Raw genomic sequence first — 144,179 nt, 5'->3', positions numbered from 1 at the left:
TTGAACCTTTGTCAAACTCCGCACGGCACGCTCTACCAACCACCTTGGTTTCCTCAGGAATGCCTTTCGCCTCTCCCAGTATTTCAGAATAACGATAATGGAGAAAAAATGACCATCAACGACAATGAAAATTTTTTCTGGAATAGATGATAAGGAGTGCACTTCCAACAAAACTCTAGCAACATCAAACTTAACTCGATTTACAGTATCATCTTCTATCTTAAGTGTTGGTTTTTGGCAAATATCCCACATTGGTTTTGTATAAGGAGGAGGGGAAATTCTTTTGTTAGAAATAGAGCCCTCCTCCTCCTTAGTTTAGCATCCCTCAAATATAAGTCTTCTTCTATATTAAAGGCTATTTGTATTCTTTCTTTCTCTTTGTAATATTTCCTCTATTAGTGAAATATTATTTTACTAGTGTTCGAGGAGGTAGGCATAATTTTGGCCTAACCTCGTTAAATTTTGGTGTTCTCTTTATGTCTATTTAATAGCTATTGTCTGGTATAATTGTTGTTAATTATTGTCCTATGAAAATTACTTGTCTTGGTAGTTCTGTCTAAGGAAAGTGGGTTTTAAGAGGGACCATTGTGACCCCTCCTCTTTCCTGGGAATCTACCTTGGGGTGATTTTTAGTACAATCGTTTTCACACTAGTCACCTAGATAATAGTTTAAAGGTGAATCTGTTATTGGTGGAAATTAACCCAAATTCCACAACAATTGGTATCAGCGCTCTTGGTTTATTTTAGTATGCTCTGTGGTTGCGGCTTAGGCTGATCTTTCACATCAGAAAAAATTTCCTTGGGATAATTGGCATTCCGCATTGACAGCTATTAAATAGAATTTGTAGCAGAAATGACAGACACAACAAAAACATCCACAACGTCGTCAACAGATGTGACAAATGTTAGATTTGCAGTGGAGATTTTTTATGGCACCAGTCATTTTGGCATGTGGCAAAGTGAGGTTCTAGATGACCTATTTCAGCAGGGTCTAGACATTTCTATTGAAGGAGAGAAACCAGATGATGTTAAGGAGAAAGAATGGAAGATGATCAATAGATTGACATGTGGTACTATTCAATTGTGTCTTTCTAGAGAGCAGAAGTATGCATTTTCTAAGGAAACTTCTGCAAGTAAATTGTGGAAGGCATTGGAGGAGAAATTTTTAAAGAAAAGCGGTCAGAACAAGCTCTACATGAAAAAGAGATTGTTCCGCTTCAACTATATACCAGGTACCACTATGAATGATCACATTACTAGCTTTAATCAGCTGGTGAATGATCTGATGAATATGGACGTGACTTTTGAAGATGAAGATCTGGCTCTGATGTTGATGGGATCACTTCCTGATGAGTTTGAGTATCTTGAAACTACTCTACTTCATGGAAAGTTGATGTGTCTCTCAGTGAAGTAACTACTGCCTTGTATAGTTATAAATTGAGAAAGAAAGACAAACAAGAAAACACAAGTGTCGAAGCAGAAGCTCTTGTTGTCAGAGGCCGTTTGAAGAGTCAGGATAAAGGAAGGAGAGGGAGATCGAAGTCAAAGTCCAGATTGAGCAAAGATGGATGTGCCTTTTGTCGAGAAAAAGGGCATTGGAAGAAGGAATGTCCCAGGCTAAAGAACAAAGGCAAACATGAAAGGGGAAAGACTGTCTTAGAATAAAATGTGGTTGAGTATGATGATGCAGATTCAGATTCCGCATTCGCTGCTACGCCATCAACCAGTTGTTCTAGTTCATGGCTGCTAGATTCAGCTTGTAGCCACCATATGACCCCCAATAGAGAATGGTTCTTTGATTTTAAAGAACTAAAAGGTGGAATTGTCTACACAGTAAATAATTCCCCTCTTGACACACTTGGGATTGGTTCAATTCGCTTGAGGAATCAGGATGGATCAATCAGAACCTTAACAAGTGTCCATTATGTACCAGATTTAATGAGAAATCTCATCTCTGTGGGAACCTTAGAGTCAAAAGGTTTAGAAGTGAGGGTAAAAGATGGGATTATGAGGATTATCTCTGGTGCACTGGTGATAATGAAGGGAATCCGAAAAAGAAACAATGTGTATTACTTTCTGGTAGTACAATTGTAGGGACAGCAGCAGTGGCAGCTTCTACTGATGAACAAGAGTCAGAAGCAACCAGGTTATGGCATATGCGCTTGGGCCATGCTGGTGAAAAATCTTTGAAATTACTGATAGATCAAGGATTATTGAAGGGTGCTCAGGCTTGCAAATTAGCTTTTTGTGAGCATTGCATCAAAGGGAAGAAAACGAGGGTGAAATTTGGAACAACAATCCATGATACTAAAGGTATTTTGGATTATGTTCATTAAGATGTATTGGGGACTTCCAAGACAACTTCATTGGGAGGAACACACTATTATGTCACCTTTGTTGATGATTTTTCCCGGAGATTTGGGTGTATACATTGAAGACAAAGGATGAGGTGCTAGGATTTTTCCTTAAATGGAAAAAGATGGTGGAGACTCAAACAGGTAGAAAAATCAAACGTCTCCGTACAGACAATGGTGGAGAGTACAAAAATGATCCATTTCTGAAAGTCTGTGAAGAAGAAGATATTGTCAGGTGCTTCACTGTCAGAAGTACACCACAACAGAATGGGGTGGCAGAGCGTATGACCCGAACATTAGTGGAGAAGGTTCGGTGTATGACCCAAGAATTTTGGGCTGAGGCTTTGGTCTATGCTTGTCACCTTGTCAACCGCTTACCATCGACTGCTATTGGTGGTAAAACACCATTAGAGAAATGGTTTGGAGTACCTGCTACAAATTATGATTCCTTACATGTGTTTGGTTCCACTGCATACTATCATGTTAAAGAGTCAAAGTTGAATCCAAGAGCAAAGAAGGCGATCTTTATGGGGACCTCTGGTGTGAAAGGCTATTGTCTTTAGTGTCCAGAAACAAAGAAAATAATCTTCAGCAGGGATGTTACCTTTGATGAATCTACCATGTTGAGAAAGGTGACTTCAGAAAAATTGGAGCAGACAAATGGAACTCCCAAACAGGTGGAGTTTGAAAGAAGCAGAATTGACCCAGCCAGTAAAGAAACTGGTATTAACTCTCCTATGGTAGAAGAAGAATCAGATGAAGAAGAGGTTCAGACCCAAGAACCTCCACAGCAACATGAATCAATTGCACTCAGAAATGGAAAGAGGACTATTAGACAACCTGCTCGTTATGTTGATATGGTCTCTTTTGCATCACCAATTGCAATCGATGACATTCCTGCCACTTTTAATGAAGCAGTCCAAAGTTCAAAACATAAAAAGTGGAGGATCGCCATGAATGAAGAAATGCAATCCCTTCAAAAGAATTAGACGTGGAAACTAGCTAGTCTTCCGAAGGGAAAGAAAGCAATTGGGTGCAAGTGGGTATATGCAAAGAAAGATATATTTCCTGACAAGAATAACATCCACTACAAAGCAAGATTAGTGGCTAAAGGCTACGCTCAAATGGAGGGAGTTGATTATAATGAAGTATTTTCTCCAGTTGTAAAACATTCCTCTATCAGAATTTTGTTGGTTTTGGTAGCACAGTTGGATTTGGAACTAGTTCAGATGGATGTAAAAATTGCATTTTTATATGGAGACTTGGATGAGGAAATCTACATGACTCAGCCAGATGGATTCAAAGTTGCTGAAAAAGAAGAGATGGTGTGCAAATTAGAAAAATCGATGTACGGATTGAAGCAATCTCTAAGGTAGTGATTCAAGCGATTTGACAAGTTTATGATAGGGCAGAAGTACACAAGAAACAAATATGATCATTGTGTGTATTTACGCAAGCTACAAGACGGATCCTATATATATCTTATTCTTTATGTTGATGATATGCTGATAGCTTCCAGGAGTCAGACAGAAATTGCGAAACTAAAGACTCAATTGAACAGGGAGTTTGAGATGAAGGATCTTGGTGAAGCAAAAAAGATTCTCGGCATGGAGATATCAAGGGATAAGAAATCGGGGAGGTTTTGTTTGTCTCAGAAAGAATATATGAGGAAGGTACTAAAACGTTTTGGCATGAATGAGAAGTCAAAACCCGTTAGTACACCTTTGCTCCTCATTTCAAGCTTGGTGCATCTATGTCACCTAAGGATGATGCAGAATGGGAATACATGTCAAAGGTTCCATATGCAAGTGTTGTTGGTAGCTTGATTTATGCAATGGTGTGTACGAGACCCGATATTTCACAGGCAGTTGGGGTTGTGAGCAGGTATATGCATGATCCTGGAAAGGAGCATTGACAAGCTGTGAAATGGATTCTGCGGTATATTCTGAACACCGTAGATGTTGGTTTGGTCTTTCATCAAGACAAACAAGATGGTCAGTGTGTAGTTGAGTATTGTGATTCAGACTATGCAGGTGATTTGGACAATCGTCGATCAACTAATGGTTATGTGTTTACTTTTACAAAGGCACCAGTCAGTTGGAAGTCCACCTTACAGTCAACAGTGGCTTTGTTTACTACAGAGGCAGAGTATAAGGCAGTTACAAAGGCTGTGAAGGAGGCAATTTGGCTTCAAGGGTTGCTTGGTGAATTGAGAATTGAACAGAAGCACATCAAAGTGCATTGTGACAGTCAGAGTGCTATTCATTTAGCAAAGAACCATGTTTACCATGCAAGGACGAAGCACATCGATGTTCGATATCACTTTGTACGAGAGATTCTAGAAGAAGGTGGAGTCATAATCCAGAAGATTCGGACCACTGAGAATCCTACTGATATGTTGACAAAAGTGGTAACTGCGGTCAAGTTTAAACATTGTTTAGACTTGGTCAATATTGGTACATATTGAAAGATGAATTTGCAGACACTACTGAAGATTGGATTTTTTAGAGACGTGTGTGGAATTTGCCAAGGTGGAGATTTGTTGGTTTTTGGCAAATATCTCACATTGGTTTTGTATAAGGAGGAGGAGAAATTCTTTTGTTATAAATAGAGCCCTCCTCCTCCTTAGTTTAGCATCCCTCAAATATAAGCCTTCTTTTATATTAAAGGCTATTTGTATTCTTTCTTTCTCTTTGTAATATTTCCTCTATTTGTGAAATATTATTTTAGTAGTGTTCGAGGAGGTAGGCATAATTTTGGCCTAACCTCGTTAAATTTCGGTGTTCTCTTTATGTCTATTTAATAGCTATTGTCGGGTATAGTTGTTGTTAATTATTGTCCTATTAAAATTACTTGTCTTGATAGTTCTGTCTAAGGAAAGTGGGTTTTAAGAGGGACCATTGTGACCCCTCCTCTTTCATGGAAATCTACCTTGGGGTGATTTTTAGTACAATCGTTTTCATACTAGTCACCTAGATAATAGTTTAAATGTGAATCTGTTATTAATGGAAATTAACCCGAATTCCACAACATTAAGCACTCGACCCCACAAGCTTCCAATAGCGTTGAACAGCTGAACACTCCAAATCGAAGAAGGAACATCTAATAGTGAGACCCACACTTTATATTTGAGCCTATTAACATAACCCTCCAACATATCCAACTCCTCAAACCAAGAACGAATCCAATCGTCTCTTTTAACCCAACAAGCCTAACAATCAGTAGTATTCTTGTAGACACCCATTTTTGTCAGACCCGGTTACAACACCACAACCGAGCTGCCCACATGAAATCTACAACAAATCCACCAAAGTCAAAGAATCATTTATCCACCGAAAGTTTAAGCAATTTTCCAAGTTAAAAGCAAAATACCTAATCCATTACCTACCCTCACTATTCCTACCTAATGATGCAACAAATGAATAAAGAAGGGAAAAAGATAAAATGACATTCAATGATAAAATGAAGATGCAATTATGATGGAGAGAGGGGGGTTCTCGGCCAGCAAAAACAAACCAGAAATTAAAAAAATGCTCATCAACACGTGGAGAAAAACGATGTAAAGAGGAGGGTTCTGCTCCCAATAGTCGAATTAAGCAGTGTAAACCAAGGGTATTCCTCCCTTCTTTTCATCAATAAAAAACAGTAGCAATTTCTTTAGGTATTGAGTTTCATTTTTAATCCCCGGTGTGTGGTTTGTGTGTGTGGATGTTTTCGAAATATACAAGAGGGATTTAGAGTCGATTTACCTGGGGTATTTTGGTAGTCACCGGAGTCAAGAAAATTTGGGATAGTGGGGGTTGAACGTTGGAAAAGGAAACTGAAGAGTCTAAGGACTTAAAGGTTCAAATCCAGGCTTGCAAGTAGATTATAAGTTAGTTTTTTAGATCTGTTTTTTTATTAAAAAAAATAAAGAGTAAGAGTAATAGGGGGTCTCGATCTAACTTACCTTGCTATGTGAGTGTCCATCATCGGAATCGATGGTCCTAGGTCGCCGAAAATGGGAAAGTCAGGGCCTTTGGTCGTGTTAGGGGCTGTTTGGAGGAGGTCTCTTTTCCCTTTTATTTTGCGAGAGTCGGCCGAGTGTAGAGCTTGAGAGGAGTGACTATTAGGTTTAGTTTAATATTAGGTTTAGTTTAATATATATATTGGTAATTTTAGGGTAAATTAATGTTAAGTCACCGTGACCTTAAGGGTAAATTAGGTTTAAATCTTCCTAGGTTTAGCGCTTATTTATAATTTAGTCACTTGTAGGGCTTGATTTTGAATTTATTTTTTTTATTTGTCTCGATTTAGTTATTTTTCAGTTTTAGTTTTTAGATGTAATTTAGTTGGGTTATTTAGGTGTAGATCCCTTATTTTTATGCATTTTTTATTTAAGTATGCTTTAATTTTTTTATTTATATGTTTAATCTTAGGTACATTTAAATTTAGTATTATTTTAATGTGTATATGTGTATTTCTTTGTTTTGATTTTAGTTTGACATGTTAAGTTTTCGTTCTTGTGTTTAAGTCTCATTTGTACATTACATATTAATGTATATAGTTTATAATTTTAAATTTTAAAAGTATGCATTTTTTTTATTAGAATGTAGCATAAAATGATATTTTTATATATTATTTAATAGTTATATAATTATAGTATTTTGTTTAATTAATTATTTGCACGCAAGCCTATATGTATTTATATTAATTAAATGTTAATTATTAACTTTTGGACTTTTGTTACATTATTGATTGTTTATGAAATTGGCATTAATAACCCACGTTGTGAATTCATGTTTTATGATATTATTTATATAATAATGCAAAACCTACCTCTTTTGGAGCTTTTTCATATCTGCCTTGAAAAAGCTAGACCATTGCCTTAAGATTGATGTTCCTTAAGATTGATATATGTGATTAGCATGTATATATTATATCCTTAAATGTTATTTTCAACTTTAGGTAAATAATATTAGTATTATTTGTAGTTATTAATTGATTTATCATAAAAAAATATTGATTACATGTTAGTATAATTTTAATAAGTTTTTTAGGGTATAGTTATATGTATATTTTAGACTAAAATATTTTTTTTCAAATGTTTGACATTATTTAATTAGTTTTCTCATGTTATCCTCATATGCATAACTCGGCCTAATCACATAATAAATTAGGGTAATACTCTTTTAATTTAAAACTATCGGAGTGACTTTTCTTAACTTACTGGAAAGTTATTTTTGATGATTTTAAATTACAAGTGTATCTCATTAGTGATATCTATGAAATTGATTGATCATTTTAAAATTTGGGAATGGAATAAAAATAAATGTTCGACTATTTAAAATTATCGAGAAAAGGTTGTTATAACTATTTAAGATCTGGTCTTGATATTTTTAAATAATCGAATATTCTTTATCTTTTTAATGGTTGGGTAATTTTAATTTAATTTATTTGGGTGCTTTTGAATATTATAAAATTCATATGTTGTTTTGTTGGGGATCAAAAATTAAATTAAAGTTGAACTTGTGAAATTCGTTGCAAAGACATTAATTAATCGACTAGGTACCAATTTAGGGTGTTGTGGGGTTGTTAATCCTTCCCCACACGTAATCAATTCCCGAACTCGGATTTTGATAACACATAGATCAATTTGTTATTTTAATTAAAATTAATTTTTATTTAAAATGACAACGTTTTTTGGTGCCCAATCACACCCTAATCAAAGATTGGTGGCGACTCCTCGAACCATACATTTTATTTTAAAAAGAAATCCCAAAATTTTCGAAACGAGAGGTTTTCTAAAATCACATTGTTTTTAAATAAATTCAATCAAAAGAAATAAATTAAAAATTGGTGTGGTTTTCAAAATCACGCCCCACATTTAAAAATCGTTTCGACAGCTTGGCGACTCCATTGGGGACTTTTTTTAGAGAGTCACGCCGATAGTTGATTAATTAATTGTCTTTGCAAACGAAAAGTTATAAGTTCTTTCTAATTTGGTTTTTTATCCCTGGTTTGTTTTAAATTGTTTGTATTTTAATTTACGATTTGAGTAACAAATAAATAGTTGTATTAACGTGTGATTTACATGTTTCAGTTTTCTGACCTTCATTTTAGTTTGTTGATTTTCTTTGATCGAGGCAAAGGATTATGGGTTTCCCCTTATTGTCGCTATAACCTTTCGATATTTAGAGCCTTCTAACTGTGCTCTGTCCCGTTAAGTAGGGGTGAACGCTATGCTTACGTGAGAAAATTTACTTTTCTCCGCATGGGCTTTAGCAAGTAACCTCTGGGGTACACGCCTTATGTTTACGAGTGAAACATTGAGTTTCCTCGCATGGACATAGGGAAATGTATCCTCTCGAATTGAACTTGACTCGTTTAAGCCTATAATGGGTGAGGGTCGAGGGTCTGGCAAGCCCAAGGGGGCACCAACAAAGGACAATTCGAGGACCCTTTTAGTGATACCAAAACTCTGCCCATCTTATGTTGAATCTCTGTCCGTAGACATAAAGGGGAAACTCATTCTAACCTTTTCTTCGAATTTATTTTTGCAATAAGTATGAGAACTAGAAAAATATGTGGTTAGGCTTTATATTTTTGTACAAAGCATGTGAATTAGATACCATGCGGTTAGGATTTTTTGTGAACAACAAAGCATAAGGGTAGATATCATGTTGGGTAGGATCTATTAAAGCATGATTGAGTAGCTAGCATGTAAAGGTAGGTTTTATTTGATGTTTTTATTACTTATTTATCTTGTTGTTTATCTTATGTGTACTAAACCATTTGTATGATGTGTCTATTTTATTATGATTTTATTGCATTTGCATATTCATGTCATCAAGGGGTGTTAATTCGCAAGTGATTGACTAATAAGAAGGCATATTGAAGCAAGAAATTCTCATCCATGTAGTCAAAATTGGGAGATCAGAAGATGTTCAGGCGATCCATGAAGAAGGACATCCGATGAATAAAGAAACCTGAAGCTGATTAGAGAATTCCTTTAAAAGCGCAAAGGCCAAGATGCTGACTCAAAAGATAGATATAGCCATACCAAGGACGAGAAGACCCTTCACAAAGGCATGAAGACCACTTCGCATTGGAGGTAAGAATGAAAATTTCAAGATTCAATTTAAAGACATCCGACGTCATCAAAGGCGATGAAATACACCGAAAATTTTAGAGGTACAATACCAGATCCCATGAAGAGTACGACTCAAGGAAATGAAGAGATGAAGAATCGCGATTGTATTTTGACTACATGGTGTACTTACTGAATTCTTGTTGTCTAAGTGAACAATTGTTTTATAGGTGGTCACTTTTGGGATTAACACCTCGTGCATTTGTATCTGCATTTGCATTCTTATTTTTGCATTACCTTATTAATTTATTTATTTTGATATTGTTACTATTTTTCATTTTGTTATCTTATTTGTACTAACTTGTTTTTAGGTGGTTTTTCTTTTTGTCTGCATTGCATGATCATGACATAATTAAAAGGTGTTGATTTGTGAGTGGTCATCAGAGTAGAAGGTTTTCATGATGGACAAGGGGTTTCATGATCAAGCAGGCTATAATACAACTAAGAAATGGCATCAAAAGAAGGCTTCGAGGATAATCGAAAGGTCTGCACCTGAAGATCACATGGCAGACGAGGAGAAAAAGGAGATAAGAGAATTGAAAGAGTAGATATCGAAGATGATTGATAGAATAGATGCTTTGGCCAGAGGAAGAGAGACCTCTACAAAAGAAAAGAGAGAGCTCAATAAAAACGATCTTGAGGTGTCAAATATGCAAGAGACTACCTTAGAGCCTACTGATTCTAGCCAGTATGGGAAGCCACGCACAATCATTGTTCGTATCAACAAGCTGTTTGGAAATGACAGGGAAATAATGACAACTCTAGAAGTTCAGAATGATGAAAAGAAATCGTGCAATCAGAAATCATTGGTGTGTGATAGTCTACTCCCAACATCAGAGGAAGTAAAGCTTGAAGCTCCAGTTCAATCCAAGTTGAGAGGTGGCTCTCATTTTGATTTTATCCCAATATCATATAAGGAGTTGTATGATGAACTGTTAGAAGCCCAAGAAGTAGCCCCACATTATGTGAAACCTTTGCAGCCTCCATATCCACGTTGGTATGACATCAACGTTCGTTGTGATTATTATGCTATAGTTCAAGGACATTCTATCGAGAATTGCTCTACCTTCAAGCGTCGAGTTCAACATCTTCTAGATCATGGAGTATTGGAGTTCAAATTAAAAGATCAACCTAGTTTGGTAACGGATTATCATGTTAAGTTTGAACCAAAAGAGACCAAAGGTAAGGGTATCAGTGAGGATGTCTAGGAGGAAAATTGTTTACCAAAGTACGAAGCTCAGATTCGTCATCTAGGAAGTGAAAATGATAAATTGAGTAGAGAGATGGAAACCATGCAGGATGTTTTCCAAAGGATCGGTCAAGCTTTTAAATTTGCTAGTATAGGAAATGTCCTAGAGGAGTAGATAGCAGCGGTCGTTAAACTGAAGAATAACGCTGAACAGTGGAAAAAGAATTGCAAGATGCACGAAGGTCAAGCCGAGAAGTTTTATCATGATCTACAGATTGCAAAGAAAATGCACGATACAACTATCAATGATTTGGGTAGATATCAAGTTGAAAATCAGACGTTGAACAGGTCCATTTCTAATATGGAAATTTCATATCAACGCCACAAGCGGGAGAATGAAGTCGAGCTAGAAGCCACTAGAGCCAAAAACAGGAAGTTGATGAAGATGGTAGATGATTGTAGTGATCTTATGCAAGAGTTTCATAACCATAATGACTTTCTTATAAGGAAAAATAAAAAACAGTGTCTGTAGCTCCGAGAATTAGCGCTTAAGATAGAGAAAAGGGACAAAGTCATGAAAAAAGCTATGACCCAAGCAAGCGATGTGGCTCACAAATGGGTTGATTTAGCTGGCTTTGCAAGAGAATTGAAGCAGATTGACAACTCAACCCCTAAGCATGAGTGGAAGTTACATTGGCTTTTAAAGGAGATTGAAAAACTACGAGTGAAAGTTGTCTATTATCTGTAAAAGTTTGCTTGATGTACCGAAACCTTTGTGTTTAATGAAAGTTGTTTTAAGATGGTCACTCTGGAATGACACCTTTTGTATTTGCATTTAGCGTTTGCATTGCATGTATTTATTTAAGCATTTTATTTGCATTAATTACGAAAACATGGAAATAACTTATGGAAGATTATGTGACAGTAATAACAAGATCATTCATTTATACTACTTCCTCATCATCATGGACAAACAAATGGAAGCAATGGAGTAATCTAATCAGGAATCGCAAGATAAGTTGCAAGAGCAGTCGGTCGAGTTACAACTTGGTAGAAGGAGTCAAACATCGGGTTCTCTGCAAGGCGCATCAAATAAAATGATCCAGGTGTTGGCACCATGAGCCTTTGGTAAAGAAAAAATGGATGATAAAGGAAGTCAATGTCATCATACTAATGTATCAAGAGTTATAATTTACCCTGGAGCATCTAACTCAAATCAAGGGAAGAGCCTCGTCAATTATGAGCAATTTGAAAACGAATTCAAGTGGTTGAATGAAGCCGTTAAAAATATGAAGGTTGTTAATGTCTCTCACAAGGAGTTAGTGTAACACCCCAAAATACGGGTTAGTGACTAAATTGTAAAACTTTAGAATTTGGTGATTAAAGTAGAATAATTAGATAATTCAATGATTTATCTGGAAGGATTGTTAGTAATTATTAAAAGAATTAAAGGGCAAAATGGTCATTTAACCATTAAATGATTAAATTGTGTTATGTTGAGGATATATACGGGGGAAAGGGATAAGAAGAATATCTCTTCTTCTCCTCTTTGTTCTTCCATACGAGAGAAAGCCACAGCAAAGGTGAGTTTTCTATTTTCTTGGTTATTTATTGTTTTAAAAGTTGGGTTATGATCACTAGATGATAATTAAGCTTAAGGAAAGCTTAATTTGTTCTAAAACAAAAAGATGAAGAAGTTATAAGAGATTTAAGAAAACGAGTTTTTATATGAAATCATGGAAAATAGTTGATAAGTTGAATTTGATGTTAAATTTGACTTGTCATCATGTTAATTAAGGAATATGAAGTATTAGAATTGTATTTAGAACATATTGAAATTTGAGTATGATTCTTGAATTACATATGAATGATAGGATTTGAAGTTATAGATGATTTTCATGGATATAAGTTGGTTTAAGTAATGGTAGTTGAGTTTAATGACATGATAGGGGTTTAAAATAGAAAATTAAGTGAAGAATTGATGATTTTTGGGGTTAAAATATAATTTCTGGGTAGAGGGAACCGATACCCTATGAATGGGAATCGATTCCCCCTCTTGGACGAAAATTTCCAGAATGTCCAGGAGGTATCGATTTCCCTCTAAAGGAAAAATGAAATTGGGTTCAATAATCTGGCTTAAGTTGTTAACATCAAGTTTAAGGTTTAGGATTCTTCTGATAGTTGTTTTGAAATGTTATATTTATGTAGATATTGAGCCTAAACAAGTTCTGGAATAATCAAAGGATTAGAATTGATTCAAATCAAACAAGGCTAAGGTGAATGCAATTTTAATTGTACTTATATTATTGAACGAACATTGGCTTGCGATGAGCCAATGATGGAGTTACTATGGTAAGAAGTGACTCTTAAAATGTTATTTGATATGTGATTCTTATATGTACATGAACACATGATATGCATAAACATAAGAGCATGAAACATAAGATATATGATATGATATACATGATTATATGCATATGTGATATATGCTATGAGATATGACCAATGTGAAATGAAATAAGCTATGTGAATATATGAAATGACATATGAATATGCAATATGTGATATGATATGAAATATATGGTTACACATACATGTGGTATGTGACAGAAGACAAAGAACAAGTGATGAGAAATATATTCATAATAAATTCCCATAGTATATGATACGAGAGCTATAGGTATAGTTAGCATGCCAAGAGTCGAGGGTATTGTAGTCCTTCGGGACGTAGTGGTCCTACGGGACATATATAGCAGTCTTTCGGGATGAATACTGAACAAATGTTCGGTGCCCCATGAGGGAATTTATACGAGCTGTGGTGACAACATTAGTGCACAACCTCAATGTACTCACATACCTCTATTCTTAATAATATACATGGGCAACAACAACAGCAGTTCAAATATAAATTAAAGTGAAAGTGATGCAAAAATGTAAGTTTCATGTGTGCATGACTTGATTATATATGTCATAGGAAATATATCCATGCATATTGAAATATCATGATCAAATGGTAAGAATGCATCTTCAGGAATATATTGTTACATGTTTATTTATTGCCTCACTAAGTCTATGACTTAGCGTGTAAGTGATTTACACGTAGGTACCAAGAAACATGAAGAGCAAGAATAGAAGTGTCAAGGACACAATATTATTACTAGAAGATCAGATCAGAAGTAATCGACAAAGTATGTATTTTGTTGTGTATAGAGTGTTGGCATGTAATAAGTCGTTAATTATGAGCATTCTGATCGAGTTTGTATTTTGTGGACTCTTTTATGTAAATTAAAGTATTTTGTTTTAAACCAAGTTTTAAATTCCCCGAGGTTTTTCTTTAAGCGTCAAGGTTTGAAAAGTCAATGTGACACCTCAGACTCGTATTCGGGTCGGGTACGGGTTGGGGTGTTACAGTTAATGGCATCAGAGCTAAGGTTTAGTCGATTCTCGGCATAAACCGGAGTCTTGAGTGTTTTATAAGGTATACATGCCAACAAAATAGTGAAAACTTCTGATATGATGGAATAGTAAGTATATTGTTGTGCTAATAGAACTATATGATTGTATTTTTATAGATGTTCGGACAAGGTAGTTTTAGAAATGAAGTGAGAGATGATATACCCACTGAAAGCAGTAATTCACCTGCCCTGGCCAGGCAGAGTGAAGAACAGACACCCTCTGGAGTGCATTCAAGATGTATTTTTTAGAACATTAGACGCGGTATTGATGCGTTTTCAACCTCCTGTTACTTCAATTCCAAAAATGATTGTTACGAAAGAGTTGAAGGGATTAGGAGCTCCAGAGTTTAGAGGGGAAGTCGATGAAGGTCCTGTTACTGCGGACCTTTGGCTTAATGACGTGAAGGTCATGCTTACGGGACTTCATTGTTCAGGGTACTGAGAAGCTAGATGAAGTAATTTCCTTGTTGAGATGACAAGCAAGGATCTGGTGGACCAATGTTACATTGAGGATGACTAACGCCCAAGTAACTTGGTCATTGCTTTTAGAAGAATTCAAACATAAGTACATCGGAGACCAATTTGTTCGTCAAATGAAGCAAGAGTTCATAAATCTGAAGCAATGGAATCACACTGTATATGAGTACGAGTGTGAATTCAATAAGTTGAGTCGCTTTGCTGCCGAGCTTGTTCCTACTGAGAAGGATGCTTGTGAGTGGTTCGTAGAGGGGTTACATCCTCGGTTGAAGGAGATGTTGATTGTATTGAATCTATCCTCGTTTCAAGAGGTAGTCAATCGTGCCAAAGCTTTGGAAAGAGCTCAGAATGAGAGATTTAAAAATTCAAGGACTCAAACAGTCAAGAGAATGGGTGCTTCTTCGAGTTCCGCACCGTCAAAAAGAGGCAGAGATGCTGGTTCTCGACCTCAAGCTAGATCAGATTCAGTGGTATCCTCAGCTAGAGGATCAAATCCGATGAGAGGCAGACAAACTCAATCAGCAGGATCTGGAGCTGGGAGATTTAACCAGAGTCAACACAGACAATGCCAACATTGTGGAAAGAATCATTTTGGGATATGTAGAAGGATTTCTGGAGCTTGCTTTAGATGTGGGGAGACCGGACATTTTGTTCGGGATTGTCCTAGAGTAGTCGATGAATCTGCACAGCCAGAGAGGTCTATTTCTACAGGCCAAAGGGAAATAGGTAGAGGCAGAGGAAGAAATCAGTCAGAGTCCTCTGCTCAACAAGAGATATGTTCCACTGCTCGAGTGTATAATCTCAGGACCAATGAGGATCGGGATGACTCGGAGATTATAATAGGTACCTTTCTGTTGTTTGATAAACTGATTATGGTATTGATTGATACGGGTTCTACATATTCATACATTACTAGTAAGTTAGTGAGAGAATTGAACATTCAATTAGAAGCTACTAACAATGAGGTGACAGTGACGAATCCGTTAGGACACAGTGCTCGGTAAATAAGGTGAGTCGAGGGTGTGCTCGGGTAAATAAGGTGAGTCGAGGGTGTCCCATACGAATTCAGGGAATTGAATTCTCTGCTAATTTGATGGAATTACCTTTTGAAGAATTTGAAGTGATACTGGGAATGGATTGGTTATATCGTTATTATGCTAATGTCGACTGTAGACTGAAAAGAGTAACGTTGAGAAGTCCAGAAAGGTAGAAATCGTGGTGTTTAGTGAAAGGTGGATTCCATTGGCAAATGTGATCTCAGTGACAACGACAAAGAAGTTACTGTTACAAGGATGTCAAGGGTTCATTGCTAGTGTGTTGGATGGAAGAGCCAAAGACAAAGAGATTGAAGAAATTCCTATCGTTAGAGAGTTCTCTGATGTATTTCCTGCAGAATTGCCAGGTTTACCTCAGGACAGAGAGATAGAATTTTAGATTGAGATAATGCCAAGAACAACGCCCATTGCAATGTCACCATACATGATCGCTCCAAAAGAGTTGCAAGAATTAAATATTCAATTACAAGAATTGCTGGACAAAGGTTTTATTATACCAAGTGTATCACCTTGGGGAGCTCCAGTTTTATTTGTTAAGAAGAAGGACGGTTCAATGTGTCTCTGCATTGACTACAAATAACTCAATAAAGTGACCATCAAGAACAAGTATCCACTTCCCCGAATTGACGATTTATTTGACCAATTAAAGGGAGCTTCAGTGTTCTCAAAAATTGATTTACGTTCGGGTTATCATCAATTAAAGATTCAAGAGAAAGATATTCCAAAGACGGCGTTTAGAACAAGATATGGTCACTATGAGTTTATCGTAATGCCGTTTGGAGTTACGAATGCACTACCCGAATTGACGATTTATTTGACCAATTAAAGGGAGCTTCAGTGTTCTCAAAATTGATTTATTCGGGTTATCATCAATTAAAGATTCAAGAGAAAGATTCCAAAGACGGCGTTTAGAACAAGATATGGTCCTATGAGTTATCGTAATGCCGTTTGGAGTTACGAATGCACTAGCTGCTTTCATGGATCTAATGAACAGAATTTTTCAACCCTATTTGGATCCGTTCGTGGTGGTTTTCATTGATGACATTTTAATATATTCAAAGTCAGAGGAAGAGCATAGTTCTCATTTGAGGATTATCTTGCAGAATTTATGAAACAATAAGCTTTATGCTAAATTCTCTAAATGTGAATTCTGGTTAAATGAAGTGACATTTCTTGGACATGTAATTTCTGTAGAAGGAGTTCGAGTGGATCCTCAAAAGATTAAAGCTATTCTGGAGTGGGAAGTTCCAAAGAATGTGACAGAAGTTTGAAGTTTTCTGGGGTTAGCTGGTTATTATCGAAGGTTCGTTAAAAAATTTTCGATCATAGCATTACCCCTAACTAAACTGTTAAAAAAGGAAGTAAAATTTGTTTGGACACAAGAATGTCAAGAGAGTTTTGAAAAGTTAAAGAAGATTTTGACAAAAGCTCCAGTGTTAGTCTAACCTGAGTCTGGCAAGGACTTTGTAGTGTATAGTGATGCGTCTCATAATGGCTTGGGATGTGTATTAATGCAAGAAAGCAAGGTGGTGGCCTATGCTTTGAGACAATTAAAACCGCATGAGAAAAGTTATCTGACACACGATCTGGAGATGGTTGCAGTAGTGTTCGCTTTAAAGATCTGGCATCATTACTTGTATGGTGAAAAATGCTACTTGTATACGGATCACAAAAGTTTAAAGTACTTGATGACTCAGAAAGAGTTAACTTTAAGACAGAGAAAATGGGTGGAATTTCTCAAGGATTATGATGTTGTGATTGATTTCCATCCCGGAAAGGCAAATGTGGTAGCGGATGCCTTAAGTCGAAAGACGTTTGCAGTCTTACGAGCTATGGATGCTAAACTATCATTAGACGGAGATTGTACAATTTGTGCGAAATTGACTATCAAACCATCATGGTTAGATCGAATTAAAGAATTATAAGCTAAAGATGAAAAGTGGTCAAAGAAGTTACAGCAAATAAAGAATGGAGAATGTACAGATTATGAGATGAAAACTAATGGGAACCTATATTATCAAGGGAGGCTAGTGATTCCAGATGATAATGAATTAAAGAATGAATTATTAACGGAAGCTCACTATAGTCCATTGACGATGCACCCAGGAGGAAACAAAATGTATATGGATCTCAAGAGTCGATACTGGTGGCCTGGAATGAAAAGAGGTATTACGAAATTTGTATCTAAGTGTTTGACTTGTCAACAAGTCAAAGCTGAGCATTAGGTTCCATCGGGACTGTTACAACCAATTTCAATTCCTCAATGGAAATGAGAGAATGTAATAATAGATTTTGTGACGGGATTGCCTTTAACTCCGAACAAAAGAGATTCAATATGGGTGATTGTAGACAGGTTAACTAAGTCAGCCCATTTTATTCCGGTACTAACTGATTTCTCTATGGATAAATATGCTGAGTTGTATATCAGAGAGATTATACGGTTACATGGTGTACATGTTTCCATAGTTTCTGATCGGGATCCTAGATTCACGTCACGATTTTGGAAGTCTTTACATGGATCATTGGGCATAATACTGAATTTTAGCACAGTGTTTTATCCTCAGACAGATGGTCAGTCTGAACGAACTATCCAAATTTTGGAGGATATGTTAAGAGCTTGTGTTATCGAATTTAAAGGATCGTGGGAAAAATATTTGCCACTTGCTGAATTTGCGTATAACAATAGTTATCAGTCAAGCATCAAAATGGCTCCATATGAAGCTTTATATGGAAGAAGATGTCGTACACCCTTGAATTGGTATGAACTTAAGAATCGAGAAGTTATTGGTCTTGAGTTGATTCAGGAAATGTAAGAGAAAGTCCAAGTCATTCAGAATAATCTGAAAGCTGCAGCTGATAGACATAAATCATATGCTGATTTAAAAAGGAAAGAAATTGAGTTTCAAATCGGAGATAAAGTGCTCTTGAAAGTGTCTCCGTGGAAGAAAGCATTGAGATTTGGACGTAAAAGAAAATTGAATCCTCGGTTTATTGGACCATATGAAATTGTTAAGAGAGTAGGACAAGTGGCATATCAATTGGCTTTGCCACCTGAAATGGAGAAAATCCACAACGTCTTTCATGTCTCCATGCTTAGGAAATATCGATCCGATCCATCTCATAATGTGACTAACGAAGAGATCGAAGTTCAATCAGATTTGACTTATGAGGAAGAACCTGTTCAAATATTGGCTCACGAAGTCAAGCAATTAAGAAACAAAACTATTCCATTAGTCAAAGTGTTGTGGAAAAATCACAAGGTGAAAGAAGCGACATGGGAACGAAAAGAGGACATGAAGATTCAATATCCCCATCTCTTTGTACAATGAAAATTCAAGGATGAATTTTCTTAAGGGGGAGAGATTTGTAACACCCCAACATACGGGTTAGTGACTAAATTATAAAAATTCAGAATTTGGTGATTAAAGTAGAATAATTGGATAATTCAATGATTTATCTGGAAGGATTGTTAGTAATTATTAAAAGAATTAAGGGGAAAATGGTCATTTAACCATTAAATGATTAAATTGTGTTATGTTGAGGATATATACGGGGGAAAGGGATAAGAAGAATATCTCTTCTTCTCCTCTTTGTTCTTCCATACGAGAGAAAGCCACAGCAAATGTGAGTTTTCTATTTTCTTGGTTATTTGTTGTTTTAAAAGTTGGGTTATGATCACTAGATGATAATTAAGCTTAAGGAAAGCTTAATTTGTTCCAAAACAAAAAGATGAAGAAGTTATAAGAGATTTAAGAAAACGAGTTTTTATATGAAATCATGGAAAATAGTTGATAAGTTGAATTTGAAGTTAAATTTGACTTGTCATCATGTTAATTAAGGAATATGAAGTGTTAGAATTGTATTTAGAACATATTGAAATTTGAGTATGATTCTTGAATTACATATGAAGGATAGGATTTTGAAGTTATAGATGATTTTCATGGATATAAGTTGGTTTAAGTAATGGTAGTTGAGTTTAATGACATGATAGGGGTTTAAAATAGAAGAATTAAGTGAAGAATTGATGATTTTCGGGGTTAAAATACAATTTCTGGGTAGAGGGAAACGATACCCTATGAATGGGAATCGATTCCCCCTCTTGGACGATAATTTCCAGAATATCCAGGGGGTCGATTCCCCTGGAGGGGAATCGATTCCCCCTAAAGGAAAAATGAAATTGGGTTCAATAATCTGGCTTAAGTTGTTAACATCAAGTTTAAGGTTTAGGCTTCTGATAGTTGTTTTGAAATGTTATATTTATGTAGATATTGAGCCTAAACAAGTTCTGGAATAATCAAAGGATTAGAATTGATTCAAACCAAACAAGGCTAAGGTGAGTGCAATTTTAATTGTACTTATATTATTGAACGAACATTGGCTTGTGATGAGCCAATGGTGGAGTTACTATGGTAAGAAGTGACTCCTAAAATGTTATTTGATATGTGATTCTTATATATACATGATATGCATAAACATAAGAGCATGAAACATAAGATATATGATATGATATACATGATTATATGCATATGTGATATATGCTATGAGATATGACCAATGTGAAATGAAATAAGCTATGTGAATATATGAAATGACATATGAATATGCAATATGTGATATGATATGAAATATATGGTTACACATACATGTGGTATGTGACAGAAGAGAAAGAACAAGTGATGAGAAATATATTCATAATAAATGCCCATAGTATATGATACGAGAGCTATAGGTATAGTTGGCATGCCAAGAGTCGAGGGTATTGTAGTCTTTTGGGACGTAGTCCTTCGGGATGTAGTGGTCCTACGGGACATATATAGCAATCATTCGGGACGAATACTGAACAAATGTTCGGTGCCCCATGAGGGAATTTATACGAGCTGTGGTGACAGCATTAGTGCACAACCTCAATGTACTCACATACCTCTATTCTCAATAATATACATGGGCAACAACAGCAATTGAAATATAAATTAAAGTGAAAGTGATGCAAAAAGGTAAGTTTCATGTGTGCATGACTTGATTATATATGTCATAGGAAATATATCCATGCATATTGAAATATCATGATCAAATGGTAAGAATGTATCTTCAATAATCTACTGTTACATGTTTATTTATTGCCTCACTAAGTCTATGACTTAGTGTGTAAGTGATTTACACGTAGGTACCAAGAAACGTGAAGAGCAAGAATAGAAGTGGCAAGGACAGTATTATTACTAGAAGATCAGATCAGAAGTAATCGACAAAGTATGTATTTTGTTGTGTATAAAGTGTTGGCATGTAATAAGTTGTTAATTATGAGCACTCTGATCGAGTTTGTATTTTGTGGACTATTTTATGTAAATTAAAGTATTTTGTTTTAAACCTAGTTTTAAATTCCCCGGGGTTTTTCTTTAAGTGTCAAGGTTTGAAAAGTCAATGTGACACCTCAGAATCGTATTCGGGTCGGGTACGGGTTGAGGTGTTACAGTTAAAAGCCAGAGAAATCAGTTTGGTCCCTGATTTGGTCATCTCACATGAATTTAGGGTGCCTAATTTTGAGAAATATGATGGCACTAGTTGCCCCCTAAATCATCTGAAAATGTTTTGCAGAAAGATGGAAGAGTACTTAGATGATGATAATTTGTTGATTCATTACTTCCATGATAGTCTTGCTAGGCCAGCTGTGGTATGGTACAATTGTTTGAACAAAGATCAGATCAAGACATGGATTAACCTGACTGATGCTTTTCTGGGGCAATATCAATATGTTAAAGGCTTAGCCCCAAAACGTCACCAACTTCAAAAGATGAGGATGAAAGCTACCGAGAGCTTCAAAGAATATGCCCTAAGATGGAGATGAGTGGCAACACAAGTTCAACCTCCTTTAGTGTAAGAGGAAATCTCATATATGATTCACGATTATGTCCCAACTTCTTTCTTTGAGTTAATGCTGGGAAAATCGACGAATGGCATTAAGGATCTTATGCTGGCTAAAGAATCCATTGAAGATGCAATCAGCAAGGGAAACTTGAAAGCCACTTCCAAACGTCCAACTGATCAAAAGGCGAAAGTTGATGTTGTAACTAAATGTCAGGATCAAAGCTCCTACAACCGTAAAAGAGAAGAGGCAATAGGTTACTCGAGTCATCCAAAGAAAGTCCCGAGATCGAAAAATACTTTGAAAGTGTTCCAAACTGCTATCTCAGATTTATATCCCCATTTGGTTAAAGGTCAATACCTTACACCATGGCCAGTGAAAGTACAACCAGACCCTTCTGCTCACAGCTATGATCAAGTTAGTGTTTGTGATTTTCACTTTGGGGGCATTGGGGCATTCTACGGGAAATTGTAGGCCGCTCTTAAAGAAAATAGAGATGCTTGTGGAAAAGGGGACATTGACTAAGGAATTGGTGAAACAATGGATGACGAGCTCGAGTGGGGCACCAGAGCCCAATGTATAACACCTGATCGAGTTAAACGTCGCTTCATCAGAAGAATAATAGGACATCCTAATTATGCAAAAATCATTTTGTTCATCAAGAAAGTTTTTGTCATTTGCAACATCTTGTTTGAACATGTTTTGTCGTTTTTCTCAACTTTTTGAAAGGATTTTTAAAATGAACTTATGTCATTTTCCAAAGGTCATGAGCAATGAATCAAGTTTTAATCTTGCAATTCGTTGAATATCAAATAAATTAAAGGTTGTTTTGCTACTTCATTAATTATATGCTTTTAACAAGAGGCAAGATTAGACCTTTCATATCTCATCTAAAGCCGAAAGAATCGTTGTTGGGTTCCTTACCCAAAATAACACTGAGACTAAACATTGACATTACTTCCCCAGCCTCAATAAATCCTGGGGGCATGACAAGGACCTTTCCTGCAAGAAAGACAAGATGGAGTATAACAGATCAAGGGCATGCTAGGACCACAAAAGAGAAGAAGAAATAAAGAAAATCATTGACATAATTCTATCATGCATTAATTATATTGTTTTCACGTAAATAAGGTTAATCCTGAATATACGTCCCTCTGGGGATACCTCTTCTACGAAGACTTCCATGTATGAGATGATGAACAACTTTGTTTCATTTATCCCTTCAAATATATGTATATATACCCCTTGTTGTCCCCTTTTGAGTTTATATTATTTTTCTTTAGATTTAACCCTAAATCAAGGATCATCCTCCACACTGGGGGGCAAAGGTGAATAACATCTGCTCGCACGAGTGAAAATTATCAGTCCGGATTTTGCTACAGAAGCAAGTCATGACACCATGAGGTAGACCAAATACAAAGCGCTCTAAGATCAAATTGAGTTGACATCATGAAGAGAAAGAAAAGAAATGTAGAAAGAGAAAAAGAAAAGAAAAGATGAAAAAAAAATTAAATGAAAAATGAAAATAAAAAAAAGAAAGAAAACTCACCTAAAACTTCAAAACGAGCGGTTCAAACATCTCAAGTCTATCGTGAAACATTGAAGTAAAAAAGAAGAATAGAAGATGCACGAGCAGATTCAAATTAGGCAGAGCAAGGTTGAAGACAGCAAAACGAATTGATCCTTGGTTCGATCACCCTTAAACACTTGTTTGAGCCTATTTATCCATTTCTTTCATAACCATGAGCCATGGCCTACATTACGTGCCTGAAAAGTCCCTTCTAATCATACATGGATTTCTAAGTAGAGAGATTATCTTCAGATTTCATTTCGCCCCTCAGGTTTAATTGTATTTGTAAATAGTTTTTTAAAATAAAATCTTTAATGTGTGATAGGAAAAAATATAAAATAAGGGTTCAAGACGTAAAATTTTAGATGATGTCTTGAAACCAAAGGAGAATTCGAGTTGAAAACCTGAAAAGGCAGCTCGAACACAAAGATTGTCAACTACTGTACAGAAGGTTGATCTAATACATCTCCGGATAAAGCATCACATAGTCCAAAGGCGCTCAAGAAGGCTGAGAACCAGTGAATATTTCCAGAAGAGAAGCAAAATGGTTGCCTCATCAGATCAATAAAAACCCACAATCAAGGATACAAGAAGCTAACCTGAAACAAATTTCCTTCCCAAGTTAGCCCAAACCTTTTGTCAGCATTAATCTTTACTCTTTTCAAATGTATATAATTTTTGAAGGATTAAAAGAGAATTTGACTTATTTGATATTCATTGAACTCTTGTTTTACAAGTTGTTTTGATTGTGAGTCTGAAGAAAATGACAACATTTTTTAAATTTATTCATAAATTTTTCACATTCCCTAAAAATAAGAGAAGGGATAAAAATATTTTCAAACATGACAAGTTTCAAACGTGAAAAGTCCTTGCAGCTGGTGAGGCTCATTATGCCTCTATTGGAAGAAAGAGAATAAGTGATGCCAGAACATGAAGCATTCTGTGATCGTAAAGCAGATGGTCTAAGAAATCAAAATAGATGAAGAATACTTTCTTAGGCTGTCATCGGTAACCCATCAAGAAATAGATTATCACCATATTTGAAAGGGGCACATATCTCAGCCCAAATGAAAATGCAAGACATTGTGTTAGAAGGGTTGATCACTTCTTAAGTAGCATGAAGAAAAGCCCTCAAACTATTTGACAACACTACTGTGTAGTGATACCAGAATGAGAACATTCAAGTTATGATATGTTGGGGCACGACTGAACCCACATCAGGTTGAGATGACAAGATTCAGACCGATGAGGCATGAAGAATGAGCCTTACAATTTGAGATGATGGGGCATTTTAAAGGCCCGTACCAGTATAAGACAATGTTGGGGCACGACTGAACCCACATCGTGTTGAGATGACAAGATTCAGACTAAGAAGGCATTGAGAATGAGCCTTACAATCTAAGTTGTTGGGGCACTAGTGAAGTCATGTTTCAGCTAGATGTATTAATGTGGAAATATCATTGAATTGAACAAGTAGTTCCAATGGGATACAAATATATGAGAGGTGAAAATGGTGAAATAGCGATGGTTGGGTTTACTGTATATGATCATTTTGATCATCATCAGTTGCATTACTCTTGTGATTTCCACAAAGTTTTGGTATCCTTATAATACCATACAAAAACTTTAAAGGCTATGCAAAGAGCTTCTCTGGTTAAAAGATATGAGCAGAAGTCACATGAAGAGATGAATGCATTGTCAAATGTTTTATGAACCAATGAATATGGTGATGAATCAGTGTTGCTATTATGGATTGTTTCCATTACCTAAGACGAAGATGGCCTTCTAGAATCCCAAGGTTGAAAATGAGAAATGATAAAGATTACTTTCAACGGAAGTGGCGATAGAATTTTAACAGCAAGGAACTAGTGGAACCAATTAAAGTTGAATGATGGGATGTTGTTAAACCTCTCGACATGATATGGTATAATTGAGCCTTGTTTAATATCTGATTAGATGTGGTCCTCCTTGTGATATGTTGTAAGAGCCAAATCAGAATAGATGTTGTTATCCCATTGATCTTTGTGGATTTTGGCGCAGTCATATACATAGTCTCCAAAAATTAGGCAACACAGTCATGCTTCTGACCATAGCAAGAAGTTGAGAGAGAAATTACTTTCTCCGAAATGAAGGCAGAAAACAAAGACGACAAGAAGATAGAAGAAGATCAGAGGGCTCGTTAAAAATGCAAGTTGGAAACTATGAGTTGCTACACAGGTATATGAAGCAGACCTTGGAAAGAATGATCAAGTAGAAGAAGACTGAGTTCACCACTATGAAGGCAAATGAAGATTAAATCGACATTTACGCATTCATGAGAACATCATTTGCATAAAAGAAAATGCATTACACTGATACATTTAATTGCATTCGTGTTTCATGCATAAACACATAGTTTTGACAGATCTTCCAATGAAAAAAGAAGATGCAGGATGTCAAAAGCCCAACAAGTTGAAAGGAATATTTCAAACCTCAAACGCAAGGAGTCACGTTTAAAGAGGCATACCCTGAAGAATTAAGAGGTCTAATCCACAGAAGAAACATTACTCTGAAGTGATGACCATCAGATGTAGAAGAAAAACAAAGATTTTTGTATATGAAGAAGTGAATTTATCGATTAGAAGGACTTGCACACTGGAGATTGGGGCAAAGTCAATCTTAAGCCTTCACCGAAGAATAGTGAAGCAAATCCATCTTAAGCCTTCACCGAAGAGTAGTGAAACAAATCCATCTTAAGCCTTCACTGAAGAGTAGTGAAGCAAATCCATTTTAAGCCTTCTCGAAAGAGTGTTGGAGCAAACCATCAGATCATCAGAAATCGAAAAAGTTCTCAAGTACAAGGAAGATGATCAATTGATTTAAAGTAAATGTGCACAAGGAGTCATCAACCGATTCAAGGTCCCAAAAAGGGAGAGGTTCAAATGATAACCAAATAAAGGAAGACTCTCGCATTTAGTTACGGCGAGACAAGCTCTCACAAGAGAAATAGATTTGAAAAGATTCTCTTAAATTCTAAAATTTTGAGTATAATGATTTCAAATTTTCAAGCATACATTAATGAGTGATAACATTTGATTTTCAGGTTTAACCTTAAAAGCAAATCAAACTTAAGGAAATAGTGAAGCAAATGAAGATTGTTCGAGTCTTATACTCTCTAATGAATAGGGAGTAGACACGATTGTTGAAGATTGTTCGAGTCTTATACTCTCTGAAGGAATAGGGAGCAGACAAGATTGTTGAGGGTTGTTCAAGTCTTATACTCTCTGAAGGAATAGGGAGCAGACACGATTGTTGAAGATTGTTCGAGTCTTATACTCTCTGAAGGAATATAGAGCGGACACAATTGTTGAAGATTGTTCGAGTCTTATACTCTCTGAAGAAATAGGGAGCAGGCACAATTGTTGATTGTTCGAGTCATATACTCTCTGAAGAAATAGGGAACAGACACGATTGTTGAAGATTATTCGAGTCTCATACTCTCTGAAAAAATAGGGAGCAGACACGAATGTTGAAGATTGTTCGAGTCTCATACTCTCTGAAGAAATAGGGAGCAGACACGAATGTTGAAAATTGTTCGATTCTAATACTCTCTGAAGAAATAGGGAGCAGACAAGATTGTTGAAGATTGTTGAAGATTGCTAGAGTCTTATACTCTCTAAAGGAATAGAGAACAGACACGTTTGTTGAAGATTGTTCAAGTCTTATACTCTCTGAAGGAATAGGGAGCAGACACGATTATTGAAGATTGCTCGAGTCTTATACTCTCTAAAGGAATAGAGAGCAGATACGTTTGTTGAAGATGTTCGAGTCTTATACTCTCTGAAGGAATAGAGAGCAGACACAATTGTTGAAGATTGTTCGAGTCTTATACTCTCTGAAGGAATAGAGAACAGACACGATTGTTGAAGATTGTTCGAGTCCTATACTCTCTGAAGGAATAAGGAGCAGACACGATTGTTGAAGATTGTTCGAGTCTTATACTCTCCGAAGAAATATAGAGCAGACACGATTGTTGAAGATTGTTCGAGTCTTATACTCTCTGGAGGAATATGGAGCAGACACAATTGTTGAAGATTGTTTGAGTCTTATACTCTCTGAAGGAATAGAGAGCAGACATGTTTACAGAAGATTGTTAAAGTCTTATACTCTTTGAAGCGATAGGGAGCAGACACGATTGATGAAGATGTTTGAGTTTATACTCCCTAAAGAAAGAGGGAGCGAACCTATTTTCAGAAGATTTTTGAGTTCTATACTCCCTAAAGAAAGAGGGAGTGAACCGGTTTGAAGAAGATTGTTCGAGTTCTATACTCCCTAGAGGAAGAGGGAGCAAACCCGTAAAAAGAATGTGTTCGAGTTCTATACTCCCTAGAGAAAGAGGGAGGGAACCCATTTGAAGAAGATGTTCGAGTTCCATACTACCTAGAGAAAGAGGGAGCGAACCCGTAAGAAGAATGTGTTCGAGTTCTATACTCCCTAGAGAAAGAGGGAGCGAACCCGTAAGACTAATGTGTTCGAGTTCTATACTCCCTAGAGAATAAGGGAGCAAACCCGTAAGACTAATGTGTTCGACTTCTATACTCCCTAGAGAAATAGGGAGCGAACCCGTAAGAAGAAGATGTTCGAGTTCTATACTCCCTGAAAGAAAGAGGGAGCGAACCCGTAGGCAGAAGATTGTTCGAATTCCTACTCCATAAAGAAAGAAGCAGCGAACCGAAGACAAAAGATTGTTCGAGTTCCTACTCCCTAAAGAAAGAGGGAGAGAACCCATTGGCAGAAGATTGTTCAAGTTCCATACTCTATGAAGCAAGAGGGAGCGAACCCGTAGGTAAAAGATTTGTTCAAAGAAGAGCGAACATATCACTCATCAAGTTTCAAAGCACGAAGGCGGAACTGGACAAAAAAGCAATGTCTTTTTTATCTTTGCCCTATTCTTGTTAACACAAGAATGGCAAAGAGAGGCAGCTGTAGACACCCGTTTTTGTCTGGGTTATAAATATTATATTAAAATTATATTATTATTATTATTATATTATTATTATTATTATTAGTATTATTAATGTTACATATTATATTTTATAGGATCCAGACCCGGTTACAATACCACAACCGAGCTGCCCACGTAAAATTTGCAACAAATCCACCAAAGTCAAAAAATCATTCATCCACCGAAAGTTTAAGCAACTTTCCAAGTCAAAAGCAAAATACCTAATCCATTACCTACCCTCACTATTCCTACTAAATGATGCAACAAATTAAGAAAGAAGGGAAAAGGACAAAATGGCATTCAATGATAAAATGAAGATGCAATTATGATAGAGAGAGGGGGTTCTCGGCCAGCAAAAACAAACCAAAAATTAAAAAAAGGCTCATCAACACGTGGAGAAAAATGATGTAAAGAGGAGGGTTCTGCTCCCAATAGTCGAATTAAGCAGTGTAAACCAAGGGTATTCCTCCCTTTTTTTTCATCAATAAAAAACAGTAGCAATTTCTTTAGGTATTGAGTTTCATTTTTAATTTCCAGTGTGTGGTTTGTGTGTGTGGATGTTTTCGAAATAAACAAGAGGGATTTAGGGTTGATTTACCTGGGGTCTTTTGGTAGTCACCAGAGTCAAGAAAATTTGGGATAGTGGGGGTTGAACGTCGGAAAAGGAAACTGAAGAGTCTAAGGACTTAAAGGTTCAAATCTAGGCTTGCAAGTTGATTATAAGTTAGTTTTTTAGATCTGTTTTTTTATAAAAAAAATAAAGAGTAAGAGTAATAGGGGGTCTCGATCTAACTTACCTTGCTATGTGAGTGTCCATCATCGGAATCGATGGTCCCAGGTCGCCGAAAGTGGGAAAGTCAAGGCCTTTGGTCATGTTAGGGGCTGTTTAGAGGAGGTCTCTTTTCCCTTTTGTTTTGTGAGAGTCGGTCGAGTGTAGAGTTTGAGAGGAGTGACTATTAGGTTTAGTTTAATATATATATTGGTAATTTTAGGGTAAATTAATGTTAAGTCATCGTGACCTTAAGGGTAAATTAGGTTTAAATCTTCCTAGGTTTAGCGCTTATTTATAATTTAGTCACATGTAGGGATTGATTTTGAATTTATTTTTTTTATTTGTCTCGATTTAGTTATTTTTCAGTTTTAGTTTTTAGATGTAATTTAGTTGGGTTATTTAGGTGTAGATCCCTTATTTTTATGCATTTTTTATTTAAGTATGCTTTAATTTTTTATTTATATGTTTAATCTTAGGTATATTTAAATTTAGTCATTATTTTAATGTGTATATGTGTATTTCTTTGTTTGGTTTTTAGTTTGGCATGTTAAGTTTTTGTTCTTGTGTTTAAGTCTCATTTGTACATTACATATTAATGTATATAGTTTATAATTTTAAATTTTAAAAGTATATATTTTTTATTAGAATGTAGCATTACATGATATTTTTATATATTATTTAATAGTTATATAATTATAGTATTTTGTTTAATTAATTATTTGCACGCAAGCCTATATGTATTTATATTAATTAAATGTTAATTATTAAGTTTTGACTTTTTGTTACATTATTGATTGTTTATGAAATTGGCATTAATAACCCACGTTGTGAATTCATGTTTTATGATATTATTTATATAATAATGCAAAACCTACCTCTTTTGGAGCTTTCCCATTTCTGCCTTGAAAAAGCTAGACCATTGCCTTAAGATTGATGTTCCTTAAGATTGATGTATGTGATTAGCATGTATATATTATATCCTTAAATGTTATTTTCAAAAAATATTGATTACATGTTAGTATAATTTTAATAAGTTTTTTTAGGGTATAGTTATATGTATATTTTAGACTAAAATATTTTTTTCGAATGTTTGACATTATTTAATTAGTTTTCGCATGTTATCCTCATATGCATAACTCGACCTAATCACATAATCGAATTAAGGGTAATATTCTTTTAATTTAAAACTGTCAGAGTGACTTTTCTTAATTTACTGGAAAGTTGTTTTTGACGATTTTAAATTACAAGTGTATCCCAACTGTGACACCTATGAAATTGATTGATCATTTTAAAATTTGGGAATAGAAGAAAAATAAATGTTCGACTATTTAAATTTATCGAGAAAAGGTTGTTATAACTATTTAAGATCTGATCTTAATATTTTTAAATAATCGAATATTCTTTATCTTTCTAAAGGTTGGGTAATTTTAATTTAATCTATTTTGGTGCTTTTGAATATTATAAAATTCATATGTTGTTTTTTTGGGATCAAAAATTAAATTAAAGTTGAACTTGTAAAATTCGTTGCAAAGACATTAATTAATCGACTAGGTACCAATTTAGGGCGCTGTGGGGTTGTTAATCCTTCCCCACACGTAACCGACTCCCGAACTCGGATTTTGATAACGCATACCTCAATTTGTTGTTTTAATTAAAATTAATTTTTATTTAAAATGACAACATTTTTGGGCGACTCCTCGAACCATACATTTTATTTTAAAAAGGAATCCCAAATTTTTCGAAACGAGAGGTTTTCTAAAATCACATTATTTTTAAATAAATTCAATCAAAAGAAATAAATTAAAATTTGGTGTGGTTTTCAAAATCACACCCTACATTTAAAAATCGTTTCGACAATTCTTGAATTGGATAGTTAGCAAACGGTCTTTCCAGTAACTAACCTTAACATCTAAACCTTCAGCTTTGAAAGCTGGTTTAATAACATTCTCGTCAACCCTGTTCTTAACTATACCAACCAAGCTACTTTCCTTCCAAGAAAGCTCACACTTAGAGATGATAACACTCCTACAATCCACAGAAGGAAAAGCAGAAGAACTAGCTTCACACTCATCAGCTACCCTAACATTAACAACTGCATCAGAACCGCTATGAATCTCAACCTTCTTACCAACACAATTCAGAACCGACAACCCACCTTCTGGCATCGCACATCCCTCAACCTCTTTAGACGACCTATCGACCCTAAAAGCTGGCTTCCAAACCTTGTGATGACTGCAAACCTCCTCTACCTTCTTACTACGACTATCCGACAAATATTCATGAAAAACTCTGATTTTGAAGCCATCCAACGTCATTCCATCAGCTCTCTTTACCGCCAAGATTGCTTCAAGTCTAGTACTGAACCTAACAAAAGCAAAAGTAGAGCCCAAGGATTTTCTTTTCAAACTCTTGTTTTTTTTATAATATTTTTACATTTAATTCTACGAAGAAAGGTTTTTGTAAAGATAAGATCATTGTCATGTTTACTTGATAAATTAAGCTTTCAATATTTTATAATATTTCGACATTTAATTATATAAAGAAAGATTAAAAAGAAAGAAAAAAACATTTCAAAGGATGAATTGTAATATTTGAAGTCAAAGGATGACACTAATATTTGAAGTCCAAATCATATATGATTAATTTAGGATTCAAAGGTACATCATATGGAACTCTGACATGATATAAAACTTGATCACTAAAAATATATCGTATCATATTATCAAGAACAAAAGATTAAATATGAAAGAGTGTTTGAGTTCATCCATAAACTGATCATCAAATTTACATCATATGTATTTTAAGGACCGCGACAAATACACGCTTTGATGTTCATCTTGAAATTTAAATTTTCTTCGACTAATTATCTATTATATCAATCAATTCCATCTTGAAATTTCATTTGTGTCCATCATGCACAAATATTTTACGATGTTAATATATATGTTCTCATCTTTAAAATTATTTTTGGATCTGATGTTACTATAGATGACAACCTTAATAAATAAAAATTCACATAAGTCTTAATTTCTAATTAGTCTATTATCAATTTGATAGTGATAACTTCCGCATTACTGGCATCAGAAGCAATTAAATTCTTAAGGACCCTAATCAGAATCACAAAGTAAGAGTAGTTTTCAATTTGGAAATTTACCAATGCATTTGGAAGTCAATATTGTGAAGTTGCATCTGCATACACAAACAAAGATTAAAAGAAGTGAACAGTCCCTCCATCCCCTTGTTCACCACCAACATAGCAAAATCTTCTTTTTTATATCACAACTCATCACATCACTAATGCTCTAACTCTCTGCATCCACATAAAATACATGAACACCCCATTTCATCCTTTCATATTGTCTACCAAGTTGATCATTGTTGTAGATCTCAAATGATGCCTCCTCATAATCATTGTCTCTTATAATCATATCCTTATTAAACACAATGCACACATGATGACTGTATATGTCGCCCCAGTCCCATCTCCAAGAAACGCGACTCTCTGTCATGAACTTTTCACCACTGGCAGCTGTCAGTTGGTATTTACATATAAATCCAACATCTACATCTCCGTCTGCAAACCAGAGATTAGCCAAAAAGCATAAAGCAAATGCCAAGAATCTGCTCCCACTACACCCATTTGGAGCTATCTTTAAATTTAACCAAGGATTCACGCTTCGATGCTCAAACTCATTTGCTGGAACTTCATATCCTGGGAAACAACAAAAAAATTGATTTCCTAAAGAACCCCTCCCTTGCCTCCTTGCCCATCTCTGAGCTAGGGATTGAATTTGAAGCACCGCGTTTCTCTCAATGTTTTTAATTGAATCTTGATTCAGGCTTAAGCAATTAAGGAATGACATGGACACCTTTTCATCACGAGGAGTGTCATCACCATCATGTAAAGAAAAGAATGAACTGGAATTATGATCGGTGAAGGATACTTTCTCCAATGAGTAGCAACGATTTGCATTCAAGCACAGCAGATATGGTGGAAGCTCTGAGAGTGTTATAAACCTTTCGCACTCCTCAAGTTCCAAAACGTTAAGGGATTCCAACTTTGAAATATTGCTCGATAAATTTTCCACCCTCCAGTGACTTAAACTCAACTTTCTAAATCCGACAAGATGCTGAATCGAATCCGACACTTGTTCTATTCCAGTGTATCTTAAATCTAAGTCAGACAAATTATTTGGGAGCTCTTTGAGAGATGCCAAATGGTTGAAGAAAGGTAGTTCAACCAAACTTGTACAGTATTTGCACTTAAGTGATTTAAGGTTGATGGCTCCAAATGGATTAGGAATCTTCCTTAAATTCTTGCAACCAGAAAGGTCAAGGCTTTCAAGAGATACCAACTGGTTGAGGGAAGGTAGTTCAACCAAACTTGTACAGTATTTGCACTTAAGTGATTTAAGGTTGATGGCTCCAAATGGATTAGGAATCTTCCTTAAATTCTTGCAATAAGAAAGGTCAAGGCTTTCAAGAGATACCAACTGGTTGAGGGAAGGTAGTTCAACCAAACTTGTACAGTAACTGCACTTAAGTGATTTAAGGTTGATGGCTCTTGATAGATTAGGGATCTCCACTAGACTCTTGCAATAAGAAAAGTCAAGGCTTTCAAGAGATACCAACTGGTTGAGGGAAGGTAGTTCAACCAAACTTTCACACCCACTGCAGCAAAGGCTTTGAAGGTTGATGGCTCCTGATAGATTAGGGATCTTCCCCAGACTCTCGCAACCAGAAAGGTCAATTGACCTTAAGTTAACAAGATCCTGTACATTGAAAATATAAAATAATTGCATTATCCACTTATTTTGGATGTATCGAAAATAAAAACAAAAACATGAAATACCTGATTATCTTCCTTCCAAAGTTGTTCTATGATGCTCTGTCTTAGTTTCAACACAACAAGATTCTTTGGATTAAAATTTGATGATAAGCATTTCAAGGGACAAAGGACCCAACGAAGATACCTTAGCTCATCAGAAAAAGATACGCTATCAACTCTGTCTACGGGAAGTTGTTGAAACAATAACGAAGGACGTGTAGAAAGGATGATATATCTAAGATTATGCATCTTCTCAAAACCAGAATATAGTAACGGCTGGTCTTCACGTCGACTCACGAAAAGCTTTATTCCTTCAATTGATTTATTCACCTAATAACAAGAAGCAATATAACGAGTTTCGTTACAGACAAAATTATGAACGTTTCATTAAAATTACTCACTATAAAATATAATTATACCAAGAAACGCTTAGACTAATCAGACATATCTTTTTATTACTGAAATTTTTAGACAATACAAATACGTTCTCTTTTTTATAAGCAACGAATTAGGTATTTCACTAACACAGTAAATAAATATTGTACTTTTTGAAATGATAGTTAAAATATTTGAAACAATTTGACAGATAACAACATATAACTAAATTAGTTTATATATTGACATTATATCAAATATAAATTTCAATTAAAATCACACAAATATGGAAGGAAAAAAAAAGGAATATAGATACAACTAATGCTTACTTTATTATATTTGAGCACTTGGATCATGTCTTTAAGACTCCATAACCTACTGCGCTCTCCAGGATCTCTAGATTCTCGGCGAACAATGTCTTTTCCCATCCCTTCAAGCATATCATGCATACAAATCACCCCTTTGGAATCCACTTCAATTAGACACTTATCAAGCAAATCGCTTATTCCACACATTGCACCCTCATACAAGCAACTTAGAATTTCTTCTACTTCTTTCTTGGTTTCTCCTTTCAAGAGGCATGCAATGTCAAGAAATATATTCTTCTCTTGTTCATCCAACTCGTCAAAACTAATCATCAAAATCTGTGAAATCTTTGGTTTTGCATATTCCTTGAGCTTGTCGACCTCACTTTCCCACTCTTTTCTAGACTTTGTATATAGTTTAGAACCCAAAACTTTAAGAGCAAGTGGACTGCCTTGGGCGTACTCCACAAACATGTTCGATAGATATCGAAAATCTGGAGCAGGATTCAACGACTTAAATGCAAATGTAGAAAAGAGTTGAAGAGAGTCATCCTCGTTTAACTTATTCACCTTATGTATTTTGTCAGCTCCTCCATTCGTAAGTACTTGCCTATCTCTGGATGTTATGATAATTTTACTTCCACCACCAAAATGTTTTACACCCATAAGATCTATCTGCTCCGAGTCACTAACATCATCAAGGACGACGATTACTTTTATATTATTGAGCCTCTGTTGGGTTAAGACGGATCCTATGGAGGGGGTGTCTACACAAGTTTTCGAGTTCAATAGTTTGGAAAGAAGTTCATTTCGTAAAGATTCCTTCCCCTGTTTTTCTATTTTCTCTCTAACATCTTGAAGGAAGCAACGACATTGAAACGTTGGAGAGATTTCATTATAGACAGCTTCAGCAAGGGTAGTCTTGCCAATACCACCCATTCCCCAAAGTCCTATTATTCGACTATCTTCTTCCTCAATTAGCTGCAATATCTTTTTTCTCTGATCATCTATTCCAACTAATTCTTTAGAAACAATTTTAGACTTGCTATTCAATTCTTTTATGACATACTCAACGACGTTTTCGATGTATTCAGCCTCAGATCTGAGAAATCATTTTCACAAAGTAATAGTCAAAAGACATGTCGAATATAAGAAGATAAAATATGTATAGTGTCTATGGTTACCTATCGAGTTTGCCGCCTTGTATATGCCACCCTTTTAATTTGCCGATTTCAACAAAGGCATCTCTCCATCGATTCACTTCATCAAGTGGCCTATTCGATTCATGCTCTTCAAAGGATGCCTTAAAACTTCCAACAATGTTTCGGACATGAGAAGGATCAACATGGTAAAAGATGGGAAGAACAGTATGTTGTTGAGTTCCCTTGCGACCCATGATGTCACAGAGTTCGGCTAAGCATGATTTGGAAGAAGCATAGTCGACAGACAAGACGACTATTGAGAGATTTGAGGCTGCTATTGCTTGGGAAAGTGCCTGTGAAAGCTGCTCCCCTTTCTCAAGTTTATCTTCATCGAAGAAGACGTTCATGCCGGTGTCTTTCAGAGCTTTGAGGAGATGGCTGGTGAAGTTAAGGCGCGTGTCTTCACCTCTGAAGCTCAAGAAAACTTGATACTTCAATTGACTAGAAGAAGAAGAAGAAGAAGCCATGAAGACATAAGAGAATGATACTGTGATTGATAGACAGAGACAGGAGATAGCAAGAGAGCTTTGGTTTGAGCTGTTTTGAGAAATTGGACCAATAAATCAAGCACTTTCCTTGAAGTTTAATGAATGAATTGTGTGGTTGAGGCAAAAAGATCAAAATTGGCATATAAATCATCCATCATGCATGTGGGTGTGGAGCCATGAAATTAATCCATTTGAAAAGTCTTCAACCTGCTTTCCACTCTTTTGCATGGACCAATAAAATATGCGTGTGGACCATTGAAACCCCACCACAGTCGTTTTCTTCATTTCAAAAATCTTTATGCTGTATTCCCTCCAATTATTCGAACAAGCACTCAAATCTGAAGCTTTTGATTGGACCTATAAATCAAGCTTTTTCCTTGAAGTTTGATGGAATGAATCGGAGGATTCAAGGTAAAGAACCAATTTTGTGAATATTTAGAGATTTTAAGAATTGAAACGATCAACAAATTTGAAATCATTTTTAATTTTTTTAAGTAATCATTTTAAAGTTAGTTGTACATATTAAATCCATTTTGAATCTTTTAAAATAAATTAAAATTTTAACATTTGAATTTAAATAATTATACAAAATTGCACGAACCAAATGACCTCAGTGATTGATGGATGTTGTTATCTTAGAGATTTAGGGTTCAAACACCAACAATTGCATAATATCTAAGTATTCATTGTCAAATAATTGAAAGCAAACTCTATCACTTGTAATCACTCCATATTAATAAAAAATAATTTATAAAAAAAATAGAGCCTAAAAATAAATGAAAGTATAAACCAAAACAAAAAGAGTTTACAAATACTCTATGTGCGTGCTTAGCAAATGATCGCTTTAAGTTGATAGTCTCCAATGCAAAACGCATACAACAGATATATGTAATGGAGTGTCGATAAACTCCACCTCATCCAAGCGCCTGAACATATTCAGGCCCGTCCTTGAGCATGGCCAAATGGGGCACTCGCCCAGGCCCCTACTTGCTAGGGACTAAAACTACAAATTTATCTATAATTAAAAAAATAAATTATTTATTTAGTTACTCATTTATTATTTTATTTATGTTTTGGCCATTCAATTATTATTTTTCTTCAAAATCATAGTTACTGTTATATTTTGTTTCTTTTTTATTACTCATCATTAAAAAATTACCAGGAAATTAAAGTGACATTTTTAAATTATTTTTTCACTGTCACATCCCGAATCCTGAGTTAAATTAGAAAGTTTTTAAATTTTCTGTGCTTAATCAGGAATTATTAAAAGTTTAGGCCCCAAGGGTATAATTTACCCAATTTTCTTTTGGGTAGTTTGAAAACTCCCACTTTTTCTTTATCTTCTTTCTTTCTTTATTTCTTTCCTACTGTACGTGCTCTCTCTTCCACCAAACAGCTTCTCCATGATTTCATATTTCTTTTTAGATTTCTTCGATTCGTTGTTAATCGTGAGGAGGTCTGCGACACCTCTGGTACCCCATTGTTCGTCGTGTCATTTCCGTTCGTCCAGTGGTCTCCATTTTTTGTTTGGCACTGACGTTAGCTTTATCGGAGAAGAGGAAGTTTCGGGTATTTTTGTTGCACAAATCACCTTCGGACAGTGTCTCACGCACCCCATGCACCGTCGTGCGCGTGTGGGGAAAATTTTGGTTGTTCAAACCGACCAAAACGGTTAATTGTTAGATCGAACCGGTTGGACCGATTAACCAACCCGACTCGTTGACCGTTGATTTTGATCGTTGACAGTTGATTTTGACCGCCGACTATGATCCGTTGACTTTTTTCAAAGACCCTATTGTAACATCTCAAAATCAGGGTTAGTGATCAAAATGGAAGTTTTGAAACTTTGAGATATGATTTTAAAAGATTAAAAAGTTTAGGGACTTAATTAAAATAATTTGTGGAGGATTGTTAGTAAATATTAAATAAAGTAAAGGGTAAATTGGTCTTTTCATAAGAAAGATTTTTATCTTTCTTTTATGGGTGATATAACACGTGGAATGGGTAGGAAGATGGGAGATTTTCTCCAGAAAATTCTTCTTCTTTTTCTCCAGCCATGAGTAACCATAGCTAAGGTAAGTTGGTCTCAAGTTAGTTAATTCTTTCGTTTTAAAGTTGGTTTTTATTCTTGGAGTGATAGAAAAGCTTAAGGAAAGCTTAAGATTACTTAAAACTCAAAGAGGATTAAGTTATGTAAGATTGAAGGTAAAGAGTTTTTAAGGGAATTATTGAGATAAAGTTAGTAAATAAGTTTTGAAGTGAAATTTGACTTGTCAATGATCTAACTAAGAAATTCAGAGTGTTATAAATGAATTTAGAATATGTTGATTTATTAGCTTGATTATTGAACTCAAGTATAATAGTTACATATGGGATGTTATGATGAGTTGAAGTGAAATAAGTTAAATTGTGTATGTGTGGTTAAGTTTAAAGACATGAAAGAAGAGTAAAATAAGGAATTTAGCTGGGTAATGGATAATTTTTGGGTTTAAGGAGTGGATTTTGGGTTGGTAGTATTGGTACTAGTTGAATGAGTACTGATACTACAAGGCAAATTATGAGGAAATTACGCATGGAGTATCGGTACCTGTATGAACAGTATCGATACCAGTATGGAGGGTATCGATACCAGGAAACATCGAAGCTAATTTTGGTATCGATACTGGGGTAGGGTATCGGTACCCTAGCACTGAAGTATATATACTGTAATGGTAGTACCGATACTACTTAAGCTAAGAAGTAGAAATTAGTGCTTTATTTAGTTTCTTCGGTAAGAATCTTTTCAAGTAATTCAAATTACGATATTTATTGCATTGTGTATTCATGTAGATATCGATCGAGAGCATAGTTTGAACAAGTTGATAAGTAATAGTCATCGAGGAAAAGATAAAATATCGGTATTGACTAGTGAGGCCAGGTGAGTGCATCTTATTTTGAATATAGGATTATATGGAAATTGGACTTGCGATAAGTCTATTTCCTCTAAGTCTAGTGCATGAAGTCATGAAAATAAGTATGTGAATGATATGATTTATAGGTATGCATGAATATATGTATTGATATGTTGTGTATGTGCTACATAATTTATGTAAAATGAGTTGTGTGAACATGTCTGGTATATATATATGTATGTGAATATAAGAGAATAAAACATAAACTATATGAAAAGATATGATCCATATGATGTGGCATATGTGAACATATGAGAGAGTATATAAGTTATATGTACTACATGATATGAGTGATTTTACAAGAAATGATATGAGCTATGTGATACAAAGTTATGTGATTACATGATCATAAGAGATAAGACATGTGATAAGAGATATGTGAAATGAATGTGTGAATATGAGATAACATGAATGATAATGCCCATGTTATGTGTCATGAGAGCTAGAGGTATAGCTAGCATGCCAAGAGTCGAGGGTTCTACGTGGTCCTTCGGGACATATATGTAATCCTTTGGAACATATATGTGGTACTTCGGTACACTTATTTGGTCCATTGGAATATGTATATGATTCTTAAGGAGTGGTCCTTCGGGACATATGTGATATGTGGTCCTTCGGGACATAGTGGTCCTTCAGGACAAATTCTACTCCCCTAGTGGGGATTATACGAGTTGTGGTGACAGCATATGTGCACAACCTCTATGTACTGACATATCTTTGGTTCTCACATGTGTACATGGGCTAATAAAGAGATAACAATAAATACAATATATGTGATTTATATGCATTGTGATATGAAATGTGTTACAAGAATTATATGATGTTATATGTGTTATATAATGTGTATCAGTGATAAATACAATATCATATGATAAAAGAATTAACGATAATAATATGAATAAGGGTAAAAATATTAATGATGATATATGGGTGTGTATAAATTTGTTTATAAATAATATTATATGATATTATCTGATATTGTGTTTACTTTCTGGTTAAGAAGGTTACGTATAAGAGATATAAGTGATAACATGATAATGGAATATAAGTTAGGAGATATTGACATAAATGAGTACACAAATATGTTTAAATGAAATTAAGATCTAAACCTTATTATATTTCTATGTGGTATAAGGTATAGTACAAAGATTCAAGAAATTATATGATAAAGTTATAGGTATATAAGAAATATACTATAACGATTATGTGAAACTAGGATATAACCTATATGACATTGATATATGGAATATATGAAAATAAGTACATGATTGTGTAGATACATGAACATGTGATATAACTATGGGATAAAGAGGTATATATATTATATGATTTATATGAAGAGATAAGAACAATATATCAGTTATGTGAATATATATATATATAAGAGTATGATATAAGTTATATAATTGGTATAAATGTTAAGTACATGATTAAATGATAAGAGGGATTAATGAGAATAATATTGATAATTATAATAAAATTAATAATGATGATGAAAATGATGTATTTAGGATAATGATGATATGTGTGCATGTTTATAGTTGCTTATATTAATTGTTTTATGATGTGGGTGTATTGTATGAAATATGAAATATTATGCATTGTTAAGTATCTAGAGTTTCTAGTATATGTGTTTTATGTCTCACTAAGTCATCGACTTAGCGTGTGAGTGTTTCACACGTAGGTTTTAAGGAGATAGAGGAGCAAAGAAGAGCAAGACAGGTCAGTCTCTCCATCCCAAAGATCAGATCAGAAAAACATTTTGAATTATATGTATTTTGTTTTATTGAAAGTAGTTGGCATGTAATTTAAAATTTGGATCAAATAGGCTCTGATAAGTTTTGTAAAATCATATGTTTTATATAATAGAAATTATTATGTTTATAATGAATATCAAATGAAATTTTAGTCACTTTGTAAAAGTAAATACTTTGAAAAGTCAATGTGACACCTCGGACTCGGATCCGGGTCGAATCCGGGTTGGGGTGTTACATCTATCTTTATATTTTTTGACATCCTGAGTCCGTTTAGCCAAATTCTGACCCAAAAGTCCTATTTTACATCATTTTTCGTTTTAAGTCATAATTATGTTAAGTAAATTATGAGTTTGAACTTACTTTTGGGTCTAATTTTCTGAAGGTACCCTCGTGTCACCAAATCGCTCACCAGTAGACCCTGATCACTATCATTCTATTCAGTCGAGTCTACTCACTCATCCCGAAATACGTATAAGTATTAGATTAATGATTTTATAGTATATTTCTGTTTAGATTATTGGCATCCACATTTATGGAAGAGTATTGTTTTAGATTCCCGATCTGCAAGATCTAGTACTATTGATTATGGGAAACGTAAGGTTTAGCCGATATTGATTATCTCTTATAGGTTTGTCCCCTGACATGTTCAATATATTTAACATGTTTTTATATGTTGTTATCTATAAACATATTCGTGAACTGATTATATGTATATATTTATATTTGCATGACATATCTGACTTCTGAATATTGTGGCATCACCATTAATTTGCATGTTGATGCATTTCTGATATCTGCATGGGATTTATTCCCCGTCCTAATTCTGCATGAGATTTATTCCTCGTCCTGATTCTTCATGGGACCTCATTCCCCGTTCTGCGTTTGTTGGGATCCTTTACGTAGGGCTAAATCTTCATTCTAAGTTTTTTTGGTATTCAATTTTGGATGTCTCCTTGTAAGTAATATTCATATTTTGTTGATTCGAAATGAAAGGTAAAATTGTGAATTTCTGTTGGGACATTTTGCTGGTAAAATATCTAAATTTTAATATTATTTGATTACTATTTTATGTTTGAATGTTTTGCAGCTTGATATTACTTGATGAAATTTAGAGGACACACTGAGCTTTGTAGCTCACTCTATTTCTGTTTTTCTTTTTCAGATTAACCAATTATAGGATTGGTTTGGCTATCGGATGTATGGCCTCGATTATATATTGTATAGGGTTTAATATTTATTTCTTAACCTTCTTAAGATGTGACATGAGTTTATTTCTGATTTTGTATTCGGTAAATGTTTTCAAAATGACTTATTATTAATTTTTGTTCATGGGTCCTTTATGCGATCAATGTGGTCACCCTAATTTAGTTGTAACTCCTAGGCTAGGTCTAGAGGGTTACATTTAGTGATATCAGATCACATATTTCAATTATCAGATTGTGCAGCCTACTATAATTCTAAAAATTTGTTTAAAGTAAATTTGTAAAAAGATTTTTAGAAAAGTATGAAAAATGATTTTTGAAAAACCATGCCACAAGATTTTCAAGTATTTTATGAAATTATCAAGACTCCGATGCCATTTTAGAAAGTTACTACCTTTTTGTAATGATAGTTTAATATTTAATATATAACTGTGAGCCTGATTTGGATGCTTGTTGTCGTTTAGACACCTTAATTTGCTATTTTGGGTATAAGGTTTGAACTCTTGCAATTAATTCAAATAGCAATCACCATTCACTGTTAGGGGGAGTTAACATATGTTTGAACTGAAACGGTTGAGCTAACTCCTAAAGTAGAAAAGGTAGAGATATATGTTCTTGATTTTCTTTTAACATTCTTCAGTCCTCCTCGGCTAAACTGCATTAGTAATTCTAAATTTATTCTCGATTTTCTCCTGAAATTAAGATGTGCTAATATCTAGTTTTCAACAGTATGTTCAGTTTTAAATGGGAAAGTTTGACCGAAATCTCTGGACTCGTTATAAAATCTCTCTTAAAAAGTAACTCATGCGAATTTTATATTTCTTATAACTAAATGTTCTTCCAAGTTCATCTCGATTGTGGGGTTTGATAAAATTCTAGTTTTATGTGATAATATAAGAATATAAATGGATTCTTGTAATAACGCTAACCTATTTGAGTTCTTATTATGTCACATCATGGTTTTCTATAAAAAAAATATGATTTTTGACCAATATTATATCAGAAATGCATAGGATGCCAATGATTTGTGTAAAGTTTTACATTTTATAATGGAATATTATTTTGGTATGAATTATTTTGAATTCCTTCAAATCCTCTGTAGATTAACTTCGATATCTACTAATAGCTTATTTCTTCGATTAATAAATATGATAAGTGTATCATTCTAATTCAATTTAACTAGGGTAAAGTGTTTCAACACTATCATTCATGTTCACTGGGAATCATTAACTCTGCATTTGATATTCATTATTCTAAAACATGAGTATAAGTTTTAAAGTAATCTAAATGGGATCTTGATAGCACATTTCTTTGTATTGTTTATATTATGAAAACCGAAAGGATATAACATCTATATTACTTTGATTCAAACTATCTTAATGGAAGAGAGTCAATTTTGGGTATTACTCTGAAAGTATGAAAACTATAATTTAATTTTTGCCTAGTTTATTTCAACCCACACATACTTCAAAATGGATTTGTGAACGAGTAACTATAACTTCTTTAGTAGATTTTCTTTGACGTTATCAAAGTAAGATTCAGTCTATGCTTTATCGATCATCTCGACTAGTCCGTTTACTTTATTCTGGTTCGAACTAGTTACATTCCCGATAATTGATTGGGTTGCTTACTTTTGAGATTATTCACTTTGGTGAGTTTCCCTTATCTATAATGACTGATTGAGATCTAGGATTTGTGTCACAATTTAAAAAAAAACTCTTTTTGAGGCTCTGTTACATGATTAAAACTTTGGTACAACCTATTATTCGTAGTATGATGGTCTATTTGGGCAATTATTCAAATTTTGAAAGACAAGTTGAAATGTCATATTATAGGGTTCCGAGATGATCGGAGGGATCTTTTACTGTTGACTGAGGTTTACTCCTTATCGAGTTCTATGATGAGTAGGACTAATTGCATAATATTGTGAGTTACTGCTAGAGCTTGATTGTGTTTTTGGTTAATGGTTACCAGTCTGACCCGTCCCATGTTATTTCTGTTGAAAATGTTGAGCTGAGATCTTATCTGAGTTATTCCATGTTATTTCTGTTGAAAATGTTGAGCTGGGATCTTATCTGAGTTACGAGAATGAGCCTATTTATATTGTTTCCTATGAGGATCGACTTCTAAGAAACTGACAAATACCCATGATTAAGGTACTTTGGAGTAACCGTAGTCTTTTAGAGGCCATCAAAAAGGCTCAAAAATCTATAAGGGAGTAGTTTCCTCATTTTTTTTCTGTCAAGTAAAATTTTGAGGTCGAAATTTTCTTAAGGGGGTTGTCATATCCCGAGTCCTGGGTTAAATTAGAAAGTTTTAAAAAAATTTGTACTTAATCGGGAATTATTAAAAGTTCAGGCCGTAAGGGTATAATTTACCCAACTTTCTTTTAGGTAGTTTGAAAACTCCCACTTTTTCTTTCTCTATTTTCTTTTTTTCCTCATGTATGTGCTCTCTCTCTCCCCCAAACAGTTTCTCCATGGTTTCATATTTCTTTTTAGTTTTTCTATGAATTAATGAGTACAAAACACTAACATTTCCCATACGAGCAGCACTTCTCAAACTTTCATCTATGTGGGGAGGTGGGATCAATTCACAATCGGAAGAGAGAACTTAAGGTCAATAAAAAACTGTTTCTATTCTACCTTTACACAGTTTTTAATTATTAGAGAAAATAAATATCTCATCAAATGTTTGAATCTAACTGACACGATGGTGTTGATTTCTGTGCCAAAGCTTTGAAATTAAGGAGACAAAGACACCATGAAGGAGTATAAATTGTGTGGTTGAGGCAAAAAGATCATAATTCTGATATGAAACATCCATCATGCATGTGAGAATGGAGCCATGAAATTAATCCATATGCTTGTGGACCTTAGAAACCCCCACCACAATCATTTTCTTCATTTCAAAAATCCTTTTTACGTAGAAGTTGCTTCGTTAACAATAATATACAAAGTCAATGGCAGACAATTTCTTCATTTCAACAGGGGAATGAAGATGAGACGCAACCATCACAAACTGTGACAACTAGAAAATATAAGGAATATATTCAATTCAGAGTTTAGGAAGTACTTCTGTACAGCTTCGATGTATGTATTCATAGATTCTCTCAAGTAGTTCCATGTGACCGATCGCTTACCACCTTGGAACTTGTCTTTGTATTGCATCGATTGATCCGCAGCTAAATATATATATCCCAGTAAAAAGCCGTATGAAGTTTGAATCAATAAGGAAGTTCGAGGTTGAATGAAGGAGAACTGGGGGTAAAAAAACCATTGCAAGTTTTCAAGCAAGGTTTGTTATTAAGGGGATTTGTCCGAAACCTGTTGCAGAAGTACTGGGTTGTTTCCTTCAGACGTCTGGTAAATGTTGTGATCATTCCTAGAGCTGCCAAACCGGTTGAGAGCGGCATATGCGTGGCCTCTTCAGGGTTCCCTTCAGGTACTCAGTGACTTTACTGTATATGATGTTACATAGGACTTCAGGCCTGCAGAAAGTGCATGGACATCGACAACAAATTGTTCATCTCTGTATATTTCTCCTCCAAATTGAATCTTGATTCAGGTTTAAGCAATTAAGGACATGGACACCTTTTCATCACGAAGAGTATCATCACCATCATGTAAAGAAAAGAATGAATTGGAATTATGATCGGTGAATGATACTTTCTCCAATGATGAGCAATAATTTGCATTCAAGCACCACAGATATCGTGGAAGCTCTGAGAGTGTTTTAAGCCTTTTGCAACCCCCAAGATCGAAAACGCCAAGGGATTCCAACTTTGAAATATTGCTCGATACATTTTCCACCCTCGAGTGACTCAAACTCAACTTTCTAAGTCTGACAAGATGCTGAATTGATTCCGACACTTGTTCTATTCCAGTGTATCTTAAATCTAAGTCGGACAAATTATTTGGGATCTCATGAAGAAACTTTTAAAATTATGACATCCCTTCAATTGAAGCTCTTTGAGAGATGCCAATTGATTGAGGCTAGGTAGTTCAACCAAACTTGTACAGTAATTGCACTTCAGTGATTTAAGGTTGATGGCTACAAATGGATTAGGAATCTTACTTAAATTCCTGCAACAATAAAGGTCAAGGATTTCAGGAGATACCAATTGGTTGAGGGAAGGTATTTCAACCAAATTTTCACACCCATTGCAGCAAAGGTTGATCTTCCTTCCAAAGTTGTTCTATGCAGCTACCAGTTAGTTTCAACACAACAAGATTCTTTGGATTAAAATTCGATGATAAGGATTTCAAGGGACAAAAGTCCCAACGAAGATACCTTAGCTCATCAGAAAAAGATACGCTATCAACTCTGTCTACGGGAAGTTGTTGAAACAAGAACGAAGGACATGTATAAAGGATGATATATCCAAGATTATGCATCTTCTCAAAACCTGAACATAATTATACTAAAAAGCTTTATTCCTTCAACTGAGTTATTCACCTGATAATAAGAAACAATTCATCAAGTTTCGTTCCAAAAAAATATTGTGAACTTTAAATATAATTATACTAAGAAAAGCATAGATTAATCAGACGTATGTTTTTAATGCTGAAATTTTTAGACAATAAAAATTGTTTTATATGTATAGTAAGTAAATAAATATTAAGAGGTCTCGAGTTCGAACTCTTATGGATGCAACAAACTTTCTTGGGAGAGGTCCCCACAATTGTGCCCGACAGTACCTCGGGGGATTAGTCTCTGACGAAAAGCCGGGGATACTTTTGAGATACCAAAAAAAAAAATACATTGACAATATATCAAATATAGATTTCAATTAAAATACACAAAAATGTAAAAAAAAAAAGGAATATAGATCCAATTAATGCTTACTTTCTTATATTTGAGCACTCGGTTCATGTCTTCGAGACTCAATAACCTATGGCGCTTTATAGGATTCTTAGGTTCTCGGTGAACAATGCCCTTCCCAGTGCTTAATTTAATTAATATTTTATTTTTAAATTATTCTTTAATCATTGATTTTTATGGTTTATTTGTTCATTTTAATTTATTTTCTGTACAGGACGTAAGATTATGGAGATTGCACAAAAAAGACACAATTCTGTAGATTTTTTATTTTCGAAATCAAAGCTGACTGGAATTCGGATTTGGATTAAACTTAAATTTAGGATAATATTTTAAACATTATATTTTATCTTTGTATTTTAGTTTAAATAGGTTTTTAGTATTTTAATTAAGTTTTAGGATATTATTTTTATATTTTATCTTTATCTTTGTATTTTAGTTTAAATAGGTTTTAGTATTTTAATTAGGATTTAGAATATTATATTATTTTTTAGGTATTTTAGTTTAAATAGATTTAAGTGTTTTAATTAGGATTTAAGATGTTTTAGCTTGTTTTTAGGATTTTGAAGGCTATAAATATCCTCTAAGGGTGAGCCTAGAAATACATCTCTCATTTGAGAATAAAATCTTCTCTTTCTCTCTAGCTTTCTCTCTATTTTTCGCATATTTTTCTATTATGCTAAGTATGACTTTGGTTATGCTTAGCCAATTTTCTTTAAAGTCGAAGACTAAAGCGAAGGCTCAATTCCAAACGTGAGAATTGTAAGGTACTTAAATCACTTCGGATTTTTTCTCTGTTTTCTGAAGCTTACTTTTCAAATCAAAACTATTTCGACATTGGTCCGGATATTGTTATGGTTAATGTTTGCTAAGAGAAAACTGAGATCGGAATCAGTTGTTGTTGAAACGACACAATCCGAGTTGGCAGCGAAGAATTGTTCTTGTAAGCTTACGTGAATCTTGAAGTAAAAATTTGTTTCGATGATCCGAAGAATTTGAGGCGAAGCTGAAGTCTGAGGTTGCTTTCACAATAAGTTTCTCTTTATCTTAATCTTTTTAATTTGTTTATTTAATTATTTTTTTCTTTTATTTAATTCTTATTTTTTATTTTAACCATAACTTTTAAAAAAAATCCCCCTTTTATATTTATTACTTTTAATATTTATTATTATATTATTTTTCTTTTTTTATTTATTTTATTTTAATATATCTTTTCAACTTCATCTGAAATTTCTATCTTTTTCTAAAATCAAGAAAGAGTTTTATTAAATCAGAAACACCACAGCCCCTGTAGATCGACCCTGCTTCTCTATACTACATTTTCATTTTCATTTAGTTGTCAATTCTTCCTTTTGTATAGGATTTTGGTCAACTACATTACAATGTCAACTGGAAATAAGCTAACTTGTTGGCATACTGATAGTGGGTTGATCAGATCAAGTTTTCTAGACGTGTATATGATTCTTCCCGTATTACGTCAATGCTCTATACATAAAGAAAACAACTCCCGACTTAAAAGTTGTTATTCTAGTGTGTGGGATAAACAAAACCCCATCAAATAGAAAGAAATTCAATCCGTAACTCTTACACTTCTTCCTTTTGGCGAACAAGATCCTTGCCCATCTCTTCGTACATATCATGCATAGAAATCTTCCTATTAGAATCCATATGAAGTAGAGTCTTGTCGATCGAGTTGCTTATTCCACTCACTACACCCTTATAAAAGCAACTTAGAATTTCTTCTACATCTTCCCTGAGTTCCCCTTTAAAGAAGAATGCTATGTCAAGAAATATTTTCTTATTTCTCTGAATTGGCACAAATGTTGTACGTTTGTACAAACAACTGTGGTACAAACAACAGCGACAAATGGAACGACATGATAGTCGACGACGAGCTCCTTTGTCATGGAGTCAAATTTGAAATCGGATACATGCAGTAATTTTGGATCAACGACAAATCATATGCAGTGGCAGTAGAGGAAGCAATCGACAAATCACATGCAGCGGCAGCGACAGAAAAAGAAGACGAAGTGAACTGGCAAAGGAGACGTCGACATCGTATGAAAAGAGGAAAAACAACCTAGATGAGATTCATGTCACAGACAACAATGTCGGGATTGTTGGTGAATGATACCATGTGATAAATGCCACATAACAGGTTAAACACAAGCTCACCAATCTAATATGACAATGTAATCCGTCAAATGATGCCCTCCAAAATAGCCTCCACCTACAAAAGAATGAGAAAACATAATAAGCAATTGAATTGAAAGAAATTCAACCCTTAACTCTTTTAATAGATCTCCCTTTTAAATGTACAACTATCATAAGCAATTAAATACAAATGAAAACAGCTTACCTACGCATTTGGAATGAGAAGTTGCATACCCAAAGATTAAAAGAAGTGAAACTATTTCAATGTTTTAGGCCCTCCATCACCTTCTTCACCACCATTGCCAAATCTTCTTTCATCCCCAGGTCTTATTTCAGTAGCAGAACCGTCATGAGCCACCTCAGTGTTAGCAACTTCTTGAGAATCAGAATTCTGGTTGGATTTGTCCCATCTCATCACATCACTAATGGTATACCCCTCTGCATCCATGTAAAATATGTTAACACCACATTTCTCCACTTTAAATTCATCTCCGGCAAGATTTCCGATGTACAATTCAAATGATGCCTCCTCATAATCATTGTCTATTATAATCATATCTTGATTGAGCAGAATGAACACATGATCACCCTTGCAATTGCAGATCTTGGCCTGTGTCACAGAAACACAGCACTCACTTGCGAACTTTTCACCACTGGTGGTGGTCACTTGGTATTTACAGATAAATTCAAGATTTCGTTTTGCGAGTGTGAGATCAGCCACAAGGCAGATAGAAAAAGCCAAGAATCTCCTCCCACTAAACCCATTTGGGGTTATCTTCAAATCGAACGAATAATCCATGCTTCTGTAATAAAACACAATTTCTGGAACTTCATTTCCTGGGAAACAGCAAAACAAAAAATCCCATCTATAATCCCCTAGGGCTATCCCTTTCCTCCTTACCCATCTCTGTGCCAGGGAATGAATTTGAAGCATGGTGTTTGCCACAATGTTTTTTATTGAATCTTGATTCAAGCTTCTACAGTTCGAGAAAAGCATGTAAATGATTTCTCTATGACGAGCACCATCACCGTCATGTAAAGAATGGAATGGATTGAAACCAACATCGGTGAAGGACACTTTTTCTAATGATGTGCAGTTCCTTGCATCCAAGAGCCACAAATATCGTGGAAGCTCCGGGAGTGTCTTAAGGCTTTCGCAATGATCAAGAACTAACATCGTAATGTTATTTGGGAGCTCAAGAGGTACAACCAGCCCTACACAGAAGGTTAAGTTAAGGCTTTTTAAGTTGATGAGTTCTAATAAATTTGGGATCTTTCTTAAATTCTTGCACATAGAAAGGTCAAGGATTTCGAGAGATGGCAAATGACTGAGGCAAGGTAGTTCAACCAAACTTTCACACATACGGCAGCAAAGGCTCTTAAGGTTGATGGCTCCTGATAGATTAGGGATCTTCCTTAGTTTCAAACAATAGAAAAGGTCAATTATCCTTAAATTAACAAGATCCTGTACAATGAAAATATAAAATAACTATATTACCTCATAGCATTATCTATTTATTTTGAACAAAATAATACGAAAAAATACCTGATGATCTTCACTCCAAAGTTGTTCCATGCATCCAAAATGTAATTTCAATACGACAAGATTCTTTGGATTAGAATTTGGTGACAAGGATTTGAAGGGGTAACCGCTCCAATAAAGATACCTTAGCTCATCAGGAAAAGATACACTATCAACTTTGTGTTTAAGTACCTTATCATTCTGGAACACCAAACACATAGTATACAAGTTGATGTATCTAAGATTAAGAATGTTCACAAAACCGTGACGACATGATAACTGTGGGTCAAACTGAGTCATCTGAAACTTTATTCCTTCAATTGATTTATTTTCCTAATAATAACAAACAATTTGTCAGGGATCAATATATAGAAATTTATGGACGTTCCATGAAATTACTCATTAAACAAATTCATTTATATTAGGAAAGGCTTATATTAATTGAGCATACCATTATATTATTGGAATATTTAAACAAAATAAATGCATGCTTTGTTCTTTTAAGCAATGCATTAGATATTTGTCAAGCATATACATATATATATATATATATGATAAAAGAGAATATAAATATAATTAGCACTTACTTTTTTATATCTGAGCACTTGATTCACGTCTTTGAGACTCCATAGCCTACTTGCTTTTCCGGGTGTTTAGATCTTTGGAGAATAATATCCTTTCCCATCTCTTCAAGCATGTCATGCATAGAAATCCGCCTATAAGAATCAATATGAACTAGGCACTTATCCAGCAAGTTGCTTATTCCACATGCTGCACCCTTATACAAGCAACTTAGAAATTCTTCTACATCTTCCTTGTGATCTCGTTTAAAGAAGCATGCTATATCAAGAAATATATTCTTCTCTAGTTCATCCAACTCATCAAAGCTACTCTTCAAAATCTGTGAAATTTTTTGTTGGGGATATTGCTTGAGCTTATCCACCTCACCTTCCCACTCTTTTTTGGACTTTGTATATAGTTTAGAACCCAAAACTTTCAGAGCAAGTGGATTGCCTTGGGCGTACTCCAAAAACTTGTTTGATAGGTCTTGAAAATCAAGAGCATGATTCAAAAGCTTAAATGCAAATGTAGAAAAGAGTTGCAGAGAGTCGTTCTCATTTAATCTATTTACCTTGTGTATTTTGTCAGCTCCTCCATTCTTAAGAACTTGTCTATCTCTAGATGTTACAATGATTTTACTTCCCTTGCCAAAATATTTTACACCCATAAGATCCATTAGATCCGAGTCATTAACATCGTCAAGGACGACAAATACTCGTTTATTTTTTAGCCTCTTTTGGGTTAAAGGGGATCCTATGGAAGGGGTGTCTATATCAATTTTGTCATCTAATAGTTTGGAAAGAAGTTCATTTCTTACATATTTCATCCCTTTTTTTTTTCTATTTCCTCTCTAACATTTTGAAGAAAGCAACGACTTTGAAACTCATAGGAGATTTCATTATATACAACATCAGCAAGAGTAGTTTTGCCTATACCACCCATTCCCCAAAATCCTAATACACGACTGTCTTTTTGCTCAATCAGACTTAAAATCATTTCTTTCTGATCATCTAATCCAACCAGATCATCAGAAATACTTCTAGATTTGCGATCCAACATTTTTAAGATATATTGAACAACATCTTTAATGTACTCAGTATCAGGCCTGAAAAATATTTGTTGAAATGATTGTCAAAAGAAAAACGAGTCAAGTATAAGAAGATGAAATGTAAGGTTACCTATCGAATTTGCCTACCTCTATATGACACCCTTTTAATTTACCAACTTCAACAAAGTCTTTCTTCCATTTTTGCACTTGACATAGCCCAATTGATTCATGATCATCAAAGGATGCTTTGAAACTCCCACCGAGATTCCTCACATCAGAAGGATCAACATGGTAAAAGATGGGAATAATTATATGTTTTTGAGTGCGCTTACGCCCTATGATGTCAGAGAGTTGAACCAAGCATGATTCCGAAGAAGCATAGTCTTTAGATAAAACAATTATCGATAGATTTGAGGCTGCAATTGCTTGAGAGAATTGAATCTCTGCTTTATTGGAGAAGACATTTATTCCCGTGCATTCCAAAGCTTTGAGAAGATGACTGCTGAAGTTGAGGCGCGTGTCCTCACCTAAGCTCAAGAAAACTTGATGCTTCATCAACTTTTGCATAGCATATTCAGCAATATGCTTGATGTGATCAGTTTCAGGTCTAGCAAACAATCAAAACAAAAATATATCATTATCAAATCTAAAATAAACTTAAGTCAAACACACGAAGATGAGAAAAATATAGTTACTTGTCATCGTCCTCTATGTGAATTCCGGTTAATGATCCGACTTGGGCGAAGTCCTTTTTCCACTGTTTCACTTGACGCAGCCCATTTGATTCATGGTCATCGAAGGATGTTTTGAAACTTCCACTTAGATTTTGCACATCGGAGGGATCAACATGGTAAAAGATGGGGAGAACAATATGTTGTCGAGTACGCCTGCGATGCATGATGTCAGAGAGTTCGGCTAAGCATGATTTGGAAGAAGCATAGTCGGCGGACAAAATGATTATCGAGAGATCTGAGGCTGAAATTGCTTGGGAAAGTGCTAGTGAAAGTTGTTCCCCTCTTTCGAGTTTTTATTCATCGAAGAAGACATTCATCCCGGTGGCTTTCAAAGCTTGGAGTAGTTGGGGGGTGAAGTTAAGGCGCGTGTCTTCACCCCTGAAGCTCAAGAAAACTTGATACTCTAATTGACAAGAGGAGGAAAAATCCTCCAATCGACAAGAAGGGGGCGAAAAATACTTCAATTCACGAAGAGGGGAGAAAGAATACTTCAATTGAAGAGAAGACGACGAAGAATAACTCAATCGGCGAGAAAAGGATGGAGAATAATTCAGTCGACGAGAAGGGCATAGAAAACACTTCAATTGATGAGAAGGGAAGGAGGAATACTTCAATTTGAAAAAAGGGGTGTTAAAAGAATAAGCCATGAGGAAGATGGCAGCTGAAACTCGAGGAGGGATGGCAGCGATGCCGATTATAGAGATTATGAAAGAGAGTGAATGGATTAGGTCATTTTATCTCTTTATAAACACAGGTTTTATATATTGGGTCTTGGCCCATGTTGAATGTTGGGTCTTTCTATTGACGTTCTTCTTGCAATTGATTTAGTTACAGTACAATCGAGAACATCCGAAATCCGGATACAACCAACAAGTAAAACTTATCTGAAAACGTTCTTCTTTGGAATGAACTTCCATTACTATACATATATGTAATGCTGAAATTATGACAAGGAAGGAACACACTTGTTGCTCACTGCAGTAGTGGCAATGGATGTTGATATATGTCCTGTGTATTTGGTTATTTCTATCATCACTCATCTTGTAGAATTGATGTGTAGTTTTTTCTCTCTCCAGAATTTCGGGATTTTGATAAGAACGGATGCATGATTTTATGTTAAGAGCATGAACTCATAACATTTCAAGGACGAAAACATATTTTTAATAAAAAAAATATTTAAATTATATGAGAATATACCGTGATTTTGGTTATTATAGTTAAACAAGTCTCTTTTTCAATATATCGTCTTCAGTCTTCACTAATTCTATGATTGGATGGAACAAAAAGTTCAGAAAAATCGTTTTACTCTGATTTACTATCATGCAAAGATCCCCCTGCTTGCTACATCAATGGATGAGCACAACCAGGGCACTGGGCAGGTTTTTTCACCTCTCATTGACTTTTTTAGAAGGTTGATACTGTTATTTTGGTGTACTAGATGATAGATGGAGATGTGCCTTCATCTTATTGTTCTATCCTTGTCTGTGGTAAATGAACTTGATAATTTGATTCCTATCTTATTTTTGTCATTTTTCCAATTTATACCGAGTAATAGTGAGTGACTTCTTAAGCCTTTTGCAAGCAGGTTATGGTTGGTTCTGGACATTTACATACCTTCTGGCTTTTATGGTTTCTTCGCAACCGAAGCTCTGTAGATGGTCATGCTAACTATGGTATCCAGATGGTGGTAATGTTTCTACGTATTCCATAGTGATGGATCCAATTGAACTATATCAAGTGCTTAATATGTACTTTCCCCCAGCCGCTTTAGGATATAATTCATTATATGCCAATTTTATGATCTCGTGCTTGTTGGGAAATAAACCGAGTACAAGTAATTTCCCTATAACCAGATTAGTGAGAATGCAAAATAAAAGCGGAAAAATAATACCCGAAATTGATAATGGGAGTTCAGCCAATTGTGCTTACATCTCCGGACTGCTGCAGATCTTTTACTAAGAGAGAAAATCTACAGGTGTTTACAAAACACTCACTACTCACAAGAAAGCTCTTTAGTATTGGGAGAAAGAAATGATTTTTGGGATGGTTTTGAAGCTAAATGAGCTAGGGTATTTATAGTTGAAACTTAAGGACTTAATCTTGTAAATACCCTAAAACCTAGGGATTAATTGTGATTATCCCATTATCATTTTTCAACAAACATCTACCAAACTTTGAAAAACTATTTTTCAAAGAAACATTTACCAAACTTTGAAAACCATTTTCAAATAAACATTTACCAAACTTTGAAAACCATTATTTTCAAAGTTGATTACCAAACTTGAAAACCATTTTAATACTTTCAACAATCTCCCACTTGAATACTGATTTTAATCGTCTTCACACCTCGATCAATGCAACAGCTTTTCTAGTCTTGTTACTCTAGCATGCCAACTGAAGTTGAACACAACTTCAGTTTGTCTGTAGTCACCGTCTTTGTCAACATGTCTGCCGGATTTTGAGCTCCACTGATCTTTTCAAGTTTCAAAATCTCATCTTCTAGAAGAGACCGGATATAATGATATCGCAATTGTATGTGCTTTGTCCTGGAATAAAAAGACGGATTCTTTGCTAGATGTATAGCACTTTGACTGTCGCAATACAAGACATTGTTTTCTTGTTTCTTGTCTAACTCTTCCAAGAAACTTTGGAGCCAAACCATCTCCTTGTTAGCTTACGTAACAGCGACATATTCTGCTTCAGTTGTGGAGAGAGCAACTATCTTCTGTAGTTGAGAAACCCAACTCACTGCGGTTCCTCCTAGAGTATAGACATACCCTGTAGTGCTCCTTCTGATGTCAACATTTCCGGCTAAGTCAGCATCTACATAGCCTGTCAGTATCGTATCTCCACCTTTGAAACAAAGTGCTTTGTTTGTGGTACCCCGCAGATATCTGAGGATCCATTTGACTGCTTCCCAGTACCTTGCCCGGATTATTCATGTACCTGCTAACAGCTCCCACTGCTTGAGCAATATCTGGTCTGGTACAAATCATGGCATACATCAGACTTCTAATTGCTGAGGCATACGACACCTTCACCATGTGTGAACGTTCTTCCTCCGTCTTTAGTGGCTGTTCTTTGGAGAGTTTGAAATGAACACCTAAAGGTGTACTTACTGGTTTAGCATCTTTCATGTTGAACCTGGAGAGTACTTTGTTGATGTACTCAGCCTGTGATAATATCAAAGTCCCCGAATTTGTGTCTCTCTTGATCCTCATCCCAAGAATCTGCTTTGCAGCGCCCAGATCCTTCATAGCAAACTGCTTCGACAATTTTTGCTTCAAGTTTATAATCTCTTGCATGTCTGAGCCTGCAACGAGCATGTCATCAACGTACAACAATAAAATAATGAAGCTATTGTCGAACCTCTCGATGTAGCAATAATGATCTGCTTGGCATCTGGTAAAACCATTGCTACCCATGAAACTATCGAACTTCTTGTACCACTGTCTAGGAGCTTGTTTTAAATCATACAAGCTCTTCTTCAACCTGCATACTAGGTTTTTCTTGGCTGCCTCTATGAAGCCTTCTGGCTGCCTCATATAGATTTCTTCCTCCAAATCACCATGAAGGAAAGTTGTCTTTACATCTAACTGCTCAAGATGTAAATTCCCTGCAGCTACAATTTTCAACACCAGTCTGATTGTAGACAGTTTCACGACTGGAGAGAAAATTTCATTGTAGTCAATACATTCTTTTTGCTGAAAACCTTTGACAACCAATCTCACTTTGTAGCGTTTGCTCCCATCGTGCTCTTTTTTGATCCTGTAAATCCACTTGTTGTGAAGCGCTTTCTTGCCTGGTGGTAATTCAGCTAATTCCCACGTCTGATTTGACATAAGCGAGTCCATCTCATCTTTCATGGAAGACTCCCACTTGACTGAATCCTCCACTTGCATTGCTTCATCATAGCACTCTGTTTCACCATTGTCAGTCAGTAACAAGTAGTGCAAAGAAGGAGAATATCGTTGGGTTGGTTTAGGAATTCTGGAGGAGCGTCTTAGTTCCGGTGTGCCTGGTTCTTCTTGAACTGCTTCAGGACTGATCTGAACATCATTTCCAGAAATCACCTCAAACTCAGCAAATTCCTTGGTTTCAGCTTTGGTATTGGAGCTGCTTGATTCTACAGTTGACCTGTCTTTGTACATCACATTCTCATTGAAAATGACATCTCTGCTTCTGATGATCTTCCGATTTTCATAGTTCCAAAACCGGTAACCGAACTCATCACCGTCGTAACCAACAAAGGCACATTTGTTGGACTTAGCATCAAGTTTACTTCTTTCAGCAGAGTCTATGTGTACATAAGAAATACAACCAAACACTCTTAAGTGTGAAAGGTTTATTTCTTTCTTGCTCCAAATTTCTTCTGGTATTCTGCCATCCAAAGGAACTGAGGGTCCATGGTTGATCATGTAAGCTGCAGTGTTGATAGCTTCAGCCCATAGAAATTTGGGCAATCCAGCATGTATCCTCATGCTTCTGGCACGTTCATTCAGAGTTATGTTCATGCGCTCTACTACGCCATTCTGTTGCGGTGTCATGGGAACTGTTGTCTCTATCTTGATCCCATTGTTTGCTCAGAAATCTCTGAATCTCCTATTTCTGTACTCTCCTCCATTGTCAGACCTCAACCGCTTGACTTTATACCAGTCTCATTTTCCACCATGGCCTTCCATTTTCTGAAGGTATCAAAGACTTCTGATTTCTTCTTCAGAAAATAAACCCACACCTTCCTTGTAGAATCATCGATGAAAGTGACATAATATAATGAGCCTGCAAGAGATGGAACTGGAGATGGTCCCCATACATCAGTTTGAACTAACTCTAACTTTTCAGCCTTGGGTGTCTTACCAATCTTTGCAAAGCTGACTTTCTTTTGTTTGCCAAAGATGCAATCCTCGCATAGTCCGACATCTACATTCTTAAGATCCGACAGCTTCCCCTTTGACAAAAGTGTCTTCATCCTTTTCTCGCTCATATGGCCAAGCCTTTCGTGCCATAGGTTTGATTTTCCATTAGCATCTCCTACTGCAATGATATTCTCTAAATTTGATGTTATATAGAGAGTATCAGTTTTCTTACCACGAGCAATGACGAGTGCTCCTTTGGTAATCTTCCATTCACAGCCTGAAAAGGTTGTGCTAAATCCTTCACCATCAAGTTATCCTACAGAAATCAAATTTCTTTTGAGGCCAGGAATATGTCTCACTCCTTTTAGCGTTCAGGTGGTCTGGTTTGGCAACTTTAGTCGGATGTCTCCTTTTCCGACGATCTTCAAGGTTTCATCATCAGCTAGATGAACCTTCCCAAAATCACCACTGACATAATTTTCCATGATTTCTCGGCATGGGGTGGAGTGGAAAGATGCCCCTAAATCCAAGATCCATGATTTAATCAGACTGTTGACGCTTAGAATCATGGCATCACCTGTCTCCTCTGTCACGTTGGCAGATTCCTGTGCGCTGGTATTTTTCTTCAGTGCTCGGTAATCTATTTTAAAGTGACCCTTCTTGCCACAATTATAACAGGTAAAATCTTTCTTTCCCGTTGTGGATTTTCCCCGTCTGGATTTCTATCTGCCATGATTTGAATTTCTTTCTGAAGTTCTCCTTCTGGACTCCGAGTGCAAGGCTAAGGAGGTTGATGCTTTACCCGATTCTCTCCGTCGAATTTCTTCGCTCAGTACCAGATCCCGAACATCGTCGAATTTCAATTTACTATTTCCCAACGATCTGCTAGCTGCTGTAACAGTACCATTCCAACTGTCTGGTAGAGATGATAAGAGAATTAAAGCTCGAACTTCATCATCAAATTCAATTTCCACTGAACTCAATTGAGTTGTGATTGTGTTGAGTTCATTTAGGTGTTGTGCCATCGATGCCCCTTCCTTCATCCGCAAATTGAATAATCGCCTCATCAAGTGCACTTTGTTTGAGGCTGATGGCTTCTCATACATACTGGAGAGAGACGCCATAAGACCCACTGTGGTCTTTTCCTTTGCTATGTTGAAAGTAACATTGCGGGATAACGTCAGTCGGATAACTCCGAGGGCTTGTCTGTTGAGAAGAGCCCAGTCTTCATTCTTCATGCCCTCTGGTTGCTTTCCTGAGAGAGGTTGATATAGATTTTTCTGGAATAAAAAATCTTCAATCTGCATCTTCCTAAAGCCAAAGTCCGCACCATCGAACTTTTCAATTTTCATCTTCCCTTCGTCTGCAGCTATCGCTCCCACTCGAATCTGGTTTCGTTTGGATCGTTTCTGACAATTCTTGCGAACCACCGTGTATTAGAACACCTCCGTCGACAAATTCGTTTCGCCGACAAAATTTTACTATTCACGAAATTCACTATTCACGTGAATAGTAACCTCGCAAAAAATTGACAAAATTCACAGCCAAAAGCTCTGATTACCAGTTGTTGGGAAATAAACCGAGTACAAGTAATTTCCCTATAACCAGATTAGTGAGAATGCAAAATAAAAGCGGAAAAATAATACCCAAAATTGATAACGGAGTTTAGCCAATTGTGCTTACGTCTCCGGACTGCTGCAGATCTTTTACTAAGAGAGAAAATCTACAGGTGTTTATAAAACACTCACTACTCACAAGAAAGCTCTCTAGTATTGGGAGAAAGAAATGATTTTTGGGATGGTTTTGAACCTAAATGAGCTAGGGTATTTATAGTTGAAACTTAAGGACTTAATCTTGTAAATACCCTAAAACCTAGGGATTAATTGTGATTATCTCATTATCATTTTTCAACAAACATCTACCAAACTTTGAAAAACTATTTTTCAAAGAAACATTTACCAAACTTTGAAAACCATTTTCAAAGAAACATTTACCAAACTTTGAAAACCATTTTTTTCAAAGTTGGTTATCAAATTTGAAAACCATTTTAATACTTTCAACAGTGCTTTTCATGAACTCTCAAGTTATTTGGAAATTGCAATTTTTATTCTGAGAATCTATAAGATAAAGATAATATGTTGGTTTATGACCACTGTTTATGACCACGGATTCTATAATTGACCTGCTGTGAAAGAAAATCATATTCTGTTTATCATCCTATATATCATGCCGTGAATATCGCCTGCATTGCCTTGCCAAATGTCCGCTTATCTGTTCGGAGGTCTTATAAACCCTTTGAGCATTAAGGGTTCAATGATTCTTCATCCAGTTCTTCATGGAACATTAAGAACATCTCTATGGCCAAGCTTTCATCAGAAAACAATGCTAAAGACGTAAGAATGTATGGCTTCTTGGTCACAAGTCAGTGTAGCTTTAAATGAGCTTCTTCCCAGAGACGACTTATATCATGATTTTTTTTGCATTAATTTAAATGGACAGTCTAGCTATAACATGCATTCAAACAGCTTGCTTATTTCTAGGGCATCTTAATTTATTTGCATTCTCCGGGTTTTAGGTGAGCTTAGCAATTGGTTTCTTGTTTCTTGGTGGAGGCACGAGGACATCTTCTACCTGCAACTGTTCCATTGCAGCATTGCTTATCACTCTCTATCCACAGTAGCCCACAGGACCCAATGACAACCGTTGCCACCTTCAGGTATGTTAAGATTTTAGTATTAAGGTGTTTTTTGGGTAGCTTAAAATTGATCGGGTGGAAATAGTACATGGTTCAGCACAAGCAATATGAACATTATTTTACTATTGATTTTAGATGGTAATGTCCGGTGGGCTATATTTTCTTGAAGAGACTTAGAATTCTTTTTCACTTTTCCAAATTGGCACATATGCTCTACTTTTACCACTTCTCTATAAGATACTGCATTTTCCAGGCATTCAGACATTTGTATGTCCTTGCAACGGACGCTCGCTGGCTTCAAACTATTGGTGTCGACACTGACCTCCCTGTTTATGCTCCTCTTGAAGTCACAATCAGGGAAACGGAGCATTATTCTGAAACGAGTTTTTGTGAGATTACTCCTTGCATTCCGCCTGAGCGTTCTACTGTAAGTTCAAGATCTGTTAACAGACTTCCAAGGATTTTCATTATTTTCAGACCTTAATTTTCATGGAATAGATTTGGAAGCTGATTAGCATTAAAAAGCTTTCTCTTTATCCAATGGCATTTGTTACTCAGATTCAAATAAAAGTATCTTATATGAATACATGAACGCTTCTTTTTATATAAAGATTAAGTGCTTTATGCTCATGTTGGAGTATAAATGTTTTAATGAAAATGAAGAATCATACTACCATAAGTCATTGCTAATGTTTAGCAACCATAAATGGTTGAAGATGAAAAACCATAATTTGACTAGAATAAGTACTTCAAGGATGCTAATATGAAATACAAATAGAGAGATATGGGGTATCAATCCTCGTACCCACAGATGGAACGAGGGATCGTTTTCTGCAAATTTCAAATTCTCATATGTTTTAAATTATTTTTTTTTTATTAATAATATGTTTTTACCTCTTAAAATTTAATAAATTTGTCCTATGACATAAATCCATGTTTTTTGTTTCTGCTTAAACCTCTCACATGCAAAGCAAGCACTCAACCATTTGAACTATATGTCCATTAATAATTAAACACAGGCAAAAAGACATAAGATATATTTGTACTTTTGAAAAAACCCAATGTGGTTCTCGTATTATTTTTCTCTCAATGTAGCTTTTTAAGTAAAAAAAAAAACCAACGTAATATTTTGACCAATGTTTTTCGTCGTTGACTGTTATGGTGCTGATGTGGCAGTTCACGATGCTGACATGGTGGTCCATGGTGCTGATGTGGCAATCCATCTGCCATGTTTGAGTTACCAATTTAGCACATATGACATGTCATCCGCTATGTTATCAACTATCGTAAACTGTCATGTCAACACCGTGGACCACCATGCTAGCACCGTGAACTATCACGTTAGTATCGTAATGGTCAACGAAGAAAAACACTGGTCAAAACGCCACATCGCGTTATTGTTTAAGTTGAGGGACCTCTGATGCCTTTTCCCTAAATTATATAAACTAATGTAAAAATTAAACATGGTAAAGGGACTAAAATCATAATTTGATCGGAACACTTGAGGGATGCTAGAATGAAATACAAATAGAGATAGTAAGTGGAAAGGAAATTGTGCTTAGTTTCCATATGAAAATTCCCGACATATGCAATCTACAAATTTGTGCATTGGCTGAAGCCATATTTTGCTTCAGCCGAGTGTTTGAAATCTCACATTAAACCAACCCAAAAAAAACGATGATCCATTCCCATACAAAGTTACATTTTATCAAATTTTAGAGAGAAACTTATAAGAAAAAAATATTAAAAAGGTAAATTGATAACACGAATTACGTGTCACGATCGAGAAATAATACGTGTATAGAGGAATTCATTCCACGTATCGGGTAGCCCGGGGAGGCACCAATGGATACAATCGGCATACTTGGCCGGGTCGGCTTTTTGTTCCGGGGTTAGGATTTTACCTTGTCGGATGGTGTGCGTTGCTGTATGTGCGTCTTTTCTATATTCCGAAAGGGTTGTAATGTCGATGAAATGGACCTGAACTTTCATGTTTCGGGAAATGTTGGCAGCTATGACATAGAGCCGACGGTCCGTGCCCACGTTTAGGTACATTGACTGGTTGAGAATTGGGGTCGTCTCTAGGGCACATTTGATCCCATCTGGGTTGTTCCAATCCAAGCTCCTGCACACATTGATGGGTTCAAAATTTTATTGACTCATTTCCATCCACTAAGATGTAATCTGTTTCGATTCGATTTTTTAAATTTTATAAATCATTTATGAATAATTTAATTTGATTCGATTCATTTTTTGTATTAATTTTAGATTTTAAGTTAATAATTTGATCTAATTTCCACCGGTTGAAAGGTCATAGACCCACGTATCAACCACTGAGGTTGACCTAAATTTGGATGCTTTATTCTAACTACTATGGCCATTGACAGCTAATCACAATCAAAAGAGTATATATATATATTGTAAACCTAAAACTAATTAAATTAAAAATGTTATGCACTTAAATATTAAATAATAATAGGATAAAATATATTAGATATCGAACTTTAAGCGTTATATCGTTTGTACCACTGAACTTTCAATTTTTCCAATTATAACACTAAGCTTTGATTTTTGTTTCAATTATACCACTGAACTGTTAAATCATTAATGAAACGATGACGTTGTTGACAGCTATTGACGTGGCTAACGACTGTCGACGTAGACATCTCACCAAAATGACGTTGTTTTGATCTGATTGTTAACAATTTAACGCCCAAGTGGTATAATTGAAACAAAAATCAAAGTTTAGTGCTATAATTGAAAAAATTGAAAGTTCAGTGTTATAAATGATGCAACGCCTAAAGTTCAGTGATATATAGTGTAGTTTTAAAAATTATCAATTAAGACCTAATCGATATAATTAATCACCTAATTTTCATCTGATATAAGGTTTAATCACGATTAGCAAGTGGTGTTCTCTCCTTGTTTTTCTATTGACATAAAAGATTAGGTTTTGTTTTTGGTGAAGTTAGTTATAGCTACTCTTTATTTATACAATATTTTTTTGCACATATTTAATGACTCGTTATGAATTAGAGGATTTATCTTAGAAATTCAAATGATTTTAAACTTGAAATAACTTGAACATTTTAAGAAATCGAATTGAACCGACTTGAGTTGACTTGATTCAAAACTAAATTGACTTATTCGATTAATAGATCTAGATTTACCTGATATGAAGGGGAGACATGCTGCTGAAGAAGACGGTGGTTCGATTTGGATTCACATTTTTATTAACCCACTTAGACCATGTGCTCAACACCCTCTTGTACGCTATCGGCCGGTCGATCTCGTCGTACTCGGTGTCTCCTTTATCGAACGATCCTCGTCTGTTATACGAAATCGACAAAAAAAACATTACATTGAATCAAAACATTTGATGAAACAACAATGTTTTTGTTTTGTTTTGGGGGATTACTTACAAGACTTTCATGGTGGCAGTGTTCATCCACCAAATGTAAGTGTTGAAAACCAAATAGTCAACTTTTTTCCAGTTCTTGCCATGGGTTTTGATGGATCCAGGCATAATTATGCGGTTCAAGACGCTGTGCATGTCTGGGTTGTCTGAATTTGATTGCACCAGAAATGGTGCCCAATAAAACTCTACCGTCGCATTGTAATCCTGCAATCACAAAATATATATATTCATTAATCTTTGCATAGATCTGCTCTACTTCAAGTTTGAATCATTTAAGGTTTAAATTTCTTTCGGATTCAAATCATTCAAGTTTGAGGTTTGATTTTTTCGAGTTTGATCATTACGAGTTAAGATCATTTTTAATTCTAGTTACTTCGAGTTGTAGGATTGTAGAATACTAGACGAAAACGACATTTTCCCATGGAATATTTGTTTGGCAGCTGAGAAAATTAATTGTACCTCGATTCTAAATATAGAGAGAGAACCTATCTTCTTCAAGCTCTTTCTTCCAGGAGGAACAGCAGATTGAACCAGACAAACCATGGATTCCCATTGGTTTCTGTTCAATGAATCTCCAACAAACATTAGCCTCTTGTTCCTCAGTTTCTCGAGCAGTAATCTTGGTTTGTACCTTAAAACAACAGGAACTAAACATGTCAGAAACATGGTGTAATTTCGATTTTAATCCCTCAACTTTATAATATTTGAGACATTAGTCCCTATATTTTGATACTTACTTGGGTAAGTTACAATCTCTAGGCTGCCATCTCCAGTTCTGATACCTAGAATCTTTTCTCCCATTCCTCACGCATGTTACTTGCGCCGAAAGGAACTCACACTCATCTTCTTTGTACAAAGGATGTGTTTCATTATCAAACACCCATTGTCCGGTGAAGAGATCACATTCTTCTGTAGGCAATTCGATGTCTTCGTCTTCTTCTTCGACAACCGGTAGAATCTCAATCTTTTGTTGTTGTTCATCATCTTCTTTATTCTCTACAATCTTTATCGGTTCATCGTCTTTCACCGTCTTCGTTGATTTCAACTCGTCGATGACGGTACCGGCTCCCTTCACCTTTTCCTCGGTTTTAATAGATTCTCGAAGCATTACCGGGTTGTTATTACCCTGAATTCCGGTAGCTTTAGGCCTCGACGAGAACGCAAAGTCAGCTATGGACTTGACGTCCTCGTTGTACATGAAAAGCCCGAACAAGAAGACGGAGAAGACGAGGGCGAATATGGAGAGACTGTTGTTTCTCCGGTGTTTCATGGCTCCGGTTTCGGTGAAAGTCTTACTACGACGAAATGGATGCATGAGTGAATTGAAAGAGTGTTGATTAGAGCCGGTGGAAACGAAGGGAAATGGAAGGAAATATAGGGAGGGAAGATGCAAATGAAAATAATTACGTAAGATATTGTTTTAGTTTATTATTTTATGTTTTGTTTAATTAGGGTTAGGTAAGAAGGGTTTTTCTTCAAGAAAATGGCCATGGTTGTAGAATGATAGTTGTCTTTCTCTTTTATATATATATATATATATATATATATGGGTTAGGATCTACTTACACAATATAAAAACTCTTTAGTTTTACACAAATGTATGACAGTTAGATGATCGAAAATAAATTGTTGAGATTGACTACTTATTTTTTTCCACTGAATATCTTCTCATTTTCTATTGTGTAATAGGATTCTATCCCTATATATATCTGAGAACGAGACAATAATCTTTATGGTAGGTGGTATGGGTTCGAGTCTAATTTATATTGATTTAAGTCCAATCATATATGAATCTCATTTGAATTTATACTGATCATTAGTTTTATCTAAAAAAATTATTATCAATTCGATTATATGTTGTATTTATCATTTGATTATAGTTAGAGATGACAACTGATCGGGTTGATCAATTTATTTATTAACTCAACCCAAACCAAGAAGCATACACCCTCCATCCTACCCAACCCAACCCTGAAGAGTGTATTTTCTCTACAAGAATCTGACCCAATATGAATTTTGGAGTAAAACATGCATCCGAACCGACTCCACATAATATAAACATATAAAAAAATATTTTTATTCAAAAATAGGGATCTAATTAAAAAATATAAAAAGTCGAGGTATTATAGTAATCATCCTTAAATTTTCAGGAAAAAAAACTAAACTAATACCTCGATTCGGGTCAAAGATTGTTCACCTTAAAATTAAAATTGACTCGACCCGGTCTCACTCTCTATAAAATCGACCTGAATCCAATAAAAACACTAAATTACCATCTCTAATTGTAGTTTTTGTTTGTTATATTTATTTATTGATTTTGTTTATAAACATCTGCATCTTTAACTACTTTGTTTGATGGAAACAATCTGAGGTAGAAAAGAAAGCAAAGTGAAGTGAAGAGTGAAATCCAAGGTTTGCCAAGTTGGTCCTTATCTACCTAAGATTAGGACACGAAATTGGAACATGAAAGGTGTAGTGTTTTCTATAAATCAGATGTTTGATTTGGAAGCTTCATCGAGACATGAAAATATATTGTCTATCATATACATATATCCCCATGGAAAGTTAAAAAGTTGTTTCTTATTTGTGAAGTCAAATACTGAATTTGTGGATTCTAACCCCGAACTCGAAAAACTTGACTCAATTAGTTTGATCGATTCGTATACGATATCGATGTATAATTAGATTTTCGGGCAGAGATTTTTCTTAAGAGAACAATAGTGTTAGTCTGAAATAAACAAATCAAAATTGCCAGCATGATTTTGCAAGAACGGGCCAAACAAAAATAATAATTTTGGATAGCATAAGCATGCATTATTTGTTAACTAATTATAACCCTTTTATTTAAAAATAAAGATTCAGATAACGTTGGTACATAAATTAATGTTGAAAATACCACGAATAATGAACTTACGTGCCTCACATATTCTCTAACCTAATATTATATTGTGATTCCATTGACTAAATCAAAATTACAAATTTTCAAAGTAATGAACATACTATATTTTGAGAAGATCAATGAAGAGTTCGGTTGATTTTTGAGTTGGGTTAATTTATGTCGGATCTTTTAAATTGTAATTTTTTTCAGTTATTCTAGGAGGGATTGTTTTTGGGTTAGATTTAGTTTGGGTTCGAGTTTGTTATTTTAGATTTGATTTTGTAATTGACTCCTTTTTCGAACTAAATGAAAATTGAAAACCATGTGATATCATCGGTGATAGTTTATCTAGAGCATCTAAGATCGAACATCGTCCAAAAGCCTTAGCGAAGCCCATGATCCAATGTCCATTGGAGTCTCGCAGATCATCCCCACAAAAAGTCACACATGTATTCGACTTTCGAACCTTATCTATTTGTAGACATCATATTTCGTCCTAATTATGTACACATTTTCTTTTTTTGCAGGCCCAACAGTAGCCTGAAATACGAGCCCAATGCAGCAGCCCAAGTTACACACCCAAGACCCGCTGGAGCTGCGACCCGGGTCCAGCAGTGGACCCGTAAACCATATTTCCCCTTCAGCAAAGACTCCCCACGATGCACGAACCCAAACAGCCGAAGCTCTCGGTCAACTACCCAGTTCTTAAGGCATCGTACACGCATGAAATAGGAACGAACCCAAATATCAGTATTTCACTCGGATTTAAACTCTTAAAAGTAGGATTCACATAACCTTATAAATACCCATGTAAATCAACACCATTACACACACAAGATCATACGATTACGAGAAGAAAAATCCTACGACCAAAGAGATCGAAGCTTTTGTACCAATCTTGAAGCTATATAAAAAAGGTATAATTTTTACCTTTATTTCGGCTGGGTTTTTGTTGCTTGCCTATTCTATTTCACTTTGTTTGAACTCTGAGAAGACGAAAAGGGTTCGACCGAGCAATATACAGAGGCTTTAAAGGCGAAAGAAGCTCAGAAGCAGACCGCACAAGCTGATAAGGAAGCTGGGAGGTTGTTGGAAAGGAGATGAAAATACTGCAAATGAAATAAAAAAGGGGGCTGGATTTTTTGTGTTCACACGTTACAGGAATATAAGGGGGGAGTGTTTCATTTCACTTATTTTGGGTAAATCACATGTCAGGTCCCTAGAGTCTGGAAACTTCATGCTTTATTCATTTATCTTAGGGGTTAATCCCCTTTCAGGTCCCACATTTTTTTATAGTATTCGTTTCGCCCCTAGATCGAATTTACATGCCAATTTTCCTTTTAAATTCATCCCCTAATTTTGTCTCCCTTTTAATTTAATCCTTTTATCTTTATTATTATTATTATTATTATTATTATTATTATTTTATTTCTTATTTTATTTATTTATACGATATTACATATATATATTATATTTTATTTTTTAATCATTTTATTATTTTTATTTCTTTATTTTTATTATTTTATTTCTTTTATTTCTATTACTTTGTTTATATATATATATATATATATATATATATATATATATATATATATATATATATATATATACTCTCTTTTATTTATTTAATTTATTTAATTTTTTATCTTTATTGTATTTATTTTTTTATTTCTAGTTTCTAGTTTTTATTTTTAATTTTTTTATTATATATTTTATTTTTTCCTTTGTCTTTTTCTTTATATTTTTATTATTTTTTTCCTTTATTATATTTATCCTATTTAACTTCATTTTATTTTATTTTATTTTATTTTATTTATCTTATCTTATTTATTTCATTTGTTTTTTAATTGTTTTTTTTTATTTTATTTACTTTCATTACTTTTTTCCTTCTAACAAGTGTCTTGACTTTTTAAGGGTACGCTTTCAAATCATCCGAGGTAAGTAATTCAAATCGAATATTTCAAATTTTAATTTAAATTTCTATTTTCGCAATTAAGAGAACCAAAAATTAATTGGTACCGAAAGGGCGGTTCAAGGGTGCTAATCCTTCCTTGACTGTAACCGACTCCCGAACCCGACACATTCCTGGTAAAACGCAGATCAAGTAAGATGTTGTCCGATCTACCTAAATATCGTTTTAAAATGATCGGTGGCGACTCCAATTCATATTTTTCAAGTCGAAGCCCAATTCTGGGGCCCAACCGAAAGACGGTCACGACAGCTTGGCGACTCTGCTGGGGACCGGTAAGTGAGTCAAGCCGAAATTAATTTTCGGTTGTTTTTTTATGCGAAAATGGTAAATTTAAATTTAAATTTATTTATTCGATTCCAGTTATTTACCTTTGATTATTTTTCAAATAAATAGTTTTACTAACATTTTTTAATGATTTCAGATTTTTCAAAGTTTTCATCTCAGGCTCTATACCCGAGCTCCAAACCCTATTTAAGTGGGGGTGAAAGCGACGCCTTCGTGTGAATTTATTCACCGTGCGAGCCTAACAAGTAGCCTTCGGGATTCATATACCTTATGTCTTCGTGTGGATTTATTCACCGTGCGGGCATAAGGGAATGTGTCCTCTCGAGTTTAACTTAGTTCACACAAGCCTATGATGGGCTTAGGACTAAGGATCTGGCAAGCCCAAGGGGGCACCGGCAAGGAGAACTCGAGTACCTTTTTAGAACCTAAACCGGGAGAGTGCAGGGAATTAGAGCCCACCCCAAGACCTCATTCCAAACCCTAGGATGCTTTGTTTCCTGCTTTATTTTCTGTTCAAAGCATGCGAACTAGACAAATATGCGGTTAGGATTTGTTTGAAATTAGCATGCGGGATAGAGATCATGTCCGGGTAGGAATTAAAGCATGCGGGGTAGATATCATGTGGGGTAGGATTTTTCATTTCTTTGTTTTGATTTACCTCACTAACCCTTTTATTTTTTGTTCTTTTTTATTTTGTGTTCATCGTTTGCATCATTTAAAATGATGTGTTGATCCACCAAAAATGTGTTTGTTAAACATGAATAATTTGTATTAATGGACAAAGGGGTTACAATACAAAGAGATAAAAAGCTCAGAAGTCCAGACGTGGTCAAAGAATACTCAGAGGCAAAGGTTGCAGGGGCAAGACGAGGAAAATGTTGCTGACCCAGACGCTCCTTTTGAAAACTACGATAAGAAGTGGCAAAACCCCATCTAAGCTGCAGACCATTATTGACGAATTCTAGAAACAAGTCGATAAACTTCGGATAGAGGGCTCCAATGGCACTTTTGTTTGGATCAAGCTCGACATAGAGTGAAAGCCGGAGATGCAGTCCTTCGAGACCCCTTTTGGGGCAAGCAGCCCATCACCTGCACAAGTTTAGCCAAAGGAGCCGGAATGGTTCGACAAGATATTCAACCAGTGAAAAAGACGAATCAACTTTTCAGAAGTTGTGCAGGATTTGTACCATCAAAAAAGTTTTTGTCTCTTCAGACGTAACACTTTTGTCACCAATAAGGGTTATTTAGAATAACAGTCACATTTTTTGGATCAATGCCTCGGACATTTCATGCATCATATATTTAGACATTTTGCATTTTTTATTTTCTTTGCATTTTGTTATTTTCTTTGCATTCACATTAACTAACATAAACATGTCTCATCAAAGGGAGCAAATACTGGATACACCGCCTCAAGCATTGGACACACCCCATCCGCATAACACTCGTTTGAAGAAGAAGATGATGGAAGCCAGAATTACACAAATCGAGGAGAATATGTTGAAACTACATAAAGAGCTAGAAGATAAGATAAACCAAAATAGTCGAAATACTCTAGAAACAATCACAAGGAACCAAGAGTCCTTGGTTGATCAGATTGTTGCCAAGTTAGTTGGCTTACAACAGACCAGTGCGCCTGGGGCAGGTTCATCGGAAGGGGTAACTATACAACCTACCCCGCAAGTGGTTATCTCACCTGAAATCTTACCAGAACTTCGAGGGGACTCATCTGCTGCAAAAGCAAAGCCCTCGTCCTCTGTATTTAACCCTAAGAACAATCTGGGTTATTACCATGTACCGAATTTGGACGAAGAGGACAAAGCGAGGAAGATGGAGGAAAAAATCAAACAATTGGAGGACCAAATGAATATAGTCAAAGGAGACCATGACTACCATGAAATCGATGTCGCGGAACTCAGTCTAGTCCCAGACTTGGTTCTTCCTCCGAAATTTAAGTCCCCGGAATTCGAGAAGTTTGATGGGAACAGTTGTCCATCCGCTCACATCACCATGTTCTGCAGAAAGATGACAGGATATGGAGGAAACGACCAGCTCCTGATTCACTGCTTCCAGGAGAGTCTGTCGGGCTCAGCCATTCGGTGGTACAACCAGCTAAGCTGATCAAATATCAAGACCTTGAATGACCTGGCTAAGTCATTTCTAGAACAATACAAGCATGTCAATGACATAAGCCAGATCGAGTTACGCTACAAAGCATGGAAAAAAAAGCATAACGAGAGTTTCAGACAATACGCACAAAAGTGGAGGGACTTGGCTGTGCGAGTTCATCCACCGTTGGATGAAATGGAAACCCGAAAACTTTTCGTACAGACCCTAAAGACCCCATACTTTAGACACCTGGTTGCGATCACGTCAGGGAGCTTTTCAGACTTGGTTATGGCTGGAGAAATGGTCGAGTCGGCCATAAAGCAAGGCAAAATTAAGGATAGGGAGGCCAGTAGGAAACCTCCTATGCGAGAGCGGGATGGAGAGATTAACAACATCAACCATGCCAGTAAAGGTGTTACGATCTCCAAACCGAAATCAACTGCAGCTGTACCGTCAGGTACTTCTAAACAAGATTCAAGAGAACCAAGGAGGGAAAAGGAACATTTCGACCCTATTCTCATGACCTACAAAAAGCTTTACCATCAACTTCTTGACACCCATGTAGTGTCACCATACCCGGTTGAACCCTTGAAACCCCCATACCCCAAGTGGTATGATGAGAATACGCATTGTGAATATCACGGCGGAGTCCCAGGGCACACAATTGAGAACTGTTAGCATTCAAAAGGGTCATACAAAAGATGCGTAACCAGAACTGGATCGACTTCAACAACTTGGGGGCATCCAAGTGAGGGAGATCATTTCATCATTTGAGGCATTCTGTTTGAACTTGTTTTTTTTTTACTTTTTTAGGTTTTTGTAAGAATATTTGAATAAATTTATGTTACTTTAATGATGACGAGCAATGAATCACATTTGTAAACTTGCAATTCTTTGAATATCATTTGAATTAAGAAACTCTGTGAATGGTTCAAAGTTTCGGATCTTTGACAAAGTAACATGTTTTAAAACAAGGACCTTGACCTTACCCAAAATATACCCTCAAACACCGTACCCTGCTCTTACAATTAACCAATACAACCTTTTCTTTTCATAAGGTGCGGACAACACGGGGCATCATTTGCATATGACAATTACTATGTTTTTTATTTAAGACGTTCAATGACGATGATGATCCTTACAAATGGAATAGTCGAGTAAGTGAATCTAGTTTAGGTCAGTTGCTGGAAAATTGAACTCTAAAGATGAAATTTTTGAATTTCAAGAACACCTAGACTATAACAGATTCTTCTGGACAATCTTAAGAAATTAAATCCGTAAAGTTGAGTTATTCCGCTAAGGCAATTGGTTATAGAGGAAACTTGAAAGCTCTGGCCTTATGAATAGATTACGTTCAAACCATGGCATTGCTCGAACACTTGACGATTCGGTGTTTGGTCCACTGCTATTGTCCGACCGAAGACTCTGCGATGAGATGAACCCTTCAGTTAACTTGATAAAAATGATTATAATGTTAAGTTGTCCCTCTAAAGCAATTGGTTAAACGCCCCGGCTTTATGGATTCAGCTAGCCAGATAACGGCAAATTAAATCAAATTTATCTAGGCAAGAAATTTTTGGTAATGATGGACTAAGGGAGTTAAGGAACACCTGTTATAGTCAACTACACACAAGCACTCAAGAATTTCATTTTTAGACCGATATTTTTGCACTGCCTTTGTTAGAGGAGCCTACAAAGCTTGAACAAATGGAAGATTTCAGAGGATCGAAATAAAAGGTCTAGTAATTTATCATGCTAGTTGCAACATTTTGTCCGCACCCAATTAAAATGCCAAGGCATATTGCGATATTTAAAAAAATGTCATTGTGGGTTACCGAAACCTTATAAAGGAGGCCAACCTAAAGCCAGCATCCATTTGAACATTTGTCAAAGAGTTGTAACTCTGAAAGCATTAAAGGAGCTTTTGATTCCTTTGATATTCTTTGAACTCACGTTTACAATTTGATTCAATTGCGAATAATATTTTTCAGTATTTTTATCATTTTCTCTCCTAAGACAAGAAAAAGGAAAAACGTTTTCAAATAGAACAGTCTCAGATATGAAAGGTCTATAAAGCCAAAGCTCGAGAAGTAAATGGGGCACAATTAATTCCAATGACCAGACTGGCAGACAAAGCACGAGACTCCATCCAAGAGATAACACATAATTCATTCATGTTGCATGCATCTTAAACATACTTAAGTGCATCACATTCATCATTTTGGCATACATGATTTTTTGCAGCTTTTAGAATCAAGTTTCAACTTCAGGATGAAGGATACTCTATTCACAAGCGCCTTTGAAGAAAGATGGTGGTTGCTTAACTCAACAGTGAGAAGCTACACCTCAACCGACTTGACATATCTACAGATCTCAGAACCAATTTCAGATAGGTTCGAGAACCAATTCGGATCAAATCCAGTTCAACTCAATTCAACAAAGAGTAGTAGCATGTTTCCAGTTAACACTTTCAAGCCAGATTTCAATTCCGTGACGGAAGATATCCAGCGGACAAAATTTATCAGTGGACATTCCCGTGAAGATGAGTCATCCAAAAAAATCATATTACTTGGTTCAGACCTGCTCAGAGGAACCACCTGAAGAACTACGACCAGCTTAGACCTGTGAAGGGAGCCATTTTTTTAAGACAACATTTGCGGCATAACTTAAGTCGAGAAGGGTTATCCGCCAACCAAAGACCTTTGAGTTCGATTACGCTCAGCTCCAAGGCACATCGTTTGCAGCATAGCTTAAGTCGAGAAGGGTTATCTGCCAACCAAAGACCCCCGAGTTCGATTACACTCAGCTTCGAGGGCATATCATTTACAGCATAACTCAAGGCTATAAGGGTTATCTGTCACCAAAGACCTTCGAGTTCGACTACACTCAGCTCCAAGGCACATCATTTGCAGTACAACTTAAGTCTAGAAGGGTTGTCTGCCAACAAAAGACCTTTGAGTTCGATTACGCTCAGCTCCAAGGCATATCATTTGAAGCATAGCTTAAGTCGAGAAGGGCTATCTGCCAAAAGACCCCCGAGTTCGATTACACTCAGTTTCAAGGGCACAACATTTACGGCATAACTTAAGTCGAGAAGGGTTATCCGCCAACCAAAGACCTTTGAATTCGATTACGCTCAGCTCCAAGGCACATCGTTTGCAGCATAGCTTAAGTCGAGAAGGGCTATCTGCTAACCAAAGACCCCCGAGTTCGATTACACTCATCTTCGAGGGCATATCATTTACAGCATAACTCAAGGCTAGAAGGGTTATCTGTCACCAAAGACCTTCGAGTTCGACTACGCTCAGCTCCAAGGCACATCATTTGCAGTATAGCTTAAGTCGAGAAGGGCTATCTGCCAAAAGACCCCCGAGTTCGATTACACTCAGCTTCGAGGGCATATCATTTACAGCATAACTCAAGGCTATAAGGGTTATCTGTCACCAAAGACCTTCGAGTTCAACTACACTCAGCTCCAAGGCACATCATTTGCAGCACAACTTAAGTCTAGAAGGGTTGTCTGCCAACAAAAGACCTTTGAGTTCGATTATGCTCAGCTCCAAGGCATATCATTTGTAGCATAGCTTAAGTCGAGAAGGGCTATCTGCCAAAGACCCTTAAGTTCGATTACACTCAGCTTCAAGGGCATATCATTTACAGCATAACTCAAGGCTAGAAGGGTTATCTGTCAACAAAGACCTTTGAGTTCGATTACACTCAGCTCCAAGGCACATCATTTGCAGCATAGCTTAAGTCGAGAAGGGCTATCTGCCAAAGACCCCCGAGTTCGATTACACTCAACTTCGAGGTCATATCATTTACAACATAGCTCAAGGCAAGAAGGGCTATTTGTCAATAAAATTGTCGAGCTCGACTCTATTCAGCTCGACGATACCTCAATCACACTACTGTCCGGCTGCAATCAAGGTTTTCAAAGTCAAGAAGAACACCTGGGTTAACTGTGCCTCAGTAACAAGAAAAACGTTTCTCGACAGCATAACTTAAGTCGATAAAAACTATCTATCAACGAAGACCCTTTGAGTTCGATTACATTCAACTTGAGGGCTTATCAACCACAGCGTGGAGTCAAAGAATTACTTTCCAGTCAGATTTTTAACTAAGGTCTTTAAACTGAGAAGAAGACCCAAGTTGACTAAAATTTGACGACGAGAAGTCACGTTCCAATTCAAATTCTGGACTATGGCTTCAATTTCATATCATTTCAAGATGGACCCAACTTCACGACGAATGAGTCATCTGTAGTACAACAACACCAAAGTCTTCAGCCTCGTAACGAAGGATATCTTGCTCAGAAATTTTGAGTTCAACTCAAACTCACGTCAATGGAGTCATTTCGTGATGGATTATGACAAATCAATCATGTCATCGGATTTCAACTCTACAACAAGGGATATTCGATGTGGACGAAATTTGTGTCTTGTAATCTTTGCTCTATTTTCGTTACACGATAATGAGCAAAGAGGGGCAGTTGTAGACATCATATTTCGTCCTAATTATGTACACATTTTCTTTTTTTGCAGGCCCAACAGTAGCCTGAAATACGAGCCCAATGCAGCAGCCCAAGTTACACACCCAAGACCCGCTAGAGCTGCGACCCGGGTCCAGCAGTGGACCCATAAACCATATTTCCCCTTCAGCAAAGACTCCCCACGATGCACGAACCCAAACAGCCGAAGCTCTCGGTCAACTACCCGGTTCTTAAGGCATCGTACACGCATGAAATAGGAACGAACCCAAATATCAGTATTTCACTAGGATTTAAACTCTTAAAAGTAGGATTCACAGAACCTTATAAATACCCATGTAAATCAACACCATTACACACACAAGATCATACGATTACGAGAAGAAAAATCCTACGACCAAAGAGATCGAAGCTTTTGTACCAATCTTGAAGCTATATAAAAAAGGTATAATTTTTACCTTTATTTCGGCTGGGTTTTTGTTGCTTGCATATTCTATTTCACTTTGTTTGAACTCTAAGAAGACGAAAAGGGTTCGACCGAGCAATATACAGAGGCTTTAAAGGCGAAAGAAGCTCAGAAGCAGACTGCACAAGCTGATGAGGAAGCTGGGAGGTTGTTGGAAAGGAGATGAAAATACTGCAAATGAAATAAAAAAGGGGGCTGGATTTTTTGTGTTCACACGTTACAGGAATATAAGGGGGGAGTGTTTCATTTCACTTATTTCAGGTCCCACATTTTTTTATAGTATTCGTTTCGCCCCTAGATCGAATTTACATGCCAATTTTCCTTTTAAATTCATCCCCTAATTTTGTCTCCCTTTTAATTTAATCCTTTTATCTTTATTATTATTATTATTATTATTATTATTATTATTATTATTATTATTATTTTATTTTATTTCTTATTTTTTTTATTTATACGATATTACATATATATATTATATTTTATATTTTAATCATTTTATTATTTTTATTTCTTTATTTTTATTATTTTATTTCTTTTATTTCTATTACTTTGTTTATACGTGTATATATATATATATTATTTTTTCCTTTATTATTATTATCATTATATATACTCTCTTTTATTTATTTAATTTATTTAATTTTTTATCTTTATTGTATTTATTTTTTTATTTCTAGTTTCTAGTTTTTATTTTTTATTTTTTTATTATATATTTTATTTTTTCCTTTGTCTTTTTCTTTATATTTTTATTATTTTTTCCTTTATTATATTTATCCTATTTAACTTCATTTTATTTTATTTTATTTTATTTTATTTATCTTATCTTATTTATTTCATTTGTTTTTTAATTGTTTTTTTATTTTATTTACTTTCATTACTTTTTTCCTTCTAACAAGTGTCTTGACTTTTTAAGGGTACGCTTTCAAATCATCCGAGGTAAGTAATTCAAATCGAATATTTCAAATTTTAATTTAAATTTCTAATTTTCGCAATTAAGAGAACCAAAAATTAATTGGTACCGAAAGGGCGGTTCAAGGGTGCTAATCATTCCTTGACTGTAACCGACTCTCGAACCCGACACATTCCTGGTAAAATGCAGATCAAGTAAGATGGTGTCCGATCTACCTAAATATCGTTTTAAAATGATCGGTGGCGACTCCAATTCATATTTTTCAAGTCGAAGCTCAATTCTAAGGCCCAACCGAAAGACGGTCACGACACTATTTAATACAATGACATCTAAAGAAGACAATACCTTATGTTACATAACGATTCTCTAATATTGTCTAAATTTATATTATCCGAGTTAAGAAAATAAATATTTATGAATATAATAATCCATGGTTTCTATTTACATCCTTTCAAAAGCCCAAAGTTTTGTTGACGGCAAATAGGCCCAATTACTAAATGTAAAAGTACGAGAAGCCCCATCTTGTAATTAATAGGGTTGATTTTGGCCCTTGTAAAGCCTAGTTTTGAGCCCCTTCGTCTTCCCATATAAATTAATATTTTTTCTTTTAAAAATCCATTTAATCAATATTTATATGAATGAAAAAATTAGTTGATAAAAATGTACTCAAAGTAAATATCGTGTTTCTATAATCTAGATATAGTGAACCGCGCGGCCTTCATCATTTTTTACCCTTTTTTGCCCAATAGGGCAACCCAAAAAAAAAATTGGGCAAAATATGACATAGATTACTGTAACAAATATCGTAGATCTTAAAATAAACTTTCACATGTTTTATTAGACTATTTTTTTTTAGTTTTGGCGTATTGGGTAAAAAAAACTTTTTTGACTACTTTGGACGCCTAAGTAAGCCTTAGAATATTAGACACGTGGATAAACCGAGGGAGACAGTTGAGAGCAGTCATCTTTCCAAAAATTTAAAATTATATTACATTTTAGATTTTAAAAATTCACTCCTCTAGAATTTTAAAAATTCAAGTTAGCTGCCAATATAAAATCTTAGTTCGTTCCTGATTAGACATGGATGCTTAGATAGATGTGGAAGCAAAATGAATAAATGAAGAGAAATATACAGAAAACAAGAGTGAAATTTAAGTGAATACTCCGAGTTGTTGTCACAAGTTTGACAAATCAAATGAGATGGAGAAGACTTATATTTAGGGTCTATTTGTTTCTCTGTAATTGGTTTTTTGAAAAATATTTTCCTCTTTTTTCAGTACTTAGTTGACGTAAAACAGCTAGTCAATGTAATTCATTTTTGTTGTTAACTGAATTTCCTTTGCATTTTCTAGAAAATGACTTATCATCTGATTTTCAGTAATTTATTTTACGAACTCTTCACTTCAAAACATAAACACTCAAAACATTATTATTTGAATATATTTAATATTAATATATTATTTTAGTATCATTTTAATAAAAATATTAATTATTAAATTATATTTGTTGATAATTTTAAGAATATAATATTATATTTTATTATTACAATTATGTTATTATAATATATAATATTATACTTTTATTTTGATAATATATAACAAATTGTTAATAAAATCAATATTATTTATTAATTTCATAAAAATAATATTATTGAATTCTTGAACATGTAATATATACTCCTTAAAATATAATATAATATTCTTATTTTAATATTATAATTTCAATATTTTAACAATAATAAATAATAAATATAATAAATAATATATTATTCTTATTTTAATAATTATTTAATATAATTTATAATAATTTTATTTTAATAAAATATATTAATCCTAATATTTTTATTTATAAAATTATAGATATAATATTTTAATAATAATATTGACATTCTGTCCTAACTAACACGGGCATCACTGGCAACCTTAACATACCCTTTCCAAAAGAACCTTGAGCAAATTTGAGTCAATCTCTAAACAATCGCTTTAGGTAGCACAAAGTGTTTGCCCCAAAAAGCTTGAATACTATAAAGGGCACTCTAAATAAGTTGGAGAAGACCAACATACGAGATAAGCTTGGACGCACAACTCTTTACTCGGTCCTCCACCCTTCCCAAGAGAGAAACACAATCCTTCACCGTATGTCTCTTGTAAATAAGAGGAACCCCAAATAGCAAACAGGTAGCTGACAAACTTAAAACCCATGATTTCGTGCACTTCAAACATCTCACCCTCACTAACTACTAAGCAGAAGACAACAGTCTTCATGGGATTCAAGCAAAGCCTAGAGACCTTACGAAATTCTTCCAAAACACATTTACCCCTACAATGGAGTCCACACTACCCTTCGCAAAAATCAGCAAATTATCAGCGAACCTGAGGTGCGTAAGACCAATCTTTTTACACTTAGGGTGATACTTAAAGCCACACCCGCAGCAGCAACATCCAACATCAGTGAGAGCACACTTATTGCTAAGATAAAGAGGCAAAGAGATAAAGGGTCTTCTTGTCTCACCCCTCTCTCGCCTTCAAAATAACCTTTCAAACCCTCTTTAACTAAGATTGAGAACCTCAGATAAGCAATACAACCCCTGATCCATTCAACAAACACCATAAGAAAATTATAAGCTTTCAAGACGCACAACACAAACTCTCAATAAAGAGAGTCGAATGCCTTCTGAAGGTCAACCTTTATAGCACAACGCGATGACAGGGCATTCCTACCATAGCCCCTAAGAATTTTCTGTCCTAGGAGAATATTATCAAATATACTCCTCCCTTGTACAAAATTTGATTGATTACCTGAGATGATAACAGGTATCCACCTAACCATACGGTTCACCAATACCTTTGTGATGAACTTATAAACTACCTAACAGCAGAAAATGGGCCTGAAATCCTTCACCTTACTAGGATTTTGCACTCTAGGTACAAGAGTGATTGAAGTAGCATTGAACTCCTTCAAAGGAACAAAGAAGCTTAAATAAAAGAGGACCACCTCCATAATCTCATCACCCACCACATCCCAAGCTCTTTGAAAGAAACTAGATGCATATCCATTAGGCCCAGCGGTCTTCTCCCCATTCATCAAGAACATCGCATTCTTTAACTTTCTCTCTAGAGACAGGCCTGCTCAAATCTGCTTTGGCTGCATCGTCAAGACCAACCCCAACCAGCTCACTAAGGAAATCAACCGAAGGGACAACCACCGAGCCATCAACTGTCCCAACTGCCTCTTATATTTTTTTAATTTTTCTACTATATGAAAAAGTAATTTTCTCATTAATTATAAAGAAAATGAATTTTCATTGTCGAGGAGAAAATAATTCTCAGGAGAATATCATGCTCTAAATAAATATGTGTAAACTACAGAAATGGTCAATTCGATTGAGTTTTATAAATTTTTCCTCATTAAATTCAAAAAAAACATAAGATTTAGTCACCTTCGTTTCGTTTTAATAAGATATGATCACTGAAAGTTAATGACCGTTAAACCTTTAACGGTTTTCTATTGTGGTAAAGTAAATATAAAAAATCAAAATTACATCATTTCCACGTAATTAAAACGTATATTAAGTTTGGGTCATTTTCCTTTCATATTTGTACACTTTTTGTCAGTTACGTTATCATTTTATTAAGTTCTGGTCACTTACGTTATTGATTTATTAAATTTTCGTCACTTGGAAATGAGGTACTCAAAGGTTGGCGCGGTGGCGCGACAGATCGCACAACCCTCAGGGGTTAATGTGATCCATAGGGATCTAGAATCGAAAAATTGCTTGTTCTTGAGCAAAAACAAATATTTGATGTTGAAGATAATGGATTTGGATTGAGTTCAGTGGATGAATTCACGGATCCTATTATCGGGTTGTTTGGATTCATTGATTATGTTTCACAGGAGACATTTTCTGGGAAATCATCATGAAGAGTGATATCTGGTTATCAGTTTATTTGGATCCATTAATTTTTCTTCTTGGTCCTTGTTGGATTTGGCATTTTGTAATCTCAATCTTTGAAAATTGAATTTTAGTTCGTATAACTGAGATTACCCAACTTTATTTTATATCTAGATTTCTACCCTCATTTTTCTCTGAACTTGTAGTGTTATTATGTGTTATTGGAAGTTGGAAATCTTTCATTATTCTTGAAATGTAGCATGAGTCCTTGAAAGAAGGAAAATGGAGCAATGGAGTAGAGTTGTGTGAAGAAAACCATGGAGAAGATGAATAATAATGGGATTGGATTAAAATAGATAAACTGAAATGTTGTCCCTAAGCTAATTTGAATATTCAAAAAGACCTATAATTAATATTTTATCTAAAGTGTTGGGGTTAAAATAAAAATTAAACTATTTTATTATTGGGTCTTGTCATCAAACCAAAGGCATTTAACGTCCAAATGACCAAAACTCAAGTAAATTACTAAAACTAATAAAATGATAACGTAAGTGACCAAAAGTGTACAAATATGAAAGGAAAGTGATCAAAACTTAATCCACATATTATCTACATAAAAATAATGTAGTTTTAATTTTATATATTTATCATGCCACGTTAACAAACCGTTAAAGGTTTAACGGCAATTAACCTTCAGTTACCGTATCTTAATTAAAACGAAACGAAAGTGAATAAATTTTACGTCTTTTAAATTTAGTGAGAAAAAATTTATAAAATTCAAACGAAACGGATCATTATTGATGTAGTTTACTCTATATATATATATATGTGTGTGTGTTAAATGTTGGAATTGTATCCCAATCAATTAAATTCTTTACAAGGAAAACTTTTCGTCTTATCAAATTTGATTTTTATGTCAATTAAATTAAAACTTAATAGAAATATTGATTTTTTACCTTTTTATTATATTTCAATCTGAGGATTTCAACTTTGCTTTTTTTTTATTATATTTCAACAAAAATATCTATCCGTTTTACCTTTTATCGATAAGGATATGATAACGAATAAAATATATAATAATATAATAAGATAATTAATAATAAACAGTATAAAAGAAGGTGAAATGACCACGTCGACTGTTCTTAAAATCCACAAACTTTTAACTGTGTTTTCATTTGTGGGTCAAATTCTCCCACCGAACAGTCCAAAACTATCCAACCAGACACAGCTCAACCGTTTTTGCCACTCCCATAATTACATGGATTAAAGGTCTACAAAGGGTTATATTTCTAAAAGAGAAAATTAAATTTTTATATTTTAAATTTTTTTAATATAATTTCATAAAATAATTCTTAATATAAAATTTTATACTCACTCCTATATGTAATGTTACGTTATGATTAAAAAATATAAAAAAAACTATCAAAATGATATTTTTGTTTATTTTTAAACAACAAACAATAAAACTTATCAGAATTACTTGTTCGTAGATAATAATATATTTTATCATTGCCGCAATGCTTCCCAACGCCATTATCAAGTTCCAATGTGCCGTTTCTTTGAAAGATTTGAAGAATATCTTCCGTTATTCAAATTAGACATTAGCAAGATTTGACTTGTTCCGAAAAATCGATTTTTTAAATGGATTTGATTTGAAAGTGTTTGATTCAAACTAATTTTGAATTATAAAATATGATCCGTCAACTCGAATAATTTTAAATTTTTTGACTCCACTCGAATAATCGCTCACCCCTGATTCAACCAAATTAAAAGCCTATTAATTTAAACCAGATTTCATCTGAACAAAAAATATTTTTTTGAAAAAAAAATATGATGAAGAAATTACTACCAAGTGACAAGCAACAAGCAAAACAAATTACTACCACATTATAGCTCCCATACGTTTATCTGCTTTATTTCTTTCCATGTATATCTCTCTGGTCTTATCTAATGCCTTTTTTAAAGGCTGAAACTTTGTGGCAGTAACCCTCACAATCTTTGGGGACTCCCAGCAATGGCCTGTTGGGTTTTATCAAAATGTGGCTTAAGTCCCCTCCCCATAATCAGATTCTATTCAAAACCCAGACCTTTAATTCCTTCAAACGCCAACAACAATGGCCTAAAGGTCAGGACTTTACCTGGTTCTTCTCCATTCAAGGTCTCCACTTGGTGTAGAAGAAGAAGCTTTGTGGGTTCTTTGAATGTGAGTGCTCCTTTGGAGGTTGTTGAGACCATTAATGGGGTTGGAGAAGAAGATGAAGGGAGATTTGATCCCGCTGCGCCGCCTCCTTTCAACCTGGCCGACGTCAGGGCTGCTATACCGAAGCATTGTTGGGTTAAGGATCCATGGAGATCCATGAGTTATGTTTTGAGAGATGTTGTTGTTGTTGCTGGTTTGGCTGCTGTTGCTGCTTATTTCAACAACTGGCTTGTTTGGCCTCTTTATTGGGTTGCTCAGGGAACCATGTTCTGGGCTCTTTTTGTTCTTGGTCATGACTGGTAAAAACCACTTGTTTGTCCCACCATGGGTATTGTCCCTGTTTTTGATGTTTTTTTCTTCAATTTGGACATTGATATACGTGTTTGGTTTTCTGTTTTTTTCTTTTCAGTGGACATGGTAGTTTCTCCAACAACACGGCATTGAACAGTGTTGCTGGTCATCTTCTTCATTCTTCCATCCTTGTCCCATACCATGGATGGTTAGTCATTACTCATTAGTGCCTTGAATATTCTTAATCTGGTCCATATGAATAAATCTGATAACAATTTCAATCATATATCATTCTGCAGGAGAATTAGCCATAGAACACATCATCAGAATCACGGACATGCCGAAAACGACGAATCGTGGCATCCGGTAACGTCTTAGATCTTCTTCGAGGGAGTTGTTTGTGATTTTCATTTCAAGTGATTGTGATTTACTCTCCTTTTTGCAGTTGTCTGAGAAAATTTACAAGAGCTTAGATAATGCAACTAGATTACTGAGGTTCACCTTGCCTTTCCCCATGCTTGCTTATCCAATCTACCTGGTAGGCCGTCGATGATCTCGCCTGTTGAATTCTCGTTTAAGAGCCTATGATTTGCGTTACATCGATTTGCTTTGTCGACTGACACAGTGGGGTAGAAGTCCCGGGAAAAGTGGTTCACATTTCGATCCGGGGAGCGATTTGTTCGGTCCGAACGAAAGAACAGATATAATCACCTCCACTGCTTGTTGGGCAGCAATGGTTGGTTTGCTTGTGTATTTATCTTTTGCAATGGGACCAATTCAGTTGCTTAAGCTCTACGGAATTCCTTACTGGGTATGTTTCAGTCCCTTCAAACACATATTTCTTCAAAGTCTTTGTTTTCCTGTATTATATCTCTCGAATTCGGTATAAAATGCAGATATTCGTCATGTGGCTGGACTTGGTAACTTACCTACACCACCATGGCCACGACGAGAAGCTTCCGTGGTACCGAGGAAAGGTTCGGAAACTGTTTCAGCTACACCATGAAGCATCATGTAATTGAAATTCTACTCTGCAATTGACATGCTCTATGTTTATTAACCAGGAATGGAGTTATTTGAGAGGAGGGCTTACGACTCTCGATCGGGACTACGGATGGCTCAACAACATCCATCACGATATTGGAACTCATGTTATACATCATCTCTTCCCCCAAATCCCACACTATCACTTAACTGAAGCCGTGAGTATATCACCATCTCCTTTTCCTACCTCAATCATGTTTGCCCATACTGAAAAAAAAATGTTACATGAACTTGAATTGCAGACCGAAGCAGCAAAGCCGGTGCTTGGGAAATACTACCGGGAGCCGCAGAAGTCCGGGCCTTTCCCATTATATTTACTCGGGGTCCTCGTACGAAGCTTGAAAAAGGATCATTATGTGAGTGACACTGGTGATGTTGTGGTCTATCAAACAGACCCTCAACTATATGGAGCTAACAAATCAGATTGAAAGCCCTACATATTTCTTCCCGTTAGACCGCAATTACGGATATGTAATACGGCATGTCGACCGTCATTTTTTCTCACCCGGATTGAGAATTAGCCTGTGTATGATGTTGGCAATACCAAAACCTGCAATTTTCAGTTGGGAATCTCTCTTACTGGTGCCTATCAGCATATTATAGATTCTGTGGCTGAAATATATAACTATAGCCACATACAGTGGTCCTGCAAGGCAAGAGTGCAAAAATATATGGTGTCAATAAAATGTTGTTCTAATGGTTTCCAACCACGTAATGACCATGTGCAATGTCTGAAGGTGGTGTGTTACATAATGTCTGAACATTTTTACAATCTTACTGGCGAACACATTTAAGACTAGTTTTTCGGGTACTTAAAGTTCGAGGTACATCAATTACACAGTTAATCAATATGGTGCACAACGGACTTCATTCATGAAAGAAAAGATGAGTATGTGTTCATCGGAAATTCGGTTTTGGAGGTCACCCTCTTTATTTGAATGAAGAACTTGTACAACTCTTAGTTCTTGCACCAACTTTGGAAAGGCTTCTTGAGAAAGATCTCCATGAAGCTATGTAAGATCGAAACAATAGCATTAACAGATATATTACTTTACAAGGTAATCGGACCGAACAAGTATATGCACCTGCACAAATTCAATGTCTGGTGCATCAGAAGCTCTTAAAACTGTGTCTAGATCGTCATCCACGAAGACTCCAACAGGCTCAGGGCCGTATTCCCTTGCAACTTTTGATAATTCGCCGGCTTCTGCTTCGATAGCAGCATCTCTAGCTAGTGTAGTACCGAACACATTTTGACCGAAGGATGATTCTTTTCACTCCCCTCAGTTGAAGAAAAACCTCGGTTCGATTGTGCAACATCTATCAGTATTCTTTGGATACGACCATTTCTTAAGGCCAGCAAGTTCCCCACATTTCAACTGCTAAAACAAACACTTGTGACAAAAGATGACACTAAACATTCAAAGAATCACCCGAAATCGGAGAACTCGGAAGTTACCGGCAATTTGCCTCGAATGCAAGTCGAAAACTTTAGGCTGGAGTTTACTTCCTGCATCTAAACCAGTGTCAACAATGAACAAAAATGCAAAATGAAAGGGACAAAAGTATCACAACTAAAGTTGGTTTCATACTGATACCGAAAAGACTGAAAATTCATTCATTGGGAAGTAAAGTTTGATTTTAGCATTGATATTTGGACCCAGATACATCACAATGCACATTAATCATTTAGACAGAAAGGGTCAAGCAAATTCCCCTAAAGTCCATAGCAAAACATGAAAATGAAGAACTTTACATCAAAATATTACTGCAAATTCATCAAACCCAGAAATGATAAGACATTTGTATATGTCCTACAAACATCAAAATGCAGATGAGTCATTTAGATAGAGAGGGTCAGATAAATTCCCCTTGACTCTATAGTACACAACAAACCATTAAAAATGTAGGAATTTACATCAAAGTAATACTAAAATTTCATCAAACCCAGAAATACACTAATCTTACAATTACAAAGGAGAAAACAGAGTATAGGGGTAAAGGTCAAACCCTGATACACTATCGCTTTCCTTCTGTTTCTGGGAAATTGAAATAAACAAACGAAAATCGAAAAGACAAGTTGAACAGCAGGAATTCAGATGTCGATTTTTTGTTTGTAGAAATGCCAAGGTGAAATGTTAAATAAATTTTAATTATGGAGCAACTTAAATTTAAATTATTTAATTTTATCAATCAGATTATTTAATTATTGTCATTTGCACTATCTTTAATATATGATGAAAGAGTTAATATAAAAATTAGTAAAAATAATGTAACACCTTAGACGGCCTAAAATGTCACATTATTCTGTCAAGATAACCCTTATTTTAAAAATTGATCATTTTCTTTTCAAATCTGCTGAGTAGTATCATAATTAAAAATATAAATGAATGTTATAAAACATTTTACAAACCAAGAGCTCCGTAACATATAATTTAAAAGCCAAATAAAACTCTGAATTTAATAAACTGAATATATAAGTAATATTTTTTTAATATATATGCCCATTAAGTTATGGTACAATACTCTAAAGGAATGTTAGAAGTTCTACCGCGATAGTGCTTCACGAACTGCTCAAGCTACTAATCGCCAACGGAAAACATCCGAAGGCTGAGATTACAAAGTCTAGCAGTATAATCGTTAATTTAGAGCAACATAAGAATTCATAACCCAAGCATGCTGAAGACCTGGTACTAAGCAATAGGTAGATGCATGATCTATATCAAGTGTTACCTACTTAAGGCTTAGATGTTCTATCTCTGAGGTAGGGTATCTAACCCTAATGACTGAATCTGCTATGCATTATCTGAAAGCTAAACTAACTCTGTTGTGCATTATCAAAATGTTATACTGAATCAATTGTTCATTGTCTGAGTGCAGGACTAATTCTGTTAAGCATTATCTGAATGCAATATTGGTTCTACTATGCATTATCTAAATGCAGATACTGACTCTGTTGTGACTATACACTAGCTGAGGTAGGCATCATGATGCGACTGAGGAATTATGTCATCTTGAAGCTCACACCCCTATAGACTACCACTAATGCTAATACATGATACACAAAGACAAACAAGAATTTGTGGCTGACATCATGGTGTGGTCGAGGAATTCTATCATCTCGAAGCTCACACCCCTATAACACTGTCGATTTACCATCGGGTACACCTGGGTGAGATCCGAAATTTTGTCATCGGAAACGTACACCCATTGACTTACTCTGACGAGTCTTGGGGCATCTGGCGCCCAATCGGTAAAGAAGTGTCGTAGCACTGACTTTGATCCATTGACTGACAAATAAGACAATCGCTCTACTGCTAAAGTAACTCGGTGTCCTGACTGTTTCCCGAGTGTCACAAAAAAACTAGTTGTATGCCATCTTAAGTGTTATTTTTACTTTTTTATTGTTACTGTTATCATTCTGAATGTTATTATTAATGTTTCTAGTTGTTTTGAGTTATTACATAAAATATATATTAATCTGGTTATACACTAGTCAAGGACATTTTAGTCATACTCTGACTCTGGGGAAGTCTCTACGCGATTCGAGACTTTACGACGATTACTGAGTTTACAACTTATTGGCTAGGGTTCTGATTGGACTAGTATCTGACTCGGATTTGTTTCTGGGTAGCAATGCTCTATCTGTTAATCCTATGTTTTCCCTCAATTCGTCCTCGAATTAAAAAAATAACTATACATCCAACACTCTCAATCATTCTTATAGTTTACGACACTACTGTCTCATAGTCTGGTTACTTGGCCGTACCTCTCGTCGATACACCCTGTGCACTGATCCTCCATCTATAATTATTTATTATATGCTTATTGAAGATACTTGGATGTATTGCACCTGCTATGGTTACACTGGTTGTAACCTACTTTTATGAGTGTTTCTGGGCCCCTTTGGCTATTTACGTCCCTTATGGACTAAGTTTTATCCTTACGGACCATCCCAAGCTCTTATGGACCTTAATCGAGTCCAATTTTATCATCTAAGGTGGGTAGTATTGATACTCTAGCTGTAGTATTGATACCCTATGAGTATCAATACCAAAAAATGCATTTTGATTCAAATTTGGGGCCTCAGTATCGATACTACTACCCTGAGTATCGATAATGTAGGGATAATATCGATATTCACCTGGCAATATCAATACTCCCTTACTGAAATCCATAATTTTAACCCCAATTTAACCAGTATCGATATTGTTCATTCTAGTATCTATACTTGAACCCTAAAATTGACATTTTAGACTCAAAAAAACACCCAAATCATCCTAAATGACTTGGGTTTGATCCTAAATTGATTATGAAGTTCTAGTAAGTTATTTAGGGTCCTTAGGTGTCATAAAAACACTTCCTTAACACCTAATACGTGATTTATTATTGAAATCAAGTTTAAACTCTAATATGCTTAACTACTCAAATCTTAGCAAAAACTTGTAACTTATGGAATCTAAATACTCCAAAGGATTAGAAACATACTACCAACTTATTGAATCCCAAAATTGAGCTCTTTTAGATAGAAATCATCCCCCACCACGACTTGGATGACAAAACCCTCTTTTTCTTGTAAGAATGAAACTCAATCTTAAATCCTTGAAACCATGTTGTTGGGGGTTTGATTTGGACAAAAAAAGCATTAAAAAGGCTAAAAAATTCTTACATTTGCTATGGCTTGGAGAGGAAGAATGTGAAAGAGTGAAAGTGAAGAAAATGAAGAGAATAAGGAGAATAAGAGATTATAAAATCTTTAACTTTTAAAAATGGGTTAATTACGTTGTTGGTCCCTCTTCAACTTTCTATTATATAAAAATCCCCTCTTTTTGTTTAACTAGACCCAAGACCGGCCCAATTATACCCGACGGCTTGAATTATGAATTTTGTGGGGGTCCACTTACCTCTCAGGCAGACCCGAAACTATTAGCCTAAAATTTAAGGCATTACAAATAATATAATTATATTTTAATTGTAGTTATTTATAGATTTTATCAATTTAATTTTAATTTTAATTTAATTTAATAAATTTAATCTTAAAGTGTAAGTTTCGAGATCTATAAATCCATATTCAAATTATAAGAACTTTAAATATTCAATCTTGTTATACCTTCCTCGGAGGTAACGCCCTCGTTATTATTCCTTCGTCTATGGCGTTGAGATCTTCTGAGTTCCTCTAAACTTTAAGAATTCTACGTCCTTCAGACAATTAAATGACCCTTAACATGGTCTCTGACATATTCACGTAATCTATCAAAACTAAAATTTTTATTAAATTATTATATTTATATTTCCTATTAATCTAGGGATAGTCATCATAACTTTAAGCGGACATAAAGACCGATGAAAAGAGACTTTTATCTCTCTGAAGAGCTCTCCATGTACATTTATTTTTGAACGATTGTTCACGGTTGTATTCAATATATCTACCCTCCCGCATCTCGAGACAAAATTATTAGTCATTTTTTGCTCTAATAAAAAAGAATGAACTATCAAAAGGTGCTACCACATAATGTTATCGAGTTCGAGTTTTTGTGTATACTGATAATCCTCGTTGGAAAACTCATTCATCAAAACTAGACGTACAATCCGAATCAGTACAAATTAATTAATACAAAACTTGAAAAACCAAGAGTACAACAACAAAAAATTCTTAAACCAGTAAAATCTACTAAGCATTTGATCTTAAAAATTATTCACCACTAGATAATATTTTACATAAAGAAAAGAAAAGAAAGAAAGAAATATATACTACTAATAATTAGTCAGTGGGGTGGAGAATTAGAACCACACTTTTGATGAAAAGGAATCACAAATTTGAAAGCATCACGCCTGTCTTTTGCATTGTAAAACATGAAAGTGGGAATCTTACACCCCAAACCGACCACCATCACTTTTTTTTTTTAAGTAAATTATGTATTTAATACTTAAATAATCGATTTTAGTTCGTTTTAATATATGAAACTTTTAATTTTTAAAAAAATATGTTAAATGTTTAGTTTTTATTTCATTTTAATATCAACTGTTAAAAACTTAATGCGTTTAGTATATATATTATCAGTTTTGGTCCGTTTTAGTACCTAAACTTTCAAAATTTTCAAAATATAACGTTAAATTTTGAATGAGTATATTAAAATGAAATAAAAATTAAACTTTAGGTATAGTTTTAAAAAAAGTAAAAATCTAAGTACTAAAATTAATAATTTAGATACTAAACACTAAATTTACCTTTTCTTTTTTAGTTGTCAATTGATTACATCAGCCCATACACTTCAACCTTGTCCTTTATGCCGGCCTACAAGAAATCCACTTGTATTCCATCATTATTATTACGTTTGAAATCTTTATTTTTATCAAAGTATAGACGGACTGGTCAACAGTAGAATGCTTGCACTCTTGTATATATAAAATTATTGATCTTATAAATTTAATTCAAATCGAATTAACATCATCCGTTTTGTTTATCAAACTTATCATTTAAGTTTAATTTTAACTCTCGACAATTCGTATGAACCAATTTATCTCAATGGTTAAATGAATCGTTGTTATTTTTAGACGTCACGAGATTGAACACCAGCGACTGCAGCAAAGTGATTAAGCGTTCATTGTCAAATGATTGAGAATATTTAGAACATATACTACTTTGTAATCACTTTAGTTTAATAAAAAAACCCGACAATTCAATGTATTGAATTCATTTTAGCTTAATTTGATCCTAAATTTGAGTCATCGTATTTGGGTCTATATCGAACATCAGATTTAATAAATCGGTTCAGACAAGTTTGGATCGAGTTTATCATGTCTAAAGTATAAGAACCAAATCTCTAATCTAAGCATAATAAAAGGATCAAAATCAAATTTGACCCAAGATGAAGAGACAAGTGGGTAATCCAACAATTTGCTAACGTTTGGTTGAGAATTAGTCTCGTGGGGCGGCTCTCCCCACACCCATCTTCTTATCCTTTTTATCATTATAATTATTTAATATATATTTGGTGGCTCCATTAATAAAAATCTTATCTCCCTCAACAAACATAAGGTTCGAGCCTCCATAGAATAATATAAAAAATATTTTTTATTAATTTAAAATAAATACAAATTAATATTCATTTAAATATTATTATTAACTATTTGACATTAAATGAGCATATCCCTAATATTTTTTATGTTTGGACTTGATATTATAAAAATTATGCTTTCGCCCCCTAAAATTTTATAAGTTAACTTCGTCCTCCTAACATAAAACTTGTGTCGTTCTTGTCTCTAGAAAAGATTAGAATTAGATTTATAATTTGTTAGAAAAAAACATTAATGTCAAATTAAAGTAGAGAAGTAAATCCTTAATTTTGACATAATGGAAGGACTAAAGCTATAATTAGACCAAAAAATAAAACACAAAAAGAGAGAAATGAAACAAGAAACCTTAGAACTAATTCTATCATGAGATTAAGCAATCTCAACAACTTTTTCATTTTTGGTTCGACACAATCTCAGTGTGTCACGTAATCAAAATAATTGAAAATTCGAGTCCATGACCGAATTAGAAAAAAAAACCAAATTTAAGGATCAAATGCTATATTATCCCTTTATCAATTTTAGTTCAGTTTCTGCAATAAAAACCAGCATGAACAGGCTAAAAGAGCAGTAATGTTTGGTCCTTAACACAGTTCCTTTGAACGTTGGAAATTTAACACTAGAAAAGCACCAATATACCACAACAATGGAGTTCATGTGAAGATACAAACTCAAGTAGGATTACAATGAGTCATTGATGAAAACACAAAGAATTAAGAATATAAAGTAATAAATAAATTTATTTGTTCATCTTTCTCCTAGCTCTACCATGAGCGCTGAACTTAATTAAACCTTCTTGCCCACATCTGTTCTACTTGTTCGACCGATCGGTTCTTCTACCGTCGACTATGGCTATCGAGTATCGAATACTATTACGAATAGAAGGAATAGTTAGAGTAGAGCACAAATGAGCCCAAGGGGTCTATTTCTTATGCTACCATCTGCTCCTGTTCTATGTACATTTGTTCCACCCACGGTGGGAGCCTTTCTCGAACGCCTTTACCGATGTTGTATTGCTGCTGAAGCGATGGAACTCCGGCCGGTGTAGCGTCTTTCACGAGTGAATTGACCCACGACACGTCCGGTTCGTAGACGTTGGATTGCATCATCGTGTCTTTGGTCGTTGTAGGTGCGGGAGAGTTGTTGCGGAACCTGAATGAAGCTGACTTCCTTAGCTTGTTCAGCTCATCCCCTTGCATACCCCAATCCAGTTTCCCATCAGGGGAGCTCCAGTCGGATATGTTAGAAGACATCATGGTCGCTGAATTCGAAGGTGCGGTGAGTCCGGCTCGACCGCGGTCTATGAAGCTCTGGCTCCGTTTCGCGAAAGCAGTAGACCGGGAATTCATTACTGCTGCAGACGAGTCGAAACCGAATGGCGAGGGACTCCTGGCTGGAGAGGATGGGAGGTTTGTTGGATAGCTTGCACGAAGTTGGTTTTGGCGGATTTGATGCGTGTTTCCCTTCAATGGAGACAGCAGGGAAGGATCGATCGATCCGAATCCGTCGTCGAGATTAGTAGGCTTCAAATCACCATGCCTATTGTATTCCTTGCTCCAGCAGGATGGAGAGGAGAGAGAGATCTCATCCATCAACTGCTGCTGCTGCAACTGGTTCTTGAGGCCAAGTATCTCCATTTCCAAATCGAAATCTCGAGCACTAAAAGCCGTCTTCAAGCGGCTACACGGGGTGAGGCTCATTTTGTTCTGCCACAAGCCTCCGTTCTTCGGAGAGGCAGAGGAAGCCAAAGGCGACATGGGCGGCGTCGAAACTGTAGGCAGAGGCAAGGCTGATGAACCGAGTGCTAGAGGGCTCAAAGTCGTCATATCCACTGCATTAACCGCAGCGGACCTTGGTGAAGGCATCGCGGAGCCGGTGGAAGCGTACACCGGACGCAATTCCTCCGGCTTGTGAGCAAAGAAACAGACTTTACGCGTGCAGCCGATCTCGTCTTTGCAAAGCCTGGTCCTGTATTGAGCAGGATGAAGCCAGGATTCGAACACACCGTGTGCATAATCACAAGCATCACCCTTAGGACATGCCCCCTTACGGAACTCCGGGCACGGCACACAGCTATAGGGGTACTTCCTCGGGTCTCGTCGCCGGGCGTTCTCGCCGGGATGAACGAAGGGACACTCGGTCCAATCATGGGAGTATGCCCTTGAGCAAGGCTTCACCTTAAAGGTATACATCCTAAAGTCATCAGTTCCATATATCCCATTGTTGATATCAGGCAACGATACATCGACCGGATATTCTTTCTTCTCCGGCAGAACCGTCTTCTCCGACTCGTCTTCAAGGTCAACACCGACACCATCGCCACCCTGCAGCAGCAACTCTATCACCTTTCTCCTTGAACCACTCAAAGATTTTAAACCCGCCATGATCAGATCGACAGGCTTGTTCCCATTCGCATCGACGCAATTAGCATCAGCAGAAGCATCGAGCAAGAGCTTGACGATCTCGACGGAAGAACACGCACCACCGGCAACCGCGCAATGAAGGGCGGTAACTCCATCAGCACCACAAGCTCCGTTCAAATCAGCCTTCCCGCTTCCGACGATGAATTTCAACACATCGACGCTGCCGTACATGGCGGCAATTACCAGTGGTGTCCGCTCTTCAAAACCCATCTTTCTCGAGCCGATTCTTCTACCGTACCACAAGCTTGCCTCAGCAAGATCCAAACCCTTTTCTTCCACCTCCTTTTTTAAGGCCACCAGATCATCCGAGGCGGCTAGTTCTAGCAAGACCGAGCATTTACCGGCTATAAGCTCGTCTAGTTTACCTTCCATGGTGAAATATGAAGGAACAAGTTCAGCCTTTGAACCTCTGCACATCAAAACAAAGACCTGCATAAAGCAACAACAACAACAAAAAAATGCTAAGTTTCCTCATTCCATAACATTAATCCAATACCATAAAATAGAGAAGACAGGTGGCTAAGCTCATGAATTCATGAAAAACAAATAACCAAATGCAAAGATCGAGTCTTTTTACCTATTTGAGCAGTCTCTGATGGTGAAAACAAAGGGAGAGAAAAGGAGTATACTTTGATGAATTGAACAAGTTGGGGGAGCTTTTAAAGTAGGGGAATTGCTGGTTTAAGGAGGAAGAAGGGAGGAAAGTGTGGCTTTTCTTCCCTCTGCTTTCTGTTTGTGGTCAAAAGTCAAAACTTCAAAGTGAAGTATTTTGAATTCTAGTTAAAAAAACATCTTGGATAAACTTTATTAGTGGTCACTTTTGTTTTATTTTTTTCTGATTTTAATCATTCGATCTTCATAAATTATATTTTATTCATTTAAATTATCGATTTATCACAAAATGATCAGTGTAACGTTAAATCTAGTTACATTGATGACATGACATGTTATAGAAAAGGTTTTAATTTCTTATTTCCTTATTATTTTTATTTCATTAAAAACCCCAATTGTCATTATATTTATGTCATCATCCGATCGACATTCGGTCTCAATTGTGTCATAAAAGAGATCAAATGATTCTTCTCTTCTTCTTCTTCTTCAAGGTTATTCAATTAATTTTCTCGGAAAACTTATTGAAAATTGAAAATCTCATTATTTATATAAAATATTTAGAACTTTTTAAGGCTTGATTTGCAAATTTGATCACCAGATCATTTAAGAAAGTAGATTGTAACTTTTTCTCGTTGTTATCAATGTAATATAATCTTAGAGAAAATAAAAAGAAGTTATAAATTCATATGTTAGTTAAATTTTAAGGGTTCAATCATGAACTAATTCTTTTTGTTAATGCGCTACATCATTAATCTAAGTGATTATTTTGTAAGAGTTAATATTTGAGTGATTATTTATGATAAATCAATGATGTAAATGACTATTTTGTAATAAATTGCTAGTGTAAGTGACCAAAATATAAGTCCTAAAACTTATATGGTCTAAATCAGAAAAAATAAAATAAATGCGAGAACCCATATAGTTTACCTAAAAATCAACAAATCAAAGATGATGAAATAGAAATGAAAATGAATTGAAAATGCAAATGGGAATGGGAATTGCAAGAAAGGTTTTATTTTTTTAGGGTAAACTATACTAGAGACCACCAACTATAACATCTTTTCATTTCGATCATCATTTTTAAATTTTTGTCAATCAGACCACCCAACTATTTAAATGCATTTAATCAGACCACTAGCTGTTAACATTTAACGGAAGTGATGGCGCGTCAGTTAATGAAACTGGTATAATTATGCATTTGGTCCTCGATATTTATACATTCTTTCAGTTTGGTCATAATTTTAATTCAATTTAATAAATTTAACCTCCAATTAGATATTGACATGTGTCACTACTAAATTGGAGGATATTTTATTAATTTTAATTATTTAATTTAATTTATTTTGTACAATCATATGGTGACACGTGTTACCACCTTATTGGATACAAAATGTTGAAAATTTTCAACTTGCTCTTGGAGTGAATCAAACCAACACCCCACAACCCCTTTCTAGGCACGCAAAATCGCTAGGCTAAGTCCCTCAATTGGTATTGTATTCCAACATTTTATATATAATATGTTCTAACATTTTTTATACAAATACTAATTAATTAAGCAGAGGGTAATTAGGTAAAAAATTATGCTTTGGACACCATCAAAACCCACCCATAACATTTCTTCTTGTGCTTGCTTCTTCCACTTTTAGTTTCTTTGTTTTCCATTTTACTTTACTGTAATTGGTTTTGATGATGCTAATTTGTTGCTTTTGCTTGTGATAGAACTTTAAAGAGATAGTTAAAAGAGGAAAAAAGGTTTGTGCCGAGGAAAGGCGTGAAGGATAATGGAGGAAGCAATGGTCGCAACCTACCGGTGCCATCAGTGCTCTCAAGTGGTTACTCCTATCATGGAAGTCGAGATTAAATGCTCCAAGAAGTTTCGTATTTTTCTATACCATTGGGTAGAACATATTACATATAAAATGTTGGAATACAATACCAATTGAGAGACTTAGCCCAACGATTTTGGCATGCTCCTAAAGTGGTTGTGGGGTGTTTGCTCAATCCACCCTAAGAGCAAGTTGAAAATTTCAACATTTTATATCCAATGAAGTGGTGACATGTGTCATCACATGATTGGATACAAAGTAAATTAAATTAAATTATTAAAATATCCTCCAATTTAATAGTGACACATGTCAACACCTAATTGGAGGTTAAATTTATCAAATTAAATTAAAATTATGACCAAACTGAAAGAATGTATAAATATCGAGGACCAAATATGTAATTATACTAGTTTTATTATCTGACACATCATTGTATACACCATATCATGTAGAGTTCATTTTAATAGTTAAATGTTAACGACTAGTGTTCTGATTGAATGCATTTAAATAGTTGAGGGTTTGATTGACAAAAATTCAAAAATAGTGGTCAAAATGAAAATAAGATATAGTTGGATGATCTCTAGTATAGTTTACCCTTTCTGGTTTTTAAGTTCCGGCTGGCCATCACGTGTGAGTCAGAGATTGGCCAAGTGGGGACTGATTCGTTGATTCCAACCTGTAACTGACTCAGTAAGGTCTGAGTTGGGCTGAGCTGCCCTTCGGTTTTAACGCGTTTCATCTTTCGTTTTGGGTAGGTCTCACGCACACGCTCGGACAAAATACGCTTGACTCACCATTCCACTTACGCCTCTCTTTCCTTTGGCACATTCACTTTTTTTCAAGGCATAATATCGAAAGGGTAAATTACGTATTTAGTATATAAACTATTAATTTTGATCCGTTTTAGTATTTAAACTTTTAATTTTTTTTTTTCAATTTTATACCTAATATTTAGTTTTGTTTTGTTTTAGTACATCGCTATTAAAAACTTAATGGGATTTGCACGTGACACCTTTTTTATGGGTAAATTACATCATTTTTCACTCAGTTATCTCCTCACTTCTATTTTGATGACTAAAATTTAATTTTTTTAATTTAATTACTTAACTTTCAAATTACTCCTAATTTAACCACTCTAACTTTCAATTTTTTATTTTTAATTATAAATTAATAAAATAATAATAATAAATGTCACGACATAAAAATCATGAATAAAATAAGTTAGAGTGATTAAAATAGGAACATGTTGAAAGTTGAGTAATTAAATTGAAAACTTTTAATATTTAGTACCAAAATAGGAGTGAGAAGATCGTTGAGTGATGAATAATGCATTTTACACATAAAAACACAATGTCGTTAAGTTTTTTATGGCAATGTACTAAAATAAAACAAAAACTAAATGTTATGCATGATTTTAAAAAAAAATAAAAGTTTATGTATTAAAATGGACTAAAACTGATAGTTTAAGTACTAAACGTATAATTTTCCTATCAAGAAAGTTCTTAATATTTAATAAAATAATCATTTTGTCATTTTTAAAGTATTTAAATTCTTAATGTTTTATTTTTGAAAAAAATAATTATGATTGGATAAAAATTATTAATTAACTAACGAACAATACTTACCATTAATGTGGCAAATCATATATGTCCAAAATAATGACGTAATATATATTATGTGTACATGAATGATGACATGACACGTGTTATATGTATATAAGTGATGTCGTGACACATGTTACATCATCATTTTGAATAAATAGAATTTATCATGTCAACGACAAGTTATGATAATTAATTAACTAAAAACTTTCATCTAATAATGAGGTATTTTACCTCAAAATAAAACTTCGATCGCCAAAGTGTTTCATAAAAAAATAAAGGTTATAGTGATTATTTTTATCAAATATTAAGGGTGAATTATGGTATTGTGTACTTTTTCAAATATGACAAAATCAAATTCTTTATTAGTCCCTAAAGTTAAAAATTCTTTCAACCGTGTCCTTGAAATTTTCTTCAACAAAATTAAAAGGATATATCCAATGCCTTGAACCAAGATAGTTTACCTTGATGAATCAAACTTGGAGGCTTGTTTGACTACTGCTCACTATGTGTTTGATTAAATTTCCATGAAAGTTCAACATTTATGGATTTTGTTTTGGATCATCACAGTCATGGATTATTATACATTATAAGTCAGTCTATTATTAATATTTTTCTGATTGAGCAAATACCACATGCTTGACTCTTTGGCCAAAGGGCAGTTGACTTGTCAAAGAATTTTGCTTTTTCCATGTGATTCTACAGGTGTTGAGGTTTCTGTATCATTTGGACAGTACACCACTTAACATGTTGGGATGGTAAATAGGTATAATTTTTTCTGGATCTCGCACCGTATCTGCTCTAATAGAAGTGAGGATGAATATAACTTTAGTTGTTAGTGGGCGGGTGTGGATTTATAAATTGCTAACCGTCGCGAATAGTGGACGGGTGATGGATTTGAGACCTTACCCGCCCTGTATCCGCCCGCCCACTAAATACCTATTAAATTTTGGATCATTATAAATTTAGATATAATTTTAGAGATTAATTTATAAATCTTAATATTGTATAAGATATAACTTATAATTTAACCAAATATTAGGTATAATTTTAGAGACTAATATCATGCTTCTTAATGGATATGTTTTTTTTATGTTTGTTGCTTATGTATAACTTAAGGTTGCTGTCAGGCAGGTCTAGCCGGATACGTCTCTAGTTGAGCAGTAGGTGTGGGGATGGATTTGAGAATGTACTCGCGTGGGCGGGTGGATTTGAAAAATTTTATCCATCATGAGTGGTGGACAGGTGGTAGATTTGAAAATATTAGGTGGATATAGGGATAGGGGAGGGATATCCACACTCGACCTGCCCGTTTTTCATCCCTATTAACATGACCATTGACATTAGTGGCGGATGTTTATTATAATTATTTTTATATTACATGTGCTGTCCAAAATAATCAAAGTCCAATTAGTCGATCCAGATCAGTCGATTGAGTAAATTGAGTTCGGAGGTCGTCATTGCTTCTGTAGTACCCAATCCGAATTAATAGATCAATAAATTATACACATATGGTTATAAAAAAAGAAATCCAATTATTTATATTTATATCTGAGCACAACAGCTAGCAATTTCATCATCGGCACTATCGCCATTGAACTTCGCCACCATTAGTCAACCCCAACAACAGCTGCCCATTCGAGCCTCTTCAAATCGAATCGAACCTCATCCCATTAGATTAACGAATTCAAACATTATCGGCATTAATTCAGCAGACCCTTGTTATCTTCATGAAATAATGACAACAGAATTTATGTTAAGGAGCGAACCTATAATATTTTAGGGACGAATTATATTAGAGAATGAAATATATTATCATTAAAATATTATATAAAATATATGAAAAATTGAAATAGTAGACCACCCGAGAACCGAACCCGGGTTCCAAGACCGAACACAGAAGCAGACTGGCTCGTTTTGTCTGACCACTTTGGTTTGATGTTGGGCTCATCCAGTGGGCCTTTTTAATATACTTATTGGGTAATTATTTTTACTCATATATTTTTTTTATTATTTATTTATTTTGAGGTTAATTTGTTTTTATTCCTTTTACTTTTTCAGACTGTCCAGTTTAGTCCTTTCTTAACATGAATTAATTGTTATTTGAAACCTCTATTTCTTTTTCAATTGAGTCCTAACTTGATAGTTCAATTAACTTTAGCCCCTACACTTTTAATATTTCCCAGTTTATCATGCAAGCATGGGGTTTTTTCCCAATAGGGCAAACAATTTAATTAATTAGCTCAATAGGCAATATAGAAGTTTATTTAAAGATTTATGACATTTGTTACAGTGACTTATAACTCGTTACGTTGAGTTGACGAATTCTAATAAAAAAATATTTTTTTATTCAAACTTGTTACTATGATGTGCTAAAATTTAATAAAAATATATTTATTAAAATCATCACGTCGAGATGACGAGTTTCAATAAATTTTTTATTCAAACTTTTTATCATTGATGTGAAAAAATTTAATAAAAATGTATTTTATTGAAACTCGTCACCTCAACGTGATGAGTTTAAATAAAACATATTTTTATTTTCTTTTTCGTCTTTATTAGAACGTGTTACGTTAATATGACGAGTTTCATGAATATTGTAAAAAATACAGTAAATTCCAAAATAAACTTCTTTCTTTTTTTCATCTTTATTGATCGATAATGGTACCAACTAGATTTCCGGTTTATTTTATTTTACAATTAGTCTTATGAAAATTCCAAAAATTGTGACAAATTCCCCACGTGCTTAGACGTATTCAACAAGATTTCCTTTTTATTTTCTTTTTTCTCAACTAGATCACTTTTGTCGTGCCAAATTCAAAGCCAAAGTGCGATCACAATTCATTCTCAGCAATAATTAATAAATAAAATAATAATAATTTTACAGTAAAATATATAAAATGATACTCCGACTATAGGATGTTACTTTATTAAGTCTTCCGACTATTAAAAGTTATAAAATGATTCACGACTATAAGACGTTGCTTTTTTAAGTCCATTGAATATTAAAATTTACGAAATGATCACTGACTATTCATTGTGTTACAAACTCGTCATTTTTTGTTAAAAAATTGATGACGACTTGAGATGGACGTTGACATGTTGACTAAGATATATCATAAAATATGATCCTAGAATCTCAAACGACTATCATATCTCAGTCAGCAGGTTAACGTCCAGTTCAAACTACCATCAATTTTTTAATAAAAAATGATGAGTTTGGAATAATGAATAGTCGAGTGACCATTTTATAACTTCTAATAGTCGAGGTACTTAATAAAGCGAAGTCCTATAGTCAAGATATCATTTTATAATTTTCAATAATTAAAAGACTCAATAAAACAATACTCTATAATCAATGGACCATTTGTATACTTTATCCTAATAAATAATAGTTATCGTCAAAGGTTGTCGACAATGATAACTAGAATTCGAAATCGAGACCACGTTGTGTCTAATGTTTATTTGTGAGGCCATGTTCGTCAAGTTGTCCCTTTTTCCTAGTTCTTGAGCTCAACATTTATATATAATTATGGATGTTAAAATTACTTAATTTTTTTTACAGATTTTTTTTTTATTTCATATAATTTTATAAATTTATTTTCCAAATTCAAGTTTAGGACGATTTGAGGTAGGTTTTTCCCCGGTTGATCTTTCGGTTTTTAAGGCTTTGTCTTGACTAATCCGAGTCAATTTGGTTGGCACACCTGGTTTTAGTGGGTGAGTTCCCAACGGGATTTTCTGCACACCCAATGACTCGAACTCAAAACTTGCTTTACCGATATCAAGCTACCCCACCCACCCGACTTGATCCATTGTGATTATTATGACTTTACTATATACATGCATTTCATTTGGACATAAGCTAATTATGAAAACAACAAATATAATGGCTGGGAAAAGATCACATGTAAGTACATAATTGGATGGACTATTACATGAGATAAGAAGCATGAAATTATTAGTATTCAACTCAATAATATCTTCATAAATTGTCATTGTATCATCATGATTCTTTCCATGATTGTGTTAGTGATAATTTGTCCACTAATTTTGAATTTGTCTTCATAGAAATTAAGTCAAATTAAAAGAAGTATTCCTTTAGCTTCCTATCATTTTCACCATAATATACCAATGCAGTGATAATTTGGCCCTTTCTGCAATGTAATTATTTGATTTAACCCCTTTAAAAATAAAATCTTTTAAATTTGACTCCTTAATTTTATAAGTTTTATCTAACCCCTACACTAAGTTTGTGACCATATCATTTTAGGAATAATGACAAGAAATACCCTCATAACGTTCGACTAAATAGTCATTTTCACTCATTCTTTTTTATGAAGTATTTTAGCCCTCAATGTTTCATTTTAAGATAAAAAAAGGTCACTTTGTGTATGAAAATAGGAGCTTTTACAATAAAATGAAACATTAAGGGCCAAAACGATCCAAAGAAAAGAAAATTACGTAAGTGTAGGCTTAGTTATTGTCAGTGGCGGATCCAGAAATTTAAGAATGACGATCCAAAAAATTTTAGTGGCAGATCCAGACATTTAAGAAAAATTTAATTTCCTTAACACATTATGTTAAATTTAACCATTTTTCAAAAAAAAATAAGGATGCACTTGGCCGCTACCGGGACTTAGTGCATCCGCCCCTGGTTATTGCTATCCAATTTGATAATTTTTAGTTATTGTAATTTAGTCATATTATCTTTGTATTGTTTGGGTCACGTCGGCAAATTTAAAAATTTTAAAAATATGTAGAACAAAATTGATCAAAACAAAATATAATGATTAATTAATAACTAACATATAATACACTGATTAATAATAGAATTTAATCTTTAATAAACACCGGACTTAGGTTCTATTTTATTAAATCCATAGACATATTTATCCTTTCTATGGTGATTAATTAATTCATTAATTATTTTTATATTTATAATAATTATCTCGTACAATAATTTGTGGTATTAAATTTTTATTCTATTATTTCAATTAAAATTTTGAATTCTTACACGAACTAATTTACTTTAGCAGTTAAAGAAATTGATGTTGTTTTTAGAGGTCATGCGTTCGAGCACCAACGACTACAGCAGAGTGATTAAACGTTTATTGTACAATGATTGAGAGTATCTAGAACAAATATTAATTTGTAATCACCTTAACTTAATTAAAAATAAATAAATGAATTCTTCACTAATTTCTTTTTTCTTTTTGGTTAACCGCCGGGCTGGACAATTAAAGCTTTAAAAATTACTTTATTAAGGTAATGATAATTTTAAGGGTAAAGTACACAAGTGGTCCCTCAACTATAGGGCAACATTTTATTAAGTTCTTTAATTATTAAAAGTTACAAAATAGTCCTCCAACTATAGATGTTTCTTTTTTTAGTCCCTCAACTATCAAAAGTTATAAAATGGTCACCGACTATTCATATATTCCAAACTCATCCTTTTTCGTTAAAAACTGATGGCATACTGAGCTAAATGTTAACCTAATGACTGTGATATGATAAAATATGATCTCAGAATCTCAAACAATTATAATATCTCAGCCACCATATTAACGTCCAACTCAGATTAATATATAATTTTTTAACAGAAAATACGAGTTTTGAACATAATAAATAGTCGAGTGATCATTTTGTAACTTTTAGTAGTCGAGGAACTCAACAAAGCAACACTCTATAGTCATTAGACCATTTTGTAAATTTTAGTAGTCTATGGACTTAATAAAGTAATAACCTATAGTTGGGGGACCATTTGTTTACTTCACCCTAATGTTAATGTATATCAAAAGACTAATGATCAACTTCATAAAATTATAAACTTGATCAATTAAAAGTTAATTTTATAACCGTTAAATCAATCATTAATTATTGAATTGGACATAAATTATTGGAAGATCAAGATTTTCAAATTGAAAATAATATAAACTCAATATTATAACATTGAAGTATGCGAAAATAATATATATATATATATATATATAATATTATATTATATTAATAAAATATTTAATAAATAATATTTTGATTAAAATGATATTAAAATATCATATTAATATCAAATTCATAAAATAAAATTATTTTGAGTAGTTATTCTTTGAAGTGAAAAGTTCGGAATATGACTTACGGAAAATCAGAACGTAAGTCATTTTCCAGAAAATACAAAAGAAATTTTGTTGACCAGAAAAATGTTTTACGTTGACCAACCAATTTTCCTCCAACCAAACACTGAAAAATGAGAAAAACGTTTTTCGAAAAATATTTTAATAAAACAAACAGACCTTAAATCTCGAATATTGAACCTTTAAATTCTCACTTGTAAACTCTAAATTAACTTAAGGGTAAATTATGTATTTAGAACCTAACTATCAGTGTTGATCCGTTTTCCAACCTAAACTTTTAATTTTTTTAAAACCATACTTAAAGTTTTGTTTTTGTTTTACTTTAGTACCTCATTGTTAAAAACTTCAATTTTTTGTTTAATTTAGTACCCTCCTTCAAAATTTAACGTTAAATTTTGAAATATTAAAAGTTTAGGCACTAAAATGGATAAAAACTGATAGTTTAGGCACTAAACATATTAAGTTTTTAACGACGTGATACTAAAATAAAATAAAAACTAAACATTACTTAAGATTTTGAAAAAAATTGAAAGTTTATGTACTAAAACAAACTAAAACTAATAATTTATATACTAAATGTGTAGTTTACCCTTTAACTTCATTGTCGTGCCCTGATTATTAAAATTCATACACCAACACGAATCAACTTACTTTAATGGTTAAAAGAATTATTATTCCTAAAGGCCGGATTCGAGCACCAACAACTACGGTAGGATGATTGTGCATTTATTGTCAAATGATTTAATATATTTAAAACATATTCTACTTTATAATCAAATTAGGTTAATCATAAAAAAAAACAGACACCAAACAACACTATTCAATTGAAGGGTGAGAATACGACATGATTAACATTTTTCTTATTTTGTTTTAAATTTAAAAAGAAAAAGAAAAAAAATGATGTTTGCATGAGTCGAAAAGCACGATAGAAATCAACCATGACAACTGTTTTTATTTTAAAATAATATTGCATTTGTCATATGGGCTTATTAATTTAAACTATGAAAATGATATCATATATATATATATATATATATATATATATATATATTAGTGTTTGAGGCATACGTGGATGCACATGAACAATACTTATTTAGATATTGTGGAAAACAATTATGTATAAGAATGGTTGGTCATCGGTTTGAATCTTAGATAACAAATTTTATTGGTTTTACGCATGACAGACACATAATTTTATATTAGGATACGAATTTGAATTTATCAAATTTTAGGAGTGAACTTGAAATTATCAAAATTTAAATGGTGAAAACAAATTTTCAATATAAAATACATAGATAAATTCTAAAATATATGATAATGTTATATTTTTAGGAGACGATCACCCCTACCCCGCCTAGATCCATTTCTAATTTTATGTAACTATTTTTATAAATGTTAAAAAGAAAGACTTTGAACAGTTATGTATACAACATGTGTGCTTGTTTTTCTTCTTTTTTATTATAATATATTTTTATTATAGTATTTCTTTATTAATTTTTCTTTTTTTTCTTTTTAATAATTTTATCGTTGTTAGTCTCTTTTTTTTACCATTGTGATTGATGACGACTCCGGTCTTAGTATTAGTCGTCAATCATTGATATTCGTCATTTTTATTATAATATTTTTTATCTTTCTCTTATTTTTTATTTTTAATAGTTTTATCTTTATGACATGTCTTTTTTTGTCTCTATGACACGTTTTTCTGTCTTTATGACACGTTTTCGGTCTCTTGCTCCTTGTTTTCGCTTATCCTTTTTTCAGGGTTGAATTCGACATCATTACGATTGATCAATATGACGCTTATTTGTTATCATGTTTATATTTTATGTTTTGGACCCTCGAATTAGAATGGGGTACGTAATTTGCGTGTGTGCATGGTATTTTCACGTTGCTAGGTTCTAATTTACAGTTTGTCGGTATGCTTTTAATAATTTTATCATCTTTTGTGGTTCGTTTGTTGATGAGGTCAGGTCTGTTCGTATATATCTTTTTGTTCGAGTTTATTTGATTAGATTTTTTGACCTTTTTTTTATATGGTCTTTGTTTGGTATTAAGTGACTAATTTTCTAGTGGTTAAGAAAATGTTTAGTTTACGACTATAATTGTAAACCTTCACTGTCATTTGGATATTTTTAAGTAAATTATTTCGACAATCCTTCTACATTTGATATGTAATTTTATTTAGTCCTTTTTTTAATTTCTTATCATTTTGATCATTTTAACTTCTGATTTGATTTAATTTATTTTTATTTTATATATTATTTTTCATTTTGAACGATATAAATTTTATTTTGTCACAATTTAGTCATATTATGTTAATTAATTTATACTTATATGTTTAATTTAATAAACAAACAATGTACTAAAGGTAAACTAATAAAGTAAGCAGCTTGATATCGCTTAAGTAAATTTTGAGTTTGAGTTCTTGTCTATACAAAAAATCTTCGTTGGGAGACTCATCCAACAAAATCAGATGTGTAACCAGATTAATTCAAATTAATTAAGACGAAAAAATCGATAAGAAAAAAAACTAATAAAGTCGGGAGCATGATATTATTACAGTCCATGGCTAAGAAGTTAAACACGTATCCAAAAGAATTAAATGGCCTCTTATAGTGAGCTACTATAACCCCTACCTATGTTTTGTCAATTCATGTCCCTTTCTTTTCCTCCAAACAGATATATAAAACAATTCATTTCTTTTCTTTTTTATTAGTCAACAATTCATTTCTAAATGTGTTTTCACACGCGAAAAACTTAGAAAATAAGTTTAATATAATCATTTAATCAATGTTTTTCGTTGTTGATTAATATAATGTTGATGTTTTAGTTTTGTCTTAACGTGACAGTCTACAGTGATGATAACATGATTGTCTATAATGTTGACATGACAATCCACAGTAATTGATAACGTAACAGATAACATGATAGATATGTTAAATTGATAACTCATACATGACAGATGGACTGACACGTCAATACTACGAAGCGCTAGGTTAACAACATGAAATGTCACATCAATATTGTAACGATCAAAAGATAAAAAAATATTAGTCAAAAAAATTACACTAAATTTATTTTCTAAGTTAGAGGATCACGTTGAGAGAAAAATAATAAAAGTGTTATATTAGTTTTTTTCTCTCAAAAAAAAAACATAAACCTCTTGTATCCCTTTACCTACTTTTTATTATCTTTTGTGTATGTTTTATAGTTTGTGTTCAGGGTTTGTAATTGTCAGTATTATTAATAATGTCTTCCTCAAAGCATATATGAGACCAAGGTGGAACTTCGAGGAAGAAGATACATGTGAGTAGAACTCAATTCGATTTAAAAAAATATTTTTTTTTAAATTTTGAGTCATTCAAATAAAAGCAAATTTTAATTTGAGTTTTTAAGTTGGAATCGAGTTCAGATTACTAATTTAAAAAACCGAATTTAATTTGTTTTATAATTTAATTCTTGATTTTTTTTAATTATTCTTTCATTTCATGTTCAGTTTTGACTAAATTTGAATCACTAACTCCTAAATTATCGTAAACTAGAAGGGGCTTAGTAAGTATTTATAAAAAAATAAGTTCAAATTTAACTTATATATTTTCAATATTAACACCTTAAAAAGTATTTAAATTAAAAAAATGTGTAATTTACTTAGTCTTAAAGTGAGAAAATATCAAATTCTCTTTAATCACTTAATAAAAAATGAAAAAAAATCCATTTTTTCAACCTTCCCCACAACCGCAAATCATCTGTTTTTTTTAATGGAAAATATTACCAAAATAAAAACAAATTCCCATTTATTTCACGTTGTGATTCATGCCTATTTTAGTACACCTCACAGGTACAGAGGTACTGCCATGGTTACCCTCCAACACCCAAATAGAACTCTTCAATTTACAAGTTTCACAAAAAAAAAAACTCCTTTCTCTCGTTTTGATTTATTTGTTGATCATCATCAAATCTTTTATTTTCTTGCATGATGAGCGGTTTACAAGAGTGGCCCGAACCGATAATCCGGGTTCAGTCCTTGTCCGAAAGTGGCATCCCGATGATCCCGGATCGATACGTGAAGCCACTTTCGGATAGGCCCGTCATAAATCAGTCCGAAGACTGCGACGACATCAACATTCCTCTAATCGATCTCACACGGTTTATCCGATGACAAAATCGATCTTTCACCAACGACGATGGACCGGATTTCTTCGGCGTGCCGGGTGTGGGGTTTTTTCCAAGTCGTGAACCACGGAGTCAGCCCCGGTTTAATGGACCGGGCTCGAGAAACGTGGCGGAGCTTCTTCCATTTGCCTATGGAGATCAAGCAAGGCTATTCTAACTCACCAAAGACTTACGAAGGTTATGGCAGCAGGTTAGGGATCGAGAAAGGCGCCAATCTTGATTGGAGTGATTACTATTATCTTCACTATCTTCCCTTAACCCTAAAAGACTACAACAAATGGCCCGGTTCTCCGGACTCGTGCAGGTAAACCGATAATGATATCAATCGAACTTTTTATTTACATTATGTTGTCATGCATGTTCTTTTACTTACAACAATTAATCGAATTCGAGTCGAGTTAATCCAAATTCGAGTGTACGAATACGATCTTGATCGTTTTCGGTGAATGTAGGGAAATAATTGATGAATATGGGAAGGCGTTGGTGAAGTTGGGTGGAGAATAATGAAGGTTTTGTCTCTAAACCTCGGTTTAAAGGAGGACCAACTTCAAAATGCATTTGGAGGGGACAACTTAGGGGCATGTCTAAGGGTTAACTTTTATCCAAAGTGTCCACAACCCGACCTTACGCTCGGGTTGTCGTCGCACTCGGATCCCGGCGGCTTGACGATACTCTTACCGGACCATCAAGTGCCCGGACTTCAGGTCCGAAAAGACGACCGGTGGATCACCGTCAAGCCTACTCCACATGCGTTCATTGTAAACATCGGGGATCAAGTTCAGGTGAAATTCCTTTAGATTTTTTTCTTTTTAAATTATTCGAATTAAATCAAATTTATTTTAAAAAAAAAACGTGCCACATGATTGCTTTATGTTTGATTAAGTGAAAGTATATATTTAATCATTCAAATATTTTTAATAAAAAATCATTTAAATATTTGGGGTATTTTTTTAAGGAAAAAAAAGACAAAGTGGATAGACATGATGAATTTTGAAGGCTACAATGTTTTGTGGGAATGACACAGCTTTGAACATTCTAGTATATTCAGACTTCACTTGCATGTTCCACGTGTGTTAAAACGTAGCACGTCCCAAATTTGTTTGTTTTCCCAATTTGGGATAGAATAAATTTAGCCCCTAAACTTATCTTTTTTTAAAAATTTGTCCCTTAATTGTATTCTCCACATTACTAGTAAACTTGTTTTTCTGAGGTATTATTGTTATGTAATACGCTACGATTTTACTACATGAAATAAAAAAGCAAATTTAAAGAAAATTTATTAAAAATACCCTAAAGTCAAAAAGTCTAAAAATTTATTAAAAATTAATAGAATTTTTAAAAAATAATATTTGACAATAAAGTGTCATCCATTAATTTTAAAAAAAACTTAAATTTAATGGTCAGCTTTACTCAAAGGACGAATAGATGAAATTTGAGGATACATGAATTAATTGAGTGCAAGAAAATAAGAGTTTAATTAATCTTTTTTAAAATAAATTTTGACACCTTCAAATAAAAAAATAATCAAATTCAAAGATAAAAAAAATATCTTTATTAACGTTAAAAAAGTTTAGTACTTAAACTATCAGTTTTGATCCATTTTAGTACCTAAACTTTAAAAAAAAAATCCAAAAATTAACATTAAATTTTGAATGGGGATACTAATATGAAACAAAAACTGAAGTTTAGGTATGGTTTTAAAAAAAGTTAAAGTTTAGGTACTAAAACGGACCAAAATTAGTAGTTTGGATACTAAACTTGTATTTTACCCATAAAAATACAAGTAATACAACTTCACTTATGAAGTTCTTTTATCTCATTATATGCTATAATAATTCATAATATATTTTTCCAACCATGTGATATGCTAATAAAATGTCATATTATTAAATTCTGAATAATATCAAATATATCGAAATATATTTGTTTATTTATTTATTATTGTTTAATAATTTATTTTTATTTCAGGTGCTGAGCAATGCAAATTACAAGAGTGTAGAGCATAGGGTGATAGTGAATTCAGGGATGGAAAGGGTATCATTGGCATTCTTCTACAACCCCAAGAGTGATATACCAATTAAACCGGTCGAAGAATTGGTTTCTGAAGAAAAACCGGCCCTCTATCCACCAATGACATTCGATGAATACCGGCTCTTCATCAGATTAAAGGGTCCGAAAGGTAAATCCCAAGTCGAATCTCTCAAGTCTATAAGATGTACATGTGATTGACACTATCGTTACTATTGCAAATCCGATTTTACGTTACCGATCGAACCGATCGGTTCAGATAAAAGAGCCGAGGACCGTTAACTATAACCTAGTATTCTTAACATTAATCAACTCAATCGGTTAAACCGGTTTTTTTTCCTATTGTTTCCTTCCAAGTATGAGAATTATTAAAAAAATTGTATTTTTTTTGCAAATTAAAATTAGGTTGGACCAATAGGAAAAAGAAAATTAAATAGAAATTATTAATTTTTAAGTGTAGTGTTGTGAACTATATTCTTAAGGGCCCTTTGTATAATTGATTGGAAACTTTGGAATTGACTAAACATTGTCCCACCACTTGCGCCACTTACCCATAAAAAGAAATTGCACGTTTTAAAAGATAATTAGGCCTACAAAAATAAAATAAAAACCGACCAAACATATACATTCAAACACGCAATCAAAGCACGAAACAACCGACCTCATAGATAAGAAATTGTTGTTATTCTCTTAGGTTCGAGCATCGAGAATGTCAGGGTGTGAGCGTTCAATGTCAAATGGTCGAGAGTTATCTTTAAACATGTACTACCTTATACTTACACCAGATTAATAATAAAAAAAGACGGAATCATAACACAAATCAAACGTTAAACATAAGTGTATAAACATTCATTATCTGATGATCGAGAGTACAATCCACTGTATAAAGGAACAAAGGAACCCATCATTTATCTAAATGAATATATTAATTAGAATATAATGATATATCAATATTTAGGATCATATAAAGTGCATTATATGATTACATCCGCATGGGATCAGTCCATTTGAAACCTTGGACATCAAAATATATAGATACTTTTTAGTTCACTTTCGTATCCCACTAATGTCGATTTTTTTATTAAATTGAAATATATTTATAATTAAAAATCAATTTATTTTATTTAAATTAGATTATTCTTTTACTTTGCTTATATAGTTCTTAAGTCTAATTTGGCTTGATTACTAAAAAATTAAAAGGGTAAATTTTGTGTTTAGTGCTTAAACTATCAGTTTGTCCTTTTTAGTATGTAAATTTTTAATTTTTTTCGAAATCATACATAAAATTCAGTTTTTGTTTCATTTTAATAATCCGTTCAAAATGTAACGTTAAATTTTGGGGGAAAAAAGGAAAGTTAAAAGTACTAAAACGGACCAAAACTGATAGTTTAGGTACTAAACACGTTAAGTTTTTAACGACAGGGTACTAAAATGAAACGAAAACTAAACATTAGGTATGATTTTGAAAAAATTAAAAATTTAGGTACTAAAATGAACCAAAACTGATAGTTTAGATACTAAATGCATTATTTACCCAAATTAAAATTGAGCTCAATCATAGATAATTAAATTTAAAGTTATATTATGTGTGGATTACAAATTATAAGACTAGATCGTAATATAAAGCTTAATTAGAAAATAATTGTCTAAACTATACTTTTTTTTAAATAGGTGTCCAAACATTTTTTCAATTCTTTCATATGCCTAACATTATAAACATTATTACTTTAAATTCTTCAATCGTAACGACTGTTAAAATATTTCGTTAAGTGAGACACGTTATGTTTTGATAATTTAAAAATACTATTTCAAAACAAAATATTAACATTATATTTTAAACATAGTGGATTGTTATATTTTATGGTGTGGGTAGGGATGGGCATGGGTAGATTCCGATCCGACCAAAAAATATAAACCCTCCATCCGAAATTTGACCCGACCTGAGTTTAGGGGTGACTTCATCGACTTGAACTTATTTCGATTTTTTGAGATAAAATTCGAACACAATCTAAACCAACCCAAAATAAAGATATATATAAAAAATTCAATAAAAATATAATTTCAAAAAATAATATCTAGATGATTATTTTTGTAATTATCTTTAAATATATAAGTTAAATTTATATTATTTTTTAGTCGGGTCGAGAATTTTTCATCCTAAACTTGAAGCCAACCCGAACATTTTTTTAAAAGAAAACCCGACCCGAACCTAAACTTTTTTTTAATCTAACCTAATCAAATCGAGCTAAGTCAGAACCCGTCGAGTTTGAGTCCCGTATCCATCCTAGATATGGGACTTGGTCCCCATATAAAAGATAAGAAATTTGTATGAAGCTAGACTCTCCCACCTCAATAGCTACCTTTTGGTGTGTGGATCTCCAAAGGTCTATATCAAGTTAATCACGAAAATTAAACATTAAACATCCATTAAGCTATCAAATTTAATCAACCATAATTGAATAGACAAAAGAATCTATCTTCTGAACACACAAATTAAACTTGACTAACTCTAAACTGAATTTTAAACCTCGAATTTCAAATTGAATGGACTTAAATTGTATTATTAAGTAGATAAATCTCTGAATAATAATAGTAGGAAAAAAAGAACTATATATCGAAATCGATAATAACGAAAGGACCAAAACCATAATTTAATTGATAAAAAAGTACAACTCTTATATATTTGATTAAAAAAAGTTTAAGCAAATGATCCCCTAACTATAGAGTAATGCTTTATTAAGTCTCTCGATTATTAAAAATTACAAAATGATCATTTGATTATAGAGTGTTGCTTTGTTGAGTCCATCAACTATTAAAAGTTACAAAACAATCACCCGAGTATTCATTATGTTCTAGACTCGTCCTTTTCCGTTAAACAATTAATGGTTGTTTAAGTTGAACGTTAACATGATGATTACGATGTGATAGTCGTTTGAGATTTTAGGATCAATCTTTATCGTATCATATTCAAGAAGTTATTGTTCAACTAAGAATATCGTCAATTTTTATCTAAAATGACGGGTTTGTAGTATAATATATAATCGGGCTACTAATTTTTAATAGTCATAAAACTTAATAAAATAATATCTTATAATCAGGGGACCATTTGCGTTATTTACCCAAAAGGTTTTTACATGTTGGAGGCTCAATCAAAGAATTCCATTGCGAGAGAAGTGATAAAGAGAAGAATAGAAGATAAAGATATAAAGGGAAAGTGGATGGAAAAGAGAGAGCTTTCAGTGTCCAAATGATGAGAAATCTATGGCCCTCGACAAGTTTTTACAGTCACACACCACATTCAATCTCCCCTAGTCAATTCCCACGTGCTCAAACATGATTTTTTCTAATATTTTTTTAAAAGCCACGTGGACAAATTCATGTACTAAATTATTACATCATTGCTGACATCAGATCGTTCAACCACAGCTCAAACAAGCTGTGATACTAAATGATTCTAGTTTAAACAACTCTATATATATACATTCTTTTTCAAGTGTGTATTAACGGGAGTTGATTCAAATAGTAAACAATTTCGTATCGCTTAAGCAATGTCTTGAAGTCCAGTCCTTATGTACGTAAAAAATCTTCGTTGTAAGACTCACCCGCCAAAACCAGGTGTGTGAAGCAAGTTAGTCCAGATTAATCAAGACAAAACCTTTTAACCGAGAGGACAACCAAATTTTTTTTCTTATTTTTCACGTGTAGATAAAATTTGTAATCTTATTTACTAAATCAAAACCACTTAAAATTAATATTTATAATGTTGTTATTGAAGAAAGAAGTTTCGAGGACATATTATTGATGAAAATATAAAAGAATCGAAGCATTGATAGAATTTATCTTGGAAAGAGTTGAAGATGAAAGATCAACTTGAATAAAATAAAAAATTAAGGGACTAAATTGTAAAAAATAAATAGTATTAATTTATTATCAAAAGAGAAGTTAAAGTTACACATATTATAAGGTAGTTAACCAACATGTAATTCAAATTTGATTAAAAAAAGTATACTTAAAACAAATTCAAACTAGACTCGAACTTGAAATCCAAACAAAAAATTCGAGTTGACCTGAATAACTCGATTTTATAATCGAATTGAGTTTTGTTCAACCCTACAAACCATTAATGATTTATGCATCATCCTCAATATCCATCCACACGATTCCAAAACTTGAAGAAGTGGAAGACAAGGAGTTATGAGGACATTTGTAAACAACCTGAAGATTTTACCAGCAAACATCGGCTGCTACTGCCTGGCCTTCTTTTGGCACGACGGACATTTGTAAACCTTAATCATTTCAGCCTTGGCCGGTGTTATCCTCACGCACTTTCCGTGGTACCACCGTTCGCAGTTGTCGCAACCGATCCAAAACTCGTCCGAATTGTAACCTCCGCCACAGCTCCCACAAAAGGTATCACCCTGCTCTTCTTCCCCGTCCTCATTACTTTCGTCTGCTAACTTAGGATTGCTTCTTGGTTGTCCATCGATCGACCTCTGAAAGGAAGAAAAAAGACGAAACAAAATCAATCGATCGTGTTAACAGTTTGAATTGCTTTCATCATCGTTGTCATGGATAGAGGGATAAGAAAATCCACCTTTGTGCTGTTCCGTGATTTGCTTCCACTCTCCGGTGCGGGCTTCTCTTTCACAGGCTTCCGTCCACCTACAACTTCAAAGACGGTGGGAAGATCGTTCATCATGCTAAATAAGCGCTTCCTGTTGAGTGAAGGGAGCGAAACTCATCATCAATAGTTCTATAAGAATACGAGCCAGAAGCGATAAATAGAGCGCAGAAGGTTGATATCATAGGACTTAAGAATGCAATAGCCAGTGCTTGGTCCCATGCGATTTTATCAAATAACATTCGAAAAGGCATATCAAAAGAAGCAACATAATCAGATCTAATGCAACAGGCAGAGCCGGCAGTAATTAACCGAGTAGAGATAAGATTAACATATTAACGAAAACCGAAAGAGGAAAAGGGTGGGGGTTGCCAGCTGTGTATTTACGAAAACATTTTGGGGGCAACATGATAGCTTAGTTTGCTCAGTTTGAAGGGGGTTGTTTTGTTTGCTAGGTTTGCTTAGTCCCACTATCGATTCTTGAAAGGATCGTTATATTTGGTAGCGAAGAACTAGATCTATACCTACCTACTATCATGAAACGAAACATCAAACAAAGAAAACACAAATCGAAAAAAGTATAGGTACAAACTCCGATAATGCTAAAGTGAATGTTAAGTAAATAAACCAATCATTTAAATGCTAAGCATCTTAGTTCACAGATTGGTTTGGAAATGACGTTCGAACTAGAACCCCTTAACCCAGGATGCAAACGTCCTAGACAACGGAGAAAGTGGCCTCTACTTAAAAGGATACATGAGATGGAGGATAGAAGGTATAGATCTCCCGATTTACACCTTCTGATTTAACGGAAAGCTCCAGATTGGAGTAAAAAGAACTGGCAAAAGTTATTAAGAGTAAGAGGAAGACCCCTTTCTCATTTCTCGTTTATGTCGAGCCAAAGAATTCGTATACCGAAACTAATTTTTAGAGCAAGAGGCAAAAGCACAGATCATAAGCACAATGTAGGATAAAGAGCAGAGAAACAAATGTCGCAACTCCAAAGAGGACATATTCCAGAACAACGCACCTCTCATTGCAATTAAGGCGAGCACCGAAATAGAATGCCACAGAGAGCAACCAACAATCACTATGCACAGCAACCAGTGAAAGCCAATCCTCACGATTCATCCCGTCTCTTGCAAAATTAATACCCAAAGCTGGCTCGGGGAGCTCTGATGGGACTTCCTCTGCCGGTAAAGCTACCTCCCATGCCTCGTTTGGGTATCCATACAAACACAAATTCTCCTTATCTGAGGAACAGCAAAATAACTGGAATCAAAGCCATTAATTTCTACGAAATGCTCAACTCGATTCGATATTTGCATACAAAAAACCGTTCCATCTCTAATCAGATGTACTTAAACGGTAGTTGCGTGAACGAATCCACACCAAAGAACAACAAACCAAAGCTCTATAACAAAAAGACACAATGCCCAAGTCGAACCGGCTCTTTCGATCACCTAGAGACCTTAAAACATTTGAAATTCCATCAGACCATAAGGAAGTAGAAACCTTAAAACAATTAAAAGGGAAAACATTCTAAGCAAAATCGAACCGGCTCGATACGATCACCTAGAGACTAATTAGCTCGCATCAAATTAAACGCATCGGAAGAAACAGAACGTCCATCTTAAGTTTCTCGTCAACTTTCCCAGTAACCAAACAGTAAAAAACAACTGAATAAGACGGAAACTGACCTGGATCACATTGCGAGTAGAAATCGTCTACATCTGATCCAAAACCAAACCAAAACATAAAAAAAGAAACTCAAATATTAAACAAAATAACAAATTGAATGAATGAAATTAGGGTTTACAGAAAGAGGGGAAATTTACCGAGTGTGAGAGCACGAACGATAGCGGAGCGTCGAGCGTTATAGTCTTTGAAGATCTCTTCAACGGTGCGAGGACTAGAAGTAGCCATTTTTCGCTCTAATAATTTCAAATTGTAATATTTTTCAATCGATGATTCGATTCAGAGACACACAAAAAAATAATTTAACTAAGGGGAAAGAAAAAAGGAAGAGTTTTCGAAGCTCAGGTGTACGGAAACAGACAAGAGAGGAGAGAAAGAAGGAATAGGGAGATTTGTCAGTTCGGTTGGCAGCAAAATAAAGAACATGACGAAAGATCGGTTTTTTTTAGCAGATTTCATGGAACATGCTGAAGCCGTGTTTGGATTAGGCCCAACCCAAAATGATAAGGCCTTGTTTGGGGTATTTCGAACATGACTTTTTTCTAATATTTAGAGTACCTAAATTATTAGTTTTGATCTTTTTAGTATCTAAATTTTTAATTTTTTAAATTATATTTAAAGTTTATTTTTTTTATTTTAGTACCTGACGTTAAAAACTTTTGTTTTTGTTTCATTTCAGCACCCTTCAAAATTTAATATTGAATTTTGAAAAAATTAAAAGTTTAAGTATTTAAGCAGACAAAAATTGATAATTTAAGTACTAAACGCATTAAGTTTTTAACATCGAGATTAGGCCCAACCCAAAAGATAAGGCATTGTTTAGGTATTTAAGCGGACAACAATTATATGGGTAGTTTTAATCCAAATAATAATCCATAAGCAACCCAAACGATTTTCACTTTTTACGAAAAAAGTCCTTGAAGCTTTGGGGATATGGGGTCTAGATTGGATGAGTTCTGATCTCATTCGATTTTGTAGATTTTTTATTTTAATTTGAATTTGGGTTGAGATTGGATCAAGTTTTTCTCAAGAAAAAAAGTCGGATTGAATTTGAGTTTATGGTAAAAAAACTCATTATTCGACAACCAAAATAATAGTATAATTATTCTTTATATATTAAGAGATAATTAAAATAACATCTCTCTTTATATTTTTTAATTCGGGTACTAATTTTTATCCTGATATATATATATATATATAAAGTTGGGTCAGATCAGGTCAAATACAAGTTTTTATCTTAAAAATTTGATGAATTTCGAGTCGAATAGAACCTTCCTAAACCCAAATTAGATCGGATGACGAAAAATCATAATACTTAAATTAGATTCGAATCAACCAAAAACTTGACCTGACTTATACACATCCTTTCCTATTGAAAGAACTAATAAATAGTATATATTGAATTAAATTGAAACATGAAGAGATTAGAATTTAACATCTCAAAGTTCATAGACTTTTTTATTTTAATTAAGAAATTGTCCCATCGACATAAAATATTATATAAAAACTAAATTTTAAATTAGAAAAAAATGGACAAGATCATAATACATGTCCAAAAAAGTTTGAATGTTGCAATTTCATCCCAAACTTTTTAATGATTTTGGGAGACATTATTGGAACGTTCAACAGCTGGGGATTAATTTACAACGAGGGTCGTGGTTTGGAAATGAATTTGAAATGTTCAAAAGTTTAGAGATCAATTCAGAACGTGTCTCGTAGTTTTAGGATGGAATTAATATGTTCAAAAGTTTAGGGATGGACGTGGATTATAATTTAAATACGTGTGATGAAATTAACTCATTCTAATGTTAGAACCCAAATTTATTGAAACCCACCTTCTAAAGGACGCAAAAATGAATAATTTAAGCTAAACCCTAGCTTTGATGTCACATTATTACAAAACTAGATCTTTATCCATTGAAGTTTTAGAGACCTACCTCTTAGCTAGCTAGTATTGGTTTAGATGGACATTGATGAGTTGGATTTTTGGCCAACCATATTGTCCTATATTGACCAACTCACCTACTATAGTATTAAACTTTGGTCATCGTCTAATTTAGTCACATAAATTTTCAAACTCAATTATCCAAAGCATATTCTTTTGGTATAATTATGGTTATGATTTATTGATTGATACATCCGCATGATTATTGCAGAGATAATCTTCTTAATTCGATTTATTTCATTCTTAATATTAGACTTTAATTCTGTAATGTTATTTAAAAATCTAGCGTTTCATGCCATCAGATAATTTAATAGTTGATATTCGATGCATGTTTCCGGTGTGGACATTTTTAAAATCATATTTAGCATTTCAAAATAAAAATATATATAAAAGGGAAAATTGAAAGGTGGCAATAAATATAAAGGGGATTACACACTTTTGTTTTAATGGTCACACTATTCATGGGGAAAGAAGATAATTTCATTATATCATGAACTTGATTTTTATTTATTATTTATTTAATTTTGCTATAATGCCATGGCCCCATGAAAAGTAGGTTGCACCAATAAAAATAAATAACCTACGGTCCCCCACACCAAGTAATCAATTATTAGGGTATAAATGTAATACATAAAAATTGATTTAAAATTCATTTTCCAGTTTTACGAACCAAATTATTTCAGTGGTTAAATGAATCGTTGTTATTTCTTAAGATCACGGATTCAAGCATCAGCGAATGCAAGGGTAATTGAGCGTTTATTTTCAAATGATTGAGAGTACTCATAACAGATAATACTTTGTAATTTATGATCGAATTTGATTAAATTTTATTTTTTGAATTTAAATTTGATTTAAAATAAAAATTTATCCATTGAATTTAAAGTTAATTTCATTACATGTCTCTAAACTATAGCTTTTATTTTAAATTGGTCTTTAAACTTTTGAATATCCCAGTTTCATCCTTAAACTATGACTCACATTCTAAATTAGGCCTTACACTTTTGAAAATTATAATTTCATCCCTAAACTATGAGCTTCTTTCTAAATTAGTCCATTAACTTTTTAAATCCAATTTTATCCCAAATTCATCCAAGTGTGTAATTAGTTTCAACCATAGTTTAACCTAAAATTTGTTTTTTTCAAAGATATAATGATATAATTTGGTTTAACGATTTTATTAAAAAGGGATGCAATTAATATATGCACATAGTTTGGGATGAAATTGGAATTTTCAAAAGTTTAAGGACCAATTTAAAATGAAGATCATAATTTGGTGATGGAATTAAAATGTTTAAAAATTTGAAGACTAATTTAAAATGATAGTTATAGTTTAGGAAAAGAATATTTAAATTCTTTCAAATTTAATTTTTTGGCCATCAATAAATTAATTTGTCCTAAGAATATAAATCAAAATTAGAAAAAAAATAAATGCTCCTGAAATTTTCTATAAAAAAGGGGTAAATCCCTCCTTTCCTTTCTTTGGAAGCATTCTTTTCCATGTTGAAAATTGACAAATTCAAAATTCAAACATTGATTTTTTTTTCTTAAAAAACAGTAATTTATATATTCAATATACTTATTTTGTCTTTTCCAATAAAAAAATTATTTCAAATTAATTTAAATAAATTATAAAACTAAATACAAAATTAATTATTAAAATACATTATATTAAAACAGTTTGTTGAAGAAAAAATTCTATTAAGTAGTATATATATTAAAATATATAATTAAATTAATTAAAAAGAGAAAATATTGATGAAAATAAACAAAATTGAAAACCACAGTTAAACCCTGTCAGCTTCTACCTCTTTTCAAAGTTGGTTTCACAACGAAGAAAAACACCCAAAAGATAAAGAAAAAACACGCAGAAGCTTAAACATGGTATTCTGTTCATGTCGTTTTCCAGAATTGACTCTCAAAAATCACTTAATTTCCACACTTACGACACCTAAAACACGAAAAACACTTGAGAGAGAGAGAGAGAGAGAGAGAGAGGATTGCTAATTCTTTTCCTTGGTATTTCTGTTTTCATGGAGGCGAGCTTCGAAGTTGAAGCCGTGATCCAGTTCTTGAGGGAAAATGGCTTGAAAGAAGCCGTGAAAGCTCTAGAACAAGACTTGATGGAGGAAAACGAAGAAGAAGAAGAAAAGGTGTGTGCTTTTGATTTCGAGAAGTTCTTGTTCCCGATGCTGCCGCCGGTGAGGATTCCGGCGACAGTCCAGAGATCGGAGGAGGACGAGCAAGTGAATTCCAGCGATGGGTCCGGCTCCAATGGCGATGAATTCGTCAGCTTGAGGTCTTCTTCTAGTGATGTTTGCTCTTCACGTAAGAAGAAAATTAACTCATCTATTCATCTCAAGTTCATGTTTATAGTAAGTTTAGTTACTGTCCTAGTTTTAATAGATCTTTAGAACCAATATAATATTCTGATCTCGATATCGATTATGCTACACATATTCAGACATAGATGTCCGAATATATTCGACACGAGGACGGACGAACGAAGGATTTTACGTTACGGTACAAACCTTTAGTAAGTACCAAGTATATTAATACAAAATTATATCATCAAAAGAAATACATTAAATCCGACACTCACATCCGAATCCGAGTAACATAGGATTTTCACTGCCATTTGTTCGGTTCTATTTTTGATATCTAGGTGGCTGATAGGAGGTGAATGTTAGTTAATCCATATGGACGTCATGTTTGCAGACTTTGTGAATCCATATGGACTTCATTCTGCATCTCAGGCTGATTCCGATACTTCTTCAGATAGCTTATCTCAGTTCGGGACGGCACGCGAGTATCCGGATTTCGAAATGCAGAATGACTTGTTTTGGCATGAGGACAAAGATGAAGACCACTTCTTGACTCCCTGCTTCGCTGGGTCGGATTTCTATGGTTTCCCGAGTCAGGACAAGTTTGTCACAACGTCGGAGACAGAGATGCATCGTGATAATAAGCTGATTTCATATGACAAATCCGATGGATCTCGAACAGAAGATGGCGTTGATTACTTGGACAAGCCTTGCCTTTTTAATATGGCCAGCACAAATGGGGAAGACGAGGCTCGAATTATGGATTGTTATCATTTTGATAAATGTAATGGGCTTGAAGGCGACATTGTACCTGAGTTGAAGAACCGTGCTTATAATTCCGAGGGACCGGGTCTTTATGATGAAAAACCGCTGAACTTCGGGTATATAGGCTCTAAAGGAACAGATTTTGATGATTTTCGAGTAAAGGTTGCTGGAGACATCGATGTGGATCATAATGGAGCTTCTGAACATAAATCAAAAAAGAATTTTTACTCGGCCAGAAGGGGTTCAAATGACTTGATTGATGGGTTTGGAGGTGATTCTGCCTTGGTGAACAAGATTTCCGAGAATAAATTATTAACCGAGACAATCGACGGTAATGAATTTGAAGATGGAGAACTCGGTGAACTTGAGGCTACTGCAAATGAAGAGGGTGACGCTACAAATGAACTTCAAATGTACTCTAATGAGGATGAATACGAAGTATTCGATTTGCGAATCATTCACAGGAAAAACAGGTTAGCTTTACACCCTTAATCTGCTACAGAGTTTGAATATATAGATATTTCAAGGCATGTGCTGTAGGTTGATGTGTATCGCTTAGTCCGTAAAACTTGTACATTATGCCATGTGCAGGACTGGATTTGAAGAAAACAAGGACCTGCTTATTGTGCTAAATAGTGTCATCGCCGGAAGATATTATGTAACGGAATACCTAGGTTCGGCTGCTTTTAGTAAGGTTGTTCAAGCCCATGATCTTCTCATGGGGATCGATGTTTGCCTGAAGATCATTAAAAACGACAAAGATTTTTTGGACCAGAGTTTGGATGAGATTAAGCTTCTAAAGCTTGTTAATAAGCACGATCCCGGAGATAAGTGCCATATTTTGCGTCTCTATGATTATTTCTATCACCGGGTACGTTAGTTAAACGGCTATTGCCACCCCTCTCATTCTGAGTTTCTTGCAGAACCATTCCGTAAGTGCTTATTAATGCTAATGATTGGTTTTATCACTCGTGCGAAATCGGTCCAGGAGCACCTGTTTATTGTCTGTGAACTGCTTCGAGCAAACTTGTATGAATTTCAAAAATTCAATCAAGAATCGGGTGGGGAAGCTTATTTTACACTCGGCAGGTTGCAGGTTCGTTCGAACGGCTACCGGCTTGCCTGCACTCTTCTTTTAGTTCTTCGTTTCTCTCGATTTCAGTTACCTAAATGTTTATGAAGTATAAGAGGATAGCACTTTAAGTTAAACTCGAATAATTTGCTGTTGATATTCTCTCGTACAGATTATAGCTAGTCAGTGTTTGGAGGCACTCGATTACTTGCATGAGTTGGGAATTATTCATTGCGATCTAAAGCCGGAGAATATTCTTATCAAAAGTTATAGGAAATGTGAGATAAAGATTATCGATCTCGGAAGCAGTTGTTTCCGGACCGACAATCTGTGTGTGTATGTTCAATCTCGCTCCTATAGAGCCCCGGAAGTCATCCTTGGCCTGCCATATGACCAGAAGATTGACCTCTGGTCTCTCGGGTGTATCCTTGCCGAGCTATGTTCAGGGGATGTATGTCTTTAATTTCGATGCTTGCTACCAATCATTTGAAACAACCGTTCCTCGGAAACGATTTGAACCGTTACTCATTTTAAGTACCTATGTCTTTTTATAGGTGTTGTTCCCAAATGATGCAGTCGTGATGATCCTCGCCCGAATGGTTGGAATGCTCGGTCCTTTCGATACGGAGATGTTGGAGAACGGGCAAGAGACATACAAGTATTTCACAAAAGAATACGATCAGTACCACATAAATGAGGTCTGTTCGCCGTTTCCTTTCAGCAATAGAAGTACAACTTCAATCTGTTTCGATTTAATACGATGAACTCATACAGTTTCTTTTCCTATCCAGGAGACGGACCAACTCGAATACATCATTTCCGAGGAGTCTTCGTTGGAGCAGCATCTTCAAGTATCTGATGTGCTGTTCGTCGATTTCGTTAGACACTTGCTTCAGATGAACCCTGAAAGGCGCCCAACTGCAAGGGAGGCATTACAACACCCATGGCTTTCCTACTCGTACTAAACTGGAACTCAACCGAATCGCCGGAGGAACGACGCTTTCTGTGAGTATATTACACACTCATCAAGCAATATCTTATGAGTCGAGCATATTTCCGATATCGATTTTGGTTTTATGTATAGCAAAAAAAGTGGATCACACTTCATATTTATTAACATTCTTTTAATTCATTGATTGAATCTCTTAATGCCAATAACTGTATATGCTTGCGCGATCACACACACGTAGATACATACATATATAGATCGTTTTAAGTTTCGTCTGCATTCGAATCGATACTTGCTCGGATTACTGTTTATGTTCCTCAGAACTTCATCTGTTTTTAATTTCTCCATCATTGAATTCTAGTACTATGTTTTAACTTGCCTGCAAATACCAGAGTTGCAATGTTACCTTGTTCATCAAGTAACAACAATGGAACCGAAGGATCTAATACGATATAAACTAGATTAATTCGATCTGTTTTTAGGTTTCTCCTTCATCATTGAATTCTAACACTATGTTTTAACTTGCCTGCAAAATTTGCAAACACCATAGGTACATTACTACCTTGTTCATCAAGTAACAACGGATCCAACAGATCCGTTGTTTGTTAGAATCGAAATAATACGATATAAACTAGATTAACTCAATATCCGTCATGTCGAACTATAAAATAATAAGTTCAATACTAGATGTGGAAGTGTATCTCACTCCATTGTTAACTTATTTCTTGGAGATCACTACATATCTGTCATGTCATGTCGAACTATAAAATAATAAGTTCAGTGCTAGATGCGGTAGTGTATCTCACTCCATTGTTAACTTATTTCTTGGAGATCACTACCTATTTGTATAATTGATTATTAAATTAATTTATAAGTATTTATAATTTTGTCCCTCACTGAATGATATATACAATTTGTCAATTTATTCAACTTAACCTTTGAACTTCAATTTTTAATTATAAAATAAGTGTTCCAACTATACCGCTTTTCTCAAATAGATGCCTAAACTTTGTTTCAATTCATTTAGGTGTCTAAAGCTACAAACGTTACCATTTTACCATTTTAGGTTTTCAGACCGTAACGGTAGTTAAATTCTATCTTTAAAGGACACGTTGCGTTCATGTAATTTTGAAAATTTTATTTAAAATAAAAAATTAAAATTATATTTAAAAAATCCAAAATTTTTGAAAAAACTTAAAAAATATCCCAAACTTTGAAAACCCTAAACCTAATCCCTATACCCACGTCATTGTCACCCTTTACCGTCGACTGAACCTACCTCCGACCGCGCCTCCAGGCCCTCCACCCAATGTCCACCCATGCAATGAACAATCATCGATGGCGCGATTTATATCGATAAATGATGTGACATTTGGGAAAATAATCGTGACATTTGCGCGACCCGACAACGTGAGTGACGACAAGGATGATGTTGGCCAAAAAGGGAGCGACATCAATGGCATCAACGGCATTAGCAACATCGGTCGTGGTTGGGATTTGGAGATTTGGGGTTTAGGGTTATAGTTTTTTAGGGATTTGGTTCTTTTTGTAATTTTAGATAAATAAGGTTTTTTTATAAATACAATATAATAATTTATTAAAATTTTATAAAGGCGATATGTGTTCTTTAACGACAGTTACAGCCCGAGCACTTAAAGCGATAATGTTTGTAAGTTGTAATGTTAGGCACCTAGATGAATAGAAAAAAGTTTGGACACTTATTTTGTAATTAAACCTTATTTTATTAATATGTTATACCAAGATTGTACCACCTTATCATCTAAAAATATTAAAATATTGTATGATGAGGTGACAAAATCTTATATTATATGATCATTAGAAAGATTCAAATTTCGAGATTATTATAGGTCGAAAATTTCCATGGATTAAATTGAAAAAAGTTGTCAAATTTTAAAGATTGTTGCAATTATCCCAAAAATATAATAAGAAATACATCATCCAATTTGTCTTTTAGTTTAAGCAAAGCATCACGTAGGCTTCTTATGACAACTATAACTATCAACTAATATTAAATTTGGAAAATAAAATCATACAAGCAAACATTTTTTTTGAATTAATCATTGATATCCGATCTATTGACCGACTAATCCAGATCATGTATTGCAGAGGCGAATGCGACCCTCCCATTCCAGTTTGCTCCATACAAGCATTGTCAAATAAAAGATAGAAGTTCATGAACTAGTTCAATAAAAAAATTAATTATTTATTAATATTGGGGTATAGTATACAAATGATCTCATGACTATAATATATTGTTTTGTTGAGTCTCTTGACTACTAAATGTTACAAAATGACCACTCACCTATTCATTATATTTCAAACTCGTCATTTTCTGTTAAAAGTTTATGGTCATCTAAGTTGGACGTTATCATGTAGACTGGCACATGATAGTCGTTTGAGATTATGAGATCATATTTTATCATATCTCATTTAGCAGGTTAACGTACAGTTTAGACTGTCGTCAATATTTTGACGAAAAAGGACGTGTTTGGAACAATAGTCGAGTGAGTATTTTATAAATTTTAGTAGTCAAGGGGCTCAATAAAGTAACTCCTTATAATTGAAGGACCATTTTGTAAATTTTAATAGTCAAAGAACTTAATAAAACAATATCCTATAGTTAGGGGACTATTTATATACTTTACCCTTAATATTATTGATATTATAAAAGAACAAAGCCATTGCAACAATGATTTTCCATTGAATTCTTGTTCAAGTCCAAAGAGAGGCTCTTGCAAAATCATCATAATCTAAGCATTAATTTTAAAAAATCATATATATTAGTTCAAATATTTTTTGATTAATTTGGGTAAGTAAAAGACAATATTTGTTTAAAAATAACTCTCAATCTTTCGACATTAAAGGCTCACACCCCTGATATCTATGGTGCTCAAATCCGGGTCATCAAAGAATAACAACAATTCTTTTATCACGAAGGCTACTCGATTCATGCATATTGTTCAAACATTAAATGATAAAATTATTTAAAAATTTAATCAAATAATTTAAAATAATTAATACAAATAAATGTTATTATCGACAATAAAAAATAAACATCATCCGCCCTAAGATAAAAATATATATAATAATGATAGTATGTTAATAAATTAATGGGTAAACTATGTCGATAGTCCATTTTGTTATTAGTTTGATCGAATTTGGTAACCGAAAAAAATTAAGGGGAAATGATACCTTATGTTATCGATATGTTCTATTTTAGTTCTTATGCTATTAATTTTGTTTAATCTCCTTTTATTTTATGTCCCTTTTGTTGAAGTCTCTAACATGATTGAAGGGTTGAAATCGAACAAATAACGTTAGGGACTAAAATTAGATGGACTGATGTCAACATTGACAATTTCCCCCTTAATTTTTTTCGGTGACCAGAGTAGATCAGACTGAAAACATAAGAGATTATCGGCTTAGTTTACTCTAAATTAATTGAATCATAATTTAAATATAATTTATTTATTTATAATGATATCGGATCGTAGCTTTAAACACAATAGATTCGTTCCTGACATGGAATTCTTAGCACAATGTGTCATAAACAACCCAAAGTTGTCTCTTCTCGTCGGCTGATGCTAGATTCCATTTTTCACTCTCACTATCAGCGCGTGAAGCATTTTCATTAGAAGGATAAAGTATAGAAATAGTCCCCTGACTATTAAAAGTTACAAAACAGTACCTCAACTATGGGGCAATGCTTTTTTGAGTCATCTGACTATTAAAAGTTTCAAAATGATTATCCAACTATTCATATGTTCCAAACTTATCATTTTCCATTAAAAATTTTGACGTCCGTATGAGCTTAAGTTAAAATGTTGATTGGGGTATGTTAAAATTTAGTTCAAGAATCGTTTGGGTTGTATTTTGTGGATAGATTATCCGTTTGTATTATGTCGTCGAGTCAGTGCTTGAAAGCAACGGTGGTGTCAATATACATCATCAAAATATGATTTTAATGAATATCTAAATTCAGAATAATATGAATATAAATCAACCACAATCCTAGATATCCAAAGTTGAACTCACCTTAAAAGTAAATATATTCTTTATTTTATAATTAAAATTTATAGTTGTATATATGAATTTAAAAGTTACATCTTCATAAGTAATATAAATATAAATAATAAAAGAGTCTACAACACACGTCACATACCGTAATGTACCATAATTTAAATTGGCATCACAATCATTTTTATGCATTGGATTTACAAAAATCAATAATTCAAGTTAGTAGCCTATTGTATGAATAACTTAATTAACTTGTTATTTTTTGGAAAGAATACGAGGTTCATTTTGATAAATTAAAATAATAGAGACTAATCTTTCAATTATTATAAAATATAGAGATGAAATTAATAATTAGTCCTTAAAATTATTTGCCCCAAATTATATACTATAAGAATAGAAATGAAAGAGCTCGTCACTCGCTTATCTCAGCGCGTGGGAAACAACGTCACTTTCTCTAGACTATCTCGAATCACCACCACACTCTGATAAAAGAAAATGCTCCAGCTTTTTTCATGTCCTAACCGTATTTAACGAACCGGTTCCGGTTAACTGCGCGCACTTTAGCAATCCCTGCGCACAATAAGCCTCCCTCCCCTTCCTCTCCGCGTAGAATAGTTCGTGCCTTTTCTTCCCCGAAATGGCTGAGTTGACTCGGGCCGATGTGTATACGCCTCGGTCGATGCAAGTATGGAGAGCGCTTTTGAATTGGCTCGCTTTTTTCGTTCAGATCTTTGCTCAGATCATCAGAGCCGTCGGACAACATCCTCTGCTCTCTTCCTCGTCGGCGACGACGGAGACTCCGACTACTACGCACCGTTTTAAGCGCTTGCCGGCCGTTGACTCGATCGAGATCGAGTCCCCCGCTACGGTCGAGACCTCTGCCGTTTTGGACTCTCCTGCTCCTGCCGGCGATGCCCGCATCGAAAAACTCACGGTAGGAATTTTTTTTCTCATTTTTTACTCGTTGTAGATTCTATGTTCTTTAAATTAAGCAATCAAATTGCAATCTCGTCAGTTTTTTAAAAATTTCAAATTAAAATCATAAGCTAAAAGGAACAAATCAGTTCTTTAAATTCAAGTTTTTGATTCGTAATCAATCACTATTGGGGATTCAACATGTAAAGTCGGTAACAGAAGGAATCATATCAGGTGCAGGTTTCCAATTTATTAAACTTTCTATTGTGCCTAAAATTTTTGGGTGTGGAAAGTTCTATTAAGAAGCAATAAAGATGCTGAGTTTGGTTACTTTCAAGGTAAGATGTTCCAACCTTGTGAAACTGTAAAACAAAAGATAGTGTGTACTATCGATGTTCTAGGCTTGATCACTGCTTTTGCAGGTAGTTCTCGACCTGGACGAAACTCTCGTGTGCGCGTACGAGACGTCTAGCCTTCCACCGGCCCTCCGTAGTCGAGCAACGGATGCCGGATTGAAGTGGTTTGAACTGGAATGTGTATCTTCAGACAAGGTTTGCACATGAACAATCCATTTCTCTATTTTAAATGATGTGATGTTTATGTAAGAGCTTTGTCATTTGGGTACTTTGATCTTTGAAGGAATTCGAAGGGAAACCTAAGATCAGTTACGTTACCGTGTTTGAGCGCCCGGGGTTGCAGGAATTCTTGAATCAACTAAGTGAATTTGCTGAACTTGTGCTGTTTACTGCTGGCCTTGAAGGTTTTTGCTCAACTATTAGACATTGTTTTGTTTTTATCAAATCACTTCATTCATTTTCTCATGAATTTTGTTAATGGCTGCCCACAGGCTATGCTAGACCACTTGTAGACAGAATTGATAAAGAAAATAGATTTAGTCTTCGACTTTATAGGCCCTCTACAATTTGCACGTAAGTACTTCTTCCTCTACGCTCCTATAATCTTCCGGCCTTCATTCTCTCGGATGTGTTGATGGATAATAATGAAATCCTTTGGTACTTTGTCTAGGAAATTATACTTCTGGTTCTTTTTTTCTTATTGCCTGTTTGAGTTAACATTTGTATACATGGAACGCAACTAGGAATTAGTTTTAGGGCAATCTTGTGCTTCCTCTGTGTTGTATGTGTAAGAAATCAACTTCTTGGTGATTTATTTGCCGTTTACCTTCTAACACAACAGCGAGTATCGGGAGCATGTGAAAGACCTCTCGTGCCTATCGAAGAACTTATACCGAACTGTTATTGTAGACAACAATCCTTTCAGTTTCTTGTTGCAACCCTTAAATGGGATTCCATGCATTCCATTTTCTGCAAGGCAGCCGCGTGATACACAGGTAGCAGGATCCGCATCATCCTAAACTCGTTATCCTCATTGAATATTGATTTGTTATAGCGTGTCTGTTCGTTCACGATGTTTACGTCTTGTTTTTTATGTTGAAAAGCTTCTGGATGTCCTCCTTCCACTTCTGAAGCACCTTTCTCTGCAGAAAGACGTGAGATTGTTTCTTTACGACAGGTTCCGCATGCCCGAATGGTTTCGAAAGCAGGGTATCCCTGCTTCTGGTTGGTCAGTGTAGGAGGAAGATCACATATGCAAGGCTGTCGGTTCTTCCGCGTACTTCCTTTCCGTTACCGATTTTTGTCCAAGGCATCATAAATTTATAGGTATCATCCGCATTCCGGACACGCTGATGAAAGCCACCGGAATCTTGCAAACAGATTAATCGGATGCTATCTCGTATTGTATTAGGTGAGTCATTTATGTATTCAGATCCACACAAAAATTCTCGATTCATAGTGTAACTCTGTTTATAGGCTTGCAATCCTGTTGGATGTTTATATAGCTTTCGGAATTTTGTAAATTTTCTTCTCAATCAATTATTATTTCTAGCTTACCTTCTCAATCTTGGACTTGGTTGTTTCGAGTTTGAATAATTTTGAGTTCGGATCATTTCGAATTTGTCATCCAATCTTTTCAGCTTGTCTCATTTCAGGTAAAACTATAAATGAATTGAACGTTCGATGAATTGTTCATAAATTCGTAATTTTGAAAAAAATGTTATATTGCTTTATTAAACAGATTAGTTTGAATAAATGTATGCCCTTTTCCTTTATGTTCACGTATGAAGTGATTTATAAGTTTGTTTATGAGTTGTCTATTAATTAGTTTATTTTGATTTTGTATATCTTTTTAGAAAATACCTAAATATTTGTGTATATTTTATTTATATGTTATTAATATTCATTTTTATTGTTTTATACCTAAAATATAACCCTAATTTTTTTACCCAAGTTTTCTCTCAATATTCTCCTATCGTGTTTCTCTCTCTTTGATTTTTGTTTAGCAGGCGGTGATATCAATCTTTATGTTGGGTGTTGACCGTCGATGATTATCAATTATCTTGTTTTTTATATTGTATCATTTGTTTTCCTTTTTTTTCTTGATTTTTTTTTTCAATTTTGAATAAGAATCTCTGTTCTACTGACACTTTTCTATGCTCTTATGGCACACGTTTTCTCTGCTCTTATGGCATGATCCTTATGATTTTTGGTACATTTTTCGAATACCTTTGTGGTCGTTTTGGTGTTTGTACAAAAACCCTCACGACATTTATTTTTCTGATTGGTTTTTCGGTGGTCAAGTATTATCAGATATCTTCTTTGATAAAAAGTTGTTTGCCGATTTTAATTGCAGCCTGTCAAATAGTTTGGTTCACTCACCGCTCTTTTATCACTTCGTAAGCGTCTCATTCAACATAGAATAGGAGTTCTGTTGAAGGTTACTGAGTTCTTTTGATGTTAGTCGTTATTCTCAAGGAAATGTTTCAGTTTTTTTTTGTATCTTTAGATTTAATATTTTTGCTTTTGTATGAGTTTTTGGTGATTATTGTATTTATTTTCCCCTCTATGTTTGGGAGCGTTGTTGTAATGCCCCAAATATTTAATTAAGGACTTTATTGAAATGTTTTAAAATTTGAGAATCTATTTGATTAATTGATAAAAGATGATAATGATTTGGAAATAGTAGTTTAGATTAAATTGTAGTAATGGAGGATTAAAAGGGCATTTTGATCATTTGGAATAAAATGAATTTAAAATTTATTCTTTATAGTATATACTGCCCATACGGAAATTGTAGCAATATTGTTAAGAATAAAGAGAAGTTTATTTTCTCTATTAGAGAGTTTGTACATGCAAAATTTGATAGTGGGAACATAGTTAATGTTGACTAGCACATTTATATAGCATGGGAATCTAAAATTGAATTTATTTTGACTCTTTGATTTGTAACAACTTGTTGCTCCTTTAAATATAGGGTAAATTACTTCAAATATCATCAACCTTTAAGCGCTGACTCGTTTATACTACCAGTGTTTCAATTTTGTTAATTTTAGCACTGACGTTTATTTTTAAGTGCAATTATACCACTCTACCTTTAATGATTTAGCGACACGATGATATGGTAGATCCGCACCATGACATTGCTGACGTAGATGTCTCACCAAAATGATGTCTTTTTGGCATGACTGTTTTGATGCCTTAAAAAAGCCAAAACGACGTTGTTTTACTTAAAGATATTTTGTTAAAATTTGAGTTTAGTGGGAATTGAACTTTAGACCTTTGGAAACAAAGGATGATGCTTAGCCACTCAACTAACTCAAAATTTTAATTACATTCTTACAAATATAATATACAAATATATTCTTAGAAATAATAATTTTTCAAAAAAGCCTAAAATTTTCAAAAATCCTAAATTTCTCCAAAACTTAAAACCCTAAATACTAAATCCATAATTTCACCCATTATCGTTGTTGAATCAATGACCACCGACCACCATTTTAGTTGGCAAACCCTTACCACCAATTACTACACTCTCCCGTCGCCAAAAATCAATGTGTAATATCTCAATTTTAAGGAACTAAATCAGAATGTTTACAAAATTTAGTGTCGTTCTGGAATTTATTAAAAGTCAAATGGTCTATGTTATAATTTTCATGTGGGTTATTTTAAAACCCTTTTCCTCCCTCTTTTTCCTGTTCGTGCAAGTTACCCCAAGCAATTTCTTTTTGTTTTCTTTCCCTCTCAATTGCTTGTGCTTTTCTTCGATTGGTATGTTTCGGCCACTGTGCTTCTCACCATTGGTGGCACTGTGTCCGTCTCGCTGTCGACGTTCGCCCGATACCCTTAGTTTGTCGTTTTTCGTTGTCACTAGCATAGGGTAAGAGAGTTTAGTGTCAGGTTTTCAAAGAAATTCAATTCCACCACTTTCCATCACGAACCAACCCCAGTAAGTTGTTCCCCGTACTTTGTTTTAATTTTTTGGAAATTTTGGTGCAAAAACCACTGTCGGATGGCGTCCCACATTCCCACACGCACTGCCATGGGCATGTGGGAATTCTTTGCCAGTTCAAACCGACTGAACCAGTCACTATTGGACAAAATCGACTAGACCAATCACCTGACCTTTTGACTGACCTGACCCATTGAATGACCTGACCCGTTGACCGTTGACTTTGACCATTAATTTTTTTTCAAAAACCCTTATCTTTTTGTTTTTCGACGTACTGAGTCCATTTTTGTAGTCTGTTTTTTCAAATTTTGACTCGAAAGCCCTGTTTTACGTCATTTTTCATTTAAAGTCTTGAAAATTGTTAAGTAAATTGTGTGGTTTTGAATTCACTTTTGGATCTAATATTCTGAAGGCAACCTTGTTTCTCTAGATCACTATCCAGTAGTCCCTGATCAATCCTGTCCTACTCAATTTGATTTCGGTCGCTTATCTCGAGATACGCGTAAGTATTAAATTAGTGATTTTATGGCATATTTGTTTAGTGGTTGGCAACTGTATTTATGGTAGAGTATTGTTTTAGGTTCCCGATCCGCAGGACCTGGTACTTTTGACCGTGGTACGCGTAAGGCTTAGCTGACAACAATTATCTTGTTTAGGTGTGTCATCTTTACCTATTCGATACTCTGTTATGTTTAATACTACTTCTTAAAATATGTTTGTAATATGGTTGCACTTGTCTGTGTCATTCATATTTATGAATAATGTTGCATCACTAATGATCAGCTCATGGATGCATTTCCGATTCTCCATGGGATAAATTCCCCGTTCTGACATCTGCTTGGGATTATATCCCCATTCTGATTTATGTTTCTGGTCGGAAACGTAAAGTAGTGTGTTATTGGTGCTGCATTCTGTTCATTAAATTTGAATTTAATGTTATAATTTATTTGTATTATTTTGCATATACTTGGATATCTACTTTACTTTAGAGGACACACTGGGCTTCATAGCTCATTTTCTAGTTTATGTCTTTTCAGATTACTTAGACTTAAAGGATTTACGGTTGGTACTTGGAGGATTATTTGTAACCGTTTTCTTTCAGACATTGTATGTATGTTTTCTTTTCGGACTTTTTATTATTTGTTTTTTGTCGATTTTATATATATTTGTATATTTTATTTTCATGGGATTTGGGATACTAAATTACTTTATTGAGTTTGGATTTAGAGCTCGTTTTATGTTTAAGTATTATGAACTTCTCAGTTTTGATGGTTTTATTGACGATGCATGTTAAGATATGATATTTTCTTGATTTTTGTTCAATCAAACATTGTCATGGTCTCCGAGATTCAATTGTAACTTTTAGGCCGGGTCTAGGGGTTACACAAAGAATAATGTGCTAATCAATCTTCAAAACACCGAATATAAATTGTTCTAATCGAACCATGAACGACGACCACTCGACAAACGAATGGTGAATAACGTGCACGACGAGAGGATGAGACTTCAGTTGATGGCAACAACGTGCTATAGACGATGATGGTTGGTGAATTTAGGGATTATGATTTAGGGTTTCTAGTTTTAGGGATTTTCGGAAATGTAGAGTTTTTTATTTAATTTGGGGGTTTTTTAATAGAAATTTTAGGATTGTTTTAGAAAACTAATATTATTTATGTCAACAAAACGACGTCGTTTTAGGCTTTTTTAGGCATCCACATCAACAATGTCACAATGTGAAGCTGCCATGTCATCATGTCGTTAAACTATTAACGACAAAGTGGTATAATTGCACTTAAAAGTAAACTTTAGTGCTAAAATTGACATAATTAAAACGTTGGTGACATAAATGAGTCAGCACTTATAGAAGTTGGTGGTATTTGAAGTAGTTTACCGTTAAATATAATACATACATTTTATCCATAAATTGATTTCTCTTTATTTTCTTGATTGAAAACGGTTACACACTTACACTGGTAGATAAATTTACAATGAAGATATAAGTAGGAATATAATTCTAATTTACAGTTAAATTACGAGTCTGCTTAATTTAGTTAATATCCTATCTAACCTCCTAATTCGATAAGTAGTAATATCCTGTTTAATTTTCTAATTAAATAACAACTGGTAATATCCTATCTAAACTCATAATTATATAAGTAGAATACAAAGTAATAAAAAAATAAAAAATAAAACTCTTAACACGTAAGCTATGCACCTACAATTTACACATATATAATTATACTAAAATTCAATTAGAATACGATACCCTAAATTAATTTTATAAAATTACTCAAAATTAATTACCTTCAAAATTTCTTTGTAAATCAAATTCGGATACTTTAGAAAACTTTAAAGCAACTTGAAGGATGGTTTCAAAGACCTTGACTGAGTCAAAGGAGGGCTTCAAAAAGATAATTTAAAGGGGTAAAATGTTTTTTAAAAAAATAACGAGGAGCTAAATGCTAATTTTACAAAAATTTTGGGAGACTAAAGCCTCCAATGATCTCATTTAGGGATGGAAACGGGTCAGGTTTTTTGTCACCCGACTTGACCTAAAAGTATGTATTCTCCACCAGAACTCGACCCAATCCAAAATTTATTTTTGACCCATAAAATTTTATAAATTTATATGTACTTACTCCTACTTGTTTGAGAAACGAATGTACCTTCACTACAAGAAAATATACCTTTAATGACACACGAACGATGACACACGCTAATTTATGACTTGCAAAATAGGTGTGTGTCATAAAAAAATGTCATGTTTTTTAAAATCTGAACGATTTATGACTTACAATAATGTGTGTCATATTTAATAGTCAAGAAGAGAACGTTCAAGAAGTTCAGTTTCAGAGGTGTCGATCTCGATGCTCTCTTGGATATGTCCATTGATGAACTCGTCAAGCTCTTTCATGCTTTGCTCGTCGAAGGTTACCTCTCGTTATTTTCTCTATTTGATTTTTTTCTTCTTCAATGGCTGTTGATTTTGAGATTTAGATATTTCATTTCTGGAGCCAAAATATCTCTTCCTGGTTGAGTTTTTTTGGTAGTCTTCTGTTAGGTATGGCTCATAAATATACCAGTAAAGAGGACAGGAGATGGAGCGGAGTGAGCGAACATCAACTGTCCTTACAAAGAAAGTCTCATTGTGGGGTTACAAATTATGTGGGTTGGGGGTGCGGGGGCGTAGCCCCCGCGGTACGGTACAGGGTTGATTTTGTAATTATGTACCAGGGTTTTCTATTATAAATAGAGATGTAACCTAGACCTAAAACATCATTGAATAAAACTTCTAGCGCCGCCTAGGCACCGAGGACGTAAGCACATTGCCGAACCTCGTAAAATTCTCGTGTTCTTTCGTTTTCTTTACCCGTTTTCGTCAACAATTGGTATCAGGGCAAAATTCGAAGTCGCGAAATTCGATGGTCAGGGTAACTTCGGATTATGGCAAACGAGGGTGAAGGATCTATTAGCGCAGCAAGGGATCTTGAAGGCTTTGCGACCTACAAAGCCGACGTCGATGGATGAGGAATATTGGGAAGAATTGCAGCAGCGAGCGGCAGGAACCATACGATTATGCTTGGCGGACGAGGTCATGTATCACGTCATGCATCTATCGTCTCCAGACGAAATTTGGAGGAAGTTGGAAAGTCAGTTTATGTCCAAATCCTTAACGACAAAACTGTATCTGAAGCAGCGGCTGTATGGGCTGAAGATGCAGGACGATCACGATTTGGCGCAACACGTGAATGTCTTCAATCAAATCGTTTCTGATCTGGCTCGGCTTGATGTGAAAATTGAGGATGAAGACAGAGCGATGATTCTGTTGTGTTCGTTGCCTTCCTCTTACGAACACATGGTGACTACTCTTACATATGGGAAAGAGACTATCAACGTTGAGGAGATTACTGCAGCCTTGTTGGCTCACAACCAGCGGAAGCAGAATGCAGGGGAAAGCTCTCAAGCCGATAGCTTATATGTCAAGGGTAATCGAGATCGTGGACGGAAGCCAGAGAAGGCAGGGTCCGGGAAGCGGAATTCCAGATCCAAATCCAGGATAAGAAGACGATTCACTGTTACAAGTGCAAGGAGGCGGGACATATGAAGCGAGACTGTCCGAAGTTGAAAAAGCAGACTGATGAGAAGCGTGATGGCTCATCCAAGTCTGTGAACGTGGTCGAGGATGATACTTCTGATTGCAGTGAGGGTGATATGCTTTCTATTCAACGACACAATTGACGGATGCTTGGATTCTTGATTCTGGATGTTCTTATCACATCACGCCAAATAGGAATGGTTTTCGACATACAGGCCGGTTAATTCTGGTTCGGTTATTTGGGTGATGATCGATGTTGCAATTGTTGGTATTGGTGATGTCAGAATTAAGATGCACGATGGCTCCGTTCGGACGTTGAGTGGTGTTCGACATATCCCAGACTTGAAGAAGAATTTGATTTCCTTGGGCACTTTGCACAAGAATGGTTTTATCCCTAAGGCTGACGAGGATAGGGAAACCATTCGGATTGTTAAAGGAGCATTGACTGTGATGAAAGGCAAGATGACTGCAGGGAATATCTACAGATTGTTAGGGAGTACCGTTGCAGGTGGAGTTCACTCTGTTGAGTCCTGTGATGATACGACAAAATTGTGGCATATGCGCCTTGCTCATCTTAGTGAACGTGGTATGGCAGAATTACACAAGAAACTTGTTGCATGGTGTCAAAAGCTGTAAGCTCGACTTTTGCAAGTATTGTGTTCTTGGTAAACAGACTAAAGTCCGTTTCAAGACTGCGAAGCAACAACTCAAGGGATTCTTGATTATGTGCATTCTGATGTATGGGGGCCTTCCACGACATCGTCTTTGGGTGGATCTAGGTACTATGTTACTTTTATTGATGATTTTTCACGGAAAGTTTGGGTGTATTTTTTGAAACAGAAATCTGAAGTTTTTGAGAAGTTCAAGCTGTGGAAAGCTGAGGTAGAAAACCAAACAGGACGAAAAATCAAGTGTTTGCGGTCTGACAATGGTACGGAGACACAGATTCACAGTTCCTACAATTCTGTAAGGAGCATGGGATTCAGAGGCATTTTACAGTGCGCAAGACACCACAACAGAATGGTGTGCGGAACGAATGAACAGGTCGTTGAATGAAAGAGACAGATGTTTGCGGTTGAATGCGGGGCTTCCCAACACTTCTGGGCTGAGGCTGTTAACATGGCGTGTTACCTTATCAACAGATCGCCAAGGGCATCGCTGGCTGGGAAAGTTGCAGAAGAGGTATGGATGGTCATGATGTTAGTTTTGATAACTTACGGATTTTTGGTTGTCCTGCTTATGTGCATGTACCTGCTGATGAGAGATCCAAACTTGATGCAAAATCGAAGGAGTGTATTTTTCTGGGTTACAAGAAAGGTGTCAAAGGATTCAAGTTCTGGGATCTAGTTGCGAAGAAAGTTGTGATTAGTAGAGATGTCGTTTTGATGAACAGTCTATGTTGCAGCAGAAGCAAGACACGACAGTGGTAGATTTCGAGCAGTTTCCAGTTGAGAAACCAGAAACTTCTCAACCGACTTCTGGTGGTTCCACTACGGATGATTTGCAGGATTATAGTCTCGCCAGAGACAGGGTGAGACGGACGAATATAAAGCCTCCGAACAGATTGGGTTTTGAAGACTTGGTATCTTTTGCACTTACTGTTAGCAGTGATGATCCAGTTACTTTCATGATGCCGTTACTAGTCAGGAAACGACAAGTGGATGACAGCCATGGTTGAGGAGATGGAGTCTTTGAATCACAATCGCACATGGGAGTTAGTTCCCCTTCCTGAGGGTAAGAAGCCGATTGGTTGCAAATGGGTGTATAAGAAGAAACCAGCAGTAACAGAAAAAGATGGGGAGAAGTTCAAGGCTCGTTTGGTAGCGAAGGGTTTTTCACAGCAGAAAAGAGTTGATTATGATGAAATCTTTTCTCCTGTGGTCAGGCACACTTCAATCCGAGCAGTACTTGCATTGGTGGCTAGTTGGGATTTGCATTTAGAGCAGATGGATGTTAAAACTGCTTTTTGCATGGTGATTTAGAGGAGCAGATCTACATGCGGCAACCTGAAGGTTTCACTCAACCTGGAAACGAACATTTAGTTTGCAGATTGAAGAAATCTTTGTACGGGTTAAAACAGTCTCCGAGACAGTGGTATAAACGGTTTGACTCCTATATGATCAAGATTGGCTACAACCGATGTGAGTATGATTGTTGTGTCTATGTTAAGAGCCTTGATGATGGTTCTTTTATTTTTCTATTACTGTATGTTGATGTATGTTGATTGCTGCGAAGAACATGGATGATGTTATCGTTTGAAAACTTTATTGAGTCAGGAATTTGATATGAAAGATTTAGGTGCTGCAAAGAAAATTCTTGGAATGGAAATTTGCAGGGACAGAGACTCAAGGAAACTGCGGCTATCTCAACGGGGTTATGTTGAGAAAATGCTAGAAAGGTTTGCGATGAGCAGCACAAAACCAGTTAGCACTCCATTGGCGAATCACTTTAAGCTCTCATCAGAACAGTGCCCCAAGACAGATAAGGAAGCTGAAGATGGCAAAGGTTCCGTATTCTATGCTGTTGGCTGCTTGATGTATGCGATGGTATGTACTCGTCCTGATTTAGCTCATGCTGTTAGTCAAGTTTGTAAGTACATGTCTAAACCTGGTAAGCAACATTGGGAAGCAGTCAAGTGGATCTTTCGGTACTTAAAGGGTACTGTGGGACATGGAATTGTTTTTGGGAGTCAGCGGGATAATCCTTTGGTTGTAGGATATGTGGATTCAGATTATGCAGGTGACTTGGATAATAGAAGATCTACGACAGGGTATGTGTTTACTCTTGGTGGAGGGCCTATTTGCTGGAAGTCTACTGTTCAATCTGTCGTGGCACTATCTACAACTGAAGCTGAATACATGGCAGCGGCTGAAGCTGCAAAAGAAGCTTTATGGCTTACTGGTTTAGTGAAGGAGTTGGGTGTTCAACAAGGTGGAGTTCAGTTGCTTTGTGATAATCAAAGTGCTATTCACTTGGCTAAGAATCAGGTGTATCGTGCTAGAACTAAACATATTGATGTAAGGTTCCACAAGATCAGAGAGTTGGTTGCATCTGGAGATGTTTTGTTTCAGAAGGTACATACTGATGAGAATGCCGCTGATATGTTCACCAAGCCAGTTACGACATACAAGTTCAAGCATTGCTTGGACTTGTTGAATGTTTCGAGTTGTTAAAGAAGCAAGGTAACCCAACCCACATTGAAGTTTCCAAGGGGCAGGATATTCGCCAAGGTGGAGATTTGTTAGGTATGGCTCATAAATATACCAGTAAAGAGGACAGGAGATGGAGCGGAGTGAGCGAAGCGAACATCAACTGTCCTTACAAAGAAGTCTCGTGTGGGGTTACAATTATGTGGGTTGGGGGTGCGGGGGCGTAGGCCCCGCGGTACGGTACAGGGTTGATTTTGTAATTATGTACCAGGGTTTTCTATTATAAATAGAGATGTAACCTAGACCTAAAACATCATTGAATAAAACTTCTAGCGCCGCCTAGGCACCGAGGACGTAAGCACATTGCCGAACCTCGTAAAATTCTCGTGTTCTTTCGTTTTCTTTACCCGTTTTCGTCAACATCTTCATTTAAATGATTCGCGAGATCTTGTAAACGCTTGGAGTTAATGTAATCTAGGACTCTTTGGATACCTTTTAATATATTTACAACTGACGTTTCTGTCTAAAAATATTTTCAAAAGCAGTATAAAACTTTCAGTGGGTGAGCCATAGTGCCTCAAATCTGAAAGGGCGTTTCTCTTTTTCCATTTGTATGTTTAAAGTAGTATTTACCATGATTGAATTGTGGTCCGAATAGAGTCTTGGAAGATTAACCATATGAATGTTCGAAAAATATCCAAAATTTCAGCATTGTGGAGTGTTCTGTCTAGTCTCTTGAAGAGTCAATTGCCCCTAGATACGTCTAATCCAAGGGATTTAGCACCTATCAAGCCTGCATCCATCTGTTCCACCTTTCTCTAAACTGAATTATGCGATCAATGTAATCTGTATTAGATCATTCTCTTCCTCTATGGACGCAATGTCGTTGAGTCTCCCATCATAATCCACGACATGTTTTTATTTGTGTGAGGTTGACATAGGCAAAAGTAGTACTCAACTTTTATCATCTTCTTGAACTTCGCAGTGAACAAATTGATCAGTATTTTGACAAATTTTGACTTTTATTTCATTCGAGTTCCATAACATGACGTTACATTCACGCATCCCTTGAGCAGAGACTTCAAATTGCTCATCAAAGTTTAATTTCTTTAACATTTCACCAGCCCTTACGGTAGCTTTCGTCTCTAAGAGACTTATGACGTTGGGTCTTTCATTTCTTGTAAGATCTCTGCAATTTTTGACAAATTCACAATTTCTCACTCTTCTGCAGTTCCAAGTGATCGCTTTCATTGTATCATTTCATTATTGGTGTCTCCTGAGGACCAGGATCGGTACTCTCGTGAGCATTCAAAATATTATTGGTATTTTTCATTCCTATTTCCATTTGTTCAGTCATGTGATGTATCTCCCCAGTGGTCGTTACTTGCTCTTGAGGCGTTCTATTTTTCATGTTATTGATAGTAATTGTCTTTTTTTGATTTGTACCATCCTCGGAACCTTGCGTTTCAATGTCCATTGTCTCACTACTTGTACCCACTCGAAAAGTTTCTTTGTTCCTTATTCGAGGGCCGTAATTGTTTTTTTCCTTACGGCTTCAGACTATGCGAATTTGTGTTCCTCGGTAAATAATTTGTACTCGTCCCCTGACTTGAATTTGTGTTCCATATTTTTGCTGCAGTGCCGTGAAAAAGAAGTTGAAAGACAAACTAGATGAGTTTCAGGTTGGTCAGATTTAGATATTTTAAGATGTATTTTACTCTCATTTTCTTAATCTCACTAGGGTCTATGTACCTGCCATTGCAGATTCTTAGGGAGAGAATCCAGAAAGAGTATCGGGAGGTTGTTGAGCGACGTATTTTCACAGGTTAAGATGTTCATCTGATATTAGTTTCTATAATAGTGCATGATAGCTAATATTAATCTGCACGGTTATTATGATTCCCAGTGACGGGCACAAGACCAGATGAAGAGGTATACTTCCCTTACTATGTTATCAGTGACTCTCTGTCCTATTTAGCCTATGTCTGATTGTTGAACATTGTACAGACAATTGAAAGATTGATTGCAACTGGAGATAGCGAACAAATATTCAAAAAAGCAATTCAGGAGCAGGGACGGGGCCAGGTTTGACTTAATTTTCTTTATTTCTTCCTTTATACTAATAGTAGATAATACTTGTCTTTCATCCCTACACCATTCCTTTTGTTTTGTAGACTTTATTGGAATGGTCGGATATATATATATATATATATATATATATATATATATATATATATATGTACTATTTTAGAGCTTTTTAAATTGAAATTTTTTGATTGCTTGGTTTCGGTAATCTCTTCTAATACCATCTCAAACAGGGATTGTCTGTGACTAGAAGAAATTGGTTATGGTAAATTAATTTTTGGTTCGTTTGCAGATAATGAGCACCGGTTTGAAATTCAAGAGCACCACGATGATGTGCGAGATGGAGAAGATGCTTCTGATTTACAGCAGGTACTTAATCAGCTTGTTGCCTTGTGGTGCTTCGATTTGATCAAAATAATTAAAATATCAAATTCGAACCCATACTTGTAAAACAAGAAATCTTAAAGGTTTTGTTCCTAAGCGTGTTTGCACTTAATGTCATGGCAAAAACATATATGCTACCTATATGAACTTGACTTTATTGTTCCTTATAGTGTGTGTTAAATAGTTCCCCTTCTTGTCTAAGGTTCTTAAATTCTCATGTAAGGTTTCTATATATATTATAGAACTAATGTGACCTTGGTAATCAGGTTGGCTGTGGTGCTGGAAATGTTGTATTCCCTCTAATTGCTACATATCCAGAGGTTGATCTATGTTCCGAGACTATGCTGTTGGTGACCTTGCTCTGGTTGATCTATGCACATATCGTTTAGCACCATTTTAGTAAAATTAATGTGCTAAGATCTTATAATTTGTTAGTATCTTCTTGTGATAATCTGAGAACATTCTTGGTTTTTGGTTTTCAAATAGCCATATATGATGGATATTATGTTTGTAACTTAATGTGAATATATTGTATGCAAATGGATTGCTTATATATAATATGATATATATATTTAGTATTATGAGGCATTAAATGTGATTTAGTTTGATTATTTGTCAATCTACAATATATATATAACAATAATTTACGAAATACAATCACGCCACACGAATGTGTGTCATCTTTTTTAATGACGTGTGCTTCAATGACACACAATGTAAGTCATACATGCGTGTCATAAATTTATGACACACGAATGTGTGTCGTCTTCATTTATGACGGGGGCTTCAATGACGCGCAATGAGCGTCATAAATGTGTGTCATAAATGCGCGTCATAAATTTATGACGCACAGTTGCGCGTCATCTTAAATTCATGTCGGTGGCTTCAACGACAGGCAAATGTGTGTCATCCGCACCCATAGATGACGCGCAATGCGCATCATTAAAGGAGTTTTTTCTACTAGTGCTTTAAGTAACTTTTTTTTTAAAAATGTACTTTTAAGTAGACAAGATATTAATGTCGTAGCATGGTGACCACCAATGAACATATTGCATGGACCAGAACTTGTTACATTTTCAAAGGTTAGGGTAGGTGACCAAATTCTACTCACCACTGCCCCAAAAATAAAGGGACTCCAAGAACTATTAGTTTCCCTCCCTGTTAGCATTTATTTATCGAGTACGATTAAGGCTAAAAGATAAAACATTTTTATTTTCGGACAACCTAACGCGAGCATAGTAAATATAAGTCGACATTACCTCTTAGGACATCCCAAGGGTCTTTATAATGGCAGTTCTCTTTGTAATTTTAGTACCATTTGGTTTAGGTTTTGTATAGATTTTAGTATTGAATTTTGGTTTCGAGTTTAATTAAGGAATTAGGATGTTAAATCATTAATGTTGTGACGAGGTGATCGTTACTTCTTCATTTTTCTTAAAGTTAAAACTTTTTTTATCGTCATTGTCGATCAATATCTCTCATCACCGGTTGTCAGTCGTGGTAAGATCAATATCAAAACATTTATATTTCACTCATCTTTCTTTTCTTTGGATTGATTTTTCATGAAACCCACTCAAAATTGATAAAAAGGACCAGAACTTGTTACATTTCAAGGTTAGGGTAGGTGACCAAATTCTACTCACCACTGCCCCAAAAATAAAGGGCCTCCA

The 144,179-nt window shown here is 34.6% G+C and overlaps 7 protein-coding genes, 3 long non-coding RNA genes and 3 pseudogenes across 10 annotated transcripts in view; 7 read left to right on the top strand and 6 right to left on the bottom strand.

Moving 5' to 3' along the window:
- LOC120176686 overlaps window positions 1–11,205 on the top strand; it is a 24,750-nt gene extending 13,545 nt beyond the window's left edge. The window contains exons 4-5 of the long non-coding RNA XR_005521345.1: window positions 2,663–2,667; window positions 11,196–11,205. This is a non-coding gene — a long non-coding RNA (uncharacterized LOC120176686). The remainder of the gene's footprint in view (window positions 1–2,662; window positions 2,668–11,195) is intronic.
- Window positions 11,206–31,979: 20,774 nt separating this feature from the next.
- Window positions 31,980–36,097, bottom strand: LOC120176679 (disease resistance protein RUN1-like). Its single transcript, XM_039183059.1, has 4 exons — window positions 35,538–36,097; window positions 34,378–35,455; window positions 33,698–34,003; window positions 31,980–33,617 (listed from the first exon to the last, which is right to left on the bottom strand). The coding sequence occupies exons 1-4, from the start codon at window positions 36,020–36,022 to the stop codon at window positions 32,148–32,150; spliced, it is 3,339 nt and encodes a 1,112-aa protein (XP_039038990.1). The 5' UTR covers window positions 36,023–36,097; the 3' UTR covers window positions 31,980–32,147.
- A 12,014-nt stretch (window positions 36,098–48,111) lies between these two features.
- LOC120176633 lies at window positions 48,112–53,086 on the bottom strand (annotated as a pseudogene).
- Window positions 53,087–60,594: 7,508 nt separating this feature from the next.
- LOC120176685 lies at window positions 60,595–81,654 on the top strand. Its single transcript, XR_005521344.1, has 3 exons — window positions 60,595–60,771; window positions 64,142–64,143; window positions 81,642–81,654. It is a non-coding gene; the product is annotated as an uncharacterized LOC120176685 (long non-coding RNA).
- On the bottom strand, window positions 61,882–65,114 carry LOC120176682 (protein ESKIMO 1-like). Its single transcript, XM_039183063.1, has 5 exons — window positions 64,500–65,114; window positions 64,222–64,393; window positions 63,767–63,966; window positions 63,515–63,673; window positions 61,882–62,469 (listed from the first exon to the last, which is right to left on the bottom strand). Exons 1-5 carry the CDS (start codon window positions 65,075–65,077, stop codon window positions 62,121–62,123), a joined length of 1,458 nt encoding a protein of 485 aa, XP_039038994.1. The 5' UTR covers window positions 65,078–65,114; the 3' UTR covers window positions 61,882–62,120.
- Window positions 81,655–82,700: 1,046 nt separating the features above from the next.
- On the top strand, window positions 82,701–84,857 carry LOC120176495 (omega-3 fatty acid desaturase, chloroplastic-like). The gene is made up of 8 exons (XM_039182926.1): window positions 82,701–83,259; window positions 83,370–83,459; window positions 83,551–83,617; window positions 83,697–83,789; window positions 83,877–84,062; window positions 84,148–84,228; window positions 84,316–84,453; window positions 84,538–84,857. Exons 1-8 carry the CDS (start codon window positions 82,775–82,777, stop codon window positions 84,721–84,723), a joined length of 1,326 nt encoding a protein of 441 aa, XP_039038857.1. The 5' UTR covers window positions 82,701–82,774; the 3' UTR covers window positions 84,724–84,857.
- Window positions 84,858–85,041: 184 nt separating this feature from the next.
- LOC120176632 lies at window positions 85,042–85,830 on the bottom strand (annotated as a pseudogene).
- Window positions 85,831–92,091: 6,261 nt separating this feature from the next.
- LOC120176462 (zinc finger CCCH domain-containing protein 29-like) lies at window positions 92,092–94,481 on the bottom strand. The gene is made up of 2 exons (XM_039182888.1): window positions 94,370–94,481; window positions 92,092–94,221 (listed from the first exon to the last, which is right to left on the bottom strand). The coding sequence occupies exon 2, from the start codon at window positions 94,207–94,209 to the stop codon at window positions 92,299–92,301; it is 1,911 nt and encodes a 636-aa protein (XP_039038819.1). The 5' UTR covers window positions 94,210–94,221; window positions 94,370–94,481; the 3' UTR covers window positions 92,092–92,298.
- A 13,364-nt stretch (window positions 94,482–107,845) lies between these two features.
- On the top strand, window positions 107,846–110,400 carry LOC120176668 (annotated as a pseudogene).
- A 3,877-nt stretch (window positions 110,401–114,277) lies between these two features.
- On the bottom strand, window positions 114,278–116,853 carry LOC120176669 (PHD finger protein ALFIN-LIKE 2-like). Its single transcript, XM_039183051.1, has 5 exons — window positions 116,623–116,853; window positions 116,485–116,517; window positions 115,815–116,037; window positions 114,758–114,878; window positions 114,278–114,656 (listed from the first exon to the last, which is right to left on the bottom strand). The coding sequence occupies exons 1-5, from the start codon at window positions 116,708–116,710 to the stop codon at window positions 114,408–114,410; spliced, it is 714 nt and encodes a 237-aa protein (XP_039038982.1). The 5' UTR covers window positions 116,711–116,853; the 3' UTR covers window positions 114,278–114,407.
- On the top strand, window positions 116,802–127,580 carry LOC120176670. Its single transcript, XR_005521343.1, has 3 exons — window positions 116,802–116,876; window positions 124,601–124,611; window positions 127,571–127,580. It is a non-coding gene; the product is annotated as an uncharacterized LOC120176670 (long non-coding RNA).
- LOC120176667 (probable serine/threonine-protein kinase dyrk1) lies at window positions 120,299–123,705 on the top strand. Its single transcript, XM_039183050.1, has 7 exons — window positions 120,299–120,752; window positions 121,143–121,986; window positions 122,105–122,384; window positions 122,502–122,609; window positions 122,758–123,036; window positions 123,140–123,283; window positions 123,377–123,705. The coding sequence occupies exons 1-7, from the start codon at window positions 120,458–120,460 to the stop codon at window positions 123,548–123,550; spliced, it is 2,124 nt and encodes a 707-aa protein (XP_039038981.1). The 5' UTR covers window positions 120,299–120,457; the 3' UTR covers window positions 123,551–123,705.
- Window positions 127,581–128,097: 517 nt separating the features above from the next.
- Window positions 128,098–130,408, top strand: LOC120176496 (carboxy-terminal domain RNA polymerase II polypeptide A small phosphatase 1-like). Its single transcript, XM_039182927.1, has 6 exons — window positions 128,098–128,506; window positions 128,910–129,038; window positions 129,127–129,247; window positions 129,335–129,416; window positions 129,685–129,838; window positions 129,947–130,408. Exons 1-6 carry the CDS (start codon window positions 128,210–128,212, stop codon window positions 130,079–130,081), a joined length of 918 nt encoding a protein of 305 aa, XP_039038858.1. The 5' UTR covers window positions 128,098–128,209; the 3' UTR covers window positions 130,082–130,408.
- Window positions 130,409–144,179: the final 13,771 nt, after the last annotated feature.

This window comes from Hibiscus syriacus, unplaced genomic scaffold (genome assembly GCF_006381635.1).
Source record: "Hibiscus syriacus cultivar Baekdansim isolate YM2019G1 unplaced genomic scaffold, ASM638163v2 tig00112249_pilon, whole genome shotgun sequence".
NCBI classification, from domain to species: domain Eukaryota; kingdom Viridiplantae; phylum Streptophyta; class Magnoliopsida; order Malvales; family Malvaceae; genus Hibiscus; species Hibiscus syriacus.
The sequence above is the reverse complement of the archived record's forward strand: the minus strand, read 5'-3'. Positions and strand labels throughout refer to the sequence as shown.

Excerpts from the sequence above, each read along its gene's own strand:
- LOC120176667 (XM_039183050.1), top strand. The coding sequence starts at position 120,458 with ATGGAGGCGAGCTTCGAAGTTGAAGCCGTGATCCAGTTCTTGAGGGAA. Across the intron at positions 120,753-121,142 it reads TAGTGATGTTTGCTCTTCAC|ACTTTGTGAATCCATATGGA; the intron begins GTAAGAAGAAAA and ends TCATGTTTGCAG. Across the intron at positions 122,385-122,501 it reads ATGATTATTTCTATCACCGG|GAGCACCTGTTTATTGTCTG; the intron begins GTACGTTAGTTA and ends AAATCGGTCCAG.
- LOC120176669 (XM_039183051.1), bottom strand. The coding sequence starts at position 116,710 with ATGGCTACTTCTAGTCCTCGCACCGTTGAAGAGATCTTCAAAGACTAT. Across the intron at positions 116,518-116,622 it reads CGTTCGTGCTCTCACACTCG|ATGTAGACGATTTCTACTCG; the intron begins GTAAATTTCCCC and ends GTTTTGGATCAG. Across the intron at positions 116,038-116,484 it reads CTACTCGCAATGTGATCCAG|ATAAGGAGAATTTGTGTTTG; the intron begins GTCAGTTTCCGT and ends GCTGTTCCTCAG.
- LOC120176679 (XM_039183059.1), bottom strand. The coding sequence starts at position 36,022 with ATGGCTTCTTCTTCTTCTTCTTCTAGTCAATTGAAGTATCAAGTTTTC. Across the intron at positions 35,456-35,537 it reads CAAGGCGGCAAACTCGATAG|ATCTGAGGCTGAATACATCG; the intron begins GTAACCATAGAC and ends ATGATTTCTCAG. Across the intron at positions 34,004-34,377 it reads AAGTGCTCAAATATAATAAA|GTGAATAAATCAATTGAAGG; the intron begins GTAAGCATTAGT and ends TCTTGTTATTAG.
- LOC120176462 (XM_039182888.1), bottom strand. The coding sequence starts at position 94,209 with ATGTGCAGAGGTTCAAAGGCTGAACTTGTTCCTTCATATTTCACCATG.
- LOC120176682 (XM_039183063.1), bottom strand. The coding sequence starts at position 65,077 with ATGCATCCATTTCGTCGTAGTAAGACTTTCACCGAAACCGGAGCCATG. Across the intron at positions 63,674-63,766 it reads ACTGCCACCATGAAAGTCTT|ACGAGGATCGTTCGATAAAG; the intron begins GTAAGTAATCCC and ends TTCGTATAACAG. Across the intron at positions 62,470-63,514 it reads ATGTCTCCCCTTCATATCAG|GAGCTTGGATTGGAACAACC; the intron begins GTAAATCTAGAT and ends CAATGTGTGCAG.
- LOC120176495 (XM_039182926.1), top strand. The coding sequence starts at position 82,775 with ATGGCCTGTTGGGTTTTATCAAAATGTGGCTTAAGTCCCCTCCCCATA. Across the intron at positions 84,229-84,315 it reads TTCCGTGGTACCGAGGAAAG|GAATGGAGTTATTTGAGAGG; the intron begins GTTCGGAAACTG and ends TTTATTAACCAG. Across the intron at positions 84,454-84,537 it reads ACTATCACTTAACTGAAGCC|ACCGAAGCAGCAAAGCCGGT; the intron begins GTGAGTATATCA and ends CTTGAATTGCAG.
- LOC120176496 (XM_039182927.1), top strand. The coding sequence starts at position 128,210 with ATGGCTGAGTTGACTCGGGCCGATGTGTATACGCCTCGGTCGATGCAA. Across the intron at positions 129,039-129,126 it reads AATGTGTATCTTCAGACAAG|GAATTCGAAGGGAAACCTAA; the intron begins GTTTGCACATGA and ends TGATCTTTGAAG. Across the intron at positions 129,839-129,946 it reads GGCAGCCGCGTGATACACAG|CTTCTGGATGTCCTCCTTCC; the intron begins GTAGCAGGATCC and ends TATGTTGAAAAG.